Below are 128,969 nucleotides of genomic sequence, written 5' to 3' on the forward strand. Positions count from 1 at the left end.
CAAAGAGCAATATTGCATAGGAACCTGGAATGTTAGGTCCATGAATCAAGGTTTAAGGTAGAAGTGGTCAAACAGGAGGTGGTAAAAGCAAACATTGACATTTTAGGAATCAGTGACTAAAAGGGACTTGAATGGGCAAATTTAAATCAGATGACCATCATATCTACTCCAGTGGGCAAGATCCCTTAGAAAAAGTGGAGTAGCCCTCATAGTCAACAAAAGAGTCTGAAATGCAGTACTCGGATGCAATCTCAAAAATGACAGAATGATCTCTGTCCGTTTCCAGGGAAACCATTCAATATCACAGTAATCCAAGTCTATGCCCCAACCAGTAATGCTGAAAAAGCTGAATTTGAATGGAGGCTAAAGCGCCTGGCTCCAATGCTGGAGACCCGGGTTCAATCCCTGGGTCAGGAAGATCCCCTGGAGAAGGAAATGGTAAACCATTCCAGTATCCTTGCCTGGAGAATCCCATGGACAGAGAACTCTGGTAGGCTACAGTCCATGCGGTCGCAAAGAGTCAGACACGACAGAGCGACTTCACTCACTCACTCATAAGACCTACAAGGCCTTCTAGAACTAACACCCAGAAAAGATGTCCTTTTCGCCATAGGGCAATGGAATCCAAAAGTAGGAAATCAAGAGGTACCTGGAGTAACAGGGAAATTTGGTCTTGGAGTACAGAATGAAGCAGGGCAAAGGCTAATACAGTTCTATCAAGAGAACACACTGGTCATAGCAAACATCCTCTTCCAACAACACAGGTGAAGATTCAACACATGGACATCACCAGATGGTCAATACTGAAATCTGATTGATTATATTCTTTGCAGGCAGAAATGGAGAAGTTCTATACAGTCAGCAAAAATAAGACCAGGAGCTGACTGTGGCTCAGATCATGAACTCCTTATTGCCAAATTCAGACTTCAGTTGAAGAAAGAAGGGAAAACCACCAGACCATTCAGGTATGACCTAAATCAAATCTCTAATGATTACACAGTAGAAGTGAGAAATAGATTTAAGGGACTAGATCTGATAGACAGAGTGCCTGATAAACTATGGACAGAGGTTCATGACATTTTACAGAGAAAAGGATCAAGACCATCCCCAAGATAAAGAAATGCAAAAATTAAAATGGCTGTCTGGGGAGGTCTTACAAACAGCTTAGAAAAGAAGAAAAGCAGAAAGCAAAGGAGAAAAGGAAATATATACCCATTTCAATGTAGATTTCCAAAGAATTACAAGGAGAGATAAGAAAGCCTTCCTCAATGGTCAGTGCAAAGAAATGTAAGAAAACAGTAGAATGGGAAAGACTAGAGATCTCTTCAGAAAATTAGAGATAGCAAAGGAACATTTCATGCAAAGATGGGCACAATAACGGAAGAAATGGTATGGACCTAACAGAAGCAGAAATATTAAGAAGAGGTGCCAAGAATACACAGAAGAACTGTACAAAAAAAATTTTTCAAGACCCAGGTAATCACAATGGTGTGATAACTCACCTAGAACCAGACATCCTGGAATGTGAAGTCAAGTGAGCCTTAGGAAGCATCACTATGAACAAAGTTAATGGAGATGATTGAATTCCAGTTGAGCAATTTCAAATCCTAAAAGATGATGCTGTGAAAGTGCTGCACTCAATATGCCAGCAAATTTGAGAAACTCAGTGGTGGCCACAGGAGGATTGTAACAGGTGAGTTTTCATTGCAATCCCAAAGAAAGGCAAAGCCAAAGAAGGCTCAAACTACCACACAACTGTACTCATCTCACATGCTAGAAAAGTAATGCTCAAAATTCTCCAAGCTAGGATTCAACAGTATGTGAACTGTGAACTTCCAGATGTTCAAGCTGGTTTTAGAAAAGGCAGAGGAACCAGAGATCAAATTGCCAACATCTGCTGGATCATGGAAAAAGCAAGAGAGTTCCAGAAAAACATCTATTTCTGCTTTATTGACTATGCCAAAGCATTTGACTATGTGCATCACAATAAACTGTGGAAAATTCTGAAAGAGATGGGAATACCAGACCACCTGACAAGCCTCTTGAGAGCTCTGTATGCAGATCAGGAAGTAACAGTTAGAACAGGACATGGAACAACAGACTGGTTCCAAATAGGAAAAGGAGTACATCAAGGCGGTATATTGTCACCCTGCTTGTTTAACTTTTATGTAGAGTACATCATGAGAAACGCTGAGCTGGATGAATCACAAACTGGAATCAAGATTTCCAGGAGAAATACCAATAACCTCAAATATGCAGATGACACCACCCTATGGCAGAAACTGAAGAAGAACTAAAGAGCCTCTTCTTTGGAGAAATGTCTATTTAGTTCTTTGGCCCATTTTTTGACTGGGTCATTTATTTTTCTGGAGTTGAGCTGTAGGAGTTGCTTGTATATTTTTGAGATTAGTTGTTTGTCCGTTGCTTCATTTGCTATTATTTTCTCCCATTCTGAAGGCTGCCTTTTCACCTTGCTAATAGTTTCCTTTGTTGTGCAGAAGCTTTAATCACTCATTATCAGAGAAATGCAAATCAAAACCACTATGAGGTACCATTTCATGCCAGTCAGAATGGCTGCAATCCATAAGTCTACAAGCAATAAATGCTGGAGAGGGTGTGGAGAAAAGGGAACTCTCTTACACTGTTGGTGGGAATGCAAACTAGTACAGCCACTATGGAGAACAGTGTGGAGATTCCTTAAAAAACTGGAAATAGAACTGCCTTATGATCCAGCAATCCCACTACTGGGCATACACACTGAGGAAACCAGAAGGGAAAGAGACACGTGTACCCCAATGTTCATCGCAGCACTGTTTATAATAGCCAGGACATGGAAGCAACCTAGATGCCCATCAGCAGATGAATGGATAAAGAAAGCTGTGGTACATATACACAATGGAGTATACTCAGCCATTAAAAAGAATACATTTGAATCAGTTCTAATGAGATGGATGAAACTGGAACCTATTATACAGAATGAAGTAAGCCAGAAAGAAAAACACCAATACAGTATACTAACGCATATATATGGAATTTAGAAAGATGGTAACAATAACCCTGTGTACGAGACAGCAAAAGAGCCACCGATGTATAGAACAGTCTTATGGACTCTATGGGAGAGGGAAAGGGTGGGAAGATTTGGGAGAATGGCATTGAAACATGTATAATATCATGTATGAAACGAGTTGCCAGTCCAGGTTCGATGCATGGTACTGGATGCTTGGGGCTGGTGCACTGGGACGACCCAGAGGGAGGGTAGGGGAGGGAGGAGGGAGGAGGGTTCAGGATGGGGAACACAGGTATACCTGTGGCGGATTCATTTCGATATTTGGCAAAACTAATGCAATATTGTAAAGTTTAAAAATAAAATCTAATTAAAAAAATAAAAAAATAAAGAGCCTCTTGATAAAAGTGAAAGAGGAGAGTGAAAAAGTTGGCTTAAAGCTCAACATTCAGAAAACGAAGATCATGGCATCCAGTCCCATCACTTCATGGCAAATAGATGGAGAAACAGTGGAAACAATGGCAGACTTGATTTTTTTTAGGCTCCAAAATCACTGCAGATGGTGACTGCAGCCATGAAATTAAAACACACTTGCTCCTTGGAAAAAAAGCTATGACCAACCTAAGCAGCATGTTACAAAGCAGTGACGTTACTTTACCAACAAAGATCTGTCTAGTCAAAGCTATGGTTTTTCCAGTAGTCATATATGGATGTGAGGGTTGGACTATAAAGAAAACTGAGCACCGAAGAATTGATGCTTCTGAACTGTGGTGTTGGAGAAGACTCTTGAGAGTCCCTTGGACAGCAAGGAGATCCAACCAGTCAATGCTAAAGGAAATCAGTCCTGAATATTCATTGGAAGGACTGATGCTGAAGCTGAAACTTCAATACTTTGGTCACCTGATGCAAAGAACCGACTCATTGGAAAAGACCCTGATGCTGGGAAAGATTGAAGGCAGGAGGGGAAGGAGACAACAGAGGATGAGATGGTTGGATGGCATCACCTACTCAATGGACATGAGTTTGAGAAGGCTTCAGGAGTTGGTGATGGATAGGGAAGCCTGGTGTGCTGCAGTCCACGGTTTGAAAAGAGTTAGAAACAGCTGAGCAACAACTGAACTGAACCGAACTTTCTGTGTTCTCCTTTGAAATCTTTTAATTGTCATAGTCTGACTCTTTGCGACTCTATGGACTGTAGCCTGCAAGGCACGTCAGTCCATGGAATTTTCCAGGCAAGAGTACTGGAGTGGGCTGCCATTTCTTTCTCCAGGAGATCTTCCCAACCCAGGGATCAAACCCAGGTCTCCCACACTGCAGGCAGACGCTTTACTGTCTGAGGCACCAGGGAAGACTGGTTAAAGGGGTAACGAAGTATAATTTCACAGTGACTTATGATCTTACTTGGTAAAGTGTTCCAAACTTTTGACATTTTTGGCAACTTATCAAAGTCAAACTATAAACTGAATTTCTTTCATCTCAAATTAACTTTGAGATTTCCTCAAGTGTCTCTGGAAAATCTAAAAAAATTTTCTATCCCCTTATAAAAGATAAATGGTAAACTAATTAGGTTTATTCAATACATTAAATTACATGAGATGTATGCTGTGTTTAGTCGTTCAGTCATGTCCAATACTTTGCTACCCCATGGATTGCAGCCCATTAGGCTCCGCTGTCCATTGGGATTCTCAGGGCAAGTATATTGGAGTGGGTTGCCATGCCCTCCTCCAGGGGATCTTCCCAACCCAGGGGTTTAACTCTGGTCTCTGGCATTGCAGGTGGATTCTTTACCCACTGAGTCACCAGGGAAGCCCAAATTACATGAGTATCATTATCAAATAAAAGTAATGGTAAACTTTCTGAGGTTATATGTATGTGGATATAATACACTTAATAAAAATTGTACGAAATATATAAAAGTTTATCAATACTGTCATTGTCCAGTTATGGTTAGGTTGTATGCCATAGAAACAAGCAATTTTTCTAATCAAATGAACTTTCATTAGAACTTTAATCATGGCACTTTAACTCACATATTATGCACTGACCGTTATTGCTCTGCTTTGATTCCTCTCTGAAAGTATTTACAAACACCTAAGGCTATGATGCCCAATACTTTTAACACTTGAATAACTTTTAGACCATGCCTCTGGGCTAACTCACAGCATGGTGACTACAGTTACTAATATTGTACTTCACATCAGAAGGTTGCTAAGAGAGAGGTATGGCCAAGATAGCAGAGTAGGAAGAAACCAAGCTTACATCCTCCCATGGGTACACCAAAATTGCAACTATTTACACAGCAACCAATACAGTAAGCTGAAGGCTAGTAGATAATATTTTCCACAACTAAAGATATAAAGAAGAAACCACATTGAGACAGGTAGAATGTATGTAGACACTACTGTCAAAACTCACAACCCTAGGTAGGAAGAGCACAAATGAGGAGATAATCACAACTGTAGAATTTTCCTTGAGAGGGTCAGTTCCTAGGCAGGTTGATAGGGAGTCTAGGGGTCCCCAAGGAGAGAGGGGTCTGGAATTCTCAAGGAGGAAAAAAGGACAAACTTTTTTTCTTTCTCCACATTCCTTAGGATTATATAACAATAATGTATCCTGCCTAAGGACAGTCTTTGGATTCAACCTTCTGTTATTTTAAAATGTTAATTATGGGAGTATACCTGGTCTTTACAAGGATGTATCTTGCCTGAGGACAGTGTTATCTTAAAATGTAAATTATGGGAGTAGGTCGGAGGAGGTCTTTACAACCTCCAGACATTCTTTGGATTATATAACCTCATTGTTAACACTAGCAAGCGGGTATTCTTTCTACCCCCTTCTGATGCCTATGTCAGAAGCTTTCTCAATCTCCTTTATACTTCAATAAAACTTTATTACACAAAAGCTCTGAGCGTCAAGCCTCGTCTCTGGCCCCGGATTGAATTCTTCTCCTCCGGGGGCCAAGAATCCCGGTGTATTCGCGTGGTTCAACAACAACCTTTCATCCTCAAGAAGTGTGATTTCCAGGACATATACTGAGCTCCCCAGCTGAAGTCCTGTACTTGGAAGACAACCCCCCAGAACTGGCTTTAAAGTTCAGTAAATCTTACTTATAGGAAAGTTAGAGAGGTATAAGAATCAAAATCAGCACATATACAATCCTCATGCTCCAAGTTCTAGTGCAAAAACAGTATTTTGAAAAGAACCTGGGTCAGGCCCATTGCTGACCTTGGAGAGTCTCCCAGAGTGGCAGGAGGTAGCTGAGATGCTTTTGGGTGTATGGAAATTGGTGGCAGCTATTTTGGGGAACTCATTCTACCATGAGGATGCTGATATTAGCAAGCAATATTTTGGAATCCTCCCTCTAGCCTATTAGTGCCAAGGGTTTACCCACCCATGAGAGGGAGAGCACCAGCTCTGGATAATCTAGTCCCCTACAGATAGCCATGTCAGCACCTGGTCTCACCTAACCATAGACTGGTAGGATCTGGCCCCAGGATACCCAAAGCCATGGAACCAGTCATTCTGGGAGTCAGCCCTGCCTACCAGCAGGTTGGCAGCCAACATAGGAGCTGGAAATTGTCAGGCAACTAAGCTAGGAGCAAGCTCTGCCTACCAACCCACAGTAAATGTCCCCAGTACAATATAAGAACCCATGAAACCCACATACACTCACCCCAAGAGCATATAGCTCTAGTGACCAGAGGGAAGAGAGCTCCTGGGACCCATAGAATGTCTCTTACATTCTTCAGCATTGGGACACATAACCAAATGGCTTAGTACATAGAAATAAGGACAGAGAATTAGGCAAAATAAGAAGACAGTTGTCTGAGGAGGCCTTACAAATAGCTGAGAAAAGAAGAGAAGCTAAAGGCAAAGAAGAAAAGGAGGAGCTTATGGGGGCTTTGCTAGGGGTCGATTAGATTTTTCTTGGTCCAGTGGCTGATTCATAAAAGTAAGAGATGAGAGCATAACCCTGGAAATGATGGCGAAGTCTTGAGGTGACTGTAAGAATAAGACTGAAAACCAGAGGCAGAAGACTTAAGTCCTAATCCTGAGAACACCAGAGAACTCCTGACTCCAGGGAACATTAATCAGCAGGAGCTCATCAAATGCCTCCATAATTAGGCTGAAACCAAGCACCACCCAAGGGCCAACAAGTTCCAGAGCAAGACACACCATGCAAATTCTCCAGCAACACAGGAACATAGCCCTGAGCTTCAATGTACAGGGTGCCCAAAGTCACACCAAACCCACTGATATCTCAAAACTCATTACTGGACACTTCATTGCACTCCAAAGAGAAGAAATTCAGCTCCACCCACCAGAACACCGACACAAGCTTCCCTAACCAGGAAACCTTCACAAGCCACCCATCCAACCCCACCCACAGTGAGGAACCTCCACAATAAAGAGGAACCACAAACTGCCACAATACAGAAAGGCCACCCCAAACACAGCAATATAAACAAGATGAAAAGGCAGAGAGATACCCAGCAGGTAAAGGAACAGAATAAATGCCCACCAAATCAAACAAAAGAGGAAGAGATAGGGAATCTACCTGATAAAGAATTCTGAATAATGACAGTAAGAATGATCCAAAATCTTGTAAACAAATTGGAGTTACAGATAAATAGCCTGGAGACAAGGATCGAGAAGATGCAAGAAAGGTTTAACAAGGACCTAGAAGAAATAAAAAAGAGGCAATATATAATGAATAATGCAATAAATGAGATCAAAAACACTCTGGAGGGAACCAGCAGTAGAACAATGGAGGCTGAAGATAGGATAAGTGAGGTAGAAGATAGAATGGCAGAAATAAATGAAGCAGAGAGGAAAAAGAAAAATGAATTAAAAGAAATGAGGACAACCTCAGAAACCTCTGGGACAATGTTAAATGTCCCAGCATTCAAATCATAGGAGTCCCAGAAGACAAAAAGAAAGACCATGAGAAACTACTTGAGGAGATAATAGTTGAAAACTTCCCTAAATTGAGGAAGGATATAATCACCTAAGTCCAAGAAACCCAGAGAGTCCCAAACAGGATAAACCCATGGCGAAACACTGCAGGACACATATTAATCAAATTAACAAAGATCAAACACAAAGAACAAATACTAAAAGCAGCAAGGGAAAAACAACAAATAACACACAAGGGGATTCCCATAAGGATAACAGCTGATCTTTCAATAGAAACTTTTCAGGCCAGAAGGAAATGGCAAGACATACTTAGAGTGATGAAAGAAAATAACCTACAGCCCAGATTACTGTACCCAGCAAGGATCTCATTCAAATATGAAGGAGAAATCAAAAGCTTTACAGATAAGCAAAAACTGAGAGAATTCAGCACCACCAAACCAGTTCTCCAAAAAATGCTAAAGGATCTTCTATAGACAGGAAACACAGAAAGGGTGTATAAACTTGAACCCAAAAGAATAAAGTAAATGGCAACGGGATCATACTTATCAATAACTGCCTTAAATGTAAATGGGTTGAATATCCCAACCAAAAGACAAAGACTGACTGAATGGATACAAAAACAAGACCCCTAATATGTTGTCTACAAGAGACCCACCTCAAAACAAAGGACACATACAGACTGAAAGTGAAGGGCTGGAAAAAGATATTTCATGCAAATAGAGACCAAAAAACAAACAAACAAACAAACAGGAGTAGCAATACTCATATCAGATAAAATAGACTTTAAAACAAAGGCTATAAAAAGAGACAAAGATGGACACTACATAATGACCAAAGGATCAATCCAAGAAGAAGATATAACAATCATAAATATATATGCACCCAACATAGGAGCACCACAATATGTAAGACAAATGCTAATAAGTATGAAAGGGAAAATTAACAATAACACAATAATACTGGGAGACTTTAATACCCCACTCACACCTATGCATAGATCAACTAAACAGAAAATTAACAAGGAAACACAAATTTTAAATGACACAACAGACCAGTCAGACCTAATATCTATAGGACATTTCACCCCAAAACAATGAATTCCACCTTTTTTCTCAAGCACATCGGGACCTTCTCCAGGATAAATCACATCCTGGGTGATAAATCTAGCCTTGGTAAATTCAAAAAAATTGAAATTATTACAAGCATCTTTTCTGACCACAATGCAGTAAGATTAGATGTCAATTACAGGAGAAAAACTATATAAAATTCCAACATAGGGAAGCTGAACAACACGCTGCTGAATAACCAACAAATCACAGAAGAAATAAAAAAAGAAATTAAAATATGCATAGAAACGAATGAAAATGAAAACACAACAACCCAAAACCTATGGGACACTGTAAAAGCAGTGCTAATGGGAAAGTTCATAGCAATACAGGCTTACCTCAAGAAACAAGAAAAAAGTCAAATAAATAACCTAACTCTACACCTAAAGCAACTAGAAAAGGAAGAAATGAAGAACCTCAGGGTTAGTAGAAGGAAAGAATTCATAAAAATTAGTACAGAAATAAATGCAAAATAAACAAAAGAGACCATAGCAAAAATCAACAAAACTAAAAGCTGGTTCTTTGAGAAGATAAATAAAATTGACAAACCATTAGCCAGACTAATCAAGAAACAAAGGGAGAAAAATCAAATCAACAAAATTAGAAATGAAAATAGAGAGATCACAACAGACAACACAGAAATACAAAGGATCATAAGAAACTATTATCAGCAACTATATGCTAATAAAATGGACAACTTGGAAGAAATGGAAAAATTCTTAGAAAAGTACAACTTTCCAAAACTGAACCAGAAAGAAATAGAAAATCTTAACAGATCCATCACAATCACAGAAGTTGAAACTGTAATCAGAAATCTTTGAACAAACAAAAGTCCAGGACCAGACAGCTTCACAGCTGAATTCTACCAAAAATTTCTAGAAGAGCTAACACCTATCCTACTCAAACTCTTCCAGAAAATTGCAGAGAAAGGTATACTTCCAAACTCATTCTATGAGGCCACCATCACCCTAATACCAAAACCTGACAAAGGTGCCACAAAAAAAGAAAACTACAGGCCAATATCACTGATGAACATAGATGAAAAAATCCTTAACAAAATTCTAGCAGTCAGAATCCAATAACACATTAAAAAGATCATACATCATGACCAAGTGGACTTTATCTCAGGGATGCAAGGATTCTTCAGTATCCGCAAATCAACCAATGTAATACACCACATTAACAAATTGAAAAATAAAACCCATATGATTATCTCAATAGATGCAGAGAAATCCTTTGACAAATTCAACATCCATTTAGAATTAAAAAAGTCCAGAAAACAGGAATAGAAGGAATATACTTCAATTTAATAAAAGCTATGTATGACAAACCCTCTGCAAACATTATCCTCAATGGTGAAAAATTAAAAGAATTTCTCCTAAAGTCAGGAGCAAGACAAGGCTACCCACTCTCACCACTACTATTCAACATAGTTTTGGAAGTTTTGGCCACAGCAATCAGAGCAGAAAAAGAAATAAAAGGAATCCAGATTGGAAAAGAAGTAAAAACTCTCACTGTTTGCAGATGACATGATCTTCTACATAGAAAACCCTAAAGACTCCACCAGAAAATTACTAGAGCTAATCAATGACTGTAGTAAAGTTGCAGGATATAAAATTAACACAGAGAAATCCCTTGCATTCCTATACACTAACAATGAGAAAATAGAAAGAGAAATTAACATATGTATAAAACTATAAAACACTGGTGAAAGAAGTCAGAGGACACAAATAGATGGAGAAATATACCGTGTTCATGGATCGGAAGAATCAACATAGTGAAAATGAGTATACTACCCAAATCAATCAATAGATTGCAACCCAATTGCAATCTATTGACTGCAATCAATGCAATCCCTACCAAGCTACCAACGGTATTTTTCAGAGGACTAGAACAAAAGATTTCACTATTTGTATGGAAATACAAAAAACCTCGAATAGCCAAAGCAATCTTGAGAAAGAAGAATGGAACTGGAGGAATCAACCTGCCTGACTTCAGACTATACTACAAAGCCACAGTCATCAAGACAGTATGGTACTGGCACAAAGACAGAAATATAGATCAATGGAACAAAACAGAAAGTCCAGAGATAAATCCACACACCTATGGACATGTCTTTGACAAGGGAGGCAAGAATATACAATGGAGAAAAGACAATCTCTTTAACAAGTGGTGCTGGGAAAACTGGTCAACCACTTGTAAAAGGATGAAACTAGAACACTTTCTAACACTATACACAAAATTAAACTCAAAATGGATTAAAGATCTAAACATAAGACCAGAAACTATAAAACTCCTAGAGGAGAACATAGGCAAAACACTCTCCGACATAAATCACAGCAGGATCCTCTATAACCCACCTCCCAGAATACTGGAAATAAACGCAAAAATAAACAAATGGGACCTAATTAAAATTAAAAGCTTCTACACAACAAAGGAAACTCTAAGCAAGGTGAAAAGACAGCCTTCAGAATGGGAGAAAATAATAGCAAATGAAGCAACTGACAAACAACTAATCTCAAAAATATACAAGCAATATCATATATGAAACGAATCACCAGTCCAGTTTCGATGCATGATACTGGATGCTTGGGGCTGGTGCACTGGGACGACCCAGAGGGATAGTACGGGGAAGGAGGAGGGTTCAGGATGGGGAACACATGTATACCTGTGGTGGATTCATGTTGATATATGGCAAAACCAATACAATATTGTAAAGTTAAAAAATAAAATATAAAAAATAAAGATATTAAAATATATATTTATATATATACAATCAACACCTGCAGCTCAATTCCAGAAAAATAAACAACCCAATCAAAAAGTGGGCCAAAGAACTAAACGACACTTCTCCAAAGAAGACATACAGATAGCTAAGAAACACATGAAAAGATGCCCAACATCACTCATTACCAGAGAAATGCAAATCAAAACCACAATGAGGTACCATTTCATGCCAGTCAGAATGGCTGTTATCCAAAAGTCTACAAGCAATAAATGCTGGAGAGGGCGTGGAGAAAAGGGAAGCCTATTACACTGTTGGTGGGAATGCAAACTAATACAGCCACTATGGAGAACAGTGTGGAGATTCCTTAAGAAACTGGGAATAGAATTGCCATATGACCCAGCAATACCATTGCTGGGCATACAAACTGAGGAAACCAGAATTGAAAGAGACACGTGTACCCCAATGTTCATCCCAGCACTGTTTACATAGCCAGGACATGGAAGAAACCTAGATGTCCATCAGCAGACAAATGGATAAGAAAGCTGTGGTACATATATGCAATGGAATATTACTCAGCCATTAAAAAGAATATATTTGCATCAGTTCTAATGAGGTGGATGAAACTGGAGCCTATTATACAGAGTGAAGTAAGCCGGAAAGAAAAAACACCAATAGAGTATATTAACTCTATTAATGCAGGGCTCACGACTGAGCAAATGAACTGAATTGAACTGAATGATAACCCTGTATGCGAGACAGCAAAAGAGACACAGATGTATGGAACAGTCTTTTGGACTCTGTGGGAGAGGTCGAGGGCAGGATGATATGGGAGGATGGCATTGAAATATGTAAATTATCATGTGAGATGAATCACCAGTTCAGGTTCAATGCATGATACAGGGTGCTCAGTGCTGGTGTACTGGGATGACCCAGAGGGATGGGATGGGGAGGGAGGTGGGAGGGATGTTCAGGATGGAGAACACATGTACACCCATGGCGGATTCATTTCAATGTATGGCAAAACCAATACAATATTGTAAAGTAATTAGCCCCTAATTAAAATAAATAAATTTAAATTTAAAAACAACAAAAATAAATAAATTAAATAAATAAAAAGGGGGAAAAAAAAAGAAGAAAAGGAGAGAGATACCCATTTGAATGTAGAGTTCCAAAGAATAGCAAGGACAGATAAGAAAGCCTTCCTTGGTGATCAGTGCAAAGAAATAGAGGAAAACAGTAGAATCAGAAAGACTAGAGATGTCTTCAAGAAAATTAGAGATACCAAGGGAATATTTCATGCAAAGATGGACACAATAAAGGGCAGAAATTGTAGTGACCAAACGAAAGCAGAACATATTAAGAAGAGGTGGCAAGAATACACAGAAGAACTATACAAAAAAGATCTACATGGTCCAGATAATCACAATGGTGTGATAACTCACCTAGAGCCAGATATCCTAGAAAGAGAAGTCAAGTGGGCCTTAGGAACCACCACTATGAGCAATGCTAGTAGAGGTGATGGAATTCCAGGTGAACAATCTCAAACCCTAAAAGATAATGCCGTAAAAATGCTGCACTCAATATGCCAGCCAATTTGGAAAACTCAGCAGTGGCCACAGGACTGGAAAAGATCAGTTTTCATTCCAATCCCAAAGAAAGGCAATGCCACAGAACGCTCAAACTACCACACAATTCCACTCATTCTCACATTCTAGCAAAGTAATGCTCAAAATTCTCTAAGATAGGCTTCAACAGTATATGAACCATGAAATTCCAGATGCACAAGCTGGATTTAGAAAAGGTAGAGGAACCAGAGATCAAAATGCCAACAACCATTGTATCATAGAAGGAGCAGGAGAGTTCCAGAAAAACATCTATTTCTGTTTTACTGACTATGTCAAAGCCTTTGACTATGTGGGTCACAACAAACTCTGGAAAATTCTTTAGGAGTTGGGAATACCAGATCACTTTACCTTCCTCCTGAAAAACTTTTATGCAGGTCAAGAAGCATCAAGAAATGGACATGAAATAACAGACTGGTTCCAAATAGGGAAAGGAGAACCTCAAGGCTCTATATTCTCACCCTGCTTATTTAACTTATATGCAGAGTACATCATGCTGGATGAGGCACAAGGTGGAATCAAGATTGCTGGGAGAAATATTAATAAACTCACATACACAGATGACACCACCCTTATTGCCATGAAAGAAAGAGAAGAAGAACTGAAAAGCCTCTTGATGAAAGTGAAAGAGGAGAGTGAAAAAGTTAGCTTAAAACTCAACATTCAGAAAACTAAAATCATGGCATCCAGTCTCATCACTTCATGGCAAATAGATGGTTAAACAGTGAACAGTGAGAAACTTTATCTTGGGGGCTACAAAATCACTGCAAATGGTGTCTTCAGCCATGTAATTAAAAGACACTTGCTCCTTGGAAGAAAAGCTATGACCAACCTAGACAGCATATTAAAAAGTAGAGACATTACTTTACAACAAATGTCCATCTAATCAAAGTTATGGTTTTTCCAGTAGTCATGTATGGATGTGACAGTTGGACTATAAATAAAACTGAGCACCGAAGAATTGATGTTTTTGAACTGCATTGTTGGAGAAGACTCTTGAGAGTCCCTTGGACAGCAAGGAGATCCAACCAGTCAATCCTAAAGGAAATCAGTCCTGAATTTTCGTTGGAAGGACTGATGCTGAAGCTGAAACTCCAATACCTTGGCCACCTGATGCGAAGAACCGACTCAGTGAAAAAAGACCCTGATGCTGGGAAAGATTGAATACAGGAGAGGAAGGAGATAGCAGAGGATGAGATGGTTGGATGGCATCACCAACTTGATGAACATGAGTTTGAGCAAGCTCTGAGAGTTGGTAATAGACAGGGAGACCTGGTGTGCTACAGTCCATGGGGTTGCAAAGAGTCGGACATAAGTGAGTGACTGAACTGAACTGAAGGAGATAGAAAAAGTTTTACAAATAGTGGAATAAGACAAAAACTAATGGAGTATTACTCAGCCATTAAAAAGAATACATTTGAATCAGTTCTAATGAGGTGGATGAAACTGGAGCCTATTATACAGAGTGAAGTAAGCCAGAAGGAAAAACATAAATACAGTATACTAACGCATATATATGGAATTTAGAAAGATGGTAACAATAACCTGCTGTACGAGATAGCAAAAGAGACACTGATGTATAGAACAGTCTTATGGACTCCGTGGGAGAGGGAGAGGGTGGGAAGATTTGGGAGAGTGACATTGAAACATGTAGAATATCATGTAAGAAACGAGTTGCCAGTCCAGGTTTGATGTGCGATACTGGATGCTTGGGGCTGGTGCACTGGGACGACCCAGAGGGATGGTGTGGGGAGGGAGGAGGGAGGAGGGTTCAGGATGGGGAACACATGTATGCCTGTGGTGGATTCATTTTGATATTTGGCAAAACTAATACAATTATGTAAAGTTTAAAAATAAAATAAAATTTAAAAGAAAAAAAAAAACTTTAAAATGAGCAATTTACCCAAGGAAGTGTTCAAGATAATGATCATAAAGAGGATCAATGAACTCAGAAGAAGAATGACTGAACACAGTAAGAATTAAAAAATAATTTTTTTAAGAATTTTTCTAATTGTTTAAAGAATTAGAAATTATAATAAATGATAAAACATAATTGAAAAATATAGTAACTGATAAAATACACTAGAAGAAATAAGTAGTAGATACAGAGGAGTAGATGAGCAAAATGGAAAACAGTAATGGAAATCACCCATCCTGAAGATAGGGCGGGGGGAAAGAGATTTTTAAATAATGAGGATAATTTAGGAGCTCTCTGGGACAACATCAAAAGTACTAACACTTACCATATACTTGTCCCAGAAAGGGAAGAAAGAGAGAAAATGATAGATAATTAATTTGAAGAAAAAATAGCTGTAAAAAATTTCCTAACTTTGGGGATGGATCAGACATCCACAGCAGGAAAACCCAGAGAATGCCAAATGGGATGAACCCAAAGAGGTTCACATCAACACATATATGTAAAGTGGCAAAAATTAAAGATAGAAAGAGAATCTTAAAAGAAGCAAGAAGAAAGCAGCTAGTTATAATCAAGGGAATCCCCTAGGACTAGCAACTTTCATTTCAGTAGAAACCTTGTGGGCCAGAAAGGATTGGTACAATACATTCAAAGGTGTTTAAGGAAAATACCTTTTATTTTCTCAGCCTCCAAAATCACTGAGGATGGTGACTGCGGCCAGGAAATTAAAATATACTTGCTCCTTGAAAGGAAAGCTATGACAAACCTAGAAAGCATATTAAAAAGCTGAGGCATCACTTTGCTGGCAAATTTGTGTATAGTCAAAGCTATAGTCTTTCCAGTAGTCAGGTATGGATGTGACAGTTGGACCATAAAGAAGGCTGAGTGCTGAAGAATTGATGCTTTCAAATTGTGGAGGTGGAGAAGACTCTTGAGAGTCTCTTACACAGCAAGGAGATTAAACCAGTCAGTCCTAAAGGAAATCTAACTCTGAATATTCACTGGAAGGACTGATGCTGAAATTCCTATACTCTGACCACCTGATGCAAAGAGCCAACCATTGGAAAAGACACTGATGTTGGAAAAGATTGAAGGCAAAAGGAGAAGAGGTCAGTAGAAGATAAGATGGTTAGATAACATTACCAACTCAATGCACATGAGTCTGAGAAGATCCTGGAAGGGAATGGCAACCCATTCCAATATTCTGGCCTGGAGAATCCCTATGGACAGAGAAATCTGGTGGGCTACAGACCTTGAGGTCACAAAGAGTGAGACACATGTTATTGACTGAACAACAACAAATTTAAGAATGCTCTGCCTGGCAAGAGCAACCATTCTTGGTTGCTCTACAACCAAGAATGCTCTGCCTGGCAAGACTGTGATTCAGAATGGCATATGAACACTATGATCCAGTGTTTTGTTTTGTTTTGTTTCGTTTTGTTTTGTTAGACAAGCAAAAGCCTAAAGATATTAACACCACTAAACCACCTTTACAAATCTTCTCTCAGGGGAGTAAAAAGAACACAGCTAGAAATATAAATATTATGAGAGATAAAAACTAAATGGTAAAGGCAAATATACAGAAAATAGTAGATATACCACTTATCAACCTTGTAGGAAGTTTAAAAGAGGTGGAAAGAGACCAGTGCTGATGGCTGCCACTTTGTTGCACTTCCAAGTCCAAAAGACATGCCAGGCAAGGCTGTTAGTACACACAATGGCTAAGTGCTGAATCTTGGGTAGTCAGTTCCTGAAATAAGACATAGTCTAGCTGTCCAGAGACAGTCCAGGGGCCTGGGATATAGCCCATTCTGAACCTTGAAGCCCATTTTTGATGAATGCATGTAGGGTGCATGTTCGGCATCAGAGCCTATTGTCACACTTGCATGGTGGATCTAGGTCCAGCATTAGTGCCCAATGTCAGTGCTTGCACTGCAGGGGAAGGTTCAGCCACAAAAGGCTTTGTGCGTATGCACACAGCAGTGATAGATTTGGCCTCTGACGCTATTTATAATACCTGCACAATGGGGGCATGTCTAGTAGCTATGAGCTTTTTTGGCCCATACACCAAATACTGTCATATAAATGTACATCTTAGGCGGACTGATGCTGAGGAGGAGTACATGACAGGTGCTAGTGGAAGCACTCCATTTCGGCCCACCCTACACTGCATCATGGAGCCAGATCTGGAGCAGCCAGTTCCTGGGAGAGACTTGTGAGAGCATCAGTGTAGGTCCCAGGCTGCAGCACAACCACTTCAATTCCTGCAACCACAGCACCTCAGCCTGCAGCACCAGTATACTCCACCAGCCTACCAATAGGTCTGAGACAAACACAATGGAGAAAGGTACATGACCCTGAGCTGCTTCTGGGTAGATGCCTGCACAGATGGTGCATAGGTTCACTATGACCTCATGCTGGTGCTGCTAAGTCACTTCAGTCGTGTCTGACTCTGTGCGACCCCACAGACGGCAGCCCACCAGGCCCCTCTGTCCCTGGGATTCTCCAGGCAAGAACACTGGAGTGCATTGCCATTTCCTTCTCCAATGCATGAAAGTGAAAAGTGAAAGTGAAGTCACTCATTCGTGTCCGACTCTTAGCGACCCCATGGACTGCAGCCTACCAGGTTCCTCCATCCATGGGATTTCCCATGGGATTTTCCAGGCAAGAGTACTGGAGTGGAGTACCTCTGCCTTCTCTGATGACCTCATGAGCCTCACTTGATTCAATAGGGCTCTCACCTATTGGACAAAGCACACATTCAAGGACAACAGAGCCTTATCAAACCCAACCTTCAGTGTTTCTGCTCAAACAACTGGGAAGTAGGCCCTGCCTCCACAGGGCTGTGTTAGCCACAGAGCAATGAGGAGACCTCACCTCACATTCAGTGCAGGCTCTGGTGACCAACATCAATCACATCCCCTCTCAAGGAAAGAATGACCAGTACTCTCTGAGGGACAATGTGGCTGGCATCCATACCAAAAACAATTCTCACACCAAAAATATTGGACTCACATCATCTAAACAGGGACAGTTCATTTCAGTCACTCAGTCATGTCTGACTCTTTGCAACCCCATGAATCACAGCACGTCAGGTCTCCCTGTCCATCATCAACTCCCGGAGTTTACTCAAACTCTTGTCCATCAAGTAAGTGATGCCATCCAACCATCCCATCCTCTGTCGTCCCTTCTTCTCCTGCCCCCAATCACTCACAGCATCAGGGTCTATTCCAATGAGTCAACTCTTCGCGTGAGGTGGCCAAAGTATTGGAATTTCAGCCTCAGCATCAGTCCTTCCAATGAACACCCAGGACTGGTCTTCTTTAGGATGGACTGGTTGGACTTCCTTGCAGTCCAAGGAATTCTAAAGAGTCTTCTCCAAAACCACAGTTCAAAAGCATCAATTCTTTGGCACTCAGCTTTCTTCACAGTCCAACTCTCACATCCATACATGACCACTGGAGAAAACATAGCCTTGACTAGATGGACCTCTGTTGGCAAAGTAATGTCTCTGCTTTTCAATATGCTACCTAGGTTGGTCATAACTTTCCTTCCAAGGAGCAAGCGTCTTTTAATTTAATGGTTGCAGTCACCATTGGCAGTGATTTTGGAGCCCCAAAAAATAAAGTCTGACACTGTATCCACTGTTTCCCCATCTATTTCCCATGAAGTGATGGGACCAGATGCCATGATCTTTGTTTTCCGAATGTTGAGCTTTAAGCCAACTTTTTCACTCTCCTCTTTCACTTTCATTAAGAGGCCTTTTAGTTCCTCTTCACTTTCTGCCATAAGGGTGGTGTCATCTGCATATCTGAGGTTATTGATATTTCTCCCAGCAATCTTGATTCCAGCTTGTGCTTCTTCCAGCCCAGTGTTTCTCATGATGTACTCTGCATATAAGTAAAATAAGCAGAGTGACAATATACAGCCTTGATGTACTCCTTTTCTTATTTGGAACCAGTCTGTTGTTCCATGTCCAGTTCTAACTGTTGCTTCCTGATCTGCATATAGGTTTCTCAAGAGGCTTGTCAGGTAGTCTGGTATTCCCATTTCTTTCAGAATTTTCCAGTTTATTGTGATCCACACAGTCAAAGGCTTTGTCATAATAAATAAAGCAGAAATAGATATTTTTCTGGAACTCTCTTGCTTTTTTGATGGTCCAGTGGATGTTGGCAATTTGATCTCTGGTTCCTCTGCCTTTTCTAAAACCAGCTTGAGCATCTGGAAGTTCATGGTTCACGTATTGCTGAAGCCTAGCTTGGAGAATTTTAAGCATTACTTTACTAGCGTGTGAGATGAGTACAATTGTGTGGTAGTTTGAGCCTTCTTTGGCGTTGCCTTTCTTTAGGATTGGAATGAAAACTGATCTTTTCCAGTCCTGTGGCCACTGCTGAGTTTTCCAAATTGGCTGGCATATTTATTGAGTGCAGCACTTTCACAGCATCATCTTTCAGGATTTGAAATAGCTCAACTGGAATTCTATCACCTCCACTAGCTGTGTTCGTGTGATGCTCTCCAAGGCCTACTTGACTTCACATTCTAGGATGTCTGCCTCTAGGTGGGTGATCACACCATCGTGATCATCTGGGTCATGAAGCTCTTTTTTGTACAGTTCTTCTGTGTATTCTTGCCACCTCTTCTTAATATCTTCTGCTTCTGTTAGGTCCATACCATTTCTGTCCTTTATCAAGCTCATCTGTGCATGAAATATTCCCTTGGTATCTCCAATTTTCTTGAAGAGATCTCTAGTCTTTCCCATTCTGTTGTTTTCCTCTATTTCTTTGCATTGATTGCTGAGGAAGGCTTTCTTCTCTCTCCTTGCTATTCTTCGGAGCTCTGCATTCAAATGGAAATATCTTTCCTTTTCTCCTTTACTTTTTGCTTCTCTTCTTTTCACAGATATTTGTAAGGCCTCCTCAGACAGCCAATGGCACCCCACTCCAGTACTCTTGCCTGGAAAATCCATGGACAGAGGAGCCTGGTGGGCTGCAGTCCATGGGGTCGCTAAGAGTCGGACACGACTGAGCGAGTTTACTTTCACTTTTCTCTTTCATGCATCGGAGAAGGAAATGGCAACCCACTCCAGTATTCTTGCCTGGAGAATCCCAGGGATGGTGGAGCCTGGTGGGCTACCATCTATGGGGTCACACAGAGTCGGACACGACTGAAGTGACTTAACTTAACTCAGACAGCCACTTTGCTTCTTTGCATTTCTTTTCCATGGGGATGGTCCTGATCCCTGTCTCCTGTACAACATCACAGACCTCCGTCCAGAGTTCATCAGGCACTCTTATCTATCAGATCTAATCCCTTAAATCTATTTCTCACTTCCACTGTATAATCATAAAGGATTTGATTTAGGTCATACCTGAATGGTCTAGTGGTTTTCCCTACTTTCTTCAATTTAAGTCTGAATTTGGCAATAAGGAGTTTATGATCTGAGCCACAGCCAGCTCCCAGTCTTGTTTTTGCTGATTGTATAGAGCTTCTTCATCTTTGGCTGCAAAGAATATAATCAATCTGATTTTGATGTTGACCATCTGGTGATGTCCATGTGTAGAGTCTTCTCTTGTGTTGTTGGAAGAAGGTGTTTGCTATGACTAGTGTGTTCTCTTGGCAAAACTCTATTAGCCTTTGCCCTGCTTCCTTCTGTACTTCAAAGCCAAATTTTCCTGTTACTCCAGGTGTTTCTTTTCTTCCTACTTTTGCATTCCAGTCCACTATAATGAAAAGGACAAAACAGGGACAATCTCACATAAAAAACACCTTTTCAAGACCAAAACAAATAACTGTTACTCCTAAATTCTTAAAGATAGAGAAAGTTAAGTAAAACAAAAAAGTATAGGACCTACTTCCAATTAAAAGAACAAGATAAATTACCTGAAAGAACAAATCATGAAACAGACATCACCAGTCTAATAGATTTTTAGTTCAAAAAGAAGGTAATAAAAATTTAAAAGAATTAAGAAAGATTATCAGTAGAAATGCATATCACCAATGAATAAACTGGAAACACAATGAGGAACCAAAATTAGACAACTAAATTAAGGAGTATAAAAACCAATCTAGAAGAAATGAAAAACAAACAATAACATAGAAGAATGAAAAACTAGTCTGGAAGATAGAATAATGGAAATCACCCAATCGGAACATCAGACTGAAAGACAAATGAAAAAAAAAGTAACATACAAAATATATGAAATAATACAAAGCATGCTAACCTATGTTATAATAGGAGTTTCAGAGTAAAATAGAGAAGGACATCAAAAAGGTATTTGAAGAAATTATGTCTGAAAACACCAAACCAAAAGAAGAAAACAGATATCCAGGTACAAAAAGAAAGTGAGTCTCAAATAAGATAAACCCAAACAAAGCCATACCAAGACATATTATGATTTAAACGGTAAAAGTTAAAGAGAGTATTCTAAAGACTGCAAGAAAAAAACAAATATTAATTTAAAAAGAACCCATATAAGACTATCAGATGATTTCTCTAAATAAATTTTGCAGTCCAAAGGCAGTGACATAATATATTCTAAGTCCAGAAAGAGAAAATCCTTATATATATATAATAATCTACCCAGCAAGACTGTCATTTAGAATAGGAGAGATAATTTCCCAGACAACCAAAAATTAAAAGAAAACAGCAATACTAAACCTCCCTAAAATAAATATTCAAAGGTTTCTCTGCATAGAAAACAGGCAAGAATCTACAGAAAAGAAAAAATTACAATAGGAAATTCAAATATATAAAAGGACTGAATTTCACTTAAATAATAAGTTAAAAAAAAACAAAAATAATTTTATAAAGAAGTTATATCTATAATTAATGGCAAAAGAATAAACATGAAGAACTGAACAAAGAACTTATATTTTGCAAAAATCAATGGAAAAGAAGGTTTTTAATGGCAATGAAAACACATTTATCAATAATTAATTTACATGTCAATGGACTAAATGCTCCAGTCAGCAACTGGATTTAAAAAACAGAGAGTGAATATGCTGCCTACAAGAGACCCACTTTGGGGCAAATGTCACACAGATTGAAAGTGAGGGGATAGAAAAAGATATTTCATGCAAACAGAAAAGACAAGAAAATGGGAATAGCAATAATAATATCCAACAACATAGACTTTAAAACAAAGGCCATAAAGAAGGACAAAGAAGGACAGTGTATAATAATAAAAGGATCAATACAAGGAGAGGATACTACACTTGTTAATACTTATGAACCCAACATAGAAGCATCTTAATATGTAAAACAAATACAGAAAGGGAGAAATTGACACTAAAACAATAATGGAAAAATTTTAACATCCCACTGATATATATATGAACAGATCATCTAGACAGAAAATCAATAATGTAAGGCAACAGAGGTTCAAAATGATATAAAAGATTAGTTGCATTTAATTTTTGTTTATATTATACTACATCCAAAAAACTAGATACATGTTTCTTTTCAAGCACACAAGAAATATTTTCTAGGATAGACCACATATTAGGTCAGGAAACAAGCCTCAAAAATTGAACAAATAGAAATCATTTAAAGAATTTTTTTCTGACACCAAATAGTATAAAACTAGAATCAGTCTTAGAAAAGATGGGACTCTTTAGTGAACACATGAACACTAAAAAAAAATAATTACTAAAAACAAAAAACAATGGATCAACCATGAAATCAAAGGAAATTTAAAATACCTTGACACAAAGAACAATTAAAACACAGCCATAACAAATATATGGGGTGCAGCTAAAGCAGTTCTTAGAGGGAAGTTCATGCTGAACTTCCTCAAAAGATAAGAAAATTCTAAAATAAATATCCTAACCTACAACTTTAAAAAATTAGGAAAAAGAAGAGCAACAAAACCCAAAGTCAGCAGAAGAAAGGAAATAATAAAAAGCAGAAAGGAAATAAATCAAATAGAGAAAAAATAGAAGACATCTACAAAACCAAGACCTGTTTTGTTAAAAATATAAATAAAACTGACTAACCACTAGCATAGCTCACCAAGAAGAAAAAAACCCAAATAAAGTAGTAAAGGAAAGAGGAGAAATAACAACTGTTACTGCAGAATTCCAAAATACCATAAGAGAATACTACAAACAATTATATGTACGCATATGAGACAACCTAGAAGAAATGAACATTTCTAAAAACTTTCATCCAACCAACACTGAGTCAAGAAGAAATGCAGGCTTCCCTGATGACTCAATGGTAAAGAATCTGTCTGCCAATGCAAGAGATATTGATTCAATCCCTAGTTCAAGAAGATCCCTCATGCTGTGGAGCAATTAAGCCCATGTGCCACAACTCCTGAGCCTGTGTGCTGGAACCTGGGAGCCAGAACTACTGAGCCCTCGTGCCACAACTACTGAAGCCCACATGCCTAGAGACCATCCTCCAAAAGAGACTCCACTGCAGTGAGAAGCTATTGACCACAACTGGAGAATAGTTAGGCCCACTCACCACAACTAGAGAAAAGCCTACACAGCAATGAAGATCCAGCATAGCCAAAAATAAATAAATAAATAAAATTATTTTCTAAAAAAGAAGAAATAGATAAAATGAACAGACCAAACAGTAGAAGTGAATTTAAAAGCAGAGACATTACTTTGCCAACAAAGTTCCGTCTAGTCAAAGCTATGGTTTTTCCAGTGCGCATGTATGGAAGTGACAGTTGGACTGTGAAGAGCGCTGAGCACCGAAGAATTGATGCTTTTGAACTGTGGTGTTGGACAAGACTCTTGAGAGTCCTCTGGACTGCAAGGAGATCTAGCCAGTCCATCCTAAAGGAGATCAGTCCTGGGTGTTCATTGGAAAGACTGATGCTAAAGCTGAAACTCCAATACTTTGGCCACCTCATGCAAAGAGTTGACTCATTGGAAAAGACTCTGATGCTGGAAGGGATTGAGGGCAGGAGGAGAAGGGAAAGACAGAGGATGAGATGGCTGGATTGCATCACCGATTTGATGGACACGAGTTTGAGTGAACTCCGGGAGTTGGTGATGGACAGGGAGGCCTGACATGCTGCAATCCATGGGGTCACAAAGAGTCGGACACGACTGAGCAACTGAACTGAACTGAAAAAAAAAAAAAAAGCCCTGAAAACAGAAGTCCAGGAACAGTTGATTTCACCACGGAATTCTATCAAACACACAAAGAACTTATACCTTTTGTTATTAGACTCTTCCAAAAAAGTAGAGGAAGAATCCACCTGCAATGCAGAAGACACTGGAGATGCAAGTCCAATCCCTGGGATAGAAAGGTCCCCTGGAGGAGGATACGGCAACTCACTCCAGTATTCTTGCCTGAAAAATCTCATGGACAGAGGAGCCTGGCAGGCTACAGTCCAGATGGGTCACAGAGAGTTGGACACAACTTGGCAACTAAACACAAACACCAGAAGTAATCTATAGATTTAATGTGATTCCTATCAAATTACCCATTTTACTTTCACAGAACTAGAACAAATAATCTTAAAATTTATTTTTTTTTAATCCATAAAAGAACCAGAATTGCCAAAGCAATTCTGAGGAAAAATTAACAAAGCAGAAGGCATAACCCTCCCAGACTTCAGATAATACTACAAAGTTACAGTAATCAAGACACATGATATTTGCACAAAAACAAACATATTGATTAATGGAACAGAGTAGAGAGCCCAGAAATGAACTGAGACACTTGTGTACAATTAATCTTCAATAAAGGAGATTATCTTCAATAAAGATTTAATCTTCAATAAAGCCAGAAAAAAGAACAGAGGAAAGAGTCTCTTCACCAAGTAGTGTTGGAAAAGGTAGACAGCCCCATGTAAATTAATGAAGTTAGAACATTTCCTCACACCATATACAAAAATAAACTCAAAATTGCTTAAAAACTTAAATGTAATACATGACATTGTAAAATTTCTGGAAGAAAGCAAATGCGAACAATTCTCTGATATAAATTGTACCAGTGTTTTCATAGGTCAGTCTCTAAAGGCAATAGAATGAAAGTAAAAAATAAACAAAATGGACCTAATCAAACTTATAAGCTTTTGCACAGCAAAGGGAACCATAAACAAAATGAAAAAAAAGCTAAGAATGGAAGAAAATATTGCAAGTAATGTGACCAACAAGAGTTTAATTGCCAAAATATGTAAACAACCCATACAACTCAATAACAAAAAATAAAACAACCCAATTGAAAAATGGCAGAAGACCTAAATAGACATTCCTCAAAAAAAAAAAAAAAAAAAAACCAGATAACCAATAGGCATATGATAAGATACTCAGCCTTGCTAATTATCAGAGAACTGCAAATCAAAACCACAATGAGGTATTACCTCACACTTGTCATAATTGCCATCATTAAAAAGTCTACAAATAACAAGTGCTATAGAGGGTGGGGAGAAGAAAGAACCCTCCTACACTGTCGGTGGCACTTTAAATTGATGCAGCCATAATGGAAAACAGTATGGAGGTTCCTAAAGAAATATGGAGTTACCATATGATCCACCAATCTCTCTCCTATGTCTAATATATCCAGAGTAAACTCTAGTTTGGAAACATACATCCACCCCAATATTTATATCAGCACTATTTGCAATATTCAAGATATACAAGCAACCTATATGTCTATTGACAGATGAATGGATAACAAAAATCTGGTGTATATGTATTGGAATACTACTCAGCCATTGTTTAGTTGCTAAGTCTTATCTGGCTCTTTTTGCAATCCCATGAACCATAACCCACCAGGTTCCTCTGTCCATGGGATTTCACAGGCAAGAATACTGGAGTGGGTTGCCAGTTTCTTCTCCAGAATTTTTTTCAACCCAGGGATCAAACCCATATCTCCTGCACTGGCAGACATATCCTTTACCACTGAGCTACTAGGGAAGTATATGTATTTAAATACTGCTGCTGCCGCTGCTAAGTCGCTTCGGTCCTGTCCGACTCTGTGCGACCCCAGAGACGGCAGCCCACCAGGCTTCCCCGTCCCTGGGATTCTGAAGGCAAGAACACTGGAGTGGCTTGCCATTTCCTTCTCCAATGCATGAAAGTGAAAAGTGAAAGTGAAGTCGCTCAGTCGTGTCTGACTCCTAGAACCCCATGGACTGCAGCCTACCAGGCTCCTCCATCCATGGGATTTTCCAGGCAAGAGTACTGGAGTGGGGTGCCATTGTCTTCCCCAATTTAAATACTACTTAGCCATAAAAGAGAATAAAACAATGACATTTGCAGCAACATGGATAGATCTAGAGATTATCATACTCAGTGAAGTAAGTCACAAAGAGAAAAACAAATATCATGTGATATCAGTTATGTGATTTGATTTATGTCATACCTGAATGGTCTAGTGGTTTTCCCTAATTTCTTCAATTTAAGTCTGAATTTGGCAATAAGGAGTTCATGATCTGAGCTACAGTCAGCTCCTAGTCTTGTTTTTGCTGACTGTATAGAGCTTCTCCATTTTTGGCTGCAAAGAATATAATCAATCTGATCCCAGTGCTGACCATCTGGTGACAGAAATGGTATGGACCTAACAGAAACAGAAAATATTAAGAAGAGGTGGCAAGAATACACAGAAGAACTGTACAAAAAAGATCTTCACAACCCAGATAAGCACGATGGTATGATCACTTACCTAGAGCCAGACATCCTGGAATGTGAAGTCAAGTCAGCCTTAGGAAGCATCACTACAAACAAAACTAGTGGAGGTGATGGAATTATTTGAGCTATTTCAAATCCTAAAATATGATGCTGTGAAAGTGCTGCACTCAATATGCCAGCAAATTTGGAAAACTCAGCAGTTTTCCAGGCCACCAGAGAACTGGAAAAGGTCGGTTTTCATTCCAATCCCAAAGAAAGACAATGTCAAAGAATGCTCAGACTACTGCACAATTACACTCATCTCACACGCTAGTAAAGCAATGCTCAAAACTATCCAAGCCAGGCTTCAACAATACATGAACCATGAATTTCCTGATGTTCAAGCTGGATTTAGAAAAGGCAGAGGAATCAGAGACCAAATTGCCAACATCTGCTGGATCATCGAAAAAGCAAGAGAGTTCCACAAAAACAACTATATCTGCTTTATTGACTATGCCAAAGCCTTTGACTGTGTGCATCACAATAAACTGTGAAAAATTCTGAAAGAGATGGGAATCCAGACCACCTGACCTACCTCTTGAGAAACATATATGCAGACCAGGAAGCAACAGTTAGAACCAGACATGAAACAACAGACTGGTTCCAAATAGGAAAGGAGTATGTTAAGGCTGTATATTGTTACCCTGCTTATTTAACTTATATGCAGAGTACATCAGGAGAAATGCTAGGCTGGATGAAGCACAAGCTGGAATCAAGATTGCTGGGAGAAATATCAATAACCTCAGATATGCAGATGACACCACCCTTATGGCAGAAAGTGAAGAGGAACTAAAAAGCCTCTTGATGAAAGTGAAAGAGGAGAGTGAAAAATTTGGCTTAAAGCTCAACATTCAGAAAACTCCTAGACAGCGTATTAGAAAGCAGAGACATTGCTTTGCCAACAAAGGTCTGTCTAGTCAAAGCTATGGTGTTTCCAGCTGTCATGTATGGATGTGAGAGTTGGACTATAAAGAAAGCTGAGCACTGAAGAATTGATGCTTTTGGACTGTGGTATTGGAGAAGACTCTTGAGAGTCCCTTGGACACCAAGGAGACCCAACCAGTCCATCCTAAAGAAAATCAGTCCTGAATATTCATTGGAAGGACTGATTCTGAAGCTGAAACTCCAAATACATTGGCCATCTGATGGGAAAGACTGACTCATGGTAAACGACCCTGATGCTGGAAAAGATTGAAGGTGGGAGAAGAAGGGGACAACAGAGAATGAGATGCTTGGATGGCATCACTGACTCAAAGGACATGAATTTGAGTAAACTCCAGGAGTTGGTGATGGACAGGGAGGCCTGGCATGCTGCATTCTATGGGTTCACAAAGAGTCAGACACAACTGAGTGACTGAATTGAACCGAACCAAGGGAAAAAGTGAGAGGGCTCAAATCAAATAAATCAGAAGAGAAAAGGGAGACATTACAAACAACACATGTGTTCCACTGAAGAATGGAATGGCAAACCACTTCATCAGTCTGTCATTGTGAACCCCATTCACTGAATGAAAAAGCAAAAGTATATGACACTGTTACCGGAGAAGAGTGGATAAATAGCTCCAGAAGGAATAAGGAAATTGAGCCAAAGCAGAAGCTATATCCAGTTGTGGATGTGTGTCTGATGGTGAAGGTAAAGTCCAACCCTGTAAAGAACAATATTGCATAGGAACCTGGAATGTAGGTCCATGAATCAAGGAAAACTGGAAGTGGTCAGGCAGGGAATGTCAAGAGTGAAGATCAACATTTTAGGATTCAGTGAACTAAAATGGACTGGAATGGGTGAATTTAATTCAGATGACCATTATATCTATTACTGTGGGGAAGAATTCATTAAAAGAAATGGAGCCCCCAATGTTCATCAGAGCACTGTTTACAATAGCTAGGACATGAAAGCAACCTAGATGTCCATCAGCAGACAAATGGATAAGAAAGATGTGGTACATATACACAATGGAATATTACTCAGCTATTAAAAATAACACATTTGAATCTGTTCTAATGAGGAGGATGAAACTGGAGCCTATTATACAGAATGAAGTAAGTCAGAAAGAAAAACACCAGTACACTATATTAACACGTATATATGGAATTTAGAAAGATGGTAACGATGATCCTATATGCAAGACAGCAAAAGAGATACAGAGATAAAGAACAGACTTTTGGACTCTGTGGGATAAGGCAAGGGTGAGATGATTTGAGAGAATAGCATTGAAACATATATATCACCATATATGAAATAGATGACCAGTCCAAGTTCGATGCATGAGACAGGGTGCTCATGGCTGGTGCACTGGGAAGACCCTGAGGGAGGGGATGAGGAGGGAGGTGGGAGGGGTTTCAGGATGGGGGACACACATACACCCATGGCTGATTCATGTCAATGTATGGCAAAACCACTACAATATTTTAAAGTAATTAGCTTCCAACTGAAGTAAAGTAATCAATTAAAAAAAGAAAAGAAATACAGCAATTCTCATAGTCAACTAAAGAGTCTGTAATGTAGTACTTGTGTGCAGTCTCAAAAAGGACACAATGATCTTGGTTCGTTTCCAAGGCAAACCATACAATATCACAGTAATCCAAGTCAATGCCCCAACCACTAATACTGAAGAAGCTGAGGTTGAACAGTTCTATGAAGGCCTACAAGACCTCCTAGAACTAACACCAAAAGCAGATGTCCTTTTCATCATAGGGGACTGAAATGCAAAAATAGGAAGTCAAGAGATACCTGGAGTAACAGGCAAGTTTAGCCTTGGAGTACAAAATAAAGTAGGCCAAAGGCTAACAGAGTTTTGCCAAGAGAATGCACTAATCATAGCAAACACCCTCTTCCAACAACACAAGGGATGACTCTATACATGGACATAACCAGATGGTAAATACTAAAATCAGATTGACTATATTCTTTTTTTTTTTTAGATTGACTATATTCTTAGCAGACAAATATGGAGCTCTATACAGTCAGCAAAAACAAGACTGGGAGATGACTGTGGCTCAGATCATGAACTCCTCACTGCAAAACTCAGACTTAAATTGAAGAAAGTAGGGAAACTACTAGGCCATGCAGGCATGATCTAAATCAAATCCCTTATGATTATATAGTGGAAGTAACAAGTAGATTCAAGGAATTAGATCTGATAGAGTGGCTGAAGAACTATGGTCAGAAGTTCATAACATAAAACAGGAGGCAGTGATCAAAACCATGCCCAAGAAAAGAAATGCAAAAGGACAAAATGGTTGTCTGAGGAGGCCTTAAAAATAGCTAAGTAGAGAGAAGTGAAAGGCAAAGGAGAAAAGGAAAGATATACCCATGTGAATGCAGAGTTCCAAAGAAGAGCAAGGAGAGGTAAAATAGCCTTAAGTGAACAATGCAAAGAAACAGAGGAAAACGACAGAATGGGAAAGAGTAGAGATCTCTTCAAGAAAATTAAAGATACCAAGGAAATATTTCATGCAAACATGGGCACAATAAAATATAGAAATGGTATGGATCTAACAGAAGAAGATATTAAGAGGATTTTAAGGAGAGGCAAGAATATACAGAAGAATATTTAGTAGAAGATATTAAGAAGAGGCAAGAATATACAGAAGAACTATACAAGAAACAGATTTTAATGACTTTGACAACCACAATGGTGTGGTTACTCACCTAGAGCCAGATATCCTGAAGTGTGAAGTCAAATGGGCCTTAAGAAGCATTACTACAACACAGCTAGTGGGTGTGATGGAATTTCAGCTGAAACATTTCAAATCCTATAAGATAATGCTGTGAAAATGCTGCACTCAATATACCAGCAAATTTGGAAAGTTCAGCAGTGGCCACAGGACTGCAAAAGTTAAGTTTTCATTCTAATCCCAAAGAACAGCAATGCCAAAGAAGATTCAAGACAATGCACAATTGCACTCATTTCACATGCAAGCAAAGTAGTGCTCAAAATCCTTTCAGATAGATTTCAACAGTATGTGGACTGAGAACTTCCAAATTTCAAACTAGTTAAAAAAGGCAGAGGAACCATAGATCAAATTACCAACATCCATTGGATCATAGAAAAAGCAAGAGAATTCCAGAAAAATATCTACCTCTGCTTCACTGACTATGCTAAAGCCTTTGACTGTGGATCAAAAAAACTGTGGAAAATTCTTAAAGAGTTAGGAATACCAGACTACCTTACCTACCTCTTCTGAAATCTGTATGCAGCTCAAGAAGCAACAGTTAGAATCACACATGAAACAACAGAGTGGTTCAAAATTGGGAAAGGAGTATGTCAAGGCTGTATATTGTCACCCTACCTATTTAACTTATATGCAGAGTACATCATGCAAAATCCCAGACTGGTTGACACACAAGCTGGAATAAAGATTGCCAGGACAAAATCAGTAACATCATATATGCTGATGATAGAACCCTAATGGCAGAAAGTGAAAAACTAAAGAGCTTCTGATAAGGGTGAAAGAGGAGAGTGAAAATGCTGGCTTAAAATTCAGCATTCAAAAAACTGAGATCATGACATCTTGTCCCATTACTTCATGTCAAATAGATGGGAAAATGTGGAAGCAGTGACATATTTTATTTTCTTGGGCCCCAAAATCACTGCAGACAGTGACTGCAGCCATGAAATTAAAAGACGCTTGCTCCTTGGAAGGAAAGCTATGACAAACCTAGACAGTGTATTAAAAAGTAGAGACATCACTTGGCCAGCAAAGGTCTGTATAGTCAAAGCTATTGTTTTTCCAGTAGTCATGCACAGATGTGAGAGTTGGACCATAAAGGCTGCTTAGTGCCAAAAAATTGATGCTTTTGAACTGTGGTGCTGAAGGAGACTCTTGATAGTCCCTTGGACACCCTAGAGACCAAATCAGTGAATCCTAAAGGAAATCACCCCCAGAGAAGAGAATGGCAACCCAATCCAGTATTCCTGCCTGGAGAATTCCATGGACAGAGAATCTGGCAAATTACAGTTTGTGGGCTCACAAAGAGTAGGACAAGACTGAGTGACTAACACTTTCACTTTCAAAGGAAATCAACCCTGAATATTCATTGGAAGGACTGATGCTGAAGCTCCAATACTTTGCCCAACTGATGCAAAGAACTGACTCACTGGAAAAGACCCTGATGCTGGGAAAGACTGAAAGCAGGAGGAAAAGGAGACGACAGAGGATGAGATGGTTGGAGGGCATCACCGACTAGGTGGACATGAGTTTGAGCAAGCTCTGAGAGTTGATGGTGGACAGGGAATCCTGGTGTGCTGCGGTCCATGGGGTCCCAAAGAGTTGGATATGACTGAGGAACTGAACTGAAACAATTGCTAGATGTCTCCCCCGTCACTGGGCTAAAACAAGTCTAGAGCCTCCACTAGATTACATACCAAAATAAGAGAAAATCTTAAAGTCTCCTCCATAAATATTGATAAATATTTAACCTTAAATTATCCCATTTCCCAGAATCACAATTCAGATAAAACTATAAAGTGGACATAAACCAGGGAATTCTATGATTATTTTTACTGTTGCTGTTGTTCAGTCCCTAAGTCATGTCCAACTTTTTTGCAAACCCCATAGCTAAAAATTTTAGAGTAAAAGCTAGAAGACATTGTTTTCACGTGTCTGATGTTCACGACTTTGCAACTAAAGAGAGAGACATTTCAGTAACTTGAAACTAAATCTGTACTGGTGTTGGTTTAGTCACTAAGTTGTGTCTGATTCTTGGAAGTCTGTGAACTGGAGCCTGCTAGGCTCCTCTATCCATGGGATTTCTCAGATAAGCATACTAGAGTGGGTTGCCATTACCTGCTCCAGGGGATCTTCCTAACCCAGGGATTGAACTCAGGTCTCCTGCATTGCAGGCAGATTCTTTACCAACTGAGTCATCAGGGAAGCCCTTAAATCTGTACTAAACTAAGCTAAATAATAAACATTCAATGACTATCTAGATCATTCTCAAAAATATTGAAATACAAATTGCTGAACAGTACTTTAATGTGCTTTCATCATCACTTTTTATACCATGTAGAGAAGGTAAATATATAGGTTCAGTTCAGTTGCTCAGTCGTGTCCAACTCTTTGTGACCCCTTGGATTGCAGCACACCAGACTTCTCTGTCCATCACCAATTCCAGAGGCTTGCTCAAACTCATGTCCATCAAGGTGGTGATGCCATATTTCTGATCTGTTTATAAACATGAGAAACTATATTAACAAAATGCATATACAGCATAAATCCCCAACAAAATATTAATAACCAACTCTAAGAATACATTAAAAAATTCATACATGGCAATCAAGTTAATTTATACCAGAGTCACAATAATAACTCAACATATGCAAGTCAATCAATGTGTCAATACAACAGTCAATACCACATCAACAAAACAAAAGAAAAAAAAAACTACATGATCTTCTCAATAGATGCAAAAAAAGCAAATGACAAAATTCAACACTGATTCATGATTTAAGAAAAAAACTTAGGGAGCATATTTCAATGCAATAAAATCTATAACAAATCCATGGCCAATATAACACTCAACAGTGAAATGTTGAAAGACTTCCCATAAAAACCTGAAACAAGACAAGGATGCCCACTGCCATCACTCATATTCAATATCATACTGAATGTCATAGCCATAGCAATCAAGGTAAAGAAATAAAAGATATTCAGATTAATTTAAATTCATAAGAAAAAAAATAAAATATATTCAAATTGAAAAGCAAAATTGTCATTTTATGCAGATGACATGATACCATATATGAAAACCCTAAAACAACTAGAACTGATAAATTTAACAAGATATCAGGATACAAGATTAGCATTCAAAAATGTGATTCATTTCTGTATAGCAACAAAGAAATGTTAAAAATAGATAGGTTTTTAAAATCGCTTCTAAAATTGAGTCAAAAAGAATAAAACATTTAGGAATAAATCTGACCAAGGATGTGAAAGACTTATTTGCTGAGAACTAAAATACATTGATAAAGGGAATTAAAGAGGAATCAAAATAAAGCTATCCCATGTTCTTGGATTGTAAGGTTTCAGTTCAGTTCAGTTCAGTCACTCAGTCATGTCCAATTCTTGGCGACCCTATGAATCGCAGCACGCCAGGCCTCCCTGTCCATCACCAACTCCAGGAGTTTACCCAAACTCATGTGCATCGAGTCGGTGATGCCATCCAGACATCTCATCCTCTGTGGTCCCCTACTCTTCCTGACCTCAATCACTCCCAGCATCAGGGTCTTTTCCAGTGAGTCAACTCTTCACAAGAGGTGGCCAAAGTACTGGAGTTTCAGCTTTAGCATCAGTCCTTCCAAGGAACACCCAGGACTGACCTCCTCTAGGATGGATTGGTTGGATCTCCTTGCAGTCCAAGGGACTCTCAAGAGTCTTCTCCAACAACGCAGTTCAAAAACACCAATTCTTTAGTACTCAGTTTTCTTCACAGTCCAACTCTCACATCCATACATGACCACAGGAAAAACCATAGCCTTGACTAGATGGACCTTTGTTGGCAAAGAAATATTTCTGCTTTTCAATATGCTATCTAGGTTGGTCATAACTTTTCTTCCAAGGAGTAAGTGTCTTTTAATTTCATGGCTGCAATAACCATCTGCAGTGACTTTGGAGCCCAAAAAAATAAAGTCTGACACTGTTTCCACTGTTTCCCCATCTATTTCCCATGAAGTGATGGGACCAGATGCCATGATCTTCGTTTCCTGAATGTTGAGCTTTAAGCCAACTTTTTCACTCTCCTCCTTCACTTTCATCAAGAGGCTTTTTAGTTCCTCTTCACTTTCTGCCATAACGGTGGTGTCATCTGCATATCTGAGGTTATTGATATTTCTCCTGGCAATCTTGATTCCAACTTGTGATTCTTCCAGTCCAGCATTTCTCATTATGTACTCTGCATATAAATTAAATAAGCAGGGTGACAATATACAGCCTTAAGATATTCCTGTTCCTATTTGGAACCAGTCTGTTGTTCCATGTCCAGTTTTAACTGTTTCCCGACTTGCATATAAGTTTCTAAACAGGCAGGTCAGGTGGTCTTGTATTTCCATGTCTTTCAGAATTTTCCACAGTTCATTGTGATCCACACAGTCAAAGGTTTTGGCATAGTAAATAAAGCAGAAATAGATGTTTTTCTGGAACTCTCTTGCTTTTTCCATGATCCAGCAGGTGTTGGCAATTTGGTCTCTGGTTCCTCTGCCTTTTCTAAAAGCAGCTTGAACATCTGGAAGTTCACGGTTCACGTATTGCTGAAGCCTGGCTTGGAGAATTTTGAGCATATCTTTACTAGCATGTGAGATGAGTGCAATTGTGTGGTAGTTTGAGCCTTCTTTGGCACTGTAATGAAAACTGACCTTTTCCAGTCCTGTGGCCACTGCTGAGTTTTCCAAATTGGCTGGCATATTGAGTGCAGCACTTTCACAGCATCATCTTTCAGGATTTGAAATAACTCAACTGGAATTCCATCACCTCCACTAGCTTTGCTCATAGCGATGCTTTCTAAGGCCCACTTGACTTCACATTCCAGGATGTCTGGCTCTAGGTGAGTGATCACACCATCGTGATTATCTGGGTTATGAAGATCTTTTTTTTGTACAGTTCTTCTGTGTATTTTTACCACCTCTTCTTTATATGTTCTGCTTCCGTTAGGTCCATATCATTTCTGTCCTTTATCGAGCCTATATTTGCATGAAATGTTACCTTGGTATCTCTCTAATTTTCTTGAAGAGATCTCTAGTCTTTCCCATTCTGCTATTTTCCTTTATTTCCTTGCATTGTTCAGTGAGGAAGGCTTTCTTATCTCTCCTTGCTATTCTTTGGAACTCTGCATTCAGATGCTTATATCTTTCCTTTTCTCCTTTGCTTTTCACTTCTCTTCTTTTCACAGCTATTTGTAAGGCCTCCTCAGCCAGCTGTTTTGCTTTTTTGCATTTCTTTTCCATGGGGATGGTCTTGAACTCTGTCTCCTGTACAATGTCATGAATGTCCGTCCATAGTTCATCATGTACTCTATCAAATCTAGTCCCTTAAATCTATTTCTCACTTCCACTGTATAATCATAAGGGATTTGATTTAGGTCAACCTGAATGGTCTAGTGGTTTCCCCTACTTTCTTCAATTTAAGTCTGAATTTGGCAATAAGGAATTCATGATCTGAGTCACAGTCTGCTCCTGGCTTGTTTTTGCTGACTGTATAGAGCTTCTTCATATTTGGCTGCAAAGAATATAATCAATCTGATTTCAGTGTTGACCATCTGGTGATGTCCATTTGTAGAGTCTTCTCTTGTGTTGTTGGAAGAGGGTGTTTGCTATATAGCCAGTGCATTCTCTTGGCAAATCTCTATTAGCCTTTGCCCTGCTTCATTCCGTATTCCAAGGCCAAATTTGCCTGTTACTCCAGGTGTTTTTTGACTTCCTACTTTTGCATTCCAGTCCCCTATAATGACGGAGAAGGCAATGGCACCCCAATCCAGTACTCTTGCCTGGAAAATCCCATGGACGGAGGAGCCTGGTAGGCTGCAGTCCATGGGGTCGCTAGGAGTCGGACACGACTGAGTGACTTCACTTTCACTTTTCACTGTCATGCATTGGAGAAGGAAATAGCAAGCCACTCCGGTGTTCTTGCCTGGAGAATCCCAGGGACAGGGGAGCCCGGTGGGCTGCCATCTCTGGGGTCACACAGAGTCGGACACAAATGAAGACTTAGCCCCTATAATGAAAACGACATCTTTTTTGGATGTTAGTTCTAAAAGGTCTTGTAGGTCTTCACAGAACAGTTGAACTTCAGCTTCTTCAGCATTACTGGTTGGGGCATAGGCTTGGGTGACCATAATATTGAATAGTTTGCCTTGGAAACGAACAAAGATCATTCTGTCGTTTTTGAGATTGCATCCAAGTACTGCATTTTGGACTCTTTTGTTGACCATGATGGCTACTCCATTTCTTCTAAAGGATTCCTGCCCACAGTAGTAGATATAATGGTCATCTGAGCTAAATTCACCCATTCCTGTCCATTTTAGTTCGCTGATTCCTAGAACATGGACGTTCACTCTTGCCACTTCCAATTTGCCTTGATTCATGGACCTAACATTCCAGGTTCCTATGCAATATTGCCCTTTACAGCATCGGACCTTGCTTCTATCACCAGTCACATCCACAACTGGGTATTGTTTTTGCTTTGGCTCCATCCCTTCATTCTTTCTGGAGTCATTTCTCCACTGATCTCCAGTAGCATATTGGGCAGCTATGGATCTGGAGAGTTCCTCTTTCAATATCCTATCATTGTGCCTTTTCATACTGTTCATGGGATTCTCAAGGCAAGAATACTGAAGTGGTTTGGCATTCCCTTTTCCAGTGGACCACATTCTGTCAGACTTTTCCACCATGACCCGTCCGTCTTGGGTGGCCCCACACAGCATGGCTTAGTTTCATTGAGTTAGACAAGGCTGTGGTCCATGTGGTCAGGCTGGCTAGTTTTCTGTGATTATGGTTTCAGTGTGTCTGCCCTCTGATGCCCTCTCGCAACACCTACCATCTTACTTGGGTTTCTCTTACCTTGGATGTGGGGTCTCTCTTCATGGCTGCTCCAGCAAAGCACAGCCACTTTCCTTACCTTGGACAAGGTCGCCCCTCCTGACCTTGAACGTGGAGTAGCTCCTCTCAGCCCTCCTGGCCTGTGCAGCCACCGCTTCTTGGACGTGGGGTTGCTCTTCTCGGCTGCCGCCCCTGACCTCAGAAGTGGGGTTAATATTGTTCAAATGGCCGAATCAATCCACAGACTTGATGTGATCTCTATCAAATTACTCACGATATTTCTTACAGAACTACAACAAATAATCCTAAAATTTATATGGAACCATAAAATTTTAAGAATTGCCAAAGCAATCCTGAGGGGGGGAAAAGACCAAGCAGGAGGTAGAACAGTCTCAGACTTCAGACAGAACTACAAAGGTACAGTAGTTAAAACATGTGGTATTGGCTCAAAAACAGACATATTGATCAGTAGAACAGAATAGAAGAATAGAGAGCCCAGAAATAAATCCACACACCTACATCAATTAATATTTGACAAGTGATGCAAGAATATACAATAGAGAAAAGACAGTCTCTTCAGCAATTAGTGTTGGGAAAGGTGAACAGCTGCACATGAATCAATGAAGATAGAACACTCATTCACACCATACATAAAAATAAACTCAAAATCCTTTAAAGACTTAAATATAAGATATGACACCATAAAAATCATATAAGAGAAAAAAGGCAAAACATTCTCTGACGTAAATTGTATCAATGTAAACTTACATCAGTCTTCCAGTGCGATAGGAATAAAAGCAAAATTAAACAAATGGAACCTAATCAAACTTAAAAGCTTTTGCAGAGCATGAAAGTGAAAGTGGTTCAGGTGTGTCCAACTTGCAACCCCATGGACTACAGTCCATCAAATTCTCCAGGCCAGAATACTGGAGTGAGTAGCCTTTCCCTTCTCCAGGGGATCTTCCCAACCCAGGATTGAACCCAGGTCTCCCACATTGCAGGTAGATTCTTTACCAGCTGAGCCACAAGGGCAGCCCAGGATTACTGGAGTGGGTAGTCTATCCCTTCTCCAGCAGATCTTCCTGATACAGGAATAAAACTGGGGTCTCCTGCATTGAGAGAGGATTCTTTACCAACTGAGCTATCAGGAAAGCCATAGGAAACCATAAACAAAATGAAAAGACAACCGGTGAACTGGAAGAAGATATTTGCAAATGATGATATCAACAAAGGGTTAACTACCAAAATATGCAAACAACCCATACCACTCAATGACAAAAACTCACATAACCCAATTGAAAAATGGGCAGAAGACCTAACTAGACATTTATCCAAAGAAGACATATCAATAAGCACATGAAAAGATGCTCAACAGCACTAATAATTAGAGAAATACATATCAAAACTACAATGAAGTATCATAACACACCAATCAGAATGGCCATCATTAAAAAGCCTGCAAATAATAAGTGATGGAGACGGAGGGGAGACAAAGGAACCCTCCTACACTGTTACTTGGATTGTTAATAGGTGCAGCATTATGGAAAAAGGTGTATATATTTTCCTTAAAAAAATAACAATAGAGTTACCATATGGTCGAAAAACCTCCCTCCTAGGCATTTATCTAGAGAAAACTCTAATTCAAAATATACATGCACTCCAATGTTCATAGCAGCCTATTTACAATATCAAACACATGGAAGCAACTTAAATGTCCATCAACAGAAGAAAGGATAAAGAATATCTATCTATCTATACATGTACATATTGTTGTTCAGTTGCTAAGTCCTGCCTGACTTTTGTGACCCTATGAACTGCAGCACACTAGGCTTCCCTGTCCTTCACTATCTCCTTGAGTTGGCTCAAACTCATTTCCAGCGATGCCATCCAATCATCTCATCCTCTGTCGTCCCCTTCGCCTCTTGCCTTCCATCTTTCTCAGCATCAAGATCTTTTCCAATGAGTCAGTTATTTCCCACCAGGTGGCCAAAGTACTTGACCTTCAGCTTTAGCATCAGTTTTCCAATGAATAATCAGGGTTGATTTCCTTTAGGATTGACTGGTATGATCTCCCTGTTGTCCTGGGCACTCTAGAGAATCTTCTCCAACACCACAGTTCAAAAGCATCAAGTTTTGGTGCTTAGGTTTCTTTATAGTCCAACTCTCACATCCATATATGACTACTGGAAAAACCATAGCTTTGACTAGACAAAACTGTTGGCAAAGTAATATCTCTGCTTTTTAATAAGCTGTCTAGGTTGGTCATAACTTTTCTTCGAAGGTGCAAGTGTCTCAATTTCATGGCTGCAGTTACCATTTGCATTGATTTTGGAGCCAAAAAACATAAAGTCTGTCACTGCTTCCACTGTTTCCATGAAGTGATGCCATGAAATGGCATCTATTTGCCATGAAATGATGGCACCAAATGCCATGATCTTAGTTTTCTGAATGTTGAGTTTTAAGCCAGCTTTTTCACTCTTCTCATTCACCTTCATCAAGAGGCTCTTTAGTTCCTCTTCGTTTTCTGCCATTAGAGTGGCAGCATCTGAACATCTGAGGTTGTTGCTATTTCTCCCAGAAATCTTGATTACAGCTTGTGAGTCATCCAGTCCTGCATTTCACATGATTTAGTCTCCATGCACTCCATGATTTAACTTATAAGTTAAATAAGCAGAGTGACAATATACAGCCTTGATGTACTCCTTTCCCAGTTTTGAACTAGTCCATATCTGCTTCTAACTCTTGCTTCTTTTCCTGCATACAGGTTTCTCAGGAGGCAGTAAGGTGATCTGATATTCCCATCTCTTTAAGAATTTTCCAGTTTGTTGTGATCCACACAGTCAAAGACTCTAGTGTAGTCAATGAAACAGAAGTATATGTTTTTTGGCATTCCCCTTGCTTTTTCTACAATCCAGCAGATGTTGGTAATGTGATCTATGATTCCTTTGCCTTTTCTGAAGCCAGCTTATACATCTGGAAGTTCTCATTTCACATAGTGCTGAAACCTATCTTAAGGATTTTGAGCATAGTCTTCCTAGCATGTGAAATGAGTGCAATTGTATAGTAATTTGAACTTTTTTTTTTTTTTTTGGCATTGTCTGTCTTCAGAACTGGAATGAAAACTGACATTTTCCAGTCCCATGGGCACTGCTGAGTTTTCCAAATTTGTTGGCATACCGAGTGCAGCATTTTAACAGCATAATCTTGTAGGATGTTAAATAGCTCAGCTGAAATTCTGTCACCTCCACTAGCTTTGTTGTAGTAATGTTTCCTAATGCCCTCTTGACTGCACACTCCTGGGTGTCTGGCTTTAGTTGAGTGATCACACCATCATAGTTATCTGGGTCATTAAGAACTTTTTTGTACAGATCTTTTGTGTATTCTTACCACCTCTTCTTATGACGTACTCTGCAAATAAGTTAAATAAGCAGGGTGACAATATACAGCCTTGACGTGCTCCTTTTCCTATTTGGAAACAGTCCGTTGTTCCATGTCCAGTTCTAACTGTTGCTTCCTGACCTGCATACAGACTTCTCAAGAGGCAGGTCAGGTGGTCTGGTATTCCCCATATCTTTCAGAATTTTCCAAAGTTTATTGTGATCCACACAGTCAAAGGCTTTGGCATAGTCAATAAAGCAGAAATAGATGTTTTTCTGGAACTCTCTTGCTTTTTCCATGATCCAGCGGATGTTGGCAATTTGATCTCTGGTTCCTCTGCCTTTTCTAAAACCAGCTTGCACATCAGGAAGTTCACGGTTCACGTATTGCTGAAGCCTGGCTTGGAGAATTTTGAACATTACTTTACTAGCGTGTGAGATGAGTACAATTGTGCGGTAGTTTGAGCATTCTTTGGCATTGCCTTTCTTTGGTATTGGAATGAAAACTGATCTTTTCCAGTCCTGTGGCCACTGCTGAGTTTTCCAAATTGGCTGGCATATTGAGTGCAGCACTTTCACAGCATCATCTTTCAGGATTTGAAATAGCTCAATTGGAATTCCATCACCTCCACTAGCTTTGTTCGTAGTGATGCTTTCTAAGGCCCACTTGACTTCACATTCCAGGATGTCTGGCTCTAGGTCAGTGATCACATCATCGTGATTATCTGGGTCATGAAGATCTTTTTTGTACAGTTCTTCTGTGTATTCTTGGCACCTCTTCTTAACATCTTCTACTTCTGTTAGGTCCATACCATTTCTGTCCTTTATCGATTGCCGGGAGAAATATCAATAACCTCAGATATGCAGATGACACCACCGTTATGGCAGAAAGTGAAGAGGAACTAAAAAGCCTCTTGATGAAAGTGAAAGTGGAGAGTGAAAAAGTTGGCTTAAAGCTCAACATTCAGAAAACAAAGATCATGGTATCCAGTCCCATCATTTCATGGGAAATAGATGGGGAAACAGTGGAAACAGTGTCAGACTTTATTTTTCTGGGCTCCAAAATCACTGCGGATGGTGACTGCAGCCATGAAATTAAAAGACGCTTACTCCTTGGAAGGAAAGTTATGACCAACCTAGACAGCATATTAAAAAGCAGAGACATTACTTTGCCAACAAAGATCTGTCTAGTCAAGGCTATGGTTTTTCCTGTGGTCATGTATGGATGTGAGAGTTGGACTGTGAAGAAGGCTGAGCACCAAAGAATTGATGCTTTTGAAGTGTGGTGTTGGAGAAGACTCTTGAGAGTCCCTTGGACTGCAAGGAGATCCAACCATCCATTCTGAAGGAAATCAGCCCTGGGATTTCTTTGGAAGGAATGATGCTAAAGCTGAAACTCCAGTACTTTGGCCACCTCATACGAAGAGTTGACTCATTGGAAGACTCTGATGCTGGGAGGGATTGGGGGCAGGAGGAGAAGGGGACGACAGAGGATGAAATGGCTGGATGGCATCACTGACTCGATGGACATGAGTCTGAGTGAACTCCGGGAGTTGGTGATGGATAGGGAGGCCTGGTGTGCTGCAATTAATGGGGTCGCAAAGAGTTGGACACGACTGAGTGACTGAACTGAATTGAACTGAACTGATCACCTCTTCTTAATCTCTTCTGTTTCTGTTAGATCCTTGCTGTTTCTGACCTTTACTGTGCCCATCTTTTTATATGCATAGAAAATGGAATATTACTCAGCCATAAAAAAGAATGCAACAGTGCCATTTGCAGCAACATGGATGGACCTAGAGATTATCACACTAAGCAGTTAACCAGAAAAAGAAAGACAAATACCGTATATTATATGTGGAATCTAAAACATGACAGAAACAACTTAGCTACGCAATAAAAATAGACTCTCAGACATAGCGAATAGACTTATGATTGTGAAGGTGAAGAGGGCTTGGGAAGGTAAAGATTGTAACTTTGGGATTAGCAGATGCAAACGAGTGTGTACTGTACTATGCTAAGCTGCTTCAGTCATGTCCAACAACATGTGAAGCTATGGACTATAGCCCATCAGGCTCCTCTGTCCGTGGGATTCTCCAGGCAAAAATACTGCAGTGGGTTGCAGTGCCCTCTTCCAGAGGATCTTCCCAATCTAGGGATTGAACTCGTGTCTCATTTCTCCTGCATTGGCAGGTGGGTTCTTTACCACTAGCGCTACCTGGGAATATATAATATGTAAAAAACAGCAAGGTCCTACTGTACAGCACAGGGAACTATATTCAATATCCTGTGATAAACGGTTTGTAAATTAATATAAAAAAGAATATATATGTATAACTGATTAATTTTGCTATACAGCAGAAATGAATAAAACATTTTAAATCTACTATACTTCCATAATTTTTAAAAGGTGAATACAGATTTTTAGTGTACAGAACAAGAAAAGGAAAGAACATTCAGGCAGAAAAGAAAATTTTCAAGTATAATGAAGCCAAGAGGAGCATGGCACACAGACAAATTCCAAAGGGATCAAATTGTCCTGTTCATAGAGTTGTAAATGAAGGTTTTGGAGGAGATGAGATCAAACAGGTAGGGTAGACTGATGTCATTTTACCTCCATTTAACTAGGAGAAACTAAGGAATCATAATAATATTTTTCACCTTTAGGGTGGTACTACTTATATGCTAAAGTGTGCCTAATTTTAGAAAGGGAAGATGGCTAATAGGAAATATTTGCATGTGTACAAGCAAAAATTAAATGGCAACCATGTGGCCAAAAAGAATATATATGTATATATGCACTTTGTTACATTTAGTGGATAAATAGATGAAGGAAAAATATGGCTTTCCTGTCATCAATGGAGATTAGATAAATGAATAGGCAATTAAATTTGAGGCAGTGACAGGGTTCAGGACACATTACTCCAAAATACAGTAAGTACCCCTGGCATATTGAGTATCTTGCTGCTGCTGCTGCTGCTGCTAAGTCACTTCAGTTGTGTCCAACTCTGTGCGACCCCATAGACGGCAGCCCACCGGGCTCCCCTGTCCCTGGGATTCTCCAGGCAAGAACATTGGAGTGGGTTGCCACTGAGTGTCTTAAGCTGAAGTAATTTGAGAAAGGAAAGAGGACTTTCTGACCTTCTTCCACAAAAGAGGTGATAAGAGGGCTCCAGTGAGAGGATTCCTCCTTTTATCTTTTCTCTGAAGACAGAGAGACACCAAGTGGAATGAATAGGCCTTGCTAAGTTTCCTTTGGTTTACTTAGCTCATATCCTTTTGTCTTATGATATTTTTCCTTGACATTCCATTCTTCTTCAAACCTCCTGTAAAAACACTCAGGTTTAACCATTTATATTCATTTCCTTATGAAGGCTCCTGTATCATGTAAAACATAAATAAATTTGTATAATTTTCTCTTGTTAATCAGTCTTGTGTTACAGAGCCCCTGTGGAGAACCTAGAAGAGTAGAAAAAAATCCTTTCTTCCTCTCCTGCAGTAGAAATGCTGTAATTCAGATTGTGCACAGTATTGGAGGATTTCAGAGAGTATAAGGCCATGCAGTCTAGATTTAAGTGGTATGGGCAGGCTTCCTGGAGGAAGCAAATTGTGACTAGAGACCTGAAGTATAGTTAGTAGAAACTTAAAGAAGGTGAGCAGGGAAGACAAAAAGTGGGATTCCTGTTCAAGACAGTAACAGGCTATGAACAAATGACAAAATAGTTGAGGTACTATAGGTAGAGAATATTTCATCTACTTAACAAGTTGAAAACATACGCTGGGGCTAAATTTTGAGGGTTCAGTTCAGTTCAGTCACTCAGTCATGTCCAGTAAATGTCATTTCAGTTACTTGAATTTTTAATTTTATTTTTAATTGGAGAATAATTGCTTTACAATATCGTGTTGGTTTCTTCCATACAACAACGTGAATTGACTTTATGTTGTTCTTTTCTTATGCATTCATTAGCTACATCTGAGATCTCCCTGTTGTGACTGTAAATTGAAATATTTTAGTTTTTTGGTGTCTCAAAAGTTGTTAAAGCAAACCCTTGGTTTTAGAGAAAGAGTCTGTGCATGTAAAAAGATAGAGGGTTTGACAGAGTGAGAAAAAAAAAAAAATCCTACAGGCTAAGAGATAAGTCACAAGGAATTATGGTTTATAGTTTGAACCATTTTCTCCATTCACTTAGACTTTCCTGTGCAGGGTCCCAAATCACTTTGTGACTGTTCCACATACAAGTTACTTCTGGGCTTTCATCATTTCAGAAATGGAAACTTAACTTGATTTATACAATTCAGGGTGGTTGCCGCACCATCTGGCAGCCAGAAAATGAGAGGCCAAAGTCAGCCTCATTGAAAAGCTCACAGATGGTTATCAGTAGCTGCTGGGGATAATTCCGAGTCTGCATGGAAAGAATAAAGTCTCAGAAGGATGGAAGAAGAAAAAGTCAGAACAAGGAAAAGATGGGTACAAGAACCAAAAATAACTGTGTTCATTTGAGCAATTTTTTTTTTAATCTTTATTTCAAACTGGAAATGTAAGCTATGATCTGTTTCTGAGGAAAAAATACGTTTAAGAATTAACCCGAGTAAAAATTCAGGGAAGCCTGGCTCCATGTCTACTTATCAAGGCCACTTTCTATCATTAAGGTTAGTGTGAATCCTATTAGGCTGACTGATTTCATTTACAAACATGGACATACATTAGTGTGCCTCCACAGGCACATATACATAGTTCATATTTTTTATAAAACCTGTGCAGTTGTGTTTGTCCTATGTTAAATTCGTTCTTTCATAAGTGTATATGTGTATCTATGCATGTTATTCTCCTCAAGAATTGCAAGATGGTTCATATGATGAATATAATTTCATAGTCTAAATCTTCTGTAGATATTTTTTTAAAAGGTTATGTATCTGTATGGCTGAGTCCCTTCAATGTTCACCTAAAACTATCATGACATTTTTAACTGGCTGTAGCCCGATACAAAATCTTTTTTGTGTCAAAAAAAGTTTCCAACATGACTGACAAAAAAAAAAAATCACCATTAATTTTCAACATGTTGGAGGTTCTCTAAATGAATTATATTCTCATGACTGTTTTTCTTCATTTGCTAATTTTTCATTTGAAGGGGTCTAGTTACTAAATTTGAATTTTTCTACTCGTCTAACAACTAAAGTTTTGTTAACATTTTATATTCCCAGACTTTTCTTTATCCACTTTTTCTCTAGAGCTCTTCGGAGGCTTTGTGATAGAGTCAAAACTATCAGAGAACTCAGGTCTGAAATTAAAATACTTTCTTTGTATTTAAATTGTACCATTTTATTTAACTTTGCTATTTTATGCTCTTAGAAATAAGTCTTAAGTATTTTCCCCCCAAGCCAACAAATTAGGTGTAGTATGCTGAAATTTAGTTGAGATTTTAATTAAAATCTGTTCATTTTAAGTCAATTTAAAAATAAAGAGGACATTAAAAAAATGCATTAAAAAAAAAAAAGAGGACAAAACCTTGAAGTCTGTGATTTTCTTTCAGCATATGGGTACACATTGAATTTTAACTTAGAATTCTTTTTCGAGAGAGTCAATTTTATGGTACTTCAATTTTTTTGAAAATATTTCTGAACAATATACAAGATGTTGGATAGTGAGAAACCAGAGACTATGCGGTTTCCTTGTCCTGAAGCCAAAAGGGCAGAAACTGTGGTCCCAGGTTCCACCAGCACGCCCAACCTGGTATTGCCCACCATGAGGGCAAGCTCCACTTGTCTACAAGCTGGGTCACTGGGTGCCTGAGAAGGTCCAGGGATCAGCCAGGAGGACTGCAGCCCGCAGGTTACCATCCCAGGAATGAACTGAAGCTGGGCATCAGAGCGAGATCCCACTTCCTTCTGACTCAGGGCCTCTTTTTTCCAAGCTTCTGTGGGATTCTTCCGTTTGGAGAATTTCCATCAGTAGTTTACTCCACATGCGACCAGGACCACCAACAGTGCACCCCTAACCCCTCTACTGATTTCCTTCTGGGAAGAGAGAGGGAGGTGGAATTCTTGTGTTGTGATTCTAGAATTTTAGCGTATGATCAGCCTTCACTTTAAAAAGTGAAATGCTATTTCTATTTCCGTATGCTTTTTATAATTATTGTCTGTAAAAAGTCACTTATAAAGATTTACAATATGTTTTTATTTCTGCTATCTAATTTCATTGGTCTGAATTTTCAATGGGAATTCTATTTTAATGAAGTTAAATTTTAGATTTTGTCTTGCATTTTTTGGTTTTTGCCTTTTAAAAAATTCCTTAAACTAAACATCATTTGCTTGGATGGTACAAATTTCACCAAAATTTCAAGATTATCTGAAAAATAATTGTGAATTTTGTTAATTAAAAATGTTCTTACCTTGACAAGTTTTTGTGTGTTTTGTAAACTTCTGAAATAAATAAGTCAGAATTCTTTTCAAAGTAACTACTAAGCTTTGTATATCTTCCCCCTACTGTACACATCACCACTCCCTTTCCATCCTCTCATCAGCTTGCAGTGCAGTTCAGTGTGCTACCTCAATATTGTCCAAGGGTTTCCCCAAGGCTGTCTCCTCCTTCCAGCTTTATTATTTTACCAAAATAATGGCAGAAACCTTTATCTGTTGCATTCTGCAACATAAATAAGTCAATGCTCCAAACTACTTCAAAAATAATGAATTCCTCATTTCCTTGTTAATTATTTGAAGATTGACTTTAAATTTTTTTTTAAGTAATAGAAAGTATTAGGACTACTGGAAGTGCTAAGGAGAAGGCAGGAAATAACTTCAATATAAAACTGTTAGTGTCACATTTAGGAATGATCTTGAAATATTTTGTATTTTTTAAAATTAATCAGATGTTGTAAACATAAAAAAAAAGAAAAACTATTTCTTCATCATGTAGACTTTATTTTTTAAGGAGTGGTAATGTTCTTTGGAAGGAATGATGCTAAAGCTGAAACTCCAGTACTTTGGCCACCTCATGTGAAGAGTTGACTCATTGGAAAAGACTGATGCTGGGAGGGATTGGGGGCAGGAGGAAAAGGGGACAACAGAGGATGAGATGGCTGGATGGCATCACCGACTCGATGGATGTGAGTTTGAGTGAACTCCGGGAGTTGGTGATGGACAGGGAGGCCTGGCGTGCTGCAATTCATGGGGTCGCAAAGAGTCGGACACTACTGAGGGACTGAACTGAACTGAACTGAACTGAATGTTAAAAATTTAAAGAGTAACCAATTAAAAAATTAGGAAGTGATTTTTAGTTCTGTGAGTTGCAAGTTGCACCTTGCAACATCTGAATTTTGGTCTCTTTCTATTCAGTCTATACTTAAGAGATGCATTCATTTAATGTCTTTATTCTTCACTGCATACGTGTTTTTGTATTATATAGATCAACATAGATCATACAATTCCAAGTGTTAAATTTAGTCAGTGAGCAGCATATATTTGTTCAGAATGTCAAGTTCATAACAAAATAGAAGAAAATTTCCTCAACAATATATATTACTTTTTTTTTTTTTTTTTTGGTCAATGATTAATTTCTTAGGAATCAAAACCTCTTAAAAAGGAACATATGTTTCACAGTGGGGTTAAAACTTCTATTTTTGGACTTTTCTTTCGGAAGGGATAAACTTAAGTAATGAGTAATTTCGAATTTTCTTTTTTTCTTGCCTGTGTAGCCAGTTTAGAAAAATAAAACTATTAGAACAAAGTTTCACTCGGAGACGCGCGCTTACGTAGCCCTTCGCGTCCCAGCCTTTAATAACGAGCCCACCGGACCCCACAGCCCGGAGGACGTACGTCATCATCCTGTGCCGCTGGCCCGTCCGCGGGGCACTCTGGGAAGGTGAGGTACCTGACTGGGAGGGACAGCCCATGGGCGGTTCCTGTCTGCCCCTCTGGGCGGTGCGCCTATCCTGCTGTAGTCTGCGTCGCTGCAGTGCTCTGTATATCCATCTCCGATTCCTAGGGAAACGAACACGTTTCATAATTGGGCTTTTTTGTTCTGTCGTTATTATGTTCAGAATTTATTTTAAAAAAAATATGAATTCGCATCTGCACGCTTAGAAATGTACCGTAAATAATATCGACTTTAAAAGAGCTCATTTCCTCTTTTTATCCCTTACTTTTCCCCTTTAGTTCTGCATTACAAATGTGGCGAAACGGAAGCTTTGTATTTTATACAGAACGATATGGAAATATTTTGCATTGTTTCTATGGCTACAGAGACGATCTGTGAGCATATTTAGGTGCCTTCCTTTTAAAATATTATTTTGTATTATTTTAATATATTTGCCAAAATGTTTTCTGTATTTCGGTAAGTTTGATGAGTAGGTTCATTCTTTTTTTTATGAGACTCCCTTGTATTAAAAAAAAAAAAAAAAAGTGTTGAGAGTTTTCTTCTGAATATGTCGCTATCTCTTTCATAAGGAAGTGTTCCTGTTCACATATGGCAGAGACAAGGACTTCTTAAAGCAAACTGCCACAATGCCATTTGCTTTATCTTAAAAGATCATGTAGGTTTTTGCACATCAGTATATGTTAATAGTTTGTTTCACATTCCTGTGGGGATTGGGGAGGAGGGGGGAGTAGGAGACAAAAAGTGAGAGAATGGAGAAAATTCAACTTCATAAAGTTTCCTCTCCCCCGTCTGTATCTCCCCTTTCCAATGAATACAAAGCACATTTTTGCATACTTTCAGATTTATACACTTGTATTTTGAAAAAACCTGATATATTGATTTTTCTCTATGTAACGCTCAACTTCAGCAAAATGAAGCTGAATTTCCCCGGGAGGTTTTGCTACCCCTTTTTCCAGTCACAGTGGTACTTTCGCCTATGTAAGTAGAAATCTTACATATCCCTAGCCTTTCACTCTTTACCCTCCACTTGCCTGCATATTCTGTGTAGTCCACCACCTCCTCTATCTGTTATGGATGCTTAGAAAACGTCTGTTAATCTTAGAAACATTTTTTGTCCTGGGTGTTCATTGAAAGGACTGATGCTGAAGCTGAAACTCCAATACTCTGGCCACCTCATGCGAATAGTTGATTCATTGGAAAAGTCCCTGATGCTGGGAGGGATTGGGGGCAGGAGGAGATAGGGACGACAGAGGATGAGATGGCTGGATGACATCATCGACTCAATGGACATGAGTTTGAGTAAACTCCGGAAGTTGGTGATGGACAAGGAGGCCTGGCGTGCTGTGATTCATGGGGTTGCAAAGAGTTGGACACAACTGAGTGACTGAACTGAAAGCCATTATCATTTCAATTAAAATGTAATTACACAGTTTAGCCTTTTACTCATTTTTGGATATTTGCCCTTTCTTTTTAAACCAGTGGTTAGGCTTGACTCTGTATCTCTCTGGCAAGGCAACGGTTTACCCACTTGAGTGTGCATCAGCAGCACCTGAGAGCTTGTTAAAACAGAGTGCAAACACCCACCCAGATTTTTCTAATTTACTCTGGGGTGGGGACCTGGGGATTTGTATTTCTAATAATTGCCAGGGTTTATCTGAGGACCACACAATAAGAGAAGTACAGTCCAACCAATGAGACTGTGTTTCACTAACTTGGGGTATAGAAAATTACTACAGTGCATCAAATCTGAGGGTGTGGAGCTGAAGCCCAGTTTAATATTGGACTCAGCATGTGAGCCAATTTCTTTTTGCTTGTCCTTATATTTTGGATTGGTGAAAGTGAAAAAGTAGGCTTAAAACTCAACATTCAGAAAACTAAGATCATGGCATCCAGTCGCATCACTTCATGGCAAATAGATGGGGAAACAATGAAAACAGTGAGAGACTTTATTTTGGGGGGCTGCAAAATCACTGTAGATGGTGACTGCAGCCATGAAATTAAAAGATGCTTGCTCCTTGGAAGAAAAGCTATGACAAATCTAGACAGCATATTAAAAAGTAGAGACATTACTTTGCAGACAAAGGTCTGTCTAGTCAAAGCTATGGTTTTTCCAATAGTCATGTATGGTTGTGAGAGTTGGACTGTAAAGAAAGCTGAGCACTAAAGAATTGATGCTTTTGAACTGTGGTGTTGGAGAAGACTCTTGAGAGTCCCTTGGACTGCAAGGAGATCAAACCAGTCCATCCTAAAGGAAATCAGTCCTGAATATTAATTTCAAGGACTGATGCTGAAGCTGAATTTCCAATACTTTGACCACCTGATAACAAAGAACTGACTTACTGGAAAAGACCCTGATGCTAGGAAAGATTGAAGGCAGGAGGAGAAGGGGAAGACAGAGATGGTTGGATGGCATCACTGAGTTGATGGACATGAGCTTGAGCAAACTCCAAGAGTTGGTGATGGTCAGGGAAGCCTGGCATGCTGCAGTCCATGGGGTCACAAAGAGTTGGACACTACTGAGTGACTGAACTGATATTTTGAATTAACTGTTCATACTTTACTTTCCTACCAATATTACTCTTCATTACAGCACATAGGTGTGAAAATATACCCTATTTATTTTTATATAGGGGATCTGCCTTTACAAACATCAGTGTCTGCTCCTAAGAGATCTAAACACCTCAACTTTTGTGGTTGAGTACTATAATAGCCTGTAAATATATCCTAAGATCCTAAGCAGGTTTGCTTTCAGCACTAATGGAAAGCACCAGTGTTTGTATTTTTTTTTCCACTATCCACAATTGTATGTTTGCTGATTATTTATGATCTGAAATATATTTCTTCCTCTTAGAAAGCATATATTATGTAAAGATGCATTTTTATACAGAAGAATAAATTATGGCATTTTTATTGGAAAAAAAATGAGTATGCTTTACACAGTCAAACTTCCTCAAGGCAAGTGGAGGAATTTTAGTCATAAACTCAACTCCAGAGGGCAAGGAGTTGTTCAAGATCCCACAGCATTTTAGTTAAAATTAGGAGTCTGTCTATATCTGTCTCCCTGGCAAGTAAGCACCTATGAAGTATGCTGGACCTTTGTTACTCAAAGTGAGGTTTGTGAATCAACAGCATTGGCATCACCTGGGATCTTGTTAGGCCGGCAGACCTCAGCTCCCACCCCAGGCCTACCACTGAATCACAATCCAAAGGGTAGCAAGCTGTCCTGTGCTCAACAGTCTTAAACTACCCCCCAGATCTCAAGTCTCAAAAGCAGAGTTCAGCCAAGAAAGCATATGGATGGCTAATGTTTTGTAGTTATGTTCTAAGTCAGCAGCTGTTTAAGATTTGTTTTGGAGAGTTACCTAGATGTGGGACCCTTCCAAGTAGAAAGGGCATGGTATAGAGATATACTATCTTTCCTTTCTACCTCAGGACAGCTTCTGACAAAGCAGAGACAGCCCATGATTTGCCTTTTGGGAACACTCACAAGTTCTAGAAGTGGCATATATCCAAAGATGATTACAGCAACTCAGCTGCACAAGGCTCTTCTGATAGGATCACCTTCATAGACAATTAGATCTGACCCAAAACCAATGGAACCAGAACTAGCACTGCAGGTTTGACTTTGTGAAGGATTCTGAAACAGCCAAGTTGAAGAAAAATTGACATTAAGCAGGTGAAATGAGTTTTCCCTGAGGCTTACTTAGGAATCATAAGAAAACAGGTGCATGCTTTTATGTGCTTGAAAAACAGGAGTCTAGAGGAGTTGTAGACCCACACAGAGATTTTGCTTCAGAGTAAACTGGGAAACATTTTCTGTTTGCACTCAAGAAGAGTCTTCTTATATTAGTCTAAGGGCAACCCAACTGATTATTCAGGTAAAAGAAACTATGATGAAGAATTCTAAAGCGTGGGGTTTAATTGTAATACAGACAGGCAGGATCAGTTTCTCCAAATAATCCTGTAATTAAGGGGCTCCAGACAGAGAGATGAGCTAAACTTCAAGGAAAGTGAGTTGCCAGGACTTGGTAAACAACATGTTTCTTCAGCCCTGGGCCTGTGATTATGTCAGAACTGAGACTCAGAACCTGCTTCCATTTTCCAGTCCAGCGACCAAGGCTTATAAGAAGGTGGGTACAGTCATTCAGACCAACTCACAGTGGTCCTTTTTGACCTATTAAAACCATTGCAGTTTTGAGCAGAAACTAGGATTTCTTTGGTTTGAGTACAACAGAGGATGTGAATACAACCAGAATCAGCCAGCATCTATTGAGTACTTGTTCTGTATTCATCACTGTTCTTGCTTTCCATGGAATGTTCCATCTTACAGATAATGAAATGTCATACAGGGAATTGCCTGGTGGTCCATTGGTTGGGACTTTGTGCCCAAGTTGCAGGGGGACCAGGTTTGATCCCTGGTTAACAAATTAAGACCCCCCAAGCCATGTAGCATGGCCAAAAATAAAAAGTCATATAAAGAGCCTAAGTGCCTTTTACAGGCTTATATTTAAATGAAGAAGTAACTTGGCTCTCTTAAACATGCTGGATATCCCTTCCAAATCATGACCTCTGCTTCTAACCGAGATGAATCCTACATGCTGTTCTTTACAATTTTATCCCTTGTGATTACATATTTAAGCCATAGGAAAGCAATTGACATAGTTTTGCCTGCTTTTAACTGTATATATTTTGGGTTTTTTTTTTTTTTTTACTTAATATTATGTTTTCAGTATCCACCCATTTATATGTAACAATAGTTGCTCATTTTCATCTCAAGATAATATTCTATCATTATCCCTCTGTATCTATCACACTATATCTGTATCTAATATCACTCTGTATGTATGTATCTACTTATGAATAGTTGTGTATATAGTAATGTTAAATATGGTATTATATATATATATATATAAATACATATATCTATATGCCACAATAGATGTGCCTCTTCTATATTATGATGGTTGTTTAAATTGTGTAGTCTTCAGTTTTCACCAACACTGCTGCCGTGAGCATCTAAGTATGGGTATCCTTAGACCTTAGCACTTAAATGTTAAGAGTAGACCAGACTTGCTCACTTAGCTGAACAAGTGAAAACTGACAAATGATGATCGTTAGTCGGTATCTACATGTTCAGCAAGACATTTTAGTGGAGATTGAAGCCCCTGGTTTAGCAGTGGTGGTTTTCTGGCTACTTCAATACAAATCCTATTTATCTCTTTAATAGACTGTGAACACAGTAAGGACAAAATCCATAAGATTATTTTCTTTGGTGATGTAAATATAATTGTGTATGAAAGTTTATACTTAAGTTATTCAGGATGGAAGCAGAAAAGGCCAAAATTTCAACCTCTATTTTTCTTTTCTTTTCACCTATTCCTCTAGGCATATGGTACACATGTTAGTTATTTGTTTATAAAGCACTCTTGGGAGAAAGAAGGTTTACAGTGTGCTATGTAAGTCACAGAAAATGCATCTGTATGCCTACAGGTTTTGTAATTCTTTAATTCTCAAAATTAGATTGTTAACTCCTCTTGTGTACCCTCCACACTTCACCACTTCCACACCCCCTTTCCTCTGCTATCATTACTCTGTGAAGTTTTCCATACTGTACTCTTGGAGTCTTCCTTTCTGTATTAATTTTTTCCAAATAATTTAGAAGGATGTTTGAGAGAGGAGGCAGGACTAGAAACTGTAATCCAGGTGAAAGTGATGGTCCTCAGAACATGATAAAGCAAATGTGGCAAAATATTTAAAATTAGTTAATCTGGGTAAAGCAGAAGTAGATGTTTTTCTGGAACTCCTTTGTTTTTTCCATGATCCAGTGAATATTGGCAATTTGATCTCTGGTTCCTCTGCCTTTTCTAAATCCAGCTTGAACATCTGGAAGCTCACAGTTCACATATTGTTGAAGCCTGCCTTGGAGAATTTTGAGCATTACTTTGCTAGCCTGTGAGATCAGTGCAATTGTACTGTAGTTTGAGCATTCTTTGAAATTTCCTTTCTTTGGGATTGGAAGGAAAACTGATGTTTTCCAGTCCTGTGGCCACTGCTGAGTATTCCAAATGTGCTGGCATATTGAATGCAGCACTTTCAAAGCACCATCTTTTAGCATTTGAAATAGCTCAACTGGAATTCCATCACCTCCACTAGCTTTGTTTGTAGTGATACTTCCTAAGGCCCACTTGACTTCACATTCCAGGATGTCTGGCTCTAGGTGAGTGGTCACAACATCATGCTTATCTTGGTCGTGAAGATCTTTTTTGTATAGTTCTTCTGTGTATTCTTGCCACCTCTTGTAAATATATTCTGCTTCTGTTAGGTCCATACAATTTCTGTCTTTTATTGTGCCCATCTTTGCATGAAATGTTCCCTTGGTATCTCTAATTTTCTTGAAGAGATCTCTAGTCTTTCCCATTCCATTGTTCTCCTTTATTTCTTTGCATTGATCATTGAGGAAGGCTTTCTTATCTCTCCTTGCTATTCTTTGAAACTCTGCATTCAAATGGGCATATCTTTCCTTTTCTCCTTTGCCTTTCACTTCTCTTCTTTTCAGAGCTGTTTGTAAGGCCTCCTCAGAAAACCATTTTACCTTTTTGCATTTCTTTTTCTTGGGGATGGTCTTGATCACTGCCTCCTGTCCAATGTCATGAACCTCCATCCATAGTTCTTCAGGTACTCTATCAGATCTAATCCCTTTAATTCTATTTGTCACTTCCACTGTATAATCACAAGGGGTTTGATTTAGGTCATACCTAAATGGTCTAGTGGTTTTCCCTACTTTCAATTGAAGTCTGAATTTAGCAATAAGGAGTTCATGATCTGAGCTACAGTCGGCTCCGGGTCCTGTTTTTGCTGACTGTATAGAGCTTCTCCATCTGGCTGCAAAGAATATAATCAATCTGATTTTGGTGTTGACCATCTGGTGATGTCCATGTGTCAAGTCTTCTCTTGTGTTATTGGAAGAGGGTGTTTGCTATGACCAGTGCGTTCTCTTGGAAAAACTCTGTTAGCCTTTGCCCTGCTTCATTCTGTACTCCAAGGCCAAATTTTTCCATTACTCCTGGTATTTCTTGACTTCCCACTTTTGCATTCCAATCATATATAATGAAAACACATCTTTTGGGGGTGTTAGTTCTAAAAGGTCTTGTAGGTGTTCATAGAACTATTCAACTTCAGATTCTTCAGTATTACTGGTTGGGGCATAGCCTTGGATTACTGTCATATTGAATGGTTTGCCTTGGAAAATAACAGAGATCATACTGTCATTTTTGAGATTGCACCCTAGTACTGCATTTCAGATTCTTTTATTGACTATGAGGGCTACTCCATTTCTTCTACGGAATTCTTGCCCACAGTAGTAGATATAATGGTCATCTGAATTAAATTTGCCCGTTCCAGTCCATTTTAGTATAGTGATGCCTAAAAGGTCAATGTTTACTCTTGCCATCTCTTCTGTGACCCCATCCAGTTTACCTTGATTCATGGACCTAACATTCCAAATTCCTATGTCATATTGTTCTTTACAGCATCGGATTTTACTTTCATCACTAGTCACATCCACAACTGGGTGTTGTTTTCAGTTTGACTCTGCCTCTTCATCTTTCTAGAGTTATTTCTCTACTCTTCTCCAGTAGCATATTGGGTCCCTACTGACTTGGAGATTTTGTCTTTCAAAGTCGTATCTTTTTGCCTTTTCATACTGTTCATGGGGGTCTCAAGGCAGGAATATGGAGCTGGTTTGCCATTCCCTTCTCCAGTGGACCACTTTTTTTTCCAGAACTGTCATGACCCATCCATCTTGGGAGACCCAACATGGCATGGCTCATAATTCCATTGAGTTAGTGCAATCAGTTTGATTAGTTTTCTGTGATTATGGTTTTCATTTTGTCTAGCCTCTTATGGATAAGGATAAGAGACTTATGGAAACTTCCTGATGGGAATGACTAAGGGGAAACTGGGTCTTGTTCTGATGGGCAGAGCCATGCTCAATTCAGTTCAGTTACTCAATCGTGTCTGACTCTTTGTGACCCCATGGGACTACAGCACGCCAGGCCTCCCCATCCATCACCAGTGCCTGGAGTTTACTAAAACTCATTTCCATTGAGTCGGTGATGCCATCCAAGCATCTCATCCTCTGTCGTCCCCTTCTCCTCCCACCTTCAATCTTTCCCAACATCAGGTCTTTTCAAATGAGTCAGTTCTTCACATCAGGTGGCCAAAGTATTGGAGTTTCAGCTTCAGCATCAGTCCTTCCAAAGAATATTCAGGACTGATTTCCTTTAGGATAAACTGGTTGGATCTCCTTGCTGTCCAAGGGACTCTCAAGAGTCTTCTCCAATACCACAGTTCAAAAGCATCAATTCTTTGGCGCTCATGTTTCTTTATAGTCCAACTAACACATCCATACATGACTACTGAAAAAACCATAGCTTTGACTAGATGGACCTCTGTTGGCAAAGTAATGTCTCTGTTTTTAATAAGCTGTCTAGGTTAGTCATAGCTTTTCTTCCAAGAAGCAAGCCTCTTTTAATTTCATGGATGCAGTCACCATCTGCAATGATTTGCGAGCCCCCCAAAATAAAGTTCATCACTGTTTCCACTGTTGGGCCATGCTCAGTAAATTTTTAATCCAATATTTTGTTGATAGGCGGGACTGTATTCCCTCCCTGCTGTTTGGCCTGAGGCTGCACCTACAAATTCTGAATTCATCTCTTGTGGTCTCACTGCTCCTTTCTCCTGGTTCCTGGTGTGCACAAGGTTTTGTTTGTTCCCTCCAAGAGTACATTTCCCCAGTTCTGTGGAAGTTCTGTAATCAAATCCCACTGGCCTCTAAAGTCAAATTCCTTGGGTGTTCTCAGTCCCTTTGCCAGATCCACAGATTGGGAAATCTGTTATGGGTCCTAAAACTTTCTTAAAAGTGTGAGAATTTCTTTTATATAATTGTTCTGCAGTTTGTGGGCCATCTGCTCAGCAGCTCTATGGTGGGTTATACAGGGTGACCCAGTTCTGCTGCAGGAAAAGCCCCTGTCCCTGTGGCAGGCCACTGCTGATCCATGCCTCCACAGGAGACATTCAAACACTCAAAGGTGAGTCTGGCTCAGTCTCTGTCGGGCCTCTGGATCCTGGAGCACCCGATGTTTTGTTTTATCTCCCCCACCCCACCAGAGTCTCTGGCAGTTATGGGATTTGATTCTAAACATGATTTGGCCACTCCTATCATCTTTTGGGGCTTCTCCTTTGCCCTTGGATGTGGGGTATCATTTTTGGTGGGATCCAACATTCTCCTGTTGATAGTTGTTCAGCCATGAGTTGCAACTTTGGAGTTCTCACAGGAGAAGATGAGTGCATATCCTTCTACTCCACCATCTTGTGAATTTGGCTCACAGTCTATGTGGTTGCAAAGAGTCGGACACGACTGAGCACTTGTGTATTGTGTTGGCCTTTTCCACTATATGTAAATGGTTTTGTTTCTTCTGACCAATCTGAGAGAAGGTTGCAAACATTATACCATATATACTTCTTAAGAACAGGATGTACATTTAGGTTGTGATAATACAGTTGTTAATTCAGGAAATTTAATATTTATGCAATTCTTTAATCTACAGTCTATATTCCAATTACTTCAGTGGTCTCAGTAATTTCCTTTATAGTTTTTGTTTTTTTCTTGTTACAGATCTAATTCAGGACTATAGATCCAATCAAGCTGTCATGCTTGCCATGATTACCAGGATCTTCACAATTAGTTTTGCTTCCACTTTGTTGCTTAGTTTTGTTTTTTGTTTGCTTGTTTATTTGGCTGTGCTGCATGGTTTACAGGATCTTAGTTCTCTGACTGGGGATCAAACCCAGTCCCCTGCAGTAAAAGCACTGAGTCTTAACCACTGTGCCACCAGGAAAGTCCCTGTTTTTGTTCTTCCTTATTTATTTATTTGGCTGTGCCAGGTGTTAGTGGCCTGTTGGCTCTTCCTTGCTGCATGTGGGCTCTTAGTTGTGGTATGTGGGATCTAGCTCCCCGACCAGGGATCACATCTGGCCCCCTGCATTAAGAGCTGGAAGTTTTAACCAATGGACCACCAGGGAAGTCTCTGTTTTTCTTTTTAAATTAGAGAGTTTTATTTACAGAAAAGCCAGAGAAGATTAATACAAGTTTATGAACACATGAAATTAAAAGACACTTACTCCTTGGAAGGAAAATTATGACCAACCTAGACAACATATTGGAGAAGGAAATGGCAACCCACTCCAGTGTTCTTGCCTGGGGAATCCCAGGGACGGGGGAGCCTGGTGGGCTGCCATCTATGGGGTCGCACAGAGTTGGACGCTACTGAAGCGACTTAGTAGCAGCAGCAGCAGCAGACAACATATTAAAAAGCAGAGACATTACTTTGTCAATAAAGGTCTGTCTAGTCAAGGCTACGGTTTTTCCAGTAATCATGTATGGATGTGAGTTGGACTGTAAAGAAAGCTAAGCACCTAAGAATTGATGTTTTTGAACTGTGGTGTTGCAGAAGACTCTTGAGAGTCCCTTGGACTGCAAGGAGATCCAACCAGTCCATTCTAAAGGAAATCAGTCCTGGGTGTTCATTGGAAGGACTGATGTTAAAGCTGAAGCTCCAATACTTTGGCCACCTGATGCAAAGAGCTGACTCATTTGAAAAGACCCTGATGATGGGAAAGATTGAAGACAGGAGGAGAAGGGGATGACAGAGGATAAAATGGCTGGATGTCATCACTGACTCAATGGACATGGGTTTGGGTAGAATCTGGCAGTTGGTGATGGACAGGGAGGCCTGGCATGCTGCAGTCCATGGAGTCCCAAGGTCAGACAAGACTGAGCAAGTGAACTATGAACACAATTTTGTTGATAATTAACAGAATCAGAGTAGTTTAATATATAATGTCACTTGGTATATAATACACATTAAAATAGTTTTCATGCTAAATTTATCCATAGTTTTCATGCTAACTTTATCCTTTAGTGTTTTATATTCTATTTTTTTTAACAAACCTTAAGGCAGTATACATGAAAAAGATTTGACAAATACTTTAAAATTTTGCTATCTTTAACATTAGATATTACTTTAATTTTAGAACCATCTTCAAATAAAATGGTCTGTCCATTATAATTTCTATAGAAATGACCTAGGCATCAAATGGAATCAAAATATTTAAAAGAAACTGTCATAAAACTTAAATGGAAAATATTGCATTAGGAATATCATAAAGCAACAAAGAATTTTAAAAGAATATTGCATAAAGTAAGGTACATTCAAAGTTTTGCAATGATTAGGTCTATAATATTTTTACTTTCATTCTTGTTCATACAGTTTAAAACAACAAAGCACTGAATTGAAAGAATCATATTAAAATTAATATGGTTACAGCATATATCATTTTAAGATTAATAAAAGATAGACTAAGTGTGTTGATTTCATGTTCTTTATTCAAGTAGTCCTCAGTGTTTCTATTATTTCTTCATAACAAACAGGATTCTTTAAGTACTATGTGAATAAAGGCCATCTTTTTACTGATGGAAGAATTCTAATCTTAGTGGGGCTGAATCTTCTAGACGTCTTAGCTTGTTATAAGGTGGCCAAAGGTAATCACTAATTTTGACATATGGATCATGTGGGACATCTAATAATCTTTTTATATGAATTGCCAACATTTCATGTTAGTGCTATCAATTATGCCATTGATTTTTTAATGTTTTTTTTTTTTTCTCTGTTTTTTATTCAAGTACCTAGTGGCTCAGATGGTAAAGAGTCTGCGTGCAATGCAGTATCCCTGGGTCGGGAAGATCACCTGCAAAAGGGTACGGCTACCTATTCCAGTATTCATGCCTGGAGAATTCCACGGACAAAGCAGCCTGGTGGGTTAGTCCATGGTGTTGCAAAGAGTAAGACACGACTTCGTTTTACTTCATAGTTGCCATATAATACAGCAACAGTGTAATATATGTTACAGGTATACAATGTAGTGCTTCACAATTTTTAAAGATTATGCTTTATTTATGGTTTTAAACTTTGGCCATGTCCCCCGTGTTATGCAATATGTCCTTGTAGGTTATACACGATAGTTTGTGCTTCTTAATCCCATACCCCTACATTACCTCTCTCCCCTTCACTCTGCCCACTGGTAACCACTGTTTATTCTCTATATCTCTGGGTCTGCTGCTTTAAAAAATATTTATTTGACTGGACTTATTCTTAATTTTGACAAATGGGATTTTCATTGCAGCTTTCGGCCTCTTTAGTTGTGTGTGGGCTTCATTGCCCCATGACATGTGGGATATCAGTTTGCTGCTTTTTTTGTTGTTGCTATATTCACTAGTTCATCATATTTTTCGGTTGCACATATAAGTGATAACATACAGTATTTGTCTTTCGCAGTATTTATTTCACTTAGCATAATATCCTCTAAGTCTATCCATAGTGCTGCATATGGCAAACTTTATTCTTCTTGTGACTAATATTCCATTGTGTGTGTTTGTGTATGTATACACTCACACACATATATATTACCCATCTTTATTCATTCATTTATTGATGAACACTTATATTGCTTCCATATCTTGACTGTTATAAGTAATCCTGCCATGAACATTGGGGTGCATGTATCTTTTAGAATTAATGTTTTTGTTTTCTATGGATGTATACTTAGAAGTGGAATTGCTGGAGCATGTGTTAGCACTGTTTTTAGTTTTTGGTTTTTATTTTTAACAATCTCCAAATTGTTTTCCATACTGACTTCATCAATTTGCTTTCTCACTGGAATTATATGAGGGTTTTCGTTTTCAACATTCTGGCTAAGATTTGTTAGTTGTATTATTTTTGATGATAGCCATTTTGACACGTGTGAAGTGATACGTCATTTTATCTTTTGACTTGTGTTTCCCTAATGGTAAGCTATGTTGAGCATTTTTTTATGTACCTGTTGGCCATCTTCATGTATTCTTTGGAAAAACATTTGGGTTTTCCACCCAATTTTAATCAGAGAAACCAAGGAAATAATCCTTTTACCATTACATCAAAAAGAATAAAATGCTTAAGAATAACTTTATCTAAGGGGTCAAAAATCATGTACTTGGAAAACTGAATAAGACACTGAAGAAGGAAATTGAAGACAACACAAATATATGGAAAGATATATCTTCTTGGACTGGAAGAATTAATATTTTTAAAATGACCATATTACCCAAGGAAATCCCTATCAAAACACCATTTTAATGAAATCACATTCATATTAATGAAATCCCTATCAAAACACCATAAATATGTTTCACAAAACTGGAACAAATAATTTTATTTATTTATTTTTTTTGGACTTCTAAGCATGTTTCTTTTTCTTTTTTTCTTTTTTTAATTTAATTTTATTTTTAAACTTTACAATATTGTATTGGTTTGCCATATATCAAAATGAATCCGCCACAGGTATACATGTGTTCCCCATCCTGAACCCTCCTCCCTCCTCCCTCCCAATACCATCCCTCTGGGTCGTCCCAGTGCACCAGCCCCAAGCATCCAGTATCATGCATCAAACCTGGACTGGTGACTTGTTTCATATATGATATTTTACATGTTTCAATGCCATTCTCCCAAATCATCCCAACCTCTCCCTCTCCTAGAGTCCAAAAGACTGTTCTATACATCAGTGTCTCTTTTGCTGTCTCGTATACAGGGTTATTGTTACCATCTTTCTAAATTCCATATATATGCGTTAGTATACTGTATTGATGTTTTTCTTTCTGGCTTACTTCACTCTGTATAATAGGCTCCAGTTTCACCCACCTCATTAGAACTGATTTAAATGTATTCTTTTTAATGGCTGAGTAATACTCCATTGTGTATATGTACCAAAGCTTTCTTATCCGTTCATCTGCTGATGGACATCTAAGTTGCTTCCATGTCCTGGCTATTATAAACAGTGCTGCGATGAACATTGGGGTACAAGTGTCTCTTTCAATTCTGGTTTCCTCAGTGTATATGCCCAGCAGTGGGATTGCTGGGTCATAAGGCAGTTCTATTTCCAGTTTTTAAAGGAATCTCCACACTGCTCTCCATAGTGGCTGTACTAGTTTGCATTCCCACCAACAGTGTAAGAGGGTTCCCTTTTCTGCACACCCTCTCCAGCATTTATTGCTTGTAGACTTTTGGATCGCAACCATTTTGACTGGTGTGAAAAGGTACCTCATTGTGGTTTTGATTTGCATTTCTCTGATAATGAGTGATGTTGAGCATCTTTTCATGTGTTTGTTAGCCATCTGTATGTCTTCTTTGGAGAAATGTCTATTTAGTTCTTTGGCCCATTTTTTGATTGGGTCATTTATTTTTCTGGAGTTGAGCTGTAGGAGTTGCTTGTATATTTTTGAGATTAGTTGTTTGTCAGTTGCTTCATTTGCTATTATTTTCTCCCATTCTGAAGGCTGTCTTTTCACCTGGCTTATAATTTCCTTTGTTGTGCAGAAGCTTTTAAGTTTAATTAGGTCCCATTTGTTTATTTTTGCCTTTATTTCCAATATTCTGGGAGGTGGGTCGTAAAGGATCCTGCTGTGATTTATGTTGGAGAGTGTTTTGCCTATGTTCTCCTCTAGGAGTTTTATAGTTTCTGGTCTTACATTAAGATCTTTAATCCATTTTGAGTTTAATTTCGTGTATGGTGTTAGAAAGTGTTCTAGTTTCATCCTTTTACAAGTGGTTGACCAGTTTTCCCAGCACCACTTGTTAAAGAGATTATCTTTAATCCCTTGTATATTCTTGCCTCCTTTGTCAAAGATAAGGTGTCTATATGTGCGTGGATTTATCTCTGGGCTTTCTATTTTGTTCCATTGATCTATATTTCTGTCTTTGTGCCAGTACCATACTGTCTTGATGACTGTGGCTTTGTAGTAGAGCCTGAAGTCAGACAGGTTGATTCCTCCAGTTCCATTCTTCTTTCTCAAGATTGCTTTGGCTATTCCAGATTTTTTGTATTTCCATACAAATTGTGAAATTATTTGTTCTAGCTCTGTGAAGAATACCGTTGGTAGCTTGATAGGGATTGCATTGAATCTGTAAATTGCTTTGGGTAGTATACTCATTTTAAATATATTGATTCTTCCAATCCATGAACATGGTATATTTCTTCATCTATTAGTGTCCTCTTTGATTTCTTTCACCAGTGTTTTATAGTTTTATATATATAGGTCTTTAGTTTCTTTAGGTAGATATATTCCTAAGTATTTTATTCTTTTCGTTGCAATGGTGAATGGAGTTGTTTCCTTAATTTCTCTTTCTATTTTCTCATTATTAGTGTATAGGAATGCAAGGGATTTCTGTGTGTTGATTTTATATCCTGCAACTTTACTATAGTCATTGATTAGCTCTAGTAATTTTCTGGTGGAGTCTTTAGGGTTTTCTATGTAGAGGATCATGTCATCTGCAAACAGTGAGAGTTTTACTTCTTCTTTTCCAATTTGGATTCCTTTTATTTCTTTTTCTGCTCTGATTGCTGTGGCTGAAACTTCCAAAGCTATATTGAATAGTAATGGTGAAAGTGGGCACCCTTGTCTTGTTCCTGACTTTAGAGGAAATGCTTTCAATTTTTCACCATTGAGGATAATGTTTGCTGTGGGTTTGTCATATATAGCTTTTATTCTGTTGAGGTATGTTCCTTCTATTCCTGCTTTCTGGAGAGTTCTTATCATAAATGGATGTTGAATTTTGTCAAAGGCTTTCTCTGCATCTATTGAGATAATCATATGGGTTTTATTTTTCAATTTGTTAATGTGATGTATTACATTGATTGATTTGCGGATATTGAAGAATCCTAGCATCCCTGGGATAAAGTGCACTTGGTCATGGTGTATGATCTTTTTAATGTGTTGTTGGATTCTGATTGCTAGAATTTTGTTAAGGATTTTTGCATTTATGTTCATCAGTGATATTGGCCTGTAGTTTTCTTTTTTTGTGGCATCTTTGTCAGGTTTTGGTATTAGGGTGATGGTAGCCTCATAGAATAAGTTTGGAAGTTTACCTTCCTGTGCAATTTTCTGGAAGAGTTTGAGTAGGATAGGTGTTAGCTCTTATCTAAATTTTTGGTAGAATTCAGCTGTGAAGCCGTCTGGTCCTGGGCTTTTGTTTGCTGGAAGATTTCTGATTGCAGTTTCAATTTCCGTGCTTGTGATGGGTCTGTTAAGATTTTCTATTTCTTCCTGATCAAGTTTTGGAAAGTTGTACTTTTCTAAGAATTCGTCCATTTCTTCCAAGTTGTCCATTTTATTGGCATATAATTGCTGATAGTAGTCTCTTATGATCCTTTGAATTTCTGTGTTGTCTGTTGTGATCTCTCCATTTTCATTTCTAATTTTATTGATTTGATTTTTCTCCCTTTGTTTCTTGATGAATCTGGCTAATGGTTTGTCAATTTTATTTATCCTTTCAAAGAACCAGCTTTTGGCTTTGTTGATTTTTGCTATGGTCTCTTTTGTTTCTTTTGCATTTATTTCTGCCCTAATTTTTAAGATTTATTTCCTTCTACTAACCCTGAGGTTCTTCATTTCTTCCTTTTCTAGTTGCTTTAGGTGTAGAGTTAGGTTATTTATTTGACTTTTTTCTTGTTTCTTGAGGTATGCCTGTATTGCTATGAACTTTCCCCTTAGGACTGCTTTTGCAGTGTCCCACAGGTTTTGGGTTGTGTTTTCATTTTCATTTGTTTCTATGCAAATTTTGATTTCTTTTTTTATTTCTTCTGTGATTTGTTGGTTATTCAGCAGCGTGTTGTTCAGCCTCCATATGTTGGAATTTTAAATAGTTTTTCTCCTGTAACTGAGATCTAATCTTACTGCATTGTGGTCAGAAAAGATGGTTGGAATGATTTCAATTTTTTTTTGAATTTACCAAGGCTAGATTTATTGCCCAGGATGTGATCTATCCTGGAGAAGGTTCTGTGTGCGCTTGAGAAAAAGGTGAAATTCATTGTTTTGGGATGAAATGTTCCATAGATACCAATTAGGTCTGACTGTTCTATTGTATTGTTTAAAGTTTGTGTTTCCTTGTTAATTTTCTGTTTAGTTGATCTACGCATAGGTGTGAGTAGGGTATTAAAGTCTCCCACTATTATTGTGTTATTGTTAATTTATCCTTTCATACTTGTTGGCATTTGTCTTACATATTGTAGTGCTCCTATGTTGGGTGCATATATATTTATAATTGTTACATCTTCTTCTTGGATTGATCCTTTGATCATTATGTAGTGACCTTCTTTGTCTCTTTTCACAGCCTTTGTTTTAAAGTCTATTTTTTATCTGATATGAGTATTGCTACTCCTGCTTTATTTTGGTCCCTATTTGCATGGAAAATCTTTTTCCAGCCCTTCACTTTCAGTCTGTATATTGAATAGTAGTGGTGAGAGTGGGTAGCCTTGTCTTGTTTCTGACTTTAGGGGAAATGCTTTCAATTTTTCACCATTGAGGATAATGTTTGTTGTGGGTTTATCATATATGGCTTTTATTCTGTTGAGGTATGTTCCTTCTATTCCTGCTTTCTGGAGAGTTTTTATCCTAAATGGATGTTGAATTTTGTCAAAGGCTTTCTCTGTATCTATTGAGATAATCATATGGTTTTTATTTTTCATATTAATGTGGTATATTATGTTTTTTTTATTAATTTTTTTTTCTAAATTTTTAAAAGAAAATCCATCCTGAACCCTCCTCCCTCCTCCCTCCCCATATCATCCCTCTGGGTCGTCCCAGTGCACCAGTCCCAAGCATCCAGCATCGTGCATTGAACCTGGACTGGCATCTCGTTTCATACATGACATTTCACATGTTTCAATGCCATTCTCCCAAATCTTGCCACCCTCTCCCTCTCCCACAGAGTCCATAAGCCTGTTCTATACATCAGTGTCTCTTTTGCTATCTCGTATAGAGGGTTATCGTTACCATCTTTCTAAATTCCATATATATGCGTTAGTATACTGTATTGGTGTTTGTCCTTCTGGCTTACTTCACTCTGTATAATAGGCTCCAGTTTCATCCACCTCATTAGAACTGATTCAAATGTATTCTTTTTAATGGCTGAGTAATACTCCATTGTGTATATGTACCAAAGCTTTCTTATCCGTTCATCTGCTGATGGACATCTAGGTTGCTTCCATGTCCTGGCTATTATAAACAGTGCTGCGATGAACATTGGGGTACACGTATCTCTTTCCCTTCTGGTTTCCTCAGTGTGTATGCCCAGCAGTGGGATTGCTGGATCATAAGGCAGTTCTATTTCCAGTTTTTTAAGGAATCTCCACACTGCTCTCCATAGTGGCTGTACTAGTTTGCATTCCCACCAACAGTGTAAGAGGGTTCCCTTTTCTCCACACCCTCTCCAGCATTTATTATTTGTAGACTTTTGGATCGCAGCCATTCTGACTGGTGTGAAATGGTATCTCATAGTGGTTTTGATTTGCATTTCTCTGATAATGAGTGATGTTGAGCATCTTTTCATGTGTTTGTTAGCCATCTGTATGTCTTCTTTGGAGAAATGTCTATTTAGATCTTTGGCCCATTTTTTGATTGGGTCATTTATTTTTCTGGAGTTGAGCTGGAGGAGTTGCTTGTATATTTTTGAGATTAGTTGTTTGTCGGTTGCTTCATTTGCTATTATTTTCTCCCATTCTGAAGGCTGTCTTTTCACTTTGCTAATAGTTTCCTTTGATGTGCAGAAGCTTTAATTTTAATTAGGTCCCATTTGTTTATTTTTGCTTTTATTTCCAATATTCTGGGAGGTGGGTCATAGAGGATCCTGCTGTGATGTATGTCAGAGAGTGTTTTGCCTATGTTCTCCTCTAGGAGTTTTATAGTTTCTGGTCTTACGTTGAGATCTTGAAATCATATGGTTTTTATTTTTCATATTAATGTGGTATATTATGTTGATTGATTTGCAGATGTTCAAGAATCCTTGCATCCCTGAGATAAAGCCCACTTGGTCATGATGTATGATGTTTTCAATATGTTGTTGGATTCTGTTTGCTAGAATTTTGTCAAGGATTTTTGCATCTATGTTCATCAGTGATATTGGCCTGTAGTTTTCTTTTTTTGTGGCATCTTTGTCTGATTCTGGTATTAGGGTGATGGTGGCCTCATAGAATGTGTTTGGCAGTTTACCTTCCTCTGAAATTTTCTGGAAGAATTTGAGTAGGATAGGTGTTAGCTCTTCTCTAAATTTTTGGTAGAATTCAGCTGTGAAGCCGTCTGGACCTGGGCTTTTGTTTGCTGGAAGATTTTTGATTACAGTTTCAATTTCCATGCTTGTGATGGGTCTATTAAGATTTTCTGTTTCATCCTGGTTCAGTTTTGGAAACTTATACTCTTCTAAGAATTCGTCCATTTCTTCCAAGTTGTCCATTTTATTGGCATATAGTTGCTGATAATAGTCTCTTATGATCCTTTGTTTTTCTGTGTTGTCTGTTGTGATTTCTCCATTTACATTTCTAATTTTGTTGATTTTGTTCTTCTGCCTTTTTTTCTTGATGAGTCTGGCTAATGGTTTGTCTGTTTTTTTATATACTCAAAGAGCCAGCTTTTAGTTTTGTTGATTTTTGCTATAGTCTCCTTTGTTTCTTTTTCATTTATTTATGCCCAAATTTTTATAATTTCTTTCCTTCTACTAACCCTGGGGTTCTTCATTTCTTCTTTTTGTATTTGCTTGAGGTGTAAAGTTAGGTTATTTACTTGATTTTTCTCTTGTCTTTTTCAATCTTCTATCAATTATAAGAAAATGGTCTTCTAGAAACTCACGCAAGGTAATTAAGAGTTTTTCTTTATATTCTTTTATATTAAATGTTTTCAGCTTATTAAATTTTCTCAACTCAGAAAAATATGTCACTATGTGATGTTTCATTGTTGAGTTAATTAAGAGATTCCAGTATCTGTTTCTGTATATCCGATCACTGCTTTAACTTTTATCTTTTCATTTTTTGAATAGTAGACAGTACCATTGCTATATCATGCCTTAATTATTGGAATTCTTCCTAATATTACTAGGCAGAACAGCTTCATTCAGTGGAATAAACAGGACTTTCTTTCTGACATTGACTAAATCCAGTGGTGGTGAAAAATTTCACTTACATAATTTGTAATAACTGAGCATTTGAATCAGTGAATGTCTCAGTTCCAACAAGTGATAGTTTATTCTGACGTTTTCCCATATTATTTATTTCTTCACATTCTTTAATAAGTTCTTCAGCATCTGTAGTATCTTCTACATCTGTGTGCTTAGTCACTCAGTCATGTCTGACTCTTTGAAACCCCAAGACTCCTGTCCTTGGTATCCTCAGGCAAGAATACTGAGGTGGGCAACCCACTCCACATCTATAGTACAGTCTGTATCTATATCTTGTTGATTCAGTGCCTTGTGCTTGTGATTTTCTTAATTTTATGATAATTTTTAAAAGGTCTGAGATCTTGAGCAAGTCCTTCAAACATCTGAGCATCAGTTTTGTTATCACTCTATTCAGAGAATGTGCTAGAGAATAAATGGTACTTGAAGGTAAACCTTCAAGTTAATTGGTTTCCTGAGTTCCCCACCCCTTTGTCTTGCCCTCCCAACCAGAGGGGTTTTGGAGCTGTCATTGATGCAGGAGCTATAGAAGAATGGCACTTGGGGAAAAAAAGAATGGCACTTGAGGCCTGGCTGGAATTTGAGTATTAAGGTTTGTATATGCAATTCCAACATGTGGGAAAATTTCCCCTACAGCCATCAAGCAGTTGTCTGACACCAGATAGCAATTGTCTGACACCAGACACTGAAATTCAATTCAAATCTGATGTTATCTAACTAGAGATAGTATCAGATTTCACAGGTTAAGGGCTCAGCCCTACAAACTGCCCCTCCTGCTTCAGATACCAATTGCAAGTTCAGGTTATCTCCTGTGTCTCTCACCAACTGGCTAAAAATCAGAGCTTCCTATGACCACTTGGATTCAATTAATTTGTTAGAAAGGCTCACAGGACTTATAAAACTGTTTTACTCACTATATTACCAGTTTATTACAAAGCACATTAAAAGTTAGGAATCAGCAGCTACAGGAACAGATACCACGTGCAAGGTCCTGATCAAAGGGACTCTGTCCCTGTGGAGAGTGGGCCCATCACTGTGGTGTATGAAATATTTCTAGTTCACAAACCTAGAAGTTCTCCAAACCCATCCTTTTGTTTTTAATGGAATCTTCATTACCTATGTATGGTTAATTAAATCACTGGCCACTGAAGACTGATTCCATTTTCAGCCCTCTCTCCTCCTCAGAGGTCAGGGAATGGGATTGAAAGTGCCACCTCCCTTATCACTTGCTTATCTTGGCAACCAAGCCAGCCCTCATTCTTCCCTACCTTCTAAAATCACCTTATTAGCATAACAAAAAACACCATTTTTACTCTCAGCACAAGAAATTGCAAGGGTTTTATAGGAGCTCTGCGCCAGAAAAAGGGAGATATCTTATTCTAAGTTGCAATATCACAAGTATCCAGTTCCCTAGTGTTGCAGGAAAGAGAGTAGGACTAGAGAGCATGATTACATCCCAGGTTGTGTCTGACTCCCTGGGACAGCTGCCAAATGTGGGTTCTGGGCTCCTTACAGGAAAGAATTCAAGAGTGAGCCACAGTAGGGGGAAAGAAGATTTATTCAGGGAGATAAACACTCCATAGACAGAGTGTGGACCATCTTCAAAGGCAAGGGTCACCAGGGTATGGCGTTATGGGGCTATTAGTTTTTATAGGATTGGGTAAGTGTATAGGCTAATGAGTAAAAGGATTATCCTAACTATTTGCGGAAAGGGATGGGGGTTTCTAGAAACTGGGGATGGAGAAGCTCTATACAGTCAACAAAAACAAGACTAGGAGCTGACCGTGGCTCAGATCATGAACTCCTTATTACCAAATTCAGACTTAAATTGAAGAAAGTAGGGAAAACCACTAGACCATTCAGGTATGACCTAAATCAAATCCCTTATGATTATACAGTGGAAGTGAGAAATAGATTTAAGGGCCTAGATCTGATAGACAGAGTGCCTGATGAACTATGGAATGAGGTTAATGACATTGTACAGGAGACAGGGATCAAGACCATCCCCATGGAAAAGAAATGTAAAAAAGCAAAATGGCTGTCTGGGGAGGCTTTACAAATAGCTGTGAAAAGAGAAGTGAAAAGCAAAGGAGAAAAGGAAAGACGTAAGCATCTGAATGCAGAGTTTCAAAGAATAAAAAGAGATAAAAAGCCTTTCTTAGCGATCAATGCAAAGAAATAGAGGAAAACAACAGAATGGGAAAGACTAGAGATCTCTTCAAGAAAATTAGAGATACCAAGGGAACATTTCATGCAAAGATGGGTTCCATAAAGGACAGAAATGGTATGGACCTAACAGAAGCAGAAGATATTAAGAAGAGATGGCAAGAATACGCAGAAGAACTGTACAAAAAAGATCTTCACGACCCAGATAATCATGATGGTGTGATCACTGACCTAGAGCCAGACATCCTGGAATGTTAAGTCAAATGGGCCTTAGAAAGCATCACTATGAACAAAGCTAGTGGAGGTGATGGAATTCCAGTTGAGCTCTTTCAAATTCTGAAAGATGATGCTGTGAAAGTGCTGCACTCAGTATGCCAGCCAATTTGGAAAACTCAGCAGTGGCCACAGGACTGGAAAAGGTCAGGTTTCATTCCAATCCCAAAGAAAGGCACTGCCAAAGAATGCTCAAACTACCACACAGTTGCACTCATCTCACACGCTAGTAAAGTAATGCTCAAAATTCTCCAAGCCAGGCTTCAGCAATACATGAACCGTGAACTTCCTGATGTTCAAGCTGGTTTTAGAAAAGTCAGAGGAACCAGAGATCAAATTGCCAACACCTGCTGGACCACAGAAAAAGCAAGAGAGTTCCAGAAAAACATCTCTGCTTTATTGACTATGCCAAAGCCTTTGACTCTGTGGATCACAACAAATTCTGGAAAATTCTGAAAGAGATGGGAATACCAGACCACCTGACCTGCCTCTTGAGAAATCTGTATGCAGGTCAGGAAGCAACAGTTAGAACTGGACATGGAACAACAGACTGGTTCCAAATAAGAAAAGGAGTACATCAAGGCTGTATATTGTCACCCTGTTTATTTTACTTATATGCAGAGTACATCATGAGAAACGCTGGACTGGAATAAGCACAAGCTGGAATCAAGATTGCCGGGAGAAATATCAATAACCTCAGATATGCAGATGACACCACCCTTATGGCAGAAAGTGAAGAAGAACTAAAAAGCCTCTTGATGAAAGTGAAAGTGGAGAGTGAAAAAGTTGGCTTAAAGCTGAACGAAGAAAAAAAGCTAAAGAAAACGAAGATCATGGCATCTGGTCCCATCACTTCATGGGAAATAGATGGGGAATCAGTGGAAACAGTGTCAGACTTTATTTTGGGGGGCTCAAAAATCACTGCAGATGGTGACTGCAGCCATGAAATTAAAAGACGCTTACTCCTTGGAAGGAAAGTTATGACCAACCTAGACAGCATATTGAAAAGCAGAGACATTACTTTGCCAACAAAGGTCCGTCTAGTCAAGGCTATGGTTTTTCCTGTGGTCATGTATGGATGTGAGAGTTGGACTGTGAAGAAGGCTGAGCGCTGAAGAATTGATGCTTTTGAACTGTGGTTTTGGAGAAGACTCTTGAGAATCACTTGGACTGCAAGGAGATCCAACCAGTCCATTCTGAAGGAGATCAGCCCTGGGATTTCTTTGGAAGGAATGATGCTAAAGCTGAAACTCCAGTACTTTGGCCACCTCATGCGAAGAGTTGACTCATTGGAAAAGGCTCTGATGCTGGGAGGGATTGGGGGCAGGAGGAGAAGGGGACGACAGAGGATGAGATGGCTGGATGGCATCACTGATTTGATGGACATGAGTCTGAGTGAACTCCCGGAGTTGGTGATGGACAGGGAGGCCTGGCATGCTGTGATTCATGGGGTCGCAAAGAGTTGGACACGACTGAGTGACTGAACTGAACTAATCCACTTTTTGGCCTTTTATCCGATCACATCAGATCAGATCAGTGATGCACAATATGAAAGTTGCAAGTTTTGTTTTAATATTTATTTTTATTGATTGCTTCACAATATTGCTTTGATTTCTGTTATACATCAATATGAATTAATCATAGGTGTATATATGGCCCCTCCCTCTTGAATATCCCTCCCACGTCCCACCCATTCCCAGCCCTCTAGGTTACTATAGAGTCCCAGTTTGATTTCTCCGAGGCATATAGCAAATTCCCGTTTGCTATCTATTTACATATGTTAGTATATATGCATCCATGCTATTCTCTTCATTTGTTTCACCCTCTCCCTCATTTCCCCCACCCTTGTCCATAAGTCTGTTCTCTATGTCTTTGTCTCCATTGCTGCTCTCTGAAAAGTTTAGTCAGTAACATCGGTCTGGATTCCACATACATGCATTAATATATTATACTTCTTTTCTCTTTCTGACTTACTTCACTCTGTGTAATAGGCTGTAGGCTCATCTACCTCATTAGAACTGACTCAAATGTGTTCATTTTTATGGCTGAGTACTATTTCATTGTGTATATGTACCACATCTTCTTCATCCACTCATCTTCCAGGCCTTGGCTATTCTAAATAGTGTTGCAATTCTAAATAGTATTGCAAAGATACTCCGATGTATCTTTTTCAGTTTTGGTTTCTTCAGGGTATATGCCTAGAAGTGGAATTGCTGGGTCATATGGTTTTATTTATAGTTTTTTAAAGAATCTCCATTCTGAAGGAGATCAGCCCTCGGATTTCTTTGGAGGGGATGATGCTGAAGCTGAAACTCCAGTACTTCAGCCACCTCATGTGAAGAGTTGACTCATTGGAAAAGACTCTGATGCTGGGAGCGATTGGAGGCAGGAGGAGAAGGGGACGATAGAGGATGAGATGGCTGGATGGCATCACTGACTCGATGCACGTGAGTCTGAGTGAATTCCAGGTGTTGGTGATGGACAGGGAGGCCTGGTGTGCTGCGATTCATGGGGTCACAAAGAGTCAGACACGACTGAGTGACTGAACTGAAGGAATCTCCATACTATCTTCCACAGTGACTGTATCAATTTACATTCCCACCAGCAGTGTTAGAGTGTTCCCTTTTCTCCATACCCTCTCCAGCACTTGTTGTTTGTGGATTTTTTGGCTATGGCCATTCTGTCTGGTGCTAGGATTCTTTAATAAATGCAGATCAATCAGTGTTATACACCATATTAACAACTTGAAAGCTAAAAACCATACTATAATTTCAATAGGTGCAGAAAAAGCTTTTGAAAAAATTCAGCACCCATTTATGATAAAAGCTCTTCAAAAAATTGGCATAGAAGGAACCTACTTTAACATAATAAAAGCCATATACCACAAGCCCAGAGCAAACATTACTCTAAATGGTGAAAAAACTGAAAAGGATTCCCTCTAAGATCAGGAATAAGACAAGGGTACCCACTCTCGCCACTATTATTTAATATAGTTTTGGAAGTCCTAGCTGTGGCAATCAAAGAGAAAGAAATAAGAGGAATCCATATTGAAAAGGAAGAAGTATAACTCTCACTATTTGCAGATGACATGATATGTTACTTAGAAAAACCTACAGATACCATCAGAAAATTGTGTTAAGCTTTGTTTGGGCCAAAATGAGGACTGCAGCCTAGGAGGCAACACCTCAGATAGCTCTGAGAGACTGCTTCAAAGAGGCAATGGAAAGAAAGTCAATATATAAGGTTTTGGTGAAGGTGGAGTTCAATACAATTAAGGCCTCATTTTACAAAAGTTTTTTTGCTAGTCACAAGGATCTGATGTTACCATGAAGAGAATTAGTGCTTTTCTAGATATCAGTCAGTTCAGCTGCACAGTCGTGTCTGACTCTTTGTGACTCCATGGACTGCAGCACGCCAGGTTTCCCTGTCCATCACCAACTCCCGGAGCTTGCTCAACTCATGTTCATTGAGTCAGTGATGCCATCCAACCATCCTATCCTCTGTCATCCCCTTCTCCTCCTGCTTTTAATGTTTTCCAGCTGACAAGGCAATGGCACCCCACTCCAGTACTCTTGCTTGGAAAATCCCATGGACGGGGGAGCCTCGTAGGCTGCAGCCCATGGGGTCGCTAAGATTCAGACAAGACTGAGCGACTTCACTTTCACTTTTCACTTTCATGCATTGGAGAAGGAAATGGCAACCCACTCTAGTGTTCTTGCCTGGAGAATCCCAGGGATGAGGGAACCTGGTGGGCTGCCATCTATGGGGTCGCACAGAGTCGGACACGACTGAAGCAACTTAGCAGCAGCAGCAGGGTCTTTTCCAGTGAGTCACGTCTTTGCATCAGGTGGCCAAATTATTGAAGTTTCAGCTTCAGCATCAGTCCTTCCAATGAATATTCAGGACTGATCTTTAGGATGGACTGTTTGGATCTCCTTGCAATTCAAGGAACTCTCAGGAGTCTTCTCCAACACCACAGTTCAGAAGCATCAATTCTTTGGTGCTCAGCTTTCTTTATAGTTCAACTCTCACATCCAAACATGACTACTGGAAAAACCAAAGCTTTGACTAGATGAACCTTTGTTGGCAGAGTGATGTCTCTGCTTTTTAATATGCTGTCTAGGTTGGTCATAGCTTTTCTTCTAAGGAGCAAGCATCTTTTGACTTCACAGCTGTAGTCACCACCTGCAAAGATTTTGGAGCCAAAAATAAATAAAGTCTGTCACTGTTTCCATTGTTTCCCCATCTATTTGTCATGAAGAGATGGGACCAGATGCCATGATCTTAGTTTTCTGAATGTTGAGTTTTAAGCCAACTTTTTCACTCTCCTCTTTCACTTTCATCAAGAGGTTCTTTAGTTCTTCTTCATTTTCTGCCATAAAGGTGGTGTCATCTGTATATGTGATGTTATTGATATTTCTCCTGGCAATCTTGATTCCAGCTTGCACTTCATCCAACCTGGCATTTCTCACGATGTACTCTGCATGTAAGTTAAATAACGGAGAAGGCAATGGCACCCCACTCCAGTACTCTTGCCTGGAAAATCCCATGGACAGAGGAGCCTGGTGGGCTGCAGTCCATGGGGTCACTAAGAGTCAGACAGGACTAAGCGACTTCACTTTCACTTTTCACTTTCATTCATTGGAGAAGGAAATGGCAACCCACTCCAGTGTTCTTTCCTGGAGAGGGTGACAATATACTGCCTTGATGTACTCCTTTCCCAATTTGGAACCAGTCTGTTGTTCCATGTCTAGTTCTAACTGTTGCTTCTTGACCTGCATACAGATTTGTCAAGAGGCATGTCAGGTGGTCTGGTATTCCCATCTCTTTCAGAATTTTCCAGAATTTGTTGTGATCCACAGAGTCAAAGGCTTTGGCATAGTCAATAAAGCAGAAGTAGATGTTTCTCTGGAACTCTCCTGGTTTTTCTATGATCCAACGAATGTTGGCAATTTGATCTCTGGTTCAATGCAATGGTATCTGAAAATTTGCCCCCAAATAAGGTTAGGTGTTAGAAAGCTCATTTTGCTTTTGAGAAAAGTATACTATGGATATTCACTCTTTGGGACTAAGGCAAAGATATATTATAAATTGTGTGGCTTATATTCTTTCCCCCTTTTGCACTCTTCCTGCTCTTTCCCATTCAAGATTCTCATCAGTGGCCTCTAAGTTGTGTAATTAACGAACCACTTGCTGAAAGATACATTTACTTATATTCTATGATTTTGTGTAAAATGTCTCTAAGAATTAGGTACAGCTTAATATGCCTTTTGGCATCAAGACCTGGGAGACCAAGTTTGGTGCTTTATAAACTAGACCCCTGGAGGAAGGGATGGACGCCCACTCCAGTATTCTTTCCTGAAGAATCCCACGGACAGAGGAACCTGGCAGGCTATGGTCCACAGGGTCGCAAAGAGTCAGACATGACTAAAGTTACTTAGCACAGCCCAGCACAAACTTTCAGGAACTCTGATTCTTGATATCTGGTAAGAATGTGGTGCTGAAAATGTGAAGGTGTTGGGAGTCAGTGTCTCAATGGAGGGGAGATAAATTTGCTGATAGTACAAATTTGGACCAATGGAGTAATGATGGTTGGTGCCACAGTAGTGGAGACCAAAGAAATATTTTACTTACTTTAAATTATCAACAGAATTTATTGTTGATATAAAAATTATTTAAATATATTTTGCAAGTAACTTGTAAAGCAATTAACAGAACCAAAACAACTTCCCTGGAAAACTATAATGTATAGACATTTTGAGTATTTTTTTTTTTTTTAATTTGCATCTGGGCTTTCTTTTCATGAATCTAATAATTTGCTTACTCATCATAGTGCTTTGTACTATTTTTTTTACTGTGATAAAATTCATGTTAAATAAAATTTGCCATTTAAAATGTATAGCTCAATGGCAGGCATTGTGTGTCACACTGTTCTGCAACTATCAACCATACATCTCCAGAACTCATTTCATTTTGACTAACTGAAAGAGTACCCACTAAACAACAGTTCCCCATTTCTCCCTATTCCCAGCCCCTACCAATGACCATTCTACTTTATGTCTCTATGAATCTGACTACTCCAGGTATCTCGTGTAAGTAGAATCATATAATATTTGTCCTTTGCTGTCTGCCATAGTTCATTCACATAATGCCCTGAAATTTCATCCATGTTGTTGCTATATATCAGCCTGATGGTTTCATTTACATATATTGTAAAAGGAAGATTGTTAATCACACTATTCTGACTAGGAATTCCTGACAACTTTTGTGATAAAAGTGACTAAGATAAAGATCAGCAAACTTTTTCTCTAAAGGGCCAATTTGTTGGACAAATAAAAATTTATTTTTAGAAATTGACTCATGTGAGTCAATGGCAAATCCAAAATCTGCAGGGTAAGCCAGCAGGTTGGGAACCCAGGGAAGTGTTGAATGTACAGCAAGACTCCAAAGGCTATCTGCTGGGAGAATTCTATCTTTCTTTGGGGACCTCAGTCTGCTTTTGCTTAAGACCTTCAACTGATTGAATGAGACTTACCTACATTATGGGAGTAATCTGCTTTGCTCTAAGTCTACTGATTTAAATGTTAATCCCATCTGAAGAATATCTCCACAGCAACAAACAGATGATGTTTGACCAAATATCTGAGTACTATGTCCTAGTTGGGAGAAGGCAATGGCAACCCACTCCAGTACTCTAGCCTGGAAAATCCCATGGATGGAGGAGCCTGTAGGCTGCAGGGTCACTAAGAGTCAAGACAAGCTTTAACGACTTCACTTTCACTTTTCACTTTCATGCATTGGAGAAGGAAATGGCAAGCCACTCTAGTGTTCTTGCCTGGAGAATCCCAGGGATGGCGGAGCCCGGTGGGCTGCCATCTATGGGGTCACATAGAGTCGGACACGACTGAAGTGATTTAGCAGCAGCAGCAGCATGTCCTAGTCAATTTGACACACAAAATTACCATCACAGTCAGATAGTAAATATTTTTGGCTTTTTTAAAAATAGTTTCTGCTGTTTAGTGCAGGAAAAAGCTCTCCTCAACCCTGTCCTGGCATGATTTGAAAATTAAACTTACAAAGACAAACAAATTTATTTATGACCCTTTTCTTTTGCCAGCTCTGGGTGGCTGGTGGGGTCCTAGTTCCTCAACCAAGGATCATACCCTGGATCCTCAGCAGTGAACACATGGAGTCCTGAATGGAGTCCTAACCACTGGACCACTGAGGAATTCCCCATGCAAATTTATTTAATGTGACATAGGAGCCCTCATTCCTAAGGAAAATTAGTCTAGAATTCCTAAATTCTATAGTTAGAATTTTAAATTCTATAGAAACAGACCTTGATTATTTTTATGCCAAGTTTGTACAGAAATGTCAGAGAGGATGAGGTTAGTGAATAAAACTGGATGAAATTTATTAAAACGTATTTTTCTTATTCCTCTGGGCATCCTTTTGTCTTTGGAAATAAAAATGATCCTTTCCCCTGGGTATAGGATGGGCACCTCTCACAGGAGACTTTTATGACTCATCTCAGAGGAGGGTTGGGAGAAGATCACAGTGACCTTCCTGCTTCTTCTATTTTCTCCGAACCGTCAGCTTAAAATATTCAATGAAGCATATGTTGGGGTGCATGCATGAGTGCGTGCGGGTGTGCTCAGTCCTGTCCGACTCCTTTGTGACCTCATGGACTGTAGCTTGCCAGGCTCCTGTGTCCATGAAATTCTCAGGCAAGAATACTGGCGCAGTTTGCCATTTTCTTCTCCAGGGGATCTTCCTGAGTTAGGGATGGAACACATATCTCTTGAGTCTCCTATATTGGTAGGGGAGTTCTTCACCACCTGAGTCACTGGGGAAGCCCCTGTGTTGGGGATATGTGTGTTAGTCCCTCAGTAGTGTGTGACTCTTTTCGACCTGATGGACTGTAGCCCACCAGGCACCTCTGTCCTTGGGATTTCCAGGCAAGAATACTGGAATGAGTCACCATTCCTTTTTCCAAGGGATGATCCCAACCTAGGGATTGAATGAACCCAGGCCTCCCACCTTGCAGGAAGATTCTTTACCGTCTGAGCCACCAGAGGCAGTATGCCTTTAACCCCATCAGTTGTAACTGCTCAGCTCTGCAGTTGTAACCATAGGTAATATGTAATTAAATGTACAAAGCTATTGTGAGATAACAGAAAAAAAATTAAATGCCAGTCTCTGCTCCCAGTTCCTGCCACAGAGCTCCTAAAACCTTATAAATTCCTAAGTAATAAGAACACTTGTCTTAAAACTCAACATTCGAAAAACTAAGATCATGACACCCAGTCCCATCACTTCATGGCAAATAGATGGGGAAACAGTGGAAACAGTGACAGACTTTATTCTCTTGGGATCCAGAATCACTGCAGATGGTGACTGCAGCCATGAAATTAAAACATGCTTCCTCCTTGGAAGAAAAGCTTTGACCAAACTAGACAGTATATTAAAAAGCAGAGACATTACTTTGCCAACAAAGGTCCATCTAGTCAAAGCTATGGTTTTTCCAGTAGTCATGTATAAATGTGAGAATTGGACTATGAAGAAGGCTGAGTGCCAAGGAATTGACACTTTTGAACTGTGGTTTTGGAGAAGACTCTTGAGAGTCCCTTGGACTGCAAGCAGATCAAACCAGTCAATCCTAAAGGAAATCAACCCTGAACATTCACTAGAAGGACTGATGCTGAAGCTCCAAAACTTTGGCCACCTTATGTGAAGAACTCACTCATTGGTAAAGACCCTGATCCTGGGAAAGATTGAAGACAGGAGGAGAAGGGGGACGACAGAGGATAAGATGGTGGGATGGCATCACCAACTCGATGGACAAGGACAGGGAAGCCTGGTGTACTGCAGTCCATGGGGTCTCAAAGAGTTGAACACAACTGAGTGACTGAACAATAAGAACACTAGGGACACCTCTGGTTCTAATATTTGTCTTTGATCTCATCCTTGACACAGGGCTCCTAAATCTTTTGTAAGCTGCTAAGTGAGAAGAATATTTGGAGCATCTTCTGTTCTAATGAGGTGACTGGGTGGGCTACTGGGTGACTCTTGAACATCAGAAAGACCAAGCCATGCTTAGAAGCCTGGAATTTTTCAGTCCCACCCCTCACTTCTCTAGAGAGGAGAGAGGGGCTGTAAATGGAGTTAATAAATGAACATGCCTATATGAGGAAGGCTCCACAAAAATTCCCAAAGTATGATGTTTGGGAAAATTGTAGGTTGGTGAACTATCTGTGTACTGGGAGGACATTGATGCACCAGGTTCACAGGACAACCCTCCCAGACCTCACCCTAAGTATCTCTTCAGGCTGTTCAGCTGTATCATTTATCATATCCTTTAATAAACTAGGAAACGTAAGTAAAGTTTTCCCTAAATTCTGTGAGTTGCTATAGCAAATAAATTGAGGAGATCATAGGAGCCTCCAAACCACAGAAGTGTTGACTGGGGGGAAAAAAAGCACAACCTAAAAGTTGATAATTCAGTTTTATTTGGCAGATTTTCTGAGGACTGAAGCCCATAAGATAATCCTTCGGTCCTGAGGGACTGTTTCCCAGAGTTAAAAAAGGAGCCAAGATATTTAGGAGCTTTTGCAAAAAATAACCAACCAACCCCCCACCCCACAGCCAGGTGGTGGGAACATTAAAGTCTGCTGTTAATTAGAGGAAAACCAGATATTTCAAGTTAATGAACTTAACACACTTTTTCTATGTTTGGGAGGATGCAAGAGTCTGGGCTCACTGAAATCTTTCCTTTGATGTGCACCTTAACCATATAGGGTCAACACCCTGTTTTTCTCCATCCTGAATCCCCTCAGGGTGCATAGCTGGGGGTGGCTGCAGAGTGTGATGGCTTGATGGTGGCAACATCCTTTGTTTACTGCTATGGCAGGCTACATTCTTTGTCTGCAGAAGTTATGGGTAACCTGGGGAGTATTCCTTGCACTTGGCATCTGATGCAGAGTAGGAGTAGTCTTGTAGAACTGGGCTGTGGGATCTGACCTGTGTTATCTGATACTATATCCAGGTAGATAATATTAGAATTGAGTTAAATTGTAAGACATCCAGCTGGTGTAATGGTTAATTACTTGGTTTAGAGAAAACCCAACACATATTTGGTGATGGAAATGTCAGAAGTGAAGTATTCTATGTGAGTGTGATAATTGTGTAAGGCTAAAGGAGAAACACACAGCAGTTTGGGACCTGGATTTTTCCTTACTTGGGAAAAGTCTGGGTTTTTCTATTCAGCTATGTTCTACATGCACTTTACTCCTAGATACTGAAATTTGAACTTCATATAATTTTTGTATTACAAAATATTCTTTCTTTTGATTCCTTCCCAACCATTAAAAAATGCATAAGTTGTAGGTGGGATGTGATGTGGTCGTTTGACCCGTCTAGAGAATTCTTGCCCCCAAATCTGGAGACATAGTGAGAATGTATATAGAATCTGTGGGTGGAAGAGTATCTTTTTATTGCGTGTGTTTTGTTTCTAAACAAGTAGGTACTTTCTTCCCCTGATCAGCCTCTTCCTGAGTTGGTCCTGGGACTTTCCAAGAAGGCTGCTAAATAGGAGAATCTCCCTCCTGCTGTTCCCAAGGTGGGGGAGGGGGCCTGCAGCAAATATTTCTCTCTCCTGTTGAGCTTCTTGTGAACCAATTGTGCCTGTAGTGAAAGACTGCCACCCAGTGCCTTCAGTTCAGTTCAGTCGCTCAGTCGTGTCCCATTCTTTGTGACCCCATGGACTGCAGCACGCCAGGCTTCCGTGTCCATCACCAACTCCTGGAGCCTACTCAAACTCATGTCCATTACGTTGGTGATGCCATCCAACCATTTCATCCTCTGTTGTCCCCTTCAGTTCAGTTCAGTTGCTCAGTCATATCCAACTCTTTGCGACCCCATGGACTGCAGCACACCAGGCCTCCCTCCCAGTGACTTAAGTAAGGAGAATAAGGGGGCAGTTTTGGGTTTTTGTGTTGTTTTCTCTTTTCACCCAGCTTTCTGCTTGGGTTCTCATATGTGGATTTGTGCACATCGGTTGTGGAATTAAAATTATAATGAACAGAGTCATTACCCTACAAGATGGTTAGGCCATTACAGATGGTTAAGAGTAGTGGTTAAGAGCAGGGGTATTGGAGCCAGGGTGCTGGGCTTGAATCTGAGCTCAACCACCTATGATCTGTGTGACTCTGAGTGTGGATTTTTACTTCTCTGTGTCTCAATTTCCTAACCTGTAAAAGAGATGGAGATTCGAAATAAGTCATATGGTTGTTATTTGAACTAGTGTTAAAGTACCTGGAAGATACTTCATAATGACTGGGCATCCTTGCACTTTTTTCTTTGAGGTTCCCTTTTCCTTAATGATTCATTAATGATACAGAATTAATGATAACTCATTATCTAAGTATATAGCAAATGAGTTCTCTTGTGTTTTCCCTTTCAACTTTATTGTCTTTTGCCAGACAAGTTTCCTTGAACAACTTTTTCTGTTCCCTTTACTTTTTACTTCATATAGTTCATAAATTCAAGTTACAGACAAAAATCTTTCAAATTAGATTTTTTTTTTTCAGTATGTGAAAAATACTTCCTCCCTTGTATGTGAGCCTTCTTCTCCTTTATAGGTGACCATGTTGGAATATTTTTGCATATAATTTTCTGATCCAGGTTTATTCCCTTAACCAAATTTATCTTCAGAATACTTTTATATTTACACAATTATTTTGAAGGTAGTACAGAGAGTTCCCCTATATCTCATACATATATTCCCCTATTATCAATATGTTACATTTGTATGGTACACCCATTACAATAATGAACCAATATTGGTACATTATTATTAACGGAAGTTTATGGTTTATTCAGATGTCCTCAGTTTTTCCATAATGTCCAAGATCTCATTCAGGATGATATATTACATTTAGTACTCCTGTCTCAAGGCTCTTCTTGGTTATGATAAGACTCAGAAAGTTTCTCAGCCTTTATTTTTGATGTTCTTGACAGTTTTGGCAATTACTCGTCAGGTATTTTGTAGAATGTCCCTCAATTGGGATTAAAAAGAAATTAACTTATAATGCATATACAAGAAAATCTTTTAAAAACTGCACAATTCAGTGCTTTTTAATGTATTCACAATGTTTTACAACCCTCCCAAGTATCCAAATCCAGAACATTTCATCATTCTGTAAAGAAACACTTTAACAATTAGCAGTCCATCTCCATTTTTTCTTTCTTTCATTTCCTGACAATCACTAATCAGTTTTCCAACTCTATGGATTTGCCTATTTTGAACAATCATTTAATGGACACATAAAAGAATACAGCCTTTCACTTAACATTTTCAGGGTTCATCCATTTTGTAGCATGAATCAATACTTCATTCCTTTTAATGGCCAAATGCTATTCTATTGTAGTTACACCATACCATATATTTTGCTTATCCATTCACCAGTTGATAGAAATTTGGGTTATTTCCACTTCTGACTATTATAGGAGGGTTGCTATGAAAATTCATGTACAACTTTTTACAGATGTGTGTTTTCATTTATTTTGGGTTACATACTTAGGAATAGAACTCTAGGAGGGAACATATGGTAACTTTATGGTTAAATTTTTAGGTACTCCCAAACTCTTCCTAAATGACTACACTATTTTACATTCCTATGAGCTGTGTTGAAAGGTTCCAATTTCTCCACATCCTTCTTAACACTTGTTATTGTCTTTCTGATTGTAGCCCTCCTAGTGAGTGTGAATTCGTATTTCATGAAGCCATTCATTTGCATTTCTCTAAGAATTAATGATGCTGAGCATCCTTTCATGTGGTGATTGTCCATTTGTTTGCCAGTTTGGGGTGAATTATCAAATTCAAATCCTTTGCCCATTAAATTTTTTGTCTTTTTAGTTTTTAATTGTAAGTCTTCCTTTATCAGATAGCATTATGATTTGCAAATTTTTATACTATTATGCTGGCTGTCTTTTCATTTATTTAAGTAATCGTTCAAGCAAAAACTTAATGTACTTGTGATAAAGTCCAATTTATTTATTTATTTTGGTTGCTTGTGCATTGGTGTATCTAAGAATCAGTCAGAATCACACAGATTTACGTCTTTGTTTCCTAAGAGATTTGCATTTTACTCTTACAAACGAACTGTCATCCATATCCATTTTGAGTTAATTTTTGTATATTGTGTGATGTAGGAGCTCTGATCACTTTTTGCAGACTCCAGTTTCAGTTGCATAGAGAATAATTATAGTCTAGATTTAATGTCTTTTAAACTCATATCTCTGAGTGTTTGAATTGTGATGCCTACATTAAAAAAAAAAAAAAAAGAATGGTTCGGCGATATCATTTTGCTGGGAAGTCTTCTTTTCTGTATATTCACTTGCTAATTGCAGGAAATGCTCACCCCTACAAACGGAATTTATTCTCTTTCAATAAATGAGTGAGCCAAAATGGCCACTCGCTCTGTGTCACTTGTAATGCCGGGATCCTATCATGCCTTTCCCGCCATCCAAAGCCAGCTTCTTAACTATAGTACTTAGTTGCTCAGTCGTGTCTGACTGTTTGTGACTCCCGTGGACTGTATCCCGCTAGGCTCTCTGTCCATGGGATCCTCCAGGCAAGAATACTGGAGTGGGTTGTATGCCCTCCTCCAGGGGAACCTCCCAACCCAGGGATCAAACCCAGGTCTCCAGCATTGTAGGCAGATTCTTTACCGTCTTAGTCACCAAGGAATATTGAGCAGCCACGAAATTAGGAGTCTGGGCAGACTGGCAGAAAGAGCAGGCTAGAAAAGGGTGAAGATGGGTCAAGGAAATTGACAGCAAGTACATTAGAGCTTAGAATTAATTTTGTTTCATGTTAATAATACTTTAATTCTGAAAGCAATCATTACTGTAAAAATACAAACATGGTAAAAAATTTTCAATAGATTAAAATCTAAAATGTCACAGTAAAGAAGTTTAACGAAATCATGACTTGCTTTATATGTGTATATAAAACATATAAATGTAACATAATATCTGTGTTACCCTGCAACAGGATAAGGTCACCAGTGGAAAGCCTGAGGAAACCTGAATAAGGTACGGACTTTTGAATGCTAACAAAAAGGAAATACCCTATTCCCACTCCACTGGGAGGTACCACTCTGGGTTGAAGTACAACTGTTAACATTTGGTGCAATTCTAAGAGCCATTAACTGCCGGCTCATGGTGGTCCCTAGCGCTCCCCGACCCCAAAGGCCGTAGGACTTTGACCACCGGGGTGGGGTAGACACCATCCCCGGTTTCCCTGCCTGAGAGAGCGCGCGTCACCAGCAGTGCCGCAGCGCCTCGCCACTGCGGCAAACAGACTGCGCAGGCGCGGCAGAGTCTGGTCGCCAGGAGCGGGGCGGCTTGCCGCGCATGCTCAGGCGGAGTCTGCGGAGTGGTGCCGTGGCGGTGGAGCAGCGCAGCGCGGTCTGCCAGCCGGAGATGCGTGACGTTGTGTTCTGAGGAGCGGCCAGCGGCGCGATGGAGCGGGCCAGGTCAGCCGTGTGGTGGGCAACATTTTTTTTTTTTTTAATCATCCTGAGCTTCCAGAACTAGAAGTATTTCGGTATTTACTGGGGATCTGGGCTCTCAAGTTCTTTGTTCGGTGGCCGGATGGAACAACTTCTGGAGGCTTGGGGCTGGACTGACTCTCCCGACCGTGTTTTGTCAGGTCTTGGGGGTATCTGCACCGTCATGTTGCACCCCCTAAGATTCTCTGATTCTTTGTTCCGGTGGTTGAGGCCGCGACCGCGGCTGGCCACGATGCAACAGTCGGGGGAGGGCGCGGTTAGCGGCGTCCACAGCTGCCGTGTCCACGGAGGTGCTGATGTGTGGCAGCAGCGGGAGGGAGTGGTTGTGGTGGTCCCCGCGGCATTGATGAGGAAGGGGCGACGGAGTGGTCGCGGTGGCCATGGTGGCGGTTTATTGAGGGGGCGGCCGAGAGACCGCGCTGCCCGTGGGGGGTGTAGGGGGCCGCGGGAGCGTGGTGGGGTCCCTCTGTGGCCTCGGTATGTTGGGGTGGTGGGGTGCCGGCAATGGTGGGGGCATGACAAAGAAGTCTTGCGACATGGCCGCAAGAGGTGAGTGGGTGGGGGCATGCGGGTGGAGGAGGCCATCTGTTTGAAGAAAAGAGAGAACTGTTCAGTGTTCTCGTCACCGGTAGTGGTCTTAGAGTTTGAATAGTGCAGCAAAACTACTCTGTCCCTAAATTGAAGGGGTGGCTGCAAAAATGTCTGGTCCTTATATACTTGATGCCTTTAGATATCTCCCATTTGTGAGCTTGGTGTAAGAGGAGGGATGTGGTATTCACAGCCCATCTAATGCATGGGACCTGCCAGGTTCTGGGATGTGACAGCCAGAGGAGTTTCTTGTTCGCATGCATTTTCCCTGCGTTTGGAACGAGAGTTTCGAAGGTCAGCTCAGGAGTGTGGGGGTTGGTGTGGCATCACAACCTTTGTGCGGCTCTGCGAAGATGGCGGCCACCGCAGCTGTGCGGCTCTGCGCAGGCGTGGAGTGGGGGCGCGGCCCTCCCCATGGTGCCGCAGTGTGGGAGGGGCGGTCCTGCGGCCTGCAGGCGGGGAGTCGGCCGCGCCCTCCGGAGAGCCGTGCGCAAAGCAGGAGAGGCGGACTGGGGGGGGCAAGGGGGGGGCAAGGGGGGGGGGGAGGGGAGGCTGCCGCACCCTGGTGCTGCAGTAGGGAAGGTGTGGGCTCGGGGTGCGCAGGCGCGTCAGTGATGACACCACCTCTGCTGTGCACTGGGGGAGGGGATTTGTGCAGCTTCCGCTGTGTGGGGTGGCCCGCTACCCTCTACATCTACGTCCCCTGTCCCTGTCTCTTCCCTCCTCTGCTGGAGTGGGCTTGGGGGAGGAAGGGCACAGGTTTGGGCAGCCTCTGCCTTATAAGTCACCTCTTCCCTGCAGTGCCATGGTAGAGTGGAGCAGGTAGGCCAGAGAGTTGCACGATTTTTCCATCCTGTGCCTGCCTGAAATGTCAGGGCAGCTGCACTGTGCCCCTGGCCTTCTCTTACCTTTTTAAGGGAGAGGTGCGGGCTTGGAGGCCAAGAGAGGTGAGTGCATTCTGGGATTCACTACTCTACTTAAAAGACAGCCTCTATCACTGGTGCAGGAGCTTTTTCAGTTTTGTTCATTTGCCTTAGGTGGTACTGTGAGCAGTCTTAATTGTTTGCTGTATTAAGTGGATTAAGTTAGCCTTTTAGACAACTCTCATCCCTTTAATCTCTGATTTCAGTTTCCCAGATTACATAATTCTATAGCTACATTTCCCTGACCTGTCTGTCCTATTTCTTGATCGCTAGATAATCCATTGGTGATGTTACCTTTACAATATCCTTAAATCAGGGGATCAAGACTTCTCTAGGACTCTTGGGAACTGAGGTCTATGATTTGTTTGTTCAAGGAGAACAGCAGAGAAAAATGTAGAATGTGAGTCCTGGGTGTATCTGGGATTAGTGAATTGTTGCCCTTAATTGGACTTTTTAAAACATTTGGAATATATTTGCTTTACAATATTGTGTTAGTTTCTGCTGTACAGCAACTTCACAGTTGCTAATGTGTTCAGCTATGTGTGTACATATCCCCTTCCTCTTGATTTTTTAATTATTATTTTTGTTCCATTATTTTTGAAGTTGGAGCTGCTATGAATATTCGCTGAGAAGGGGTAATTAACAAAATGCTATGGTTATTGTATTACTATTCCCATACTTTGATTTGGGGGAACATTTTTAAGGGTTTTCCTTGCAGAATTTTGATGTGCTTGCCTTTTATACTCATTTATCACAAACAGTACGCCTGCTTGTGTGCCCCATTAGAATGTAATTAAGGGAAATGTAAATTAAGCTTTGGAAGCTTTGTTCTGGAATTATTTTCTAGTAGCTCGAAAAATAGGACTCTGGTATTTTGTGATACTTATGATTTGCATTTTCTTTTTCTGCTTGTAGGAAGATACTGCTTCAAATATGAACATCTGATCATTTGGCCCTTTGCGAGATGAGAGTGCATCATCCTGGTCCGCCATTTTGTAGTCTTGCCCTCTGACTTAGGACCTCAATATGGCGGACCCTGTGGAAAGACCTGAAGTTTGAAGGTCTCTGTCCTGCCTTGTGAATATTTGGCATAGTACCACAGCTTTTTGAGAATGGGAAAGGAATATGAGCCCTGTCTGAAGTTTAGAGCAAGGACTGTGTGTTGCTTTCTAAGGCAAGGTACTTTGAACATGAGTTGTTGATGGTTAAGGCATCATCCTTCGCTAGTACGAGTGGGCAAAGAAGTTTTATTTTCTGGTTCCTGGGTGCTGGCTGGCTCAGAATTCTCTTTGATTCTAAAGGTTTTGCTTTTGGAGACACTGATTTACATGTTAGTGGGGAGATCACACCCTGGGATTACCTCACATTATCTTTGTGTTTTTTAATTTTTATTTCTCATTCTTGAGATCTTAGTCATTGAGTTATTACTTTTGGGGGGAGGGGCGTGTAAGGAATCCTGAATATTTGATAGACTATTAGGAAAGAACCCTATCATATCTCATCATCTTTGGCTTTTTCAGTATATTTTCAAATTTGTTGTTGTTTTAGTTGCTAACTCGTGTCTTGACTTTTTTGGGACTCCATGGATGATAGCCAGGCTCCTCTGTCCATGGGATTTACTAGGCAAGAATACTGGAGTGGGTTGCCATTTTCTTCTCCTGGGGATCTTCTCAGGGATTGAACCGGAGTCTCCTGTTTGGCAGGTGGCTTCTTTACCGTGGAGCCATCTGAGAAGCCCATATTTCCAGATTAGTATTAATTTTTTAATGAAAGGGATTTTGGAGTGAAAAATTACCATTGTGTACATGTAGCATTTTTTTTTCTCCTTAAATGCTGAATTTTCTGAAATGTTGGCTTCTGGGTTGGAAATGCAGTTAGGGACATTACAAATGTACATATGTGTATTTAGAACAAAGTTCAAAATAAAGCTGCTCATCACTGATTTTGCAAGTAGCTTTAAAAATCTTTGAAAATGAAAAAGATACCTTTATATACTGATTGTTTTCTCAATTGAACACAGACCTTCAGGTTACATAAAGGAACTGAAGATTTTTTCTGAGGGGTGGGATGGATAATGGGGTACTCTCAGTTAAGCTTTGATTAATCATAATGGGTGGTCTATGACAAAGCAGAAGTCTACAGTAAAGCAGAGGTTTATAATTCCTTTTACTGTATTAATGTATTAGTAAATATGTTTGAAACTACCATCTTATGTATCAGTATTTCATCCTTTTTTGTGACTGAATGACATTCCATTGTATGGATATATACCGTACCACACCGTATTTTGTTTATGCATTCATCATTTATACTTTGGGTTATTTCTATTTTTGGCTATTACAACTAACACTGCTAGGAACTTTCATGTTCAAGTTTGAGTTTTTGTTTCACTCCAAGCTTGGAGTGGAAATACTGGGTCACATGTTAATATGCTCAACATTTTTAAGAAATGCCAGAGTTGTGTCATTTTTCATTTCTCCAGTTTCTCCACATCCTATTCCTGTGGTGAAAAGTGGTGTTTGTGGTTTTGATTTGTGTTTTCCTAACGACCCTCATATTGAGCGTCTTTTCTTCTGTTAAGGGAAATTTTTATGCTTTTGGAAAGCAATCTGTTTGAATCCTTTATTCATTTTATTTTTTGTAATTTATTTATTTCATAGCTGTGCTGGATCTTCGTTGTTGCACAGGCTTTTCTCTAGTTGTGGTGAGCTGGGGCTATTCTCTTTAAGTTGGAGTGCAAGGTCTTCTCTTCTGTGTCTTCTCTTGTGCAGGCCAGCACTAGGGCATGTGGGCTTCAGTTTTTTCTGTTCCTGAGCTCTAAAGCACAGGCTCAAAAGTTGTGGTGTAGGGATTTAGCAGCTTCATGGTCTGTATGTGGGATCTTCCCATACCAAGTGTGGAACTTGTGTCTTCTGCTTTGGCAGGTGGATTCTTTACCACTGAGCCATCAGGGAAGCCCCCTTTACTCATTTTAAAATTGAGTTTTGTTACTATATTATTGAGTTGTAAGAGATCTTTATCTCTTTCTAAATTAGAGTTCTTTATATCTGGAGGAGGAAATGGCAGCCCACTCCAGTATTTTTGCCTAGAGAATCCCATGGACAGAGGAGCCTGGCAGGCTACATGTAGTCCATGGGGTCGCAAAAAGTTGGACACGACTGAGCGACTAATATTAATACTATATATATTCTGGATAAAAGACTTTAATCCCATGTATAATTTGCATATATTTTCTCCCATGCTTCTAATTGTTTTTCTAAGTGTCTTTTGAATCAAAGATTTTTCACTTTTGGTGAAATCCTATGGATTTCTGTTTCTGTTAGGTACTTTAGGTGTCATAATCTAAGAAAGCATTACCTAATCAAAGGTCCAAAAATCAAGGAGATTAGCAAAGGTTTTTTTTTTTTTTTTTTAATGATCTTTCCTACTGCTTGATTAGAACATTAAAGTTTTTGAAGCAAATCCGGGGTTATTGTTAAACTCTTTTGTTTATTTTGTGTAATCTAATATGAAACCTAAAATAGCATGGGTTCAGGAAATTGTCTTTTGGAATGTGTCCTTTGAAATCTGCCTGTGAAATACTACATTGCATGACTTGTGTAAAATGCCTTTCCTTATCTCTGTTTTGAGTTGGACATTTTAAAATTTCAGTTCCTGTAGTTTCTAGTCTGTGACCCAAGTGCTGAACAGATTTCCTGTTCAGATCCTTTGAGCAGCCATTTTGTGAGCTATTCTGCGGATTATACTGTCAGTGGCTATGTTTTTTTTTCTTTAAGCATTTTTAAAATTTCTTGTTTCTCAAATTCTAAGAAGGAAGCATTCACACAAGAGATTGCTTAGACATTTCGTAATTTAAATTTTATACTTTATTCCACTATACAGAGGATCTATCATAATAAAATATTTTTCAAATCATTTTTGGAATCAATGTTGCCACTTTTTCAGATGTATGTACATTTATTTTTGTGTAAATATATCTAAATATATAGTGTTATATCTGTATATGTGAGTATATGTAGAAATACACAGTTTTGCTTAATTTTTTGATATTTTTCCTTTGACGTTTTCTGCTGTCAAGGGGAATCTAAAGGGATAAAGTAGTTTTGGGCTAGATTCTGACCATTGATGGATAAAGATCTTCTAATATTTAATTCTACCTTTGTCAGTTGTATTGATTTGTAATTGGTATATATCACCATACCTTGCTTTAATTAGATTAGATGGAGTTTAAAAATTCCATTTTACTAGATACATGTATAATCTTTAAGTAAGTGGTTATTTCAGAAATTGATGAGGTCTATAAAACAAATCCCCTTTCTACCTCAGGGACCGTTTACACTTGAGACGGACTACAGAACAGCACGTACCAGAGGTGGAAGTCCAAGTCAAACGTAGAAGGACAGCCTCACTGAGCAACCAGGAGTGAGTACAGTCAGGCCCTGAGAACCAATTTAGGGCATTTTCAAAGTGGAACAAAGTATGCTGCCACAGGGAATTTAAATGAGTTTAATTAATGAAAGAAGCTTGTGCATGTTATATTGATACAGTAAAAAAGCAATTAAATCATCCATAACCATGTTGTCCTAACTTTACTTTTGCTAATGTGTAGGTAACATGGTATGTTCATAAAGTTCTACCTCCTTCAGCATACTTACATTAAAGTTGTTTCTGCTTTATTATTCGTTACACTTCTGTTGTGCTTGCCAAATGTTCTGTGCTTTGAAGAGATGTAAATTTATGTATTCATGTTTGCTCTGCAGTCTTTAAAATTTTTTAGTTAATGCATTTAAAATGTATACATTTTTCTCAATTTAGGATATGAATGTGTTTCTAGAAGGAGCATTTCAATTAAAACTATATTAATATTTCTAAAGAGTCACAACTTAGCAGCTAAAACAATAACAATGACATGATACATATTGAATCTACATTGGGTCTTGTGCACTTTGTTATTACGACAAATCTTGATAGTTATCAGTGGTAAAATTGTTTTTCTTTCCTAAAGCTGTTACTTTTCAAATTGTATTGCTGTTACTAATACAGGAATATAATTTTCTCATAAAACATGTAATTTTGAGATACACAGTATCAAATATCACTAGTCCATTCCCCTCCCTGTCCATTCTCCCCAGAGATAAATCCTCAGGTAGTTTGATCTCTTATCATTTCAGACCTTTTAATATGCATTCATGTATACACATATGGAGTGTGTGTGTGTTTGTGTGTCTAGGCATGTTTGTTTATATACAGAAGATTTATTCTGTAACAATATGCCTTGGGAGTCTTTCCATGTCAGGTGTTCTATAATAACATTATCATTATCTTACTAATGGATATTTAGGTTGTTTGCATTTCTTAGTTATTGCAGTGAATAAAGGAGCAGTCAATCTGAAAATTAATATTACAGTTGTCTTTTGAATAATGAGGGAGTTGGGTTGCAGTCCCCCACATAGGCAAAAATCCCCATATATCTTTTGAGTCCCCCCAAATTGAACTGTAAATGGCCTCTTGTTGACTAGAAGCGTTACTGATAATATAGACAGTTGACTGAACAACATTTTTATGTTAAATGTATGTCTATATACATTTTACGTGTTCATGACATACCTTTCTTTTTTTGATGTTTCTAGGCTCTGGTTTGTCTGTAAGTTTTTCAAAATGTCAAAAATTTCCAAAAAAAAAAAAATCCCCAATGTATTTATTGGGGGAAAAAACACATAAGTAGACCCACACAATTCAGACTTTTGTTTAAGGGTCAACTGTTATTAATATTTATTTGTATTTTATTTCACTTCTTCAAATATGGTTTTTTACAGAAATTATTATACAACGTGGGTAGCATTTTGTATCTTATTTTTGTTATTTGCTCATTTAATATGTGGGGAAATTTCAGTATTTTGCATATTTAAAATTATTGGCAAGGCAAAAAGATTTCTCCATTTTCCCATGTGTTTTATTTTATTTATTCTTCAGACTTCGTTATTCTTTCCTTTATTAAACTTTGAAAAGGAATACTTTGAGTGAATATTTTATATAATTTATGATAGGCATTTCCCTGTTTTCTTTTACATGGTAATGCCATTTTTTTCCTCTCCAGAATCTCTAGAAATAACTTGAGGTAAATTAGAGATTGCGGCAGAGATATGGGTGGAGGAGATTTCTTGGGAGAGGATCTTTGTTAGTGAGTGAAGGTTCTGTTACATTTGTTATATTTTATTAGAGCCTTTATCCAGTGTAACACTAGTGTGAATCATCAGTATAATAGGTGGTCATATGGTAATCTTCTAAAAGCCTGCTTTAGGTTTCACTCATTTGTCCATACCTATGGAAATACTTCATTGCTTTTGAAGAAGAGACAACTTCATTTTCCTGATGTCTGTTGTGTGTGTTACGTATAAATACTAGGAGGTGCTGAACTAGAATCTGAGGGTAATTTTGCATTGGAAAAATAATATAATTTCCCCAACCACCTTTGTCCACTTTGATAATAGGTGGATTATAGAAACAGGTAAGCAGTATAAATATTCTGTTCTCTAAGCCCAGCTTTTAACCTGAGCCATCTAGTTAGCTTTAACTCTGGTGTGATCCCTGAGGCCCACCAGGAATAACAAAGACACGCCTATCACTTGTTAAACTCAAAGGATTAGAGATTACCTTCTAGGAACCATGGACAAAGTCCAGGCTAATTCTTTATGTTGTTGTTCAGTTGCTTAGTCATGTCTCACTCTTTGTGACCCCGTGAACTGCAGTTAAAAATCTTATTTTAAAAGTATAGAAATAGTGGAAAACCATTTATCACAGTCCCATTTTCAATTCTAGCTGTTACTGAATATTTTCATACATATGTACTTATCAACTGCCTGCTAGTGCAGGAAGTAAGAGAAATGGGTTCCATCCCTGGGAAGATCCCTTGGAGGAGGACACGGCAACCCTCTCCAGTATTCTTGCCTGGAGAATCCCATGAAGAGAGGAGCCTGGCGGGCTAAGGTCCACAGGGTCACAAAAAGTTAGACACAACTAAAGTGACTTAGTATACAAGCACATACTTACAATGAGGGCAGTTTGTTGGCTGGTGATTTATTTATGCTTGTCTTGTTAGCCAGCAACCTGTGTAATTTCCTGTATCTCTTATCCTCAGGATCAGATTCACAGCCAGATAGAGTCCTATTCATAGGTAGGAATATGTTGAGTATTTTTCCAGAATTCCCTGATAACTAAAGGATGGTAGATTTACATAGTCTGAGAGCCTAAGTAGCTTGGAAGTTCTTTGTTTCAGTTAGTAATTTCTTGTCAGCATAAATAGCTATCTTAAAATGTCTCATTGGAAATACCTTAACCAATACCCTACCTCCCTAGGGGTTAAAGAGTTGTTTCCAGATTAGAAATGGTTATTATACTCTTGGTTCTTTTATAGGGCATTTTAAACCAAAAGAGCTCTTTTTTTCCTTTTTTTAAGTTCCTTGGTAATATCACCAAAGAGGGTAAGTATCCATCAGTTCTTGTACCTTCGTTTTTTCAGAGAGTCTCTTCTTTTATAATTTGTTCATAATGTAATGGTATGCTCTGAACCTTGAGGATTAAATGTAAGGGTCTTTTCATATTTGCATTGTTAACTACATAGGCAAATGTCTTTTCATTTATGTGTTTTGTGCTCTTGTCTTAGGTGTCACGTGTACCTGAGGCGATCTCAGCAGCAGCAAGTACCTGTGGTGGATTTCCAGGCAGAACTGAGACAGGCATTCTTAGCTGAGACACCAAGAGGTGGTTAAAGCAGTATTGGAACACCAAGGTAGATGATTTCAAGAGAAAAATAAAAACAGGTTATAGCTGATGAAATCATGATCAGGATTAAACAACTAATTAAAGGGTAGGATGTTTGGAGGTCATTTAATTATTTGGGATATATTCAATTTCTTTTCTTTAAAGGCTTCATACAAATATAAACACATAGCAGAAAGTTTTAAATAGTAAAAGCAGTACCTTAATGCTCTCACCCTGAAAGACTTTTGTCATGAGTTACTTTCTAGACAATGTAGTCTTTTCTTTTTAGGTAGTTTTATTCATATTTAGCTTGTACTGCTTTTCACCTTAATGTAAGAAAAGCATTTCATTATGAATAGTTGCTGAATATCCTGCTAATATGTTTTATAATTCCTTTCTGTGAGAATTTTATTTTTTCTGCTGATAGTTTGAAATGAAGCTTCAGTAATTTGCTTTTTGGAAATCATTAGATAGGATCATTTCCTTGGATATGCAGATGTAAAAATAAATCAAGGAATTTGAAATGAAGGTTCATGTTCTAAATTATATTATCAATTATTAGTCTTTATTGCCATGAGAAAGTATAGTGCCAGGTACACTTTCATCTGCATTAATTATGTCAATTACATATAATTTATTTCTGTTAGATTAGAAATACACATCACATCCATTAGCAGATGAGAAGCTAAATATTTTCCCAAGCTTATTTACTAGTTATTTTTTGTTTTCTTTTCTCATATTTTGTTACCCATTTTTTGGATCATCTGACGTGTAAGAAAACTATTAACCCATGATTTGTCAGTGTTATGTAGATTTATTTACAGTGTCTTTTTGTGTTAGTTGCTTAGATTTTTAGAAAATTGCAATTAATTTTGATTACTTTATTTTTCCTTTCTTAAGTTTAAGATTTGAATGACCTAAATTCAAAGGGTTTAATATGTGCTTTTCAGAAACTAAGAGAGGAAAGAAGTTTATAGATGAGTTTTCTTCTAGATTTTCTTTATTTCTATTTCAGAGTATAACCCCACAACTCAAATTAATTAGGCTTGTTTATGGCCATCATTTCAAAAGGAAAAATCCTCCCCTACTAAATTCTTTACCCAGCATTCTGCAGTAATTGCCTGGACTTGATTGCAAGACAGTAGCATTGATTTCAGACAGTGGAATCTGGTAATTGTCCTCAGCTGTCCCCCAGAGTAAGAACATTTTTACATGAATAAGTGTGCATAATTGATTTTTTAACCAAGAATTCTTTGGCCCTTTAGTATAGTTTAGATACTGTTGCAAGTTCCTGTATAGTATTATTTAAATCATAATTATGATCTGCAAGTAGAGTAATTTTCCAAGTTTTAATTGCTAGTTTCATCTAAATAGTACTAGTTACTAGAATTATTTTACAGCAAGAGTTGGTAAAGTATCTGACTCATTTATTGCCTGTTTTTATAAATAAAAATTTTGTTATCACAGCCATATCCATTTATTTACATACAGCCTGTGAATATTATTGACAGTACAGTGGCAGATGGGAGTATTCATGACAGATTGAATGGCAGGCAAGGCCTACAATATTTATTATCTTTCCCTTTAAAAGAAAAAGTCGGCTAGTCTCTTAGAGAACCACTTTCAAAGATGAAAACATAAGGTGGAGCCAGTAGGGGAGTGTTGGTACTATAGAATGTGGTAAAGGGAAAGGTATTGTAAGGAGAGTAGATGAAGTAAACATTGCAGAGTAGAGAATCAGATGAATTTGGCCATAAGGGTCTTCTTAAAGTCTGCTATACATGTAAATGGGTAAAGACATTTAAACAACTGATAATGTTTTCTTTTTCATTATAAAAATGTAAAGCATGAGTGATAGCCAAGAAAAATGGGAAAATAAACCACAGATTTTAAATAGCCATGTTTCAACCATAGTGGGATTTTTTTTTTTTCTTTCATTTTACCCATTTGCTTTTCTTTTGAAAACATAGTTGTAATCATGCTTTTAAACTACCCTACTTATGTATATCATTAATGTTCCTTCATTTTATTACATAATCCTCAATATCATTTGTAATGAATAAATGATGGTCCCTTCATGATTTACTTTTCCTTTGTACTTGTGTTTTTTTTTCCCCTAGTTTGCTATGCTATTATGAATATTCTGCATTTTAAAAATACTGTATATTAGGTATTTTAAATTTATTAGGATGAGGATTCAGTTTGGGTATGCAGGGTATAAAAATTAGTAAGTTCTTAAATGTTTTGTTATGTTGCTTTTTAATAACATCATAAGCATTATTTACCATCAAGAATAATTCAGTCAGTTCAGTCACTCAGTCATGTTTTGACTCTTTGCAACTCCGCGGATTGCAGCACACCAGGCTTACCTGTCCATCACCAACTTCCGGAGTCCACTCAAACTCATGACTATTGAGTCAGTAATGCCATCCAACCATCTCATCCTCTGTTTTTCCCTTCTCCTTCTGCCTTCAATCTTTCCCAGTATCAGGGTCTTTTCTAATCAGTCAGTTCTTCGCATCAGGTGGCCAAAGTATTGGAGTTTCAGCTTCAGTGTCAGTCCTTCCAGTGAATATTCAGGACTGATTTCCTTTAGGATTGACTGGTGGATCTCCTTGCAGTCCAGGGAACTCTCAGGAGTCTTCTCCGACACCACAGTTCAAAAGTTCAAGAATAATTACTACAGTGATAATTTCTTAGTACCACCTTTGATGTCTCTTTTTTCTCCTTTGACAAACACTTTCCAAAATGGAAAGATTGTTTTCCTCTGGTTTAACTGGCATTGCTTTGTGGATTAATAGTTTCCACTTAGCTGTGTTTCTCACATTAGAATTTTGTGTATTTTTTTTTTTTCTGTGAAGAGTCTATTTTATCAGGTGAATGGGAACTAATACTATACCATTGTTCTGTGACTTCTCATTTTTTGTGTGTTAATTGGCCAAGTCTGACCATCAGATCTTTTGATTTAAGGAAGCTTTACATATTTATGTAGTTTAATCATTTCAAAGTCCACCTTTTCAAAAGTTTGAGAACTCCTCTTTCTGAGGAGTCCCAGGATGTAGTCAGGCTACCTGGACCATTTAGTTGTTTATGTCTGCTTTCATCAGGAAATTTATTATAACTGCTAATTCCTTAGGGCAGTGTAATATTGCTGCTCTTGTTTTTTTTTCCTCTTAAAGCATTTTGTTCTTCTTTGCTGTGGAGATAACATTTGATCACTCTACAAAGTAATACATCTCCTTTTTCTCACAAGGATTCGTGATTAGAGTATGCTGAATTTAGGAATGAGGTATAGCTTTCTAAATTTCAAGTCCATCTCTTTAAGAGAAGCCCATTCTTAACCTCTCCAATTAGTCAAACCCTATTCTGAGTGAAATGTTATCTCCTATTTATATGGATTATTTTATACATAATACATATTTATGTCCCCAGTTCTGTAGGTCTCCATTGCTTTAGTCCATGACTCAAATCCCCAGATGCATTTCTATACATGGTAATAACATAGTGGTTGTGGGAGGAGTTTGGAACCTCAAACAGGTTAGATGGATAGATAGAGGCCTGACTGGCTTTCTTTTGTGTTCTGATCTACTATACCAGGAAATCTTTGTTTGCATTTGTTGATCTCTTAATAGCTAAGCTGTATGAACCTGGTTTGGTCTGTGTTCACTGAAATGCCAAGCAGGATAAAACATTTGAAATGGGTTTGATTGGGAAATCTGAACTCTGAAATCTTTTGGCACTTGAAGGTAAAATCCCTGACTCTGAATTATAAAATTTCATTGGGGAGGTGACTGACTACAAATTTCCACCTTAAATGCTCATTTGATACTGATTCCCACCGAAAAGTGAAAGTGTTAGTCACTCAGTCACGTCGGACTCTGCGACCTCATGGACTATTGCCCACTGGGCTGCTATATCCATGGAATTCTTCAGGCAAGAATACTGGAATGGGTAGCGATTCCCTTCTTAGGGGATCTTCCTGATGCCGGGATCGAACTCAGGCCTCCTGCATTGCAGGCAGATTCTTTACTGTCTGATCCACTAGGGAAGCCTATTATGTTAATCTTTATTTCAGAAACCTTTCTGTGATTACATTTCTTTCCTTTAAGTGAAATTTTGAAAATCTATATCCAGCCCTCTTTTTTTCCCCTGGTAATCACTGTCTGTGGCTCATTGTCTAGTAGCATGTCTCCATTTGGGAATAAGGGCCAGGAATACTGTCTTATTGAACATTCAGCTGCTTTTGTTCTTTGGAGGCACTAGTGGCAATATTAAATGTAATCTTAGCAACTTTGAAGATTATTTGACAGTTCAGACAATTTACTGTATAAGAACAGCTTAATTGGTGTATGTTTTATATATCATAAAATTTGCCCAGTTATAAGCTGATTGCCATTACAGCCATTGCCACATGTCCTTTTAGGGTTTTCTGTTGCCTGAGTAAGATCCCTTTGTGCCATTTAATTCATTCCCCAACTCCACCCCCTATTTCAGATAACCACTTAATGTCTCCATGGATTGCTGAAGATCTTACATCTTAGATATACTATCATAAAAGTGGAAATTGCTAGTGGTTCAAACATATACCAAGGTTTCCTGAGTTTACAGACTACTCTTTTATAGAGAATCCTGTCAGAATTCAGAACATTTAAATTATAGGCCTGAAACTTTCATGTGGATTTGGATTAAAATTACATTTATTTGGGGAGTTTTTCTTCCTCTGCAATTTTCTGGAAGAGTTTGAGCAGGATAGGTGTTCTCTAAACTTTTGATAGAATTTGTCTGTGAGGCCATCTGGCCTTGGGCTTTTGTTTGTTGGAAGATTTTTTATTACAGTTTCAATTTGCATGCTTGTGATTGGTCTGTTCATATTTTCTGTTTCTTCTTGGTTCGGGTTTGGAAGGTTATACTTTTCCAAAAATTGATTCCATTTCTTCCAACTTGTCCATATTACTGGCATGTAATTGCTCGTACTATTCTCTTATGACCCTTTGTATTTCTGTGTTGTCTGTTGTAACTTCTCCTTTTTCATTTTATTGACTTGAATCTTCTCCCTTTTGTTCTTGATGGGATCATCAGTTTTATCTTCTCACAGAACCAGCTTTGCAATGAATTTTGCTGTAGTTTCCATTTCTTTTTCATTTGTTTCTTCTCTGATCTTTGTGATTTCTTTCCTTCTACTAGCTTTGAGTTTTTTTGTTGTTGTTATTCTTTTTCTAGTTGACTTTAGGTGTAACATTAGGTTGTTTATTTGATGTCTCTTTTTTCTTGAAGTAGGCTTGTATATAAATTTCCCTCTTAGCACTGCTTTTATTGCGTCCAATAGATTTTGAGTTGTGCTTTCATTGTCATTTGTTTCTAGATGTTTTTTGATTTCCTTTTTGATTTCTTTAGTGATCTGTTGGTTATTCAGAAGCCTGTTGTTTAACCCCCATGGGTTTGTGTTTTTTATAGTACTTTTCATGTAGTTGATACCTAATCTTATAGCCTTATCAGAAAAGATGCTTGAAATGATTTCAACTTTTAAAAATTTACCAAGGGTTTGATTTCTGGCCCAGATGTGATCTATCCTGGAGAATGTTCCATGTGCACTTGAGAAAAAAGTGAAGTCTATTTTTTTGGATGAAATACCCTGTAGATCTCAATTAGGTCTAACTGATCCATTGTATCAGTTAAAACTTGTGTTTCCTTATTGATTTTCTGTCTGGATCATCTGTCCATTGGTGTGAGTGGGATATTTTAAGTCCCCTACCATGTCACCCTGTTACCAAAATCAGACAAAGATGCCATAAAAAAGGAAATTACAGGCCAATTAATGATGAACATGGATGAAAAAATCCTCAACTAAATGCTAGCAAACTGAATCCAACAGTGGGCTTTATCCAGGGATGCAAGGATTCTTCAGTATACACAAATTAGTCAATATGATTCACCATATTAACAAATTGAAAGATAAAAATCACATGATCATCTCAGTACATGCAGAGAAAGCCTTTTACGAAATTAAACACCCATTTATGATTAAAACTCACCAGAGAGTAGGTGTAGAAGGAACATACCTCAACATAATAAAGGCCAATAAAGACCAACTCAGAGCAAACGTTATCCTCACTGGTGAAAAACTGAAAGCATTTCCTTTAAAGTCGGGAATAAGATGAGTCCACTCTTACCACTCTTATCATTATCATTCAACATAGTTTTGAAAGTCCTAGCCTTAGCAGTCTGAGAAGAAAAAGAAATAAAAGGAATCCAGATTGGAAAAGAAAAAACTACATTTATTGATGGTAGGATTGACTTACAGAAAAAGCTGCACAAAGGATGCATGGTAGTTTGCATGTGGAGAACAAAGCTTGGGAGAGAGATTCTGAGTAATGGTCATTTTATTATTTTTTTTTTTAGAAAACCTAATACCCTCCAAGTTCTCTTTAAAATGTAATGAACTGACATGAAATTTTGCTAATTGTAGGGAAATACTGCCTCTACATTTTACCATTCTTACTGAACTATTTGTATAACTTCATTAAACTCTCTTCTAATCTATTATGGTTTTACACACCATTCTTTTTTTTTATTATGTCATAGATCTTAACCACTATTTAAATGATTTTATTTTCACATAAGAAAATAGATGATTGTAAATTACTTAACCAGGTTACTGTTTGTAAATCTTCTCTATTGAAAACAATGGAGACAACAATCTTACTTGAAATGTTTGCATTGTTGAAAGTACAATTAAACTAGATTTTGTTTATGATACTGAGTTACTTTTATGTAAAACCAAAGTGAAAGTGAAGTCGCTCAGTCGTGTCCGACTCTTTGCGACCCCATGGACTGTAGCCTATCAGGCTCCTCCGTCATGGGATTTTCCAGGCAAGAGTGCTGTAGTGGATTGCCATTTCCTTCTCCAGGGGATCTTCCCGACCCAGGAATCGAACCCTGGTCTCCCACATCGCAGGCAGACACTTTATCGTCTGAGCCACCAGGAACATCTATGTAAAACCAAATTCCCATTCATAAAGAACATAATGTGTATGTTTGCTTTTTAAATATAATTAGCAGTTTGAGAGCACTTACTAGTTTTGGCTAGGTTTGGTTCATACTTATTAGAAGCATTTTCTTAAGTTAATCGGGGGGAAATGATTGTATTCTAATGTTTGTTTCTTTGATTACTAAGAAAGTTGACTGTACATACATGTAAGCATTCAGTAGTTGTATGTCACCTTTTGACAAAGGACATCTTAAGCAGGTACGTGATAATATATTACATTCATAGTGAAGAGATATTTCCTAGCATTATTCTGAAGGGACTTTGGCTGGGTGGGGGGAGGTAACATTGTGGTTTAAAGCATTTAGGTGGTTTAGCCAAGGAGCAAAATCTGGGCTAACTCAGGAGGAATTCAAATGGAGAAACTTAGGAATACCAAAATGTTGAAGTTGAGATTACTTGGTATTAATTTGTGACCAGAGAATCAAACACCTTAGAATAAGGATGGAAAAAGAGAATACTATGTTTTGGGGATATTAATAGAAAATTAAGTTTATTTTTGAAACTTTTAAGAATTTCTGTGTAAAATTACATTCAACAAACTGGTAACTTACAGGTGTGCAAAAAATGGGAGATAAGGTCATCAAATAGTGAAATTTGGTGTTTAATTGGTGGGTATAAGAATGAAATAGAGTGATTTTGAGTATCTCAAATAGTACTTTTCATACAAGATTTTCTGCCTGTTTTAAACCATGGTAGATGTGGTGCAGCTTGATCATGCTTTCCTCTGCAGGCTCCATCTACTATTTGAAGCTTCTGCCTCAGCTTGCATTGTTTGTAAGAGAACCTGCGTCATACCTTTATCTGTAGCCTTCCCTTAGGTCTTAAGGATCCTGAAACTTTCCTGTGGACATTGAATTTGGTGGAACAGCAATCATGGTAAGATGTTTATTAAGGTAGAGGGGAGAAAAGCTACTCTCTAAATATATTGGATTTCCAGAGTGTGAGGTGTTTCAGGGTTCTTTAATAGGGAATTAATCTATAGTGATGATACCTCATTGCATTAGATAAAAACTGTAGAAAACCTCTGTATGTTGTCCTGTTATAGAGATCTTGCATTGTGAAGAAAGACAGAATTTTTGGTCGTATTTACAGTGGTGAGGGATCACCTGCAGATGGGGGACTCAAGAGGTCAGATTTCAATAGATTGAAAAGTCTACTTTGAAAATGGATGGTCCAGCAAAACCACGGCCGAGGAACAGGCTTGAAATCAGTGGAGGAGAAAAATGGAGGTCTTTGAGACTTGATTGGTACAGAGGAAAGCAGTCTAGAGAGATACAGCATCCTAATCCATTTGGTGGCTCTGTTTAAGTTTAGGTAACCAAGAACATACATTATTAATGGGAAGGATATCCAAAGGAACTGAAAATTAATTTTTGATGAATGAGAAGAATCTTAGATTTTTACAGTGGTTTGGGGTCTTCCAGAGGGCCACAGTATGGAAATAGTATTTCTGCATATTAAAATTTCAGTGGAGTGGTCACTTGGGATGAAAATCTTTTTAAAAGGGGCCTTAGTGGCACCTTTACAAAAAATTAAGTAAAAGTTTGAGAAACACTGATGAAAGTTCTGAATGATATAAGAAGTGAGGTGTAAACTAGGATAGAGGCCTTTAAAAGAGAACTGAAAAATAATACATTATGTTTACATTGGGTTGACGGAAACTGCAAAGTTTTTGGTGGAGATAGAAATTTCCCACCAATTGTCTAGGTGTCTAGTGGCAAAAGAAATAGTCTTCAGGATCACGTACTCTGTAGGAGAGTGAGATTTGGGATTCGAATTGGGAAAGGACAGGGATTAGAATGATGGTATGCTAAAAGAGAGAACTGGGTTTGGGAATCTATTGGGGAAATCATATATTTAGGGCAGTGGAAAACTGCATAGGGATTCTGAAAAGTAGACCGTTCCATAGAGGAGTATAAGTGGTCCTGGGTCCAAACTTAGTATCCTAAAGGTAAGGTAAGAAAAGATTGACTGCATGATGTTTTTGTTAAGAAAGCAGCCAAATTTGGATTGGTACAGGAGTGGGGAAGAAACAGGAAAGGGTTAGAAAGTAGCTGCAGACAAAGTGATGACTAACTCTTATCTTACTCCTTCCAGACTGTGGGAAAGAGTAGCAAGATGCTGCAGCACATTGACTATAGGATGAGATGTATCCTGCAAGATGGTCGTATATTCATTGGCACCTTTAAGGCTTTTGACAAGCATATGAACTTGATCCTCTGTGATTGTGATGAGTTCAGGAAGATCAAGTAAGGCCACTTTGGGTTTGGGCAGTGGGGTCCTGAGGGAGAGGCAGAACAGTTAAGGGTGAAGGAGGGTAAAGTAAGTAGTTAGGGTACCTGCTGAAGGAGACAGGAAAAATGGCAGTCCTGTCCTGGTCTCATCTCTGAATTGGATGAATCTCCCAGTATTAGAGTCACTGTATCCACACTACTGTTTCATTATTTTTATTTTTTATTTTAATTTTGAAACTACAATTATGAACTAAAACTGAGGAAAAAAGCTGTATGCTACTCTCAGAATAACAATATATATTTATTTAGAAAATTGAGATCGAAGGAATTGTAAGAGTCACAATTACTCTTCATGGTTGAGGACTTGAAATGAGAATAGAATAGTTCAGGCCTGGTCTAGCAGTTGTTCAGCCAGCCTCTCTGCCTGCCCCTTGTTTTGTCTGAACTCTCGTGGTCAGTGTTGATTTGGCATCAGCCTCTAATCTCCCTTGCTTATTTGTTTTGGGGGTTTATCCATGCTCTTTCTCCAGAAATAACTTCAATATGCTTGTGCCTTACCTATGACACAATCCTCTTTGCACCTGTGTTTGAGGAACTTCCTGTAACAATAAGAGCGTGGCACTTGGGAGATCCCAGAGCCATTATACTCAATTGACTTTCCATTCAGAGTATTTGGGTTAGTGCTAGTAATATCTCTAGATGTTCAAAATGGTTTTGTTTCAGGCTCTTATCTAGGGGCAGAATTTATATTGACCATTGGCTTGATATCTTCTGTTCCCACAGTTGATGATACATTGTCCAAAAATTTAATTTGACCAATTCACTTAGAAGTTTCTGTATGAAGAGAAAGGTGATGATGCTTTGCCTGCCTGCTATACACATCTGTTCTCAAATCTTAATAGAATCCATAACATATTCCTTGTCTTTTTGTTTTTATTTATTCTTAATTTTCTTCCTGCATATGAAGTTGGATCATTTCAGAAATTCTAGATGATGAATGCTAAGTTAATGATCAATGTTAAGGTTTTGTTTAATCTACATTTTTACTGAAAACGATTTTTAAAAATTACAACTTTGATAAATACTAAAGACAATTGAGAGTGCTTTAGGTGTATCCTTAATTTATGTCTCATTCTTCAGTAAGTTTTAGGGATAATTTCACCTAAATAAGGCATTATCTATATTATATGGTAGAAGCTGTATGCATATATGATTTTTGCTGCTGACACATGAGGAAATTAGACTAACAGAGGTTCAAAAAGTTTTCAAAAAGATTTCCCCTGATTATATCCATGCATACTCAGTCACTTTGGTTGTGTCCGACTCTTTGCCACCTTATGGACTGTAGCCTGCCAGGCTGCTCTGTCCATGAGATTCTCCTGACAAGAACACTGGAGTGGGTTGCCATCTTCCAGAACTCAGACCTACGTCTCTTATGTCTCCTGCATTGACAGATGGGTTCTTTACCACTAGCACCACCTGGGAAGCCGCTTCCCATGGTTATATAGTATGTGGTAAGTCTAGGAATAAGCAGGTGTCTGCTAATAGGCTGTTATTGCCTGTTGCTGTTCTCATCTCTTATTTCAGTTGTCTTGTCATTAGTATTTATTTAGTTAAAAATGATTTAATTCCCATTTTAACATGAAAACTTGAAGTTTCAATGTTGCCTGTCTTCAAAGTCTTAGCCAGTGTTGATCACTTTATAATGATCTCCTTATAATAGAAATAATTGAATTACTGTGTAGTGTATTAGAAAATAATGCAGTATTGTAGGTCAATTATACTTCAGAAACAAACTCAGAAAACAAGATCAAATTTGTGGCTGCCAGAGGCAGGGCATGGTGGGGTGAATTGGATGAAAGTGGTTAAAAATTATGAACTTCCATTTTTAAGGTAATTAGGTACAAGGGATGTAATGCACAGCATGAGAAATGAGATTAACAGTGCTGTATGTTATATATCAAAGTTGTTAAAAGAGTTTTCAAGGAAAAACATTTTTTTTTTTGTATCTGTAAGACATGTTGGAGGTCCACTAAAATTATTGTGGTAGTTATTTCATGAAATAAGTCATTATGCTATACACCTGAAAGTTAACACAGTATGGTTTGTCAGTTATATGTCAGTAAAACTGGAAGGAAAAAGATAAAATTCCAAGTTTTGCTGTCAATAAAGACCCATATGCTGGAAAAGATTGAGGGCAGGAGAAGAGGGTGACAGGATGAGATGATTGGATGGTATCACTGACTCAATGGGCATGAGTTTGAACAAACTCTAGGAGACATTGAAAGATAGCAAAGTATTGTGCTGCAGTTCCTGGGGCCACAGAGTCGGCATGACTTACCAGTTGAACAATAGCAACAACCATTAAAAGAATCCTAGCAATGTTATTTGCATCTGTGTTTCACAAAGAAGAAATTAGTTTTGCTATAGTACAACATTGAGGGAATATTCTGGAAGTTTGGTGTATAGTAGGAAAAGAGCTCACCTTTATATATCGAGTCTAGTTTTCTTTGTTTTTGTCACAACTCAGTAACTGAGCGTGACTATCTGGGCATGGATTACTGTCTTGATATGTAATTATCTATAAAAATGTTAGTGAGTCGATCCATAACTTACCATACTAAAATTTTCTTCCCATTTATAGGCCAAAGAATGCTAAGCAGCCAGAGCGTGAAGAAAAGCGAGTTTTGGGTCTGGTGTTGTTGCGTGGGGAGAACTTGGTTTCCATGACTGTGGAGGGACCACCCCCCAAAGATGTAAGAAAGATGTAGGACAGGACAGAACATTAATGTGGGAGGGAATCACAGTATTTGAATTATTTCCTAAATGAGTGTACAACAGAGACAAAGTACACTATACCTTTGTCAAAATGTGCCTGGCACTTGATATAAGTTCTTGTTTGTCTATAATGGGAGATTAAGCGTATTCTAATGAGTTATTCTATGTGCTGACTACAATCTAGTTATGGGTAGGAGTGCTGATTTATTTTCTCTTGATAGGATCGTGAAAAAGTGAAAAATATATGGGCTCCCAATTTGACTAGTATACATCTAGTCTGTAGGATGCTTCTCTTGATGCTATTTTCAATATAGAACCTTATATGAGATAGGTTATATGGTAAAATGTTGAAAAGAGGTAATTATTTAGGAATGATTATTGATAGATAGCTTTCATAAATTTGATTTCAAGCTATATATGTATTTTTTTGTTTCAGACTGGCATTGCTCGGGTACCACTTGCTGGAGCTGCAGGGGGCCCTGGGGTTGGCAGGGCAGCTGGCAGAGGCGTTCCAGCTGGTGTTCCAATTCCCCAGGCTCCTGCTGGATTAGCAGGCCCTGTCCGAGGGGTTGGGGGGCCATCTCAACAGGTGAGGCACCAGGAGTGTTATTGAGAGAAAGTACCTGGAATCTGATACTGAGGAGACTGAAAAAACTGAGTGAACATCCTGTACTGTGTAAAGCAGTATATGCTGTAGAGGGAAGAGGGGTACAAATATACATTATGAAGCCACCATGATAGCAGTAACTCAGCACTGATGAGCGAAGAGGAATATGGATGGATAAACCAGAGTTGAGAATGCAAAGGGCTGATGAAGTTAAAAGCGGACATGTTCATTTTAAAGGAGAGTGTGATAGTGGTGATAGTGCGCCTTAAATGAGAAAAATGGGAGAAGTGCATAATTGCTATAATTACTTTGTGTTTAATAAATAGTGTATGATCAGCCTTTTCTTTTCTGTATTTGAATGATGTGAGGAAGTGTTTATATTTACAGCCTGTCTGTGCGTTCTTTCTCAGGTAATGACCCCACAGGGAAGAGGCACTGTAGCAGCTGCTGCAGTTGCGGCTACTGCCAGCATTGCTGGAGCTCCAACTCAGTATCCACCAGGACGGGGGACTGCACCTACACCTGTTGGTCGAGCAACCCCACCTCCAGGTAAGGAATCGATGGAGAATTTGGTTCTAAAAAGAATTCTAAAAGAATTTGGTTCTTAGATACAGATGTGGATCTGGGAAATAAAATTATGATGACCAAAAGCACTCTTTAAGAAGATACTAAATTAAGGCCCAGCCTAACTCCCTAACTAGGAGCTTGGAATATGTTTTCACTTTTGGCCATTGATTTTTAATGAAAACTATGGACTCTTGAATTGGGATGATCTGCCGTAGCAATGGTCAAGGAGAAATGTGTTCAACTCTTTACTTAGTACCTGGCTTATTTCTTTTAACTATTATCTTGTGCTTTATGCTACCATCTTAGCTGATTTATGTGCTTTTTTTTTTTTTCCTGCCATTTTTCTTTCTAGGAATTATGGCTCCTCCACCTGGTATGAGACCACCCATGGGCCCACCAATTGGGCTTCCTCCTACTCGTGGGACACCAATAGGCATGCCCCCTCCAGGAATGAGACCCCCTCCACCAGGGATAAGAGGTGAGTGAGTATTAATAATTTTCTCAGTGGTACTAGCCAGGCCCCTGAATATTTATGTTTGTCTATTTTTTTATGATCTCATGGAATTTTGCTTTTTCTTTTCAAGGTCCACCTCCCCCAGGAATGCGTCCACCAAGACCCTAGGATACTGTTGATCCTTCTTAGTCACTTTTTGTCCTGCAATGCAGCTTGTGAAATGTGTGAAATGTTTGTGAGCTTTTGTCCCCTCTGCTCCATTAATATTAGCTAATAAATGCATAGAGCAATTAAACTGTGAGGTACTGTTGTACATTTTTTGCCTTTTGATGTTTTTTAGAGGTCAGAGTTAAGATTGGGATTTTTCTGGTCTTGAAGTTATTATGGATGAGGTAAATTCTGTTAACCAACTCATTTAAATAATTTTGTCTTTGTATGTCTTATGGTGAAACGGTTATGATAGTTGTTTTAGCTTAACAACTTTAACTTTGTGCACTGGCTGGTATCACATAATAAACTTTATACTGACCCCTCTACTTTACCATGCCGTATATACTTGAAGGAAAGTAGGGATGTGATGCCTTGTAAGGCCATCTTATAGAAGGAAACTGATACTGGATTAGATTTTGTTTCTTCAATCAAAGTATTTGAAATAGGAAGGTTCTTCCTTCCTTGCAAGCTTACTTCAGTTGATGACCTTTTTGGACATAGTGTCCTTGTGCCCGTCTGGTCAGAGAGATGACATGATCCTGGAGTAAATCATCATTTCCTACCAGTGAGTAAGTATTTACAAATTTTTAAATGAGTGGTAGAGTATGGGTCCCAGGACACTTCTTTTAAATTTAACTTTTAGGCTGCACTGTGCAGCATGTAGGATCTTAGTTCCTTGACCAAGGATCCGATGCCCACCCCCTACATTGGAAGCATGGTGTCTTAACCACTGGACTACCGGGGAAGAACCTAGTTGACTGTTAAGTACCAGTTACAATCATATCCAGCTGCATCATTTAGTGATGTATGGGAAGTTCAGAGAAGTAGACAGTATCTTCCAAATAAGTAATTAATGAATGCCCAAATATCTGGTCTAGTTAGAGTTGATATGGAACAGTGAAATCTCTTAAAAGGAAGAGGTTGGAGGTTTTAGGTTTTATGGCTAAGGTTTCAACTGGACAATAAATGAGTCCTTATTGATTGTAGCAATTAGCTTGTAAAACACCACAGTTTAAGACTGGTAATAACTCCTTAGTAATTTAAGACTTGTAGACTAATTGTCTTCTGCTTTGATTTTATCAGCAGAGATTGTATCTGTGTCGCCTTTTCCAGCTTTTAAATCATGGCCTTTCAAATTACAGTCTCTGGAAGAAGAGGGGCATTCAAAATGACTACAGGTGCTGGCCCCAACTTTATATGGTCTATCCCAAAGTAATTTTTAAGATTAATGGCTACTTTCAGGTAAGGAACAAAAGCAGCCAAGCCTTCCTTGGTTTAGGAGATTTTATAATACATGTGATAACTTTTTTTTAGAGTTTGTGAATGTTACAAAGAATCTTTGTGGTAACAGAGCTCCAGGCAAACCATTCTCTTAGAAAATTGACCCTGATATATATGACAGATATACAACCCTCATTTTTTAGAGAAAAAGTATGTAGAGAGTTTTATTTTCTAAGAAGGCTGCTCTCTGGATCAGCTTTAAATAATTTGTGGTACTTTTTTATGTTTTTGGAAAGAAAATACTCATCCATGTATAGATATGCTGGTGTGCATAGCCTTTAGATATGCATATTTAAAGACTACTTGTTCTCTAATACTAATTAAAGATGGCCTCTTTTGCAAGTTAGACGTTAATGGCAAGAACCCTAGATTATGCAAAAAGCTTACTTCCATTATTTTTACTTGGTGATAATAGTATTTTTCTCTGCTTAGAACTTGAATTTTTTTTTTTTTTTTTTTTGAAACTCTTCATTGTAGAATACATACTAAGAAAACTTAGGTGTAAGAGAAGTATGGGTATTTTGTTGTGGATTGCTAGATCTGCTTCTACAAGGTTCTTTTGCGGTCACATACTAGTACCAACATAGTCAGTTTTTAGACACTCATGGAAGTAAATACTTGATGTCCCTAAGAGTTTCTCCTACATACCTGCATTTGAATGCATGTTTCACCTAAAACATAGTGGGACAACAACTTCCTGGTTTCCTGTTCACATTAACTGTAATTTAATGTAATTTACTGTAATGTTCACATTACATTCACTGTGGCTCCATAAAGATATACATATTGTATAGCAATGTATATTTTTATTGTGGTTTTCAGTAGAATTCTGGGACTTAAAAATTGAAGTAAGAATTTGGTATATAATAATTATACTACCTTTCTGGTTTTGAGTTGTTTGTGGTATTCTGTGCTTATGTAATAGGCAGACTGGACTTAGTATAGAAGCATGTCACATGTGACATAGTTCCCTGCTTCCATAGATTCATTGGTACTCACCTGTGTAATCATGTCTAATTTTAGAAGTCTTGTAATTTTTCCCAGTTTCATTGATAGCACTGTATAAATTTAAATAAATAAATTCATAAATTTAAATTCATAAATAGCATTGTATAATTTTAAAGTACATAGAATGATGTCTTGTAATAAGTATATATTGTGAGAAGATTACCACAGTAAGATGAATTACCACATCTATTTCCTTATGGAGTTATTTTTTGGTAGTAAGAACATTTAAGATCTATATGTAAAATTTGTCATAGCAGATTTTAAGTGTACCGTATATTAACTGTAGTCATCATGTTCTACATCAGATCTTTAGAATTTATTCATCATATAATTGAAAGTTTATTATCTTTGATCAGCATCTCCCCATTTCTTCTACCCCCTAAGCCCCTGGCAACAATCACCATTCTAGTCTTCAGATTTTTTAGATTCTGCATTTAAGTGAGATAAAAAATTTTTAACTTTTGTAAACAAAACTCAACATGTATCTGAACATCTCATAATACAATACAGGTTTGTAACTGACTACTTGCTGAAATGAGTAATAAGTCTTATTTGAAATTAACACAAGCGTTTTTTTCTGATATTTGCAGCATTTTGAAAATTCTCCCATTTTCACACAATCCCATAAAGTACTCCCATAAGTAAATGAAATCATTTTTTTCATTCATTTACTTATGGGAGTACTTTATGGGATTGTGTGAAAATGGGAGAATTTTCAAAATCCTGCAAATATCAGAAAAAAACACTTGCTTGTGTTAATTTCAAATAAGACTTATTACTCATTTCAGCAAGTAGTCAGTTACAAACCTGTATTGTATTATGAAATGTTCAGATACATTCTAACTCCTTTGGGATGGGCCATAAATATAAAAATGTTCAGAATTTGAATTTTCCTAGATAAAGCAAATCATCATGGCTTTTTTTTTTTTTTTTGTCTTGAAACTTTTTCAGTCATATGCAGTGCCTTTTTGCCCACATAATTGATGCCTCTGAAAGGAAGAGAAAATTTGGTTTCTGAATTTTCTGATGTGTCAGTGTGGCTCCTACCCAGTAATGTTGCAACAGGCTAAAAATATTACTTAACGACCTTTAGGACAGAACAAACCACACCAGGTAAAATAATCTTGTTTTTTAAAAAAAAATCATATTGCAGAGGCCTTGGCTAGATTTATGATGACATAGGACCTTGTCTGAACATGATGATTTCAAAGTTTGAGCTTAAAAGGACACTCTGAAATCTAGTCAATGTGCCTCAATAGACTTTTCAGACAACATTATTCTTGGCAAAAAATGTTGTTCTTGACATGTGAAAGCTGAATAGCTAGAATTGGCAGGTGTAGTAGTACACTTTGTGCCAATTCTTCAGACATCCCTTGTTTTCTTTTTGTAGATTTTTGTAATTATTTTCTTTTTTTCTTCCTTTTTTATATGTGCACACACATATATATATATATGTATGTATACCACAAACACTGTTCAAAGCAAAAATGGAAGCTCATCTTTGGATCTCAGAAGGCACATATGTGACAAGGTGGAAACAAAGACAGAAACAAGATCAAAATAAAGGAAACTACCACATCTTGGATCAAACACTGGAAACCAGTTCTAGGTGTCTAAGTGATGTCCAGAAGGAATGTTTATGGAATATATTTTATGAAATGCTGTGAGTGTGGTAAGTGCTGTCACACGAATGTTGGTGTTTAAGGACAGTTTATTTCTCTTCAGTTGTCTGCAGTTGATCAATGGGATCAGAGCCTATCACAGAGTAAATGTTTAAGAGAGATGCCATTACTGATTTTTAAAAATGTTATTAGATACTTATATTAGTGAATATTAACTTGTATTAGTGACAGATTAGAATCTAGGGCTATCTGATATCTAATGTTATACTCTTAATACTCGGTAGTCATTAAGTTAGGCTCCTCTCTGGGAATAGCTGTTTAGTAAATATCAGGATTTATTGTAGAGAACCTAAGTACTTTGTCATGAAGTTTACAGGGTATTCATAGGGATACATTTTAGTCATTTTTTGTCAAAAGTGGAAATACCTGCAATTTGAGTTCATAGGAGTGAGCATATCTTTGTTGCTTAGTAAGATGATGAAGTTCTACTAGAAGAGCAGTATTTGAAATCTAGTTTTGCTTGTTCTAGATTTGAATGTTGTTAAGTAGCATCAGATATTCACACAGCCAGTGTATCTTTGCAAACAGTGCATAGGGGCAGTTAGTACAGGGGAGCTGCTCCTTTATTGCTACAGGATACTTAATTCAGCTTTTTAAATGGTAGATGAAGAGTCTTGTTTCTGTTACGTCTGCCCTTCAGTCATAAAAATGACTAATAAATAAAAATTTCAAAGAAATAGTAGGTGTTTTAAGAAATATTTCTAAGAATAGAAACAATCTCAGTGAGTAGTATGTTTTCTTAGACATGGTAATTTCTACCTTCAGTGGCAACCCACTCTAGTGCTCTTGCCTGGAGAATCCCATGGAGGGAGGAGCCTGGTAGGCTACAGTCCATGGGGTCGCAAAGAGTGGGACACAACTGAGCGACTTCACTTTCACTTTACCCGGTCTGGTGAACTTGGCTGGACACTGGCTTTGAATTTTAAATAGACTGAGCAGTTTTTTTGACTAAGTGAATTGTGGCCCTAAGTGATGTCAAAGTAACAATACAAATATTCCATCCGCCAGAACTGCTGAAGTCACAAAGAAGAAACTTATGAAAGTCTTGTTACAGAATAATATTTTTGTTGTCTAAGATTATAACATGGCAGGTTTTGGAAATATGGTTTTTCTAATATTGGAAATATTTCTAATACTGGAAAGATAGATTTTTCTAATATTCTTCCTTTATTAGAATGAAACATTAATGGTTCACTGGAGGCCTTGGTGTCATTATGACTTTTCTTTCACCAAAGCCTATAATAAAAATTGGCATCTAATAGGTTTTTGATAGTAATTTTTGTTACACTATTGTCTTAATTATTGGTAAGTACAAAAAGTTGGCCTTATAGGCAAAATTTGGCTTTCAGTTTAACGTTTATTTTCTGATTGTTTTTTTGTAAGGATTGAGTCAAGAAGTAAGAAAATTTATTGTGCCAGCCAGAATCTAAGATCAGGGAGTTGTGTAGTACAGCTCTGCACCTTGTAGCTTGTGGGATCTTGGTTCCCAAACCAGAGATTGAACCCAGGCCCTCAGTAGTCAAAGTGTGGACTCCCTATCGCTGGACTGCCAGGGAATTCCCTGGGTAATACTATACTATCTTAAACTCACTTATGTGAGAGTTCCAAATTTTGATTTGGGGCTTTGGTGAAGAGAGAAATGTGTATCTCTTACTGAATGCCTTTATCTGTTTCATTCTGGCTCACTGGGGAATAAAACTTCTGTGTTTAAAAAAAAAATGCTTTTTAAAAAAATGCTAAAGACAAAAACATAAAGATGTTATTTATGGCTGCACTGGGCTTTTGGTGCTGTGTGTGGGCTTTCTCCAGTTGTGGCGAGCAGGGGCTGCTCTCCTTGTGGTGGTTGGGCTTCTCACTGCAGTGGTTTCCTTGTTGCAGAGCTCAGGCTTTAGGCATGTGGAGGCTGTTAGGTTAGCAGAGTATATTGATTATTCTCTTGGTTTTTATAATGTGCCGTAAACATCATTCTACAACTCATTGTAAAAGAAAAGACTTTGAATAGTTGCTTTTAAAATTGCAAACACATGTACAGATAATTCAAAGCAAATAGTGGCAAATAAGCAGGAAATAATTCATAAACATCCTTTTAAAATCATTGTGTAATATATATTTAACTATCAATTTTACAGAGATTTGAAACATGGTGTCAACTTGAAGGTGATTGGCTGTCATTCATGGACATGAATGGGGCCTAAGAAAGATGGACAAGGATTTCATCCAGAAACTTAGAATCTTTTTTGCACAGTAGCTACTGTGTTACATAGATGGCTGTTTTGGAGCTGCTTTTCATACTGAAACTTCTAACTGGTCCCCTTACTTCCAACTTCAGATTCTGTAATTTATCTGTTGGCCAGAACAATCTTTGAGAAAGATGATGAAACCACGTCGTGTTCTTCATAAATCTGCAATTGACATGTTTCAGAAGTGTTAGAAATAAGCAATAATTGGAAAAGAGGACAAAGGTTTATATAAACTGATAATATTTTGAGTATTTTTTTGCCACTGTGAAAATTGGAAATTTTCCAGTTCTAGTTACTGAACATTTGGATTCATAAATTTCAAACTCCTTTCCTCTTACCCTTTGGTCCACAAGAGTCTCAAGATAACTTTGCACAGCAAGATACAATGTGCAACTCAGGATGGTGTTAGGGTAGTTGTGCAAACTTTTTTTTTGTATTAACATAGATGAGCAGACTTTTCTGGAGTATTCTGAGCAATTTTACTTATTGACTGATAAGGAATTCTACACCTCTTGCCAATTTAAAGCGTCTTTTGCCGGGGAACTTCTGTATAGATACTTTCTAGATCTTTAACTCTGCATTGATTTGCCTGATCCAGCAGCATCAGGACAGCAACTCTCATTCCAGATTTCTCTCCAAGATTCAAGTATGTGAAGGGTGTCCACTGAATTGAAAATTATTTCAACTCGGTAAAACTTCCAAGTATTGGCTAGTCTGGACAATATCAAGTACATGTAAGCTAACCCTATAGGAATATGAGGCTAGGAAGGGAAGGACAGTGCTTCTTGATTTCAGTTAGAAGCTTTACCATATACACAAATTATAGACAAAATAAGAGTTTAGTACTGGCCTGAACTTCGTCTTGGTTCTGAAATATTGATATTTCATTAGCAGTCTTTGGATTGGTGAGGAATAGTAATTGCCTTGCTGTGGATTATCACAGTTACCAGTCAAAGCCCTATATATATGGCATTTGTGTACATTTATGATAAACAGATCTTAATTGCGTTTACTCTAAATCTAATCCCATTAATTAATTTGACATTTGTAGCTTATGAATGTTTTTAAATACTTAGGAAAATTGTGTTTGGGTAATGGTATTGAGATACAAAATACTCTGAATGATGAATTGTTCATTGAATGTTGGGAGGTGAAGAGAATGAAATTCAGCATGTAAGAGCTTAATTGTATTCTTTCTTTGCTTAATCTTTTGGAATCTAATATTCAAGTAGATAGGTCTACATTTATAATCATCAATATATTATTTTTATATAAGATAATACAGCTTGTTTCCTAAGAAAGTTTCTAAAAATACATTTGGTAAAAGTGTCTTCTGGAAAAGACTTTTAGAAAGGGATTCTGAGGACATTTTGTAAGCTGTACAGAATTTTGTATTGTTTATGGCTGGCAAAAAGAGAAGGACATGGAAATGTCTAATATTACTCTATCATAAAAGCAAAAGAAGGCACTGCTATTGTTTATATGCATTTTAAAAATACTATGTATGACATAACCAAATATAATTGCTTCGTGACATTTCTCAGTGTGTTGCAAATATTAACAGAGTTTGTTAATATATATAGAAGAATTATTTTTAATACATGATTGTAGAAATAAGGATTGTTAGAATACCTCTGAATGATGTATACATTTGAAATCATTTGATTGGATTATTGCAATGGCTTTTTGAGATGAGAGAGATTGTTTTGTATTCAACTGTCACCTAAGAAATGCTATTAAGGGTGCTCTATCTGGATGTAGATGTTATCCTGTAATGACATTTATGTTACAGTTTTTTATGGTATGAGATTGCCTTATTAAGATGAAATTTTTGCACCAGAGAAGAGCTTCTCAATGCTTACATAATCAGGATTGAGTGGGGATTTTTTATTGCTTTGTACATAATAGAAAAAGTACTGTTCTTTACCATCCTGTCATGCATAGAGATGGCTGACATTTCAGTTAGTAGAATATAATGTTGGTTACTGAGGTATTTCTAGACCACTTTGTCTTAGGCAAATAAAAGCTGAATTTAGGAGACAGAGAATAGGGATTTTTGGAAGATTGTGTATGTATATGTATATGCATGAAGAGCGTTCTCAAATAGCATCCAGACTTTGCTCCATGATCAGATGTTGGGAATCTAAATATATTTGATCAATATTCTAATTTCCAACCAATATTAATTCATTTCTGGTAAAAGTTGTTAAACAGTTTGTTACAAGCAATGTTAAATTTTTTGTTTAACTTGTAATTGTCTATATCATTGTAAATTCATATCAACCTAATAGGATAGAAATATTTTTGTTTGCCAAAAGAAATGTTCCTTCCACCCTCTCAGTATGTTCATTGGATCATTAGACACAATTTTTAGGTTTTGAGAAATACATAGTGTGGAGTACATAGTGTGGAGTATCTAATGTAAATATATCATTTTATGACAGGATTCATCATGGTGGAAACATCACTGGACTGCTTTTATGTTTTTCAGATATATTTGTATACAAAAAGAACACAACTCTTTATATAACTTAGAGAAATCTTCACATTTGGTAATAAAACAGCATAGGCTAGAAAAGTTTTCATTTGCCAGTGGCATTTGACTTTTAATGAAAATAGTGAATTATTGTTTTAAAGTATTTATTTATAGTTGTATAGACAATATGTAAGTTTTTATGGGTGATGTTAGTGATAGTATATCAGACCTAAGTTGGTTAAATAGTGGGCTGATGAAAGGAATTTTTTTATATTATGTGTATTTAATAGCATTATTATATGTTTTTAGGCATATGAGCTATAATTTATGCAGGTTTTATAAAATATTAACTAAGCAGAGAGTGAAAATTTTGCCTATTTTCAGACTATCTGAATAAATAATTGGGCAATTAAGGGATTTTTTTAGATGGTGGTCAATAAAATAGAATATGTAGTCGTTTGCTCTAAACATTTAGTCCATGTTTTGTAGGGATGTTTTTACATACATATCCATGTATACATATCAACACATATGAATACATGCACATATGTGTGTATAAAACTAGTGATACTAAAAGTCATAGAATGGCAATATTTTGGGGGCCAGTTATCATTTGGCTTTAGTCTTAGGTTCTTTGGGTTGTTTGAGGGCAGATAATACAGGAGGCTTTAGTTTATGAACTTTATGTATTGCTGGAGAATATAGTAAGGCTGTTAGATATGTGGGAAGCAAATGTTAGTTTTTTAAAATGACATCTACTTAGGATTTGCCTGGTAGGCATGTATTTTGTGAGTACCAAACTGATAGACTAAAGTTAAAACACTGTTTTGACGAATTGCTAAACTACTTGTATTTGGGATATTTTTGGTTGCTAGGGATTGATCTCTTACTTTGCTTTGTATATTGAAGATACATGCTATTTCATAAAATATTTTTAATTTCTGTCAATAATTTTGGAATACCTTTTCATTGAAACTTTAAAGTTACAGTCATTGTTTGATCTTAGATATAGCAGAGTGAGCATCTTCATGAATTAGGCTTGAATTTTGATGGTTTTCTGTTTATTGTGTTCTTGAGGTTTTTTCCATTAGACATTATTTGTTAGAGTGTAGAAATCATCATTCATATTTTTAAATACATAGACTTGTATTTCCATCTAAATTTTGAGTTTTAAATATTGGAACAGAGTAAGGACACATTCCACACTTGTCTAGCAGGCAAGCTCTTCTTTAATAAGTTCCTAGGTGTTCTGAAACCGCACGCACGCACATACACACACGGAATCAATATATTAATGTTAAACTAATGGTGAAATATATATATTATGAATAGAAGTGTTGCATGACCATTATGTGTTTATACTTAGTCTGTATGGGGGGAACAGTATTAGGTGGTTGTGTGCCTGTGATCAGATTTTTGTTTCTTATCCATATATCACTAGATGTTCACAAATTTCTGTCATACTTTTGAATACATATTTACCTAAAATTCATAGCACATAAGCTTTATGCTTGTCAAAATGGAATGGTACATTAACTCTCACTGTTCTTGAGTGACTCTTATAATGCTGTATATGCAGTTAAAAACATGTGTTCTTTCTAGATACATGCATTTCTTATATAATTTTACCTCTAATTGTGGGACATGTATGTGTAACTTATTTTCCCAGATGTGCTAAGGTTCCTGATGCAATTCATTTTTCTAAAGAAAATTTTATAGAAATGTTTGTGTTCACTTGCTAACATGACAATAACCAATTTTGTAAATAAGGAGCAAAAGTAATATTTAGTTTTAAACATGTAATATTTCTAAATGTACTGAGAATCTAAAAAGTTTAACTTTATTTCATTGTAAATGTTAGTACTGTTGTCTTTTAAAATCAGCATAGCAACGAAGTTGACAAACAGGCCCTTGGAGCTATGCAAATTGGTTGTTAAGTGGAAACACTGACAAGATTACACATTTACCCTGTTCTCATGTAGAAGAATTGGCCATTGTATCAAGTACGTATATTTAAAACTTACACCATGTAAATTCTTTTGGTATATCTAATTCAAACCAAGATTCCTGATATATTTCATTTATATTATTTTTATTAAGAGCAGTTTCAGGTTCACAGAAAACTTGAGAGGAAGGCACAAAAGATTTTCCATGTACCTTCTACCTGAATACTTGCATAATTCCCCCCATTATCAACCTAGTACACATGAAAATCCACCTCCATGATCAAATCCCCTGTGAGAGTTGTACATTTGTTAAAATGGATGAGCCCACATTGACACAATCACCCAGTGTCAGTAGTTTATATACATTAGGATTAACTCTTGCTTTTGTACATTCTGTGAGTTTGGAAAAATGTATAATGACATGTATTAATCATCATCATATTGTAATGGCCCTAAAAAGCGTCTGTACTCTAACTACTCGCCCTTCTTATCTTTTTTAATCTTTATTTTTTTCCTCTTAACATTCAAATTAAAAAATGACTTTGTCAAAGATATTTTGTACTACCTCTTGGAACAATACACAGTTCTGTATGTGTTCCCTTGGTTGCATGACAATATTCAAGACAGCTTTGTAAATAGGCAGATATAAGGTTTTAATTTTTAACATCTAGACGTTCTAGATGTATAGAGTCTCATAAAGTATAATTTTGTAAATAATTCATTGTAAAGCTCCATTGTTTTCTTTAGAAATCTCAGCAGTGAAATTGATGCTGTTGTGGGTTTCTTGAGCTATATACCTGTTCAGGGATCTGCTTTCTGATTTATGGAAAAGCAAGAGTTAAAATGGTACTTTTTCATTTTTGGATTCTCATCTAAAAGAAAGCTTTATATTTTAATCATTGTTTAGTGCTTAGGTTTTTGTACATTAAAAAAGTCAAGTCATAATTTGTAGTTGTACTGCTGATAGGGCATTATATATTTTAATCAAAGGAAGTTGTATCTTATAAGATTTTATTGTCTTTGAATTATACAGTGTTGTATTTAATTGGAATGCATGACAACATACAAGACAACATTGTAAATAGCAGTAAAAGAATCATTAAAAAATCTAGTTTTTCTAGGTGCATGGGATTTCACTAAGTATAAATTTGTAAATATAACAATATCATGAGGTGGCTTCTATGAATGTATTAGCAGTGGAATACAACTCATAATTGGCTTTTAGGACTGTGTAATATTTTGGTGTTCAGTTGCTCAGTCATGTCCGACTCTTTGCGACCCCATGGCAGCATGCCAGGCTTCCCTGTCAAGTACCAACTCCTGGAACTTACTCAAACTCATGTCCATTGAGTGGGTGATGGCCCTCCAACCATCTCATCCTCTTTAATCCCCTTCTCCTGCCTTCAATCTTTCCCAGCATCAGGGTCTTTTTAAATGAGTCAGTTTTTTGCATCAGGTAGCCAAAATATTGGAGTTTCAGCTTCAGCATCTGTCTTTCCAGTGAATGTTCAGGACTGATTTCCTTTAGGATGGACTGGTCCCTTGGAGTCCAAGGGACTCTTTAAGAGTCTCCTCGAACACCACAGTTCTAAAGCATCAATTCTTTGGCGCTCAGCTTTCTTTATAGTCCAACTCTCACATCATACATGACTACTGGAAAAAATCATAGCTTTGATTAGAAAGGACTTTTGTTGGCAAAGTAGTGTCTCTGCTTTTCAATATGCTGTCTTGGTTGGTCATAACTTTTCTTCCAAGGAGCAAGCGTCTTTTAACTTCATGGCTGCAGTCACCATCTGCAGTGAATTTGGAGCCCAGAAAAATAAAGTCAGGCTTGGTTTCCACTGTTTCCCCATATATCTGCCATGAAGTGATGGGACCAGATGCCATGATCTTCGTTTTCTGAATGTCCAGTTTGAAGCCAACTTTTTGACTCTCCTCTTTGACTTTCATCAAGAGGCTCTTTAGTTCTTTGCTTTCTGTCATAAGGGTGGTGTCATCTGCATATCTGAGGTTATTGATATTTCTCCCGGCAATCTTGATTCCAGCTTGTGCTTCCTCCAGCCCAGCATTTCTCATGATGTACTCTGCATATAAGTTAAATAAGCAGGGTGACAATATACAGCCTTGACGTACTCCTTTTCCTACTTGGAACCAGTCTGTTGTTCCATGTCCAGTTCTAACTGTTGCTTTTTACTTTTCCAGTGGAGCACATTTTTCCATAACTCTCCACCATGACCCGTCCATCTTGGGTGGCCCTACACAGCATGGCTCGTGGTTTCATTGAGTTAGACAAGGCTGTGGTCCATGTGATTAGTTTTCTGTGATTGTGGTTTTCATTCTGTTTGCCCTCTTATGGAGAAGGCTAAGAGGCTTATGGAAGCTTCCTGATGCGAGAGACTGACTGAGGGGAAACTGGGTCTTCTTCTGATGGGCTGGGCCATACCCAGTACATCTTTAATCTGATTTTCTGTTGATGGGTGGGGCTATGTTACTGCTTTGTTGTTTGATCTGAGGCCAAACTATGGTGGAGGTAATGAAGATAATGGCGACCTCCTTCAAAAGGTCCTGTGTACGCATTGCTTTACTCAGTGCCCCGACTCTGTAGCAGGCCACTGCCGACCCAGGCGTCCACCAGAGACTCCTGGACACTCACCAGCAAGCCTGAGTCAGTTTCTTTGGGGGCCTCTGGTCGTTTTTCTTGGGTCCCGGTGCACACAAGGTTTTCTTTGTGCCCTCCAAGAGTCTGTTTCCCCAGTCCTGTGTAAGTTCTGGCGGCTCTGTTGTGGGGTTAATAGTGACCTTCTCCAGGAGTGCTTATGCTATACCCAGGTCTGCTGCATCCAGAGCCCCTGCCCCAGCGGTAGGCCCCTGCTGATCCATGCCTCCACAGGAGACACTCAAACGCAAAGGCAGGTCTGGCTCAGACTCTGGCATCCCCGGTGAGCCCAAGGTTTTGTTTGAGACCTTCGAGCATCTCTGGCGGATATGGGGTTTGATTCTAAACACAATTTCGCCAGTCCAGCCATCTTGCTGGAGCTTCTCTTTTGCCCTTGAACGTGGAGTTTCCTTTTTTGGTGGGATCCTTCATTCTCCCATCAGTGGTTGTGCAACAGCAAGTTGTAATTTTGGAGTTGAGAAGATGAGCGCCTGACCATCTGCTCTTCCATCTTGGGTCTGTCATTACAGTTGGTGTTTATGCAGTGATTTTTTTGGGCATAGGGATACCTAGATTGTCTCCATGTCTTCAGATTGTTAGATTCTCATAGGAAAAGATTAGATTGTATACTTTTAACAAAGAAAAATGACCAAAGGATTTTATTTTTATCTTTAGGAAGAAAGGAAGACATTAAAGGAATTGTCATTTAAGTCATAGCTATTCTCACAGCTAATATCAAGTAATGGTTATTTTGCTATACTATATATACATACTGGTTGAGAATTTATATGCATATACAAACATACTGTAAATGTATATACACATACATATGTAAAATTAGTTTTAGGGATAATTTCTTTTTAAACATCTATTCATGCCTTGCTTTTTTTCTTTTTAGGAAAAAAATGAAAATGGAATTTCAGTTATAAGCTTAAATGTGTAGAAACCTGCTTCATTTATATCTAAACGAATGTTAATTTTTATGTAAAATGTTTAAGTGGCTATGTATTTTTTTTAATGTTTCCATATATACTTTTGTGAGAACAGAATTTATGTGATTTTGAGGGTTTTTTTCTGAGAGCTTTTGAAAGTTTTCTGGTGGGTATTTAAATTTTTATAGTATAATCAGTAACTAATGTCAGGAGTATTCTCAGTTGCTTATAATGTAAATAATGAAAATTTGTTAGAGGTATCATTAGTATATCTTATTTTGTGTAGAATTTTGGCAGTGACAATCAAAATTTGAATATGTAAAACTTTTGAAATGATAAAACTTGCTGATGGGATTTTACCTATTACTGTTCTCAAATTCATAAAGAAGAAAATACGTTACAGATTGTAACATAATTTGAATGTCTGAAATATACATCATTAAAAGAGGAATTGTAATGATAGCTTATTTGTTTGACTGTCATTCAGACACTGAAAAAATATTCTGATATAGAAGAATGTTTTAAGTTGATTCTTTTAATTGTCATTTTTGAACAGATAACAACTAAATGTGTATGCTGAGATGTGTCCATATGCCTCTGTTTTTTCTATTTGAAATATTAATGGTTACTATTCCTAAGGAATGGGTTTATTCTGACATGATAATAGAGTTAAATAATGCTTTCTCAGTAGTGTTAACTATAATGGTGATTATTTTAGCATTCTTTTTGAAACTTTTGCACATGTGTAAGTTCAATACTAAAACATATGTTGCTATATGACAATGTAAAAGTGCAAATGTGCATTATGGAATAGAAAGTTGTCTGGGAAATCATAGCAAAAAATTAACATTACTATATAAACATACCAGAAAAAAAGGGACAGCTGCTATTTACTGCCTTTAAATTTTTAAATGTATTTCAAAAGCAACATCTAACAACCAAAGGAACTTAAAAGATACAGCCAGTTTGTGCTTGTCTTCATCGTTACCTGTTGACGTTTTGGGAGTGTTGGGCTGTTGTATCCAGCTTTATATTCCCAGTGACTGTCACGCATAGTTTTGAGTGATCATGAAGAACGTGTGACTTAGATACTAGTGCTGCAGAGAGTTTTAAACAGTGAAACAAAGAGAATTTGATTACCCTCGGAAAGAAGGGAGAAGATGGGATTTGAGGTAGGTGCTATACAGTTATATTTGGGTTGACAAACACATGAATGATAAAAATAGTCATTGAAAGTTTCTATAAAGGGTAATTTTATAAGACAGTGCCATATTTATGGCTAATTGTTGAAGGAAAGTCTCTTGGAATAGCTTGGGAATTACTCTTAATTAATGGGCCTAATAGGAGAATGGATTATTGTCTTTTACAGTAGTTTGAGTCTGTTAAATGGATTGATCATAGGTCTTTTATGGCTTTTTAGATTATTCAGAATTGGTAAGAAAAATTTCAGTAGTCTCAACATTCATGCTGAAAGTACTCTGAGAAGGTGTAAGTAAAAAAAAAAAATTCTGTTTGGGCCAGTCATATTTGCTAGTTTTTTAATTTGCATTCACTATTCCTGTCACTTCTAAAGTTATCATAATTAGTGTCTCCTGGAGTTTTATTTGTATCTGACCTTGGCTTTATTGTATTCTTGCTTCTCAGGTAAATATGGTGAAAGAAAAACATAACATGCAGATAATCTGAGGATATCTGACATCATCAGGAACATTCTTCCTATGGAGTTCCTTAATTTATAAATCTCAACTGTAAACCACAAGTAAGAAGGTTCTGGATCAAGAAATGCTGTATTAGGACAACATTTTGGCTAGGCTCAGGAAAATAACACTGGTGCAGACTTTGTTCTTGTGCAGCTTGGAATTATCAGATATTCCTGAGAATCAGTAAGTAAGCCAGTTATTTAAAAATATAATTGTATTAAAGATGGAGTCCATGAATAATGTAGTCAATGGCCGGCCTTCAATTAATTTACTCAACACCAAATACAATAACATAACTAATATTGCAAAACAAATGATGATCAATATTTTACTAATTATAAATTAGGGAATAGACCAGCTATTTTTGCATGTGTAGTTTGGTGGTATAATGGTAGAGGTGGATGGCAGCCTAAAAAAGGTGCTAATATAGAATAATAGTAGCAAAGTCATGTTGAAGTTGGAGAGTTGAATCAGCTACAGGGTTGATTAATGAGGAACTGTTTCTAAGTGTTAGTTCGACATTAGCCTCCACTTAAGCTGCTGCTTCAGTGTTTGGTCAGAATGCTGTGTGTTTTACCTTACTATGTTTCTTCTTTTTCCCTGTAGGGAGGTAGTAGTTTAAGAAAAGATACTTTTGCCATCTTTGTTTTAATGTCAATAATTGTTGTCACCAGACCAGTTGCATTATTGCTCATTCCAGGTTTTCTTGACTCCCATCTCTGGGCTCAGGAAAACCCCTTGGTGATAGTGATTGTAAGGGCAGTCTGAGTGCTCATTTGATTCAGGGCAGGGCATTTTGGTTAGACAGGAACTGATATTCTGCTTTTCTTAAATTTGATAGAATTTTGGTGGCAGCTAGTGTTTATTGTTCAGATAACATATAGGTAACAAATTATCCTAAATTTGGTGATATATAATACATTCTTGTGCTATTTCTACAGATTCTGTGGGTGAAGATTTCTGAGAGTGCCAGAATGTATTTAGAATCAACTGGGAAGACCCAGTTCAATGGTTGAGAGTGATTCAAACCACTAGAGTCTTCTGGATACTTCTTCACTCAAATCTGGCACTGGTTTTAGATGACTTGGAAGGTTGGGCTTAGCTAAAAGGCTTTTAACCATCACACAGGTTCTCACTTCAATCATAAAAATAAGTGTTTGAAGTGGCATGGCCTTTTTTGATCTGGTTTCAGAGGTCATGTAACATCATTTCTGCCATATTCTGTTGGCTAACCTTATCATATGGCCAACCAGAATTTCATAGCATGGTGGGATACTGCCAAGGTGACTGCAAGCACAGGTAGCTTGTAAGACCAGATTGAAGACAGTACAACAGGTTAAGAGCTACAGATGTGGAGCTTCAGTAGTTTTTTGTTTTGTTTTTGAAGGGGTCCTTGATTTTCAGAATTCCACTTTTCTCACACTCAGAATCTCTTGCAGATAATTTTTGGCAAATATCTTACTCATTGCCTGACATAAAGTCATACTGAATTGTTTTGTGATTTGGCGAATTAATTAGGCAAAAGATAAGAAATTAGAGAAAAAGTACATGATTTTTGGATTAAGTCACTTGGGAAATGCAAAATAGAAAAGATTCAGGTCCAGTATGTAGATACTGAAATGTAGAATCTTAGAACTCCTGAAGCTGTGGAACTATAGGAAGAATGAGAGGGGACAGCTGTTGATGAAGTCAGTAATGTTGTAACAGATGCGGAATTCCTGCCCTTGACACTCCAGGAGCTTTTCCTTCATTTCCCATTCTACCTTGCTGTAAGATTACTTCATGGGATGGGCGGGCAAGAACTGAATACTGACAAATTGTTAAACATTCTTTCTCAGAAAGCCTTATTGCCCATCTGCTGTCCATGGGATAACCTTGAAAGTAACGGTTTTAATCAGAAAATGTTGCCTTTTTCCTCAGGCATAAATCATAACTAAAGAGAAGATTACGGGCTTCCCTCATAGCTCAGTTGGTAAAGAAGATCCACTGGAGAAGGGATAGGTTACCCCCTCCAGTATTCTTGGCCTTCCCTTGTGCCTTAGCTGGTGAAAAATCCGCCTGCATTGCAGGAGACCTGGGTTCGATATCTGGGTTGGGAAGATCCTCTGGAGAGAGAGAGGCTACCCACTCCAGTATTCTGGCCTGGAGAATTCTATGGACTGTATAGTCCATGAGGTCACAAAGAGTCGGACATGACAGACCCATTGTCCTTCCATTTTCTTTCATTTTTTCAAAGAGAAGATTAATGGTTTTTTGAGAGGTACCTGCTCAGCCATTTTAATGGGAACTAGAGTAATGGGCGGAGAAGGCAATGGCACCCCACTGCAGTACTCTTGCCTGGAAAATCCCATGGACGGAGGAGCCTGGTAGGCTGCAGTCCATGGGGTCGCTAGAGTTGGACATGACTGAGCGACTTCACTTTCACTTTTCACTTTCATGCATTGGAGAAGGAAATGGCAACCCACTCCAGTGTTCTTGCCTGGAGAATCCCAGGGACGGGGGAGCCTGGTGGGCTGCCATCTATGGGGTTGCACAGAGTCGGACACGACTGAAGCGATGCAGCAGCAGAGTAATGGATTAGGAACTAAATGTTTCCTAAGTTCCATTGTAGCCTCTATATCTTTAATATAGTTACTATTTTTCTTATCAAATGGACTAAGTTTCTTGGTTATTTTCATTGCAATATTTAGGTATTGGTATGTTTCTTATACAGAAAGCCATGTAGATTGCATGATATCATGAGTGAGTGATCTGTAGATGAAAGAGTAATAAAAAGGAAGCATAGACAATGTGAGGAGACAATATAAGAAGCAAGATATAAGACTACCAATACCTGGCTTTCTCATTGTTAAAAGAATTCCAAAGCAAATTTTGATTGACTTGTTGTTTTTTCATATTAGAATAGCTATTTATTGCATTTCATTTTATGTAATGAAATGAAGTGTGCTACTAACCTTTACCCATTTTTTTTCCCAGTGTGTCCTCTCAAGTGATGACTACGTAGGAAAACTGATACTGTTGATTCTGCCACCATCTTCCATAAAACCAGAAAATAGTCTTCATAACGTATGGCAATTCCTCATTATTGTATTGCAACAGACACTCCCTGTAGATCATAAAAACAGGCTGAGAAGGCTCAAATTTAAAGGGTGATATTGGAGAGAATTGTAACCAGGCATGTGGACTGTTTTCATTGTTGCTATTGGACTGAATCTCAGGAGCTTGAATGATGGAGACATTGTTACACAAAGACGCTCAGGACTTTGTAATGTCAAAGCTTCATTTCATTGCTCCCAGAAGTATTAGTGCATATATTTAAAATTTTCATTTATCACAGGGAAATTTAAAATTGATTCATAAAAAACACAATTTTCAAGATTTCAAAGGATATGGAAAATTTTAAGTGTAACATTTTACTTCTTAAATGCAGTTTTTCCTCCTCTGATTCTCCCACCTCTGTGTTATCTACTTATTGATGAAATTTTGTGCACATCTTGTGGGTTTATTGATCAGTTAACACTCATGGCATTTTGGGGGATCTGTATATACTAGCCACAGATTTTTCTATGCAGTAAGCGTTGTTTATATATAAATTGTAAATTTATCCAACTAATTTGTTGAAATAATTCCAATGAAACTGTGAAGACTAAGGATACCCAAAATTTATAGTTTCGAGTCCAAAGTAAAATAGATTTTCCCCCATTATATAGACAGGATTTCATCAATCTTATCTACAAGTGTTTATGTGGATATATTTCCTAAAACTGTATAAATGTTACATTTTTATTTTTTGGCAATATGATGTTACAAAGAAATTGCCTTTCTTCTGTAACTGTTCAGTCTGTCATCTTCATATATGCTTAATCCTTACAGTCTCTTGCATTATTTCATTTTGCTCTTTTTTTTTTTTCCTTTCATTTGCTCTGTTCTTTTTTTTTTTTTTCCTTTCATTTTCCTTGGTATATCAATGTCTAAGTGTAGTGCAAATGAAATACCATATTTTATTGCTGTCAATTTACTGTGGTGTTTTGTATTTTGGTTGTGTATTAAAATATAATC

The 128,969-nt window shown here is 38.2% G+C and overlaps 2 protein-coding genes, 1 non-coding gene and 1 pseudogene across 4 annotated transcripts; 3 read left to right on the plus strand and 1 right to left on the minus strand.

Moving 5' to 3' along the window:
• Positions 1-45,133: 45,133 nt before the first annotated feature.
• Positions 45,134-84,422, minus strand: LOC133234713 (centromere protein K-like; annotated as a pseudogene).
• Positions 84,423-85,651: 1,229 nt separating this feature from the next.
• On the plus strand, positions 85,652-97,176 carry SNURF (SNRPN upstream open reading frame). 2 transcript variants are annotated; one of them, XM_061394189.1, is made up of 3 exons: positions 85,652-85,795; positions 91,657-91,752; positions 94,994-97,176. In XM_061394189.1, the coding sequence occupies exons 1-3, from the start codon at positions 85,770-85,772 to the stop codon at positions 95,097-95,099; spliced, it is 228 nt and encodes a 75-aa protein (XP_061250173.1). In that variant the 5' UTR covers positions 85,652-85,769; the 3' UTR covers positions 95,100-97,176. The 2 variants fall into 2 exon arrangements, with proteins under 2 accessions (XP_061250173.1, XP_061250174.1); XM_061394190.1 differs by having other exon boundaries at positions 85,655-85,783.
• Positions 97,177-102,925: 5,749 nt separating this feature from the next.
• SNRPN (small nuclear ribonucleoprotein polypeptide N) lies at positions 102,926-109,080 on the plus strand. Its single transcript, XM_061394187.1, has 7 exons — positions 102,926-103,015; positions 104,237-104,388; positions 107,018-107,129; positions 107,588-107,740; positions 108,169-108,307; positions 108,678-108,803; positions 108,910-109,080. The coding sequence occupies exons 1-7, from the start codon at positions 103,013-103,015 to the stop codon at positions 108,945-108,947; spliced, it is 723 nt and encodes a 240-aa protein (XP_061250171.1). The 5' UTR covers positions 102,926-103,012; the 3' UTR covers positions 108,948-109,080.
• A 3,363-nt stretch (positions 109,081-112,443) lies between these two features.
• On the plus strand, positions 112,444-112,517 carry LOC133234832 (small nucleolar RNA SNORD107). The gene has a single exon (XR_009732329.1). It is a non-coding gene; the product is annotated as a small nucleolar RNA SNORD107 (small nucleolar RNA).
• Positions 112,518-128,969: the final 16,452 nt, after the last annotated feature.

This window comes from Bos javanicus, chromosome 21 (genome assembly GCF_032452875.1).
Source record: "Bos javanicus breed banteng chromosome 21, ARS-OSU_banteng_1.0, whole genome shotgun sequence".
NCBI classification, from domain to species: domain Eukaryota; kingdom Metazoa; phylum Chordata; class Mammalia; order Artiodactyla; family Bovidae; genus Bos; species Bos javanicus.

Bases quoted from the DNA above. Each gene is read 5' to 3' on its own strand.
- SNURF (XM_061394189.1), top strand. From the start codon at position 85,770: ATGGAGCGGGCCAGGTCAGCCGTGTG. The intron at 85,796-91,656 runs GTGGGCAACATT...TTTCTACCTCAG, and splicing joins CGGGCCAGGTCAGCCGTGTG to GGACCGTTTACACTTGAGAC. The intron at 91,753-94,993 runs GTGAGTACAGTC...CTCTTGTCTTAG, and splicing joins GCCTCACTGAGCAACCAGGA to GTGTCACGTGTACCTGAGGC.
- SNRPN (XM_061394187.1), top strand. The intron at 107,741-108,168 runs GTGAGGCACCAG...GTTCTTTCTCAG, and splicing joins TTGGGGGGCCATCTCAACAG to GTAATGACCCCACAGGGAAG. The intron at 108,308-108,677 runs GTAAGGAATCGA...TTTTCTTTCTAG, and splicing joins TCGAGCAACCCCACCTCCAG to GAATTATGGCTCCTCCACCT.